We start from the raw sequence: 111,093 nt of genomic DNA, 5'->3' as shown, positions 1-111,093 counted from the left end.
CTTCGCAAAGCGTCTGCATGCTTCATGCTGAGATAATGATCTGCATATATTTTCTTTCCTTCCTTTCTGATTTGCTTTTCCTCACATCAGGTGTAGCAGTCGGAGCAGGTCTGCAAGCAACGGTAGCGATTGTCAACTTCGTTTGCTTCTATTTGATAGGATTACCAATTGGACTTGTGCTAGCATACGTCACTCATCTTCAAGTGAAGGTAACACCCGAGTTCCATGGCTTTCATTTCAGGAGGGGTTAGGCATTTTTCTTGGGAGGAAACTTGATAATATTCCAAGAAACTGATGCTGATTTCACAGGGACTATGGATTGGAATGCTCTGTGGCGTCATCACCGAGACGCTTGCCCTCAGCTTCCTGATGTGGAGAACGAACTGGGATGAAGAGGTACTTTTCCTTCGCCCTCAAAATTACATTCCAAAACTGAAATTTAACAAACAACATCGATAAAAAAATGAACAAAATACATCATCCTGTTAACAAAATGTCACAATTACACTAAATAGGTGCTAAAAGCATCAGCACGCCTAAAACGGTGGTACCTGAAATCCCCGGAGGAAGCTGGCCAGAAGTCTGATCAAGCTTGAGTTGCAGAACTACTGCCAAAAAGCAGCAAAATATGATCGCCCTCTGACATATTGTTTGACACGAAAGCGTTATTAAGGATTCGAGGGATCAGATTTCAGTCTATGTTCCTCTTTTGAGGTTTCTTGATCAAGGTTTCTGAGACGGATGGTTTCGTACTTAAGATATTAGTTAAAACCTCGTATCGATTTTTGTTTTGCAAGCCTAAAAGGGGGACCAGTTCTCCTTCAGACAGCAAAGGTTGCTGTAGGTTGTGAGCTGCCACTATTTGACTGTAATAGGAGCTCCAAGAACAGTGTTGCTTGTTACTCTTGATTCATTAGTTATTAATGTTTTGATCAGCTTAGGACAGATGTTGAGAAGATGGTTTTTGATATGAACTATGTATGCACCCTTTAAGAGCTCTTGTTACAAGCGGATTGAATTTTTTACTGCAAATTCGTAATGCATCTTATGTTACAGATAATATATATAGTATGAAGTGCTCTGTTATGGATAGAAGGAAATCATGATTCAATTAATCTTGGTACAATCATGTATTTTTTATATTTGTTGGTAAATGTTTTTTATCCCTTTTGTGGATTTTGATATGTATAACTTACAAACTCAAAAGGTAGTTAAGTACTATAGTATGTTTGAAACAAAGAATTGCTTGGAGAGAGAGACAAAGAGTTGTATAAGAATATTTTTTTTTTACAAAAAATAAAATAAAAAACTGTTGTTTGTTGTAGTTTATACAGTCAGAGGTTGTATAGTTGTTCTGCAAGTGATTGTTTTGAATAAAATAAGCTGAAAATTTGCACAAAACACAGTTGTGCAGAGCTGAATGTCTGTATAAGTATTTCGACGATCAAGTTAGAGTGATATGGATCGAATGTTAGGCCATATTTAAGGATATTTTGTAATCAGCCCGCATCATATTGAGATTATTAAAATCCTACTATATTTAACGAAAAAAATATAAGGACCTCCCGAGAAAAATAAAGTATCAATTACACCTCTTATGATATAAAAAAATTAAAAAAAAAATCCCGAGATGAGAGTTGGTGATACATGCACGCCGACTGCGGCTATGAGTCTAGAAAATGCTAATTATATTTGGATTAAAGGTATTTTTAGTCCTCTAATTATATTTTTTATTTTAGTCTTTTAATTTTTTAGAATTTAAAAACGGTGTAAAATTCAGAATACCTCTTGACAATTTTTTTAAAATTGCTGAAAATAGCACATGTTGCTCACGTGCGGATTTTAAATTGAGAGAAGAAATATAATTGGCTGAAAGTTTTATGACATAGCTTTAAAAAAAATGATGTGGCATCCAATGCCATGTCACTCACTCTTCCCCAATTTCATGCATCACCGCCGCCGGCATTACTCTCAGACCTCCACCAGCAACCATCACTCTCTTTCTCCCTCTCATTTGCGCGAGGAGCACATCTAACCACCACCACTAGTTGCCTGAGGACGCCTGGCCCCCAACTCACACACTCTCTTACTCTCTAACATTTGGTTAGTAAATTGGGGGGTTTTTTAGTTTGTCTGCAAATTGAGAGTTTTGTGGTTTTTCTGGTTAATTTTTGGAACGTGTTTCTGTAATTTCGTTGAATTTCTATAAACTTTGGATCATTTCTATTGTTTTTATGAATTTTATAAATTCTTTATAGTATATGAATTTTCTTGAATTTTCTGTAATTTGTGAAAATTTTATGAGATTATCTGGATTTTATGATAGAGTGATGGTAAGCAGATTAGGGATTCAGGAAGGAGAATTGGGAAGGGAATTAGGAACCGGGGAAGAGGGGGGCGACGTGGCATCGGATGCCACCTCACCATTTTCTAAAGCCATGTCATGACAGTGATGGTGGCTGATGGAGGTATGGGAGCCGGGGGCGGCGGAGGGGCAAAGGGGTAAGCAGATTAGGGCTTTACTGGGGAGGAAATTAGGAACCGGGGAAGAGGGGTGACATGGCATTGGATGCCACATCACCATTTTCTAAAGCCATGTCATGAAAGCAATAGCCAGTTATATTTCTTCCCCAATTTAATAACAGCACGTGACAAATATGTGCCTTTTTCCAGCCACTTTAAAAAAATCCGGGAAAAAGTGTCCTAAAATGGAGCAAATTAAAAACTTACAAGACCTTTTTGCGACACTAGAAAGTTAAAGGACTAGGAAATGGGTATAATTAGAGGACAAAAAATGCTTTTTAATCCATTATATTCTTGATAGTGCTCTCTAAATGCATTGTTCATCTCCTACAACCACTTATAGAAAATTGTACCAGATGAAGATGCCCGTCTTAGTCCAATCACCTGATTAAGTTGAGAATAAAAGTTAGCAAATTAGCTCTTGCTGTTAAGCATATGTGCATAAACTGATGTATATTAGATCTAATAGGTAGCTTGTATTAGAATGTTTATATTCTTTCGCATTTTCCTTTCTAGGTATCTAGCTTGTGTGCTTTCTCCCAATCTTTTTACTGCATGAGGTTTGAAACATGATCCTGTATGGTTGTAGCATATGAGTCAACAAGGAAAGCATAGAATACTAATGGTGTCCGACTTTTTCTACCCCAACTTTGGTGGAGTAGAGAATCACATTTATTTTCTGTCACAGTGCTTGATAAAGCTCGGCCACAAGGTTGGTAAATTCACATTATTTTTCAATTGGCGTTTTCCATTTTTTTTTCTCTCCAATCCTCAAATTTGTTGCTTCTGACAGAAGTCAAATTTGGAGTTCTGCCAAAGCAACCCAAGCCTTTAGTTTCATGTTCTAAAAGGAAGTATTACAAACAGAATAAATGTGACTTCTACTGTCGCCAGGTGGTTGTTATGACCCATGCTTATAATAATCGTTCAGGAGTGCGATACATGACTGGTGGATTGAAAGTTTATTATGTTCCATGGAAACCATTTCTGATGCAGAACACATTGCCTACATTCTATGCAACACTCCCAATTGTAAGAACCATTTTGATCCGAGAAAGGATATCTATAGTGCATGGGCATCAAGCCTTTTCAACTCTATGTCACGAAGCTCTAATGCATGCTCGTACAATGGGATACAAAGTTGTATTTACTGATCATTCCCTTTATGGTTTTGCTGACGTGGGGAGCATTCATATGAACAAGGTTTTGCAATTTACTCTAGCAGATGTGAGCCAAGCTATATGTGTTTCTCATACGAGTAAGGAAAATACAGTTTTGAGGTCTGGACTGCCACCTGAAAAGGTTTTTGTTATTCCAAATGCTGTTGACACGGCTATGTTCAAGCCTGCTCCAAAGCGACTCAGCAGTGATGAAATCGTAATTGTTGTGATAAGTCGGTTGGTTTACCGGAAAGGAGCAGATCTCCTTGTTGAAGTCATCCCTGAAGTATGCAGTCTACATCCAAATGTGAGTGTCTTTTTCCCCCCTTCCTGTTTAGGATGTTTCCTGACTTCGAAATGAGAATACTTGGCCTCGTTCCTCATGATTTGTTATATTAATACATCTGAGAAGTAGATTTGGCTTTCAAAATCGTGGTGACTCGTCGGTACTGAACATCTTGTATCATTCCTATTTGTCGTAAATATCCCTAATAAGCTTCATCATTGAAGGTGTAAATTCTCCAGAACATTGTCTGTATAGGCAAATGTGTGTGCCCTGTCTATGCATGCGACTCTTTTATTGTTTATCTCATGCTGATGCATTATTAAGGTACGTTTCATTATTGGTGGAGATGGACCTAAACGAGTGAGGTTGGAAGAGATGAGGGAGAAGCACTCTCTTCAAGATCGAGTTGATATGTTGGGTGCTGTTCCACATGCTAAAGTACAGTCAGTTTTGGTGACTGGACATATTTTCTTAAACAGGTCTGTTACTTTTTCCTATTTTTAGTTTGATTAAGATAATGCAAATATCTGTCTTCCTCCTGTCTGTTTTCTACTTTATGGAAACAATATAATTATTTGCAAGTGTTAATACAAAAATTCTTATATCACCTTATGCTTGGTTCGAAAATGTCTCTAGAGGGAATGAAGAAGTGAATTTATACCGACCATTTGTCTATAACTTTAGCAGCCATTAGAAATATGGGAATATAAAATCAACAGAACTAGTCCTTTAGACACTTTAACAATCCGTTTGACTAGCTGCTTCTGGTGGAGGGTTGTCTATGTTAGTTGCAATATTGTGAAACTATCTCATCTTGTAATGAAAAGATTCCAAAAAACTGAAGAAAAAGCATCCTGGAAGATTTTAGTCTGGAGGTTATATATAAATTTGCAACTGAATCTGATTACCCAAATCTTAGAAAATAAAGTCCTTTAAAGCTAAAAGATAAAATTAGGAAAACACAAGAATTTATTTTATGCTTCAGCTGTAGATATAGCTAATCTGATCAAAATTCCTCATCTTAAAAGTGACATATACAGAAATGTTTGAACAATGATTCTTTTGTTGAGTTTAGAAATTCTGAGGCTTAATAAAGGGGTTTACTAGGAGTTTACATGATAATAATTGGTGTTTATTCAGACCAGTAAGCAAAAAATGAATGTATCATGACATCACTTTTGGACTGTGTGATATCCTAAGAAGGTCTTCCGGGAATTTTTAGGACTTTTGGATGGTTGACTTTAAGGTTGACAGAGTAGGCTATTGGTGGTGGTTTTGCCAATCTGAAGAACTATTTGGAGGTCTACGAAGTGGGCAAGCATCTAGATTAGAGGAAAACGAAAGAAAAAGAAGACGTTATGCTCTCAACTAGAGTTCACATTTCTGCTCCTAGAAAATGCTACTTGTTGATTAGGGAACAATCATATGGCCCTAAAAGTACCCTCTCTCTCCAACTGAGACTTGCCTTCGTCAGCCACACTACAGCATTAGTTAGGATTATAAATAAATAAATTTTTCGCTTCTGTACAAATAATGTCTGCTTGTTGTGCATATCCATTTAACTTTGCATCTGACTCGAGGACTAAAAATTGTAATGACCTGTTTATGCCTCTCTGTAATCGGCCACCAGTTTCCTTTACCTGATTCGTGTCCGTTCTTGACAGTTCCTTAACAGAAGCATTTTGTATAGCCATATTGGAAGCTGCTAGTTGTGGATTATTGACTGTCAGTACACGCGTGGGTGGTGTCCCAGAGGCATGCTCATACGACATTTTCACTTTGCTTGCTAATTTGATATCATCTGCCTATAGTGCTATTATTGAGTAGGGATGAGATTTCCAGTATTGCTGGCTTCAACATTGTAGAAATGTGGATTTCAGGTTTCTGACAATTTCACCTTTGTTGGATAGGTTCTTCCAGATGATATGATTGTTCTTGCAGAGCCAGATCCTACTGACATGGTAACGGCAATCACAAAGGCAATAGACTTGCTTCCCCAGATTGATCCACAAGCAATGCACAATCGTGTGAGTTCTCCGACACAATTTTTTTACAATTGATGATAAAATTTGTTTGCAATCATCAGAAAATCGTTTTACATGTCATATTCTGTGGCCTGGGTGCCCCTTGATGGAGGAATTCACTGGAGTTACTAGTGATACTTTCAAACTCCAGCTCCATTTCAGTCCTTTTCTCTCTATAAATAAAAATCAACATCCTTCATATTAATTTACCATCAACCATCAGAAATCCTTAAAGTAGACGCCAAGAGGTTTTGATCGTAAGACTGGCTTGTGAAGTTCGTCATACTTTAACATATGTACCCTGTGTTAGACATAATGAGGATTGAAGAATTTGCTACAAGCTTGGGAAAATTGAACGTAGTGAGATGTTGCAAACCCTTTATCTGGGGTGATAACAACTGTATCATATTGAACCTTCTACTTTCTGGGGTTATAATTATGTCTAGTGCATGCCCTTAAAGGATTGAAATTACCTGTCGCATTGATTACCATGTATTTAACTTGAGACTGACACCTGATCAAGAGCATGTTAGTGCGATGATGTGTACTACCCATAGTCTCCTATTAACCGGCCTAAGCTGCAAAGGCTTGAGCCATGCTTTTATATGGGGCATAGTTCCTCATAAAGATATGCTTATCAAATAAATATAACCTTATTGACTTTGCTGAACCATTCTCGGCAGATGAAGAAACTCTATAGTTGGCATGATGTTGCAAAAAGGACAGAGATCGTATATGACCGGGCTTTCAAATGTTCCAATCAGAATCTCTTAGAACATTTACCGAGGTATGCCTATGAAAACTTATATACTACCACTCATACTTAAAAGAGACTCTTAACTTTGCAGATAAAAAATCAAGCATGTCATGCATCTTCATGAAATGTTCCCTGGAGATATATATCTCTATGTATGTATGTATAATATGAAGGACGACACAAAATCTTGAGCAATCATTGCAGAAAGGAATATATGCTTTATTCAACTCCTTTTTGTTGTTACCGATGCTTGATATTTGATTTTATAATGTAGACTAGTTCATGAACAGCTTCTTGGTCCTTTAAGCAAATCATCCCAGCTGTTCATTCCACTGACAAAATTGAATTGGTTTTGTACACTGATTAATTTTTTCTTACTTTGAGGATTCGAATTCCTCCTCCGTAAATCATAATTCAGAGAATCAAGATGCTATCCACTTTGATACTACCCATGTGGAATTGTGAACCAGTGGATTATAAATTTTTACATTGAATTGACATCATCAAATCCAACAGCTCACAACCCCACTTAAGCATTATAACCCGAGTAGGTAGTATGAAATGTCCCAATAATTTATCCTTTCAGAATATAAGAGTTAGTTTACAAAATGATATAAAATGCTCATTTCCAATTCAAATTTCTCATGTTTGGGTTGGTTGATTCTTGGCTTATAGTTTATGGAGGTTGACTATTTGCTTATTACTTTAAGCAGCTTCATTGTTTCATTATTAAACTTTAGAATATTACGTATGCGCAATGCATGATGGCTTAAATTTATAGTAGTAGCTGGATTAGTTGTGATGGTTATAGCTAATGCTAACGTCGGACCATTTCTAGGTACCTCTCTTGTGGTGCTTGGGCAGGCAAACTCTTTTGCATGGTCATGATCATTAATTTTTTGTTCTGGGGTTTCTTGCAACTGTGGCAGGTATTCATTTCTTGCAACCAAATTCGTACAACTTCAATACTTTAGCTATTTATGACTTACTCATCTAACTTAAAACAATTATTCTCAACTCTTAAAAGCCTGACAAGGACATCGAGGTCGTGCCTGATATTGATCTCACGAGCTCTCAAAGTGGAGAGCATGTAGAGGGCCCCTGTGCGAATGATAGTTAGAAATCGATGCTCGCCTAAACACTCAGGTTCATTATTTTGGAAAAGAACGATATCCTTTTCGAGCCATACATCGTCTTCTTTTTACATTTTTAGAATCTCAACTATGCAGTCAATTTGTATTTATATGGCGTTGATATACTCTTTATATAATTCAATATTGATTTTCAAATGATTCATATCGTTGTTTTATGCCTGCGCACTCATCCTTACGCAATATAGTTGCAAGTTTATTATTACTTGGATCACTTTAAATGTGCTAAATTAGTACACAGCAATGCCAATGGTGGGTGGTCGCGCCTATCAGTGAGCTGTTTGATTTGGTTCTGTTTGTCATAAGAAAGTAGCTACGACAAGTATTGATTGTAGTATGAATTTTTTCAGAAAGTACATGAACAAATTTTTAGTTTACATGAGAAAAGATACGTGAACTGATACTAAATTTTTATATAAATTGTATCGGGGAAATTGAAAAATGATTTTAAAAGTCAGTATTGGTAGATAAAACCTACCCATAATTTAATATTCTGTCAAAATTTCAACATTAGTAAGTGTATTCCTTCTCCAATCATGTCGACAATATTACCTCTAGTTTCTCTCTCAAAAATATCATATGAAAGTGATATCGAACACATGAAACATTTTATATAGGGATAACAACACTTATTTTTTTTTTTGAGTTTTTGTATAATTATACATAGATCTCTTATGATTTGACAAATTATATCTAGTACTCATGAAGTTTGCTTTCGTTTAGCAAATAAGTTTTTTTATTAGTCAAAATTCACTAAATTTACTGATATAAACAAAAAAAAGTCGAATGAAAAATTGATATTTACCCTTAATTGATTTATTACTAATTTATTGTAAGTCAAATAATTTTTTTCGGACTAAACTATCCTTATAACGGTGAAGATACTCTTCACATGCATTAATGCGTAAAAACGTATGAGGGTAATTTGATTACAAAAAATTTATTCGACCTATAATAAATCAGTAATAAGCCATTTGAGAGTAAATATAATTTTTTTTTTATTTTTATTTTTTTGTTAATATTAGTAAATTTTGTTAATTTTAACTAACATACGGACTTATTTGTTAGACGAAAGCAAACTTCATAGATGCTAAATATAATTTTTCAAACCATAGTGAATATATGTTCAAAAACCAAATCTCACGAAAAGGGAGTGTAGTTATCCCTTTCGTTTATAGAAAATTTGAATCATTTGTTTATGTTTTTATTTTTAGTTTCAGTTTTCAAGTACAAAATTGTGTTGTCAATTTTGTTTTTATTTTTAGTTTCAGTTTTCAAGTACAAAATTGATTTGTCAATTTTGTTTAGATTTTCGTGTAAAATGGAAATGTGATTGAATTAATCAGTGAGATTACGTTTTATAGTGAAATGTGGTGATGCTAGATCAATATATATCACAGTTCAATAATCTTAAATAAGAATATATATAATAAATATATTTTTATTTTAATTACTATTTTAAAAATCGTATTATATCTATACTAATATATATATATATATAAGGTTTTTTCTCTCACAAATGGCGATTATGACACTGCAACATTAATTATTGTTATGCCGATAATATTCTTAAGTTGATTTTCTTATATTTTTCTTTTGTTGTTTTTTTTTCTTTCTTTTTTTTTTCCTTGAAAATGTTATGTGTTCATTTATATATATTAATTTATTATTCATAATATATTTTAAAATGTGAAATATTATTTATTATACATATGCCGGGACAGCGTGCCATAATGACTAGTTATTTAAAATGAAAACCAACCAATGGTTCTCTCTCTCCTACATACCATATAAGGTAGACAGGTTAGTTTTTAATCTAATTTGCCACATATATTTATTCTATAAATATTAAATAATTAATTACATTAACTTTTCATTAATTATTCTTTCTCATCATTATTTTTTTACATTTTGTAGTCCATCCATTTATATTAAATTCTTAATTATTTTTAATTATAAGTTACTTTCTATTTTAAATTACTTTTTATAATATAAATGATTTAAAATAAAAATCTTTCACAATTTTTAAGACCAGATTTTGTCCTGATATCAATTAATAGATACCCTGTAATATTTTCATTTATCTTCTAGAGAAGTTATTTTTTAATAAAAAAAAATATAATTATTTTCTTTCTATCATTTGAGTTATTTTTTTTAATCCTTCTTTCATTTTATTATAGTTATGACTATTTTATCATATTTTATTTTTTTTATATGCGTATTTACTTATTATTAGTTTTATTTAAGAGGTTCTATAGGAAAAAAAAATTATAATGTTTGATATCAATGATGAGTAAAATAGTATTTTTAAATTAATGATTTACAAATTCTTTATATTACAAAATTTATATTTATCTATTCAAATGTTATTGACTCAATTAGATTTAGGATTTATTTAAATTAATAACTTTTGTGAGTGAAGTGATAATCACATATATATGTCTTTTTTCAATTTACTTATTTTTAAAGATTTTTTTGCTTATTTATTTATTGGGTAAATTTTATTCTATATTTTAAATTACATATTTAGAATTAATATATTCAAAATTATTTTTATAAGTCTGCTTTTTAGTGAATAACTTGTAAAATTTATAAAAAAATTTATGTCTCACTTGAATTTCATATTCACATAATTTATAGTACCATTTTAATTTATTTTTCTAATGTAAACTGTATAAAGAGATTTTTCTATTTTAATATATTTCTTAGAAAATATAGAAGATCACTTTTTTGATAATATAAATTTAAATTAATAAATATGACTCATCAAAATAATGATATCAATTGATACCAAATTAAGTTCAAATGATTTTAATGGGTTTAGATTTTTATAGGAATATCAGAAGAGAAAAATATATCTCATTTGAAATTCAAGTTGGTATTTATAATATTTCTAATTTATTTCTCTAGAGTAATTTGAATAAGAGAATATTTATTTAGTTAGGTTTTCTCAAAAAAAAAAATAGAAATACTTTTTTTATAATATAAAATAAAATTAATAATACGACTTAAATTAATTTTATGCAAAAAATTTATCACCGTACAACAACGCATAGGGCAAATGCTTTGGGGTGCTTATGATGCAATTTCGATTTTTTTAAACTTATTTTCAATCGAATTGCCATTGGCAGTTTTATAAAATAATTTTTTAAATTACTATTTTTAAAAGCAAAACTAAAGGTGCGATTTTGTGCCGTTTCAAGCGGTTGGGCGGTTTTAATATTTATAAGAAAAATAAGACGTTGAAACTAACAAAAATCAAGAAATGAAACAAGTGTTTGTATGTAGCAAGCAATAAAAATCAAAATTATGCACCATAGACACTAACACTTTCCACAACTTAAGTAGATTAAAATATAAAATCATATATATCAATCCAACAATGGAACACTTAATCCAACAAAGACCAATAGTCGACAGAGATAAAAGGCAGAAAGACAGAATTTAACAAAATTGAGTTTTTTTAATGTGGATCTTTGATAACATATGAGTTTTGGGATATGTAATTCGAATATGAAATTCTTCTAAAAAATTAATTATCGAATTTTATATATACATAATTCAAAAAGTTTATTATATATTAAGCGACACCGTTCGATTTTTTACGGTTTTTTTAAGTCTTAAATTAAAACTAAATCAATAATGCGGTTCGATTTTCCTCTAAATTTAAAATTACGATTTAAACAATAAATTATGAAAAACAATTGGATTCAATTTGAACCAGATGATTTTGGGCGAATTTCTTTATCACCCCTATAAATGCTAGTTGAAAAGCGAAAATGAACACACAACCAAAACATGAAGAAAGTTCTGACCATTCTTTCTGCCCCGTAATTACTTCCGCAATGAATGTGTTTCGGGCACGAAACCTGCCTATCACTGTCCCCTTGCTACGTTGGATCGCTCAACACCTCTTTGATATTATCATAAATGCCATGTTCCATCGTTTCTCACACAAAAGATGGACAGTGATTTGTTACCTTTAGGAATGGCAAAAGGATATATCACTCAACCCTGCAAACATAATATATTTAAATTGGACTAAAATTTGTACTTTGATTGATTTGATTCAGTGCTACGAAATTGGGATAGTTGATTATTTTGCATTTGAGAGTTCGAGAACATGTTATGTGGATTTATATTCCTACGGACGTTTGGTTTTATAAACACCACACGACTTTTTCGGTTAGGGTACGTCATTTATTACTTTCGTATTGAATTTATAATTTTTTTTTGATTTCATAAACTAACGTAAGTATCGGAGAATTTTTTTCGGGAACTATACAGCGAGCGCGGCGATCTTTTTTTTTTTTAGGTTCACAAACACCGGTCTGGACTACCCTGGAAATATCTCAAGACCCTACTCGGATTAGGACGGATCATCGTGTTATAAGAATTTAGTGTAAATTAGATTGATACTTTTTAAAATTAAAACTATTTACACAAAGCTTTTTATTAATGAATTGTATTATTAGAATGCTGTCAGTTCTATAAAATATGTAAACTTAAGTTGTTGGGTTCCAATTTTCTTTACCATGTGACTTCTAGAGTAACTAATTTATTTATTCATAAAATATTCATACATATTTAACTATTTTATTTTGCCAATTCTGATCAATTATTTTTTTTATCTTTAATTTAATTTGACAAAGATTATAAATTTTTAAATCATGCATAAATACCGAGTCTTAAAAAAAATATCGTACTTAATACTTGATGTGGAAAATTCTAATTTGTCTGAAAAAGATCAATTTGCCCCTGGAAGAGCTCAAAATTGCAATTTTACCTGAAGGATCCGCGCATTTTTGATCTGGTCGGGTCTGGAAACTCGGGACACGTGGAAGATGCCAACTGAGCCAACCGGACCCCCAATCTTTCACTATAAATACTCTATAATGAGTGCATTAATGGTATGTTCATTTTACCACTCTTTACTTTCTGATCGCTTTGGCTCTCCAGCTCGTAAGTGACCTGTTTTCACGACCTCAAAACCGAATACTGACTTAAGTATCGGAGGGTCTTAGTTGGGGGCAACCCCAACAAGCCTATCAATCTGCTTATTTTATCATGGCTCAATCACTAACGTGGGAGAGGTAACAATCTCAAACCGCTTGAAGGATCAGTTCACCCGACCAATTGCGTGGATTTCAACCCGAATCGCTACTTTATAAATTCTCCACACTCATCGACCGTGCCCCACTGACAATACACAATAAAGCATGTGGTAGTACATAATCCACGATATGCCTAATAGAAAAAAGCAGAATGATCCCACATATATAGAAAGTTGGCCGTGGACTTTCAATAAAATAAATTAATAATTAATTAATAATCCCTGCAGGCTCATCACTTGTTTGTGTTTTTAAGTGTAAATAACAACTACCAAAGCTCTTTAATTAATTAATGTCATTAAAGAAAACGATAATTTCTCTCCTTCCTGAAATTTGATATAATTATCGTCGCGCTTGCTGTATAATTCCCAATAAATACTTTCCGACGCTTAAAAATTACATCTAACACTCTTGAGATGTAATTAAACCAAATTTTAAGAAAATGTGGTGTAATTATCCCTTACAGTAATTACATTGCGAGGTTCGGTCTGATTATATATAAACTCCATGAAGTTTAGAAAATTAAACTTAATATCCCTATTATTTGCTATTGTCTAACAAATATATCCAACTCTTGTCGATATTAATGGAGTTTGCCGAATTCAGCATAAAATCGATAATTGCATAAACCCCCCTTAAAGCCTGAGTTAAATGCAGATACAACGACCCCACTAAAGTTAAATTTCAAGATTACATGTAACTTCAATGATATTTATTATCAGGGAACAAATAATTATAATATTTTAAAACACTGTCAACATCATCATCTCAGTAAAGTGATAAATTTAAGATTTTCTTCACTATAGATTAATACTAAATATATAACAGCAATGTGAAACACCTTTACTAAAATTATTCATTTCACATTTCCTCATGTGTAATAAAGAGTGAGCTGATCTTGTGTACACAAACTCTAAGGATCAGTGGGTGTTGTTCATCCCACCTAGCTGTTGATCTTCTTTATCTTCCACCTTCTGTCCTGTCATAAAGAGTGAGCTTTCTCTTTTGCTCATTCACAATAATCAATTAGATTCTTGCTTGCCATAACTTGTTTCAGAAGTGCAGCAAATTTGTAGGTAATGGTTGAATGCCAAGAATGAATGAACTGTCAGTCAAATAGTAGTAAAAAAGACTTAAAATCCAATCTTGAAGGAGAAAATTAAACTTGAAAAGATCAGCTTCTTACCTTTTTGAGTTAAAGAAAACTGTGTTTGTAGTGTTAGATATTGACAAAAGGATGGCTAGTTTTGTACGATGTAATTTAGTGTAGATTGCTAATTTTGGATCCTCATTGATTGTTCCAGGGCATGGATAGCAGCACACAGGAGAGTCTGCTCAGCACTGCAGCAGAGGAAAAAAGTGACTTGAAGGGAAGGATTTGGGAAGAATCCAAGAAAATATGGAGGGTTGCATTGCCAAGTATTATTTCAAGGGTGACTTCATTCGGAACAATTGTTGTGACTCAGTTGTTCATTGGACATATAAGTTCGGTGGATCTTGCAGGATACGCACTCGTTCAGACCATAAGTGAGCGTTTCGTGGATGGAATAGTGGTGAGTTTGCGTTCAATATGTAACCCTTTATCTCAACTTGTGTGATCTGAATTTAAGTTATAGGTAACAGAACAGAGAGCCAACAAGAAACATTTTACATGTGTATTCAAATAATAAGCAAGACTTAATATACAAATGCCTACAAATAGTCTGCTTGGAGCTATTATGTTAGCCGCTAGAGTTTGCGTTTAACATTTCATGTTAAGATACATTTTTGTTCAGAGGTGAAAAGATTTGGATAAGTGATGTTGAAGTAACCTATCATCTGCATTCTGAGTAACTCCAAGATTTATCCTTTCCATGCTGCATTTACTTGTCGTCCCGCAGATTGGAATGTCGAGTGCAACCGAAACTCTCTGTGGCCAAGCCTTTGGAGCAAAACAGTACCACATGATGGGTATTTTCCTGCAACGATCGTGGTTGGTTAATCTAGCCACGGTGACCGTCTTACTTCCCATTTTCATCTTTGGAACACCAATCTTTAATCTGCTCGGGGAGAAACACAACATCGCTGAATCCGCAGGATGTATTTCTCTGTGGTTCATTCTATTTGTCTATAGTATTGCTTTCTCCATGACAATCCAAATGTATCTGCAAGCACAACAGAAAAACATGGTCATCGCGTGGCTATCAGTTATGCAGTTTGTGGTCCACATTCCCTTGTCTTGGATTTTCGTCTATGTTCTGGATTGGGGGACTAATGGAGCAATGGCTGCACTATCCTTATCTTCATGGCTTTTAGTTTGTGGAGAATTTGTCTACATTTTTGGGGGTTGGTGTGTCGACTCATGGAAAGGCTTCTCATTCGCCGCTTTCAAGGACATATTTCCAGTAGTGAAACTCTCAATATCATCTGGTCTTATGGTCTGGTAAATCTCTATGATTGCATCATCCAAATTTTTTCATTACAAGAAAGAAGAAAAGAATCGACTGTGCTTTTCTGTTTGCCTTTTTGATAGCTTGGAGTTATGGTACTATGCCATTCTGGTCTTACTGGCTGGATACATGAAAAATGCAGAGGCTTCCATATCCGCCTTCTCTATATGGTAACTAATGACTTCACCACACTGTCTTAATTGGTGTTTTCTTCTACTTGGAAGATCTCTTCTGATTGACGGTAAAATTTTTCAGCCTCAACGTCCTTGCTTGGATAATAATGATCAGTGTTGGCATCATGGGGTCTGCAACGTACGTGTTTGCTCGTTTAAATCAGAGTACACGAATCATTTTGGGATATTCTTTCTTGCAAATTCAATAAATCTGTTGCCATTTTCTTTTCTGAACAGGGTACGAGTAGCAAATGAGCTAGGCAGAGGAGATGCTGAAGCTACAAAGTTCTCAGTCAAAGTACTAATAGGCACATCAGTTATTATAGGGCTGCTGTTCTGGATTCTATGCTTGGTATTCGGGAACAAACTTGGATACTTGTTCACGAACGAAGAGGAAGTGGCGCAGACCGTGTCGGACCTCTCTCTTCTCCTTGCTTTCTCAGTGTTGCTCACTGGCATATACCCAGTGCTCTCAGGTTCATCAATCTTATGTCTCTGTTACATGATTTGTTTTAGCATCATATACAATGATTCAAGTAGAAAAACCTCTTGAACTCTTCCGAGGTCTAATCTTTTCTCTGATCACTCATCGTATATTTCAGTGTACGTTAATCCATAACGCATCGTTCTTACATTTTACCGGTACACGTCTACATTTGTTTACTATCAGGCGTGGCGGTGGGAGCAGGGTTGCAGACGAAAGCCGCTATTATTAACCTTGTTTGCTTCTATGTGATTGGACTACCAAGTGGAGCTGTTCTTGGATACATATTTCAACTTCAAGCGAAGGTGACACTTCTATCCCTATACAACTCAAGTCGTTAAATAGCAGCAGTCCAAACATAACGTTTCGACTGTGGACTCGTCATGAGAGCAACTGTTAATACGGCTTCGTTACGTATATCTGAAGTTGGTGTTGGACTTCACAGGGAATATGGCTAGGAATGATGAGTGGAGTCGTTGCTGAAACACTTGCACTTAGCTTCATGGTATGGAAAACAAACTGGGATGAAGAGGTACAAACATGCATGATTTCTAGTCCCAAATCAAGTCATTTTATTCAACTGTTGCTCACAACATTGTGTAATTCACTCATGCAGGTATCCATAACTTCAGCACGACTCAAACGATGGTATCTGGAATCCTTAAACGATAGTAAGACTAGTTCCGTTCATTCTTGACCGTAAACACATCGCCTTCTGAAAGATCCCGATGAGCGTATCAATCTTTTATCGATGTCAGTATGTGTCGACTCGATTTTTTGTCCCAAGGAGACGTTTGTCTCTCCGGTGATAATTTTTACAAAATAATTTCGAGAATAAAGTTTCACCAATATGAACTTAAAATTAGTTGTGTTGTCAATTGAGGAGGATCCTAAGCAGCTTTTTCGGGCCTTGCGGGTAAGATTAATTAACTTTTAAAATTTTCTTTCGAATTTATTATTACAAATTAATATTAGTTCTTGTACATTTTATTTTATATATAAAAATTTTGTTTATAAAATAATATATACATGATAAATCAAGAGAAAAGTCTCAAATTGTAAAAATCTCAATATTGGAAAAATAGTAAAATATCATTAACATATCATGAATATTAGAAACTCCTACACTAAGATAGACGTATGAAAATCAAACAAAACACTGAGAAAACAACATAATAATGTTAAGTATGTGTACACATATCAAAGGAAAAATAAAATACAAATAAACCATCATACTGTAATGAAACAAATGAAATATCTATATTATATAAAAAGAAAATGCATTTTTATCTCACAAACGGTGGTTATAACATAGCAACACCAATTTTATCATTATGCCAATAATACTATTAAATTGCTTTTTCTTTTTTTTTTTTTTTTTGTCTTTGTTGCTTTCTTTCTTTCCCTTTTTTTTTTAATTAGAAATATGATGTGTTGGTTTATATAATTTTTCTTATCATAATATATTTTAAAATATAAAATATTATTTATTATATGCAAAGCTAGGAGTGTGCATTCCGGTTAATCAAACCGAATTTTCAATTCGGGAATTTTTGAAAACCGAAAACCGAACCGAAATGGTTCGGTTCGATTAAAAACCGACCAAGTTCGATTTTTAAGTCGAAAAAATCATTTTTTTAAAAATAATATATATAAATAATTGTGATATTTTTTCAATTTTATCCAAAAAGTTGTTAATCTTCATCAAACAGACAAACACCTTCATCTTAGGCAAGAATCCACATATTTTTTAAGTTAGGCATTTCATCAAACACTTTCAAAGTAACATTGTAAGTTAAATTTTTTTGAATTTTTTTTCTGAGCAAAACCTACCTACTGGTGGAGAGAGGAGGTTGCCCTTCGTCGTGGATTCTTCTTTCTTTTCTTTTCTTTCTCTGTTCCAAACTTCCACAGTCAACTCAAGTCAATTCTATATATATTCTATAATTAATATATATTAATAACATAATATTAATATATAAATATAAATAATAATATTATTAATATATAAATATAAATAATAATATAATATAATATATATAAAAATATATTTTATTTATTATATTATTTAAAATTTTAGTTAATTGGTTAGGTTCGGTCACACGAAATGGTGATAAAAAATCGAACCGAAAAATCGAAAGTTAAAAAAAAAAAAAAAAAACCAATGATCGAACCGAAATTTTTGGTTCGGTTTTCTGTCCGAAGAGAAAATTCGATTCGGCCGATTTAACCGTTTTCTCCACACCCTTAATGCACATAGAGACGACGTGTCACGGCGACTAGTTACAAAAAATGGATAAAAATAAATTAGGATATTTATTAATTGATATCTACATATAATATTTGAATACATTTTTCAAGTAAATGCACATTCTATCAAGTTGATTGTGAATGCCAATCTAACCACAAGAAAATAGAATTTCAGAGACGGATTTTCTGTAAACCATTTTTCCGTCGCTTTAAATGAATTAAAATCAGTTGCCGCACTTGTAGCGAAGGACCCTGTGGCTAAACAATGGAGACGGAAAATGTCCTTTCTGACTCTTCCTGTAATGAGTCTACCCCTGCGCTTGTTTCTAGTTGGACTGAGATAGAAATATTCCATCTCTAATTCTGTCGGAATAAAAAGTAACATTTAAAATATTTTGTTTCTGATTTTGTCGTAATGGCAAAGTACTTTTGTCTCTGTAAATGCGTCTCTGAAGACCAAAGTTTTTAATTGTTCTTTCCAATCGTCTCTAAATAGTCAGGTTCATTAGTTTGAAAACAATCAACATCTTTTTTGAGCCATACATTGACAGGAAAAATTTATAATTGATTTCAAAAGTCATTATTTGTAGATCAAACCTACCCATATTCTGCCAAAATTTCAACAGTAATAAGTGTATTCCTCCTCAACCCTGTCGCCCAAATTACCTCTAGTTTCTTAAATATCATGTGAAAGTGTTGTCGTCGAACACATGGACCGTTTATTTATAGAAAAATCGAAGTCTTATGACCATTCTTCTCCACAAGTACTGTAGCAATGAATGTGTTTTGGGCACGAAAGCGGCCTAAAGCATTGCCCCTTGCTACATTGGATCACACGACAACCCTTAATATTATCATAAGTACCATGTTGGATTCTTGCCCGTACAAACGAATTTTTGATTTTATAAATATCCCACAATTATTCTGAGTCACAGTACGTCATTTATTACTTTCACATCAATTTTATAAACTTTCATTCTGATCTTACAAACTGACTTAAGCATCAAATGTCTTTGCTAACGGCTACTCAACAAAGTTAACTATCCCTTTCTTTCTTAAGTTTTCAAGTGACTCGATATTGATTACCTTTAAAACATCTCAACATTCGACCTGAAATGTGTTATATGTATTAAGTATAAATTGCATCGATAGTTTTTAAAGTTAAGTGTAATAAAATAAAATTTATTATTAATGAATTGTATTATTATTGTGCTGTCAACTCAACGAACTAAAGATTTATGGATGAAAGTACCATTAAAATTATTTTTTATCATAAGATATCCATTTTTTTAATCAATTAACTTTTTAAATAATTCTTATTCATGCATATTTAATACTATTTTATTTTGTCAATTTTGATCAATTTATTATATCTTCAATTTAATATGACAAAAACATAATAAAATTCTAAGTCATACAAAAATATAGAGTGTGATGTCTCGTCTATTAGTACAAATTTATTTTCTTTATTATATCATTGATAAAAAGTTATTGTACTTAATAGTTTGTTTAATTCCACACATTCATTGAATGTGCCCACTAATAACACACAATGAATAGTTAAATTTATGTTGGAATTGACCTAAAACATGTGGTAAGTCCACAATCAAAGATGTTGATGTGATTGAGGTTTTTTTGCTAATGGATAAAATCGAAAATTGTACCACGGTATAATTGCACACCAGGTGAAGTGCGATTTTCGAAAGAGGTGCTGTTTTCAAGAAAAAGAGAAATAGTGTCTTGCCTTAAAAAATTAATATTTTTTGTACTTATAGTAGTGTTGAAAATTTTATGATGCAGTGGGTTACATTTATTTAATGTGTGCCTTATATATGTTAAATTATTTTTTTACCATTATAAATTAATATTTTTTACCAATCTACATCAGATATACCTAATTAAAAAAAAGGAGCAGAATGGTCCTATATGCTATATATATATATATATATATATATATGATAGACTAAGTCAAAAATCAAAGCCGCCCATGGACTTAATTCGAATTAAATAAATAGATAAAAACAATCCTTGCAGACTCTTCACATGTATGTGTTTTTAAGGATTAAATGTAATTTTGGTCCTCTAACTATAGCCAAATCTCATTTTAGTCCTTTAACTTATTAGGGTTTGGATTTGGTCCTCTATATATTTTAATTGCTCAATTTTGGGATTTTTTTTGCTGGAAAAGTATTCAGTTTGTCGGAAAATCAATCCATTTTCGCCCTAGTTTCACCGCCACCTTCTTTCTAAAATTCTACCACCGTCACTCAAAATTGCTGAGAGACACGTATACTATTCGACTCCCAAGCTCAAGATGAACAAAAACCCTCAATCAATTTCAGGTTTCGATCACCACAAAGACTGGACTTTCACCTTCACCGCCGCAGCCTTTTCGCGTCAATTCGCCGCGGTCCGTACAAACGGCAATCGTGGACCACCACAGTTCGACTCGCCTCTTCCTTGTGAGTCTAACGAGACAAGTCCCAGCTATTTTCATCAATGTGGTGCGGAGATCCAAAGATTTGAAGTTCATGGCCACCTTTTCCGGCGGACTGGATATTTTCCGGCGAAAAAAGTCCCAAAATTAAGCAATTAAAATACATGGAGAACCAAATCCAAACCCTAACAAGTTAAAGGACTAAAACGGGATTTGGCTATAATTAGAGGACCAAAATTGCATTTAATTAATTACTGTTAACGATGCAAGTGTAATTAACAACTAAGAAGCTGATTAATTAATTAATCAGTGTATTAAAGAAATTAATTAATCTCCTTCTTGCATTTATATATAACAAATCCCACAATTATAAAAAGTTGTAAGTTTCATCTAATTTTATATTAGGATGAGTTTATTTTAGAACAGTTTTTGGTTTGCTTGTTGTTTTTTAATATACATTTTTAATTCAAATTTTTCGTTAAAATTCAAATTCATTTGTCCAAATAAAACTGGAGAGTATTTAATTCTTGATTTTACAGTTTAAATCTTGATATGATCATAACAATAAGTACATCGCCATTTTGTGAGGTTTGGTTTGATTACATATGGACACCATCAAAATTTAGAAAATTGTATCTATACCCCTATCATTTGTTATTATCTAACAAATAGATCCAACTCTGAACGATATTAACATACACTAAAGATTTGTGTAGCTCAGGGAAAATCTAAGTTGATCATGGATTTGGGTATAAGTTTTCTTGCTCATCTCTTGTAGCTGCTGATCTCCTGTTTCATCAACCTTCTCTCCAGTCATCATCAATTCTCTGGTAAAACACTTGGCTTTCTCTTTTCTCTCATTCACATTAATTATAATCTTGCTTGCAGAATGATATGAAATGTCAGTCAAATAGTACTAAACTTGAAGGAGAAAACTAAACTTGAAAAGATCAGCTTCTTATTGATCAGGTTAGCTTTTTGAGTTAAAGAAAGCTGTGTTTGTAGTGTTAGATTTTTGACCATAGATGGATAGTTTTCTAATTAGTGCAGATGGCTAATTTGGCATCCTCATTGATTGTTCCAGGGCATGGATAATGGCATGCAAGAGAGTCTGCTTTGCACTGCAGCAGAAGAAAAGAGTGACTTGAAGGGAAGGATTTGGGAAGAATCCAAGAAAATATGGAGGGTTGCATTTCCAGGTATTGTTTCAAGGGTGACTTCATTCGGAAAGATAGTCGTGACTCAGTCATTCGTTGGACATATAAGTGCAGTGGATCTTGCGGGATACGCCCTCGTACAGACCATAAGCGAGCGTTTTGTGGAAGGAATAGTGGTGAGTTTGTGTTCAATATGAATCCCTCTATATTGCACTTGTGTGATCTGATTTTAAGTTAAAGTTAACAGTGAAAATTCTGTGCATTCAAGTTCGATCTCATTGGTCTAACTGCGTGTCTATGCAGTTTTGCTGCTTCTGTGCGTTGACATAAATCTGGAGAGCAAACAAGAAACACTTACAGAACTTGTGTTTAACATTTGATGTTAACATACATTTTTTTTCAGAAGTGAAAAGATTTGGATAACTGATGCTAAGTAACCAATCATCTGTATTCTGTAGTCAATTTTTCAATTGTTTTTCTTGAATGTCTGAGTAGCTCTCTGAGATTTATCCTTTCCGTGGGGCCTTTACTTCTTGTCTCACAGATTGGAATGTCGAGTGCAACCGAAACTCTCTGTGGCCAAGCCTTTGGAGCAAAACAATACCACATGATGGGTATTTTCCTACAACGGTCGTGGTTGGTTGATCTAGCCACGGTAACCGTCTTACTTCCCACTTTCATATTTGGAACACCAATCTTTAATCTACTGGGGGAGAAACAAGACATCGCTGAATCCGCAGGAAACATTTCTCTGTGGTTCATTCTATTTGTCTATAGTATTGTTTTCTCCTTGACAATCCAAATGTATCTGCAAGCACAGCAGAAAAACATGGTCATTGCGTGGCTATCAGTTATGCACCTTGTCGTCCACATTCCCTTGTCTTGGATTTTCGTCTATGTTCTGGATTGGGGGACTAATGGAGCAATGGCTGCACTATCCATATCTTCGTGGCTTTTGGTTTGTGGAGAATTTATCTACATCTTCGGGGGTTGGTGCCCTGACTCATGGAAAGGCTTCTCTTTCTCCGCCTTCAAGGACATTTTTCCAGTAGTGAAACTCTCTATATCATCTGGTCTTATGGTCTGGTAACTCTCTATCTTTACAGCATCCATATTTTTTGGTTACATGGAAGAAGAATACGATCGATTATGCTTTTCCGTTTGCTGTTTTATTTGTAGCTTGGAGTTATGGTACTATGCAATTCTGGTCTTACTGGCTGGATACATGAAAAATGCAGAGGCTTCGATATCCGCCTTCTCTATATGGTAACTCATCCTTCAACACATTGTCTTAATTGGTGTTTTCCTCTATTTGGAAGATCTCTTCTGATTGACAGTAAAACTTTTCAGCCTCAATGTCCTTGCTTGGATATTCATGATCAGTTTTGGCATCTTCGGGTCTGCAGTGTACGTCTTGGTCGTTTAAATCAGAGAACACGCATCATTTTGGGATATTCTTTCTTTCAAATTCGATGAATCTGTTGTTGTTTTCTTTTCTGAACAGGGTACGAGTAGCAAATGAGCTAGGCAGAGGAGATGCTAAAGCAACAAAGTTCTCAATCAAAGTACTAATAGGCACATCCGTTACCATAGCCGTGTTCTTCTGGATTCTTTGCTTGGTATTCAGGGACAAACTTGGATACTTGTTCACAAACGAAGAGGAAGTGGCGCAGACCGTGTCGGACCTCTCTCTTCTTCTCGCTTTCTCAGTGTTGCTCAGCGGCATATACCCGGTGCTCTCAGGTTCATCAATCTTATGTTCTATGGTTACATGATATTTTTTAACATTATATACAATGATTCAAGTAGAAAAACCTCTTGAACTCTTCCGAGGTTTAATCTGTTTACTCTTTGTATAGTTCAGTGTACGTTATGCCATAACGCATTGTTTTTACATTTACCTGTATACGTTTGCATTTGTTTACTGTCAGGCGTGGCGGTGGGAGCAGGGTTGCAAACGAAAGCTGCGATTATTAACCTTGTTTGCTTCTATGTAATTGGACTACCAATCGGAGCAGTTCTTGGATACATATTTCAACTTCAAGTCAAGGTGACACATCTATCCCTATACAACGCAAATCGTGTAATAGTAGCAGTCGAGACATAATATTTTGACCGTAGTCTCTTCATGGGAGCAACTGTTGTCATACAGACCAATACTATGCATATAAGATGGTTACGTTACGTATATCTCAAGTTGGTATTGGACTTCACAGGGAATATGGCTAGGAATGATGAGTGGAGTTGTTGCTGAAACATTTGCACTTAGCTTCATGGTATGGAGAACAAACTGGGATGAAGAGGTACAACAAACATGCATGACTTCTAGTCCCATATAAGGGAATTAAGCCATTATATTCAACTATTACACACAACATTCTTTGATTCATTCATCATTTACAGGTATCGATAACTTCAGCGCGACTCAAACGATGGTACCTGGAATCCTCAGAGGACAACAAGACTAGTTCCGTTCATTTTTGACTTGAAAAAACATCGCCTTCTGAAAATTCCCGACCAGCGTATCAATCTTTATCAATATGTTTAGATCAACTTTTGACCCGAGGAGACGTTTGTCTCTCTGGTGATAATCTTTACATAATAATTTCAAGGACAAAATTTCAGCAATATGAATTGGACTTAAGATTAATTGTGTCGTCAATTCAGGAGGATCCTAAGCAGCTCTTTCTGGCCGTGCGGGCCACATTAATTAACTTTAAATTTTCTTTTCGAATCTTTCATTAAAAATTAATAGTTTTTGTCTTGTGTTTCATTTTATGTATAAATATTTTGTGTATAAAATAATATACTAGGGATAAATCAAGAGAAAAAAGTAAATGTGTTTCACAAATTGTAAAAATCCCAATATTGATAAAATAATAAATGATTATACTGAAGAAGAGATTTTAAAAAGAATAGCTTTCTTGCACTAAATAAACGTTTAAGTATAGAGATGAAAAATAAAACACACACAAAACAACATAATAATGTTAAGTATGTAAACATATTAAAGGACAAGTAAAAAACAAATAAAGCATCATATTATAATGACAACAAAAGAAAGATTACCAAAAAAAGGAAAAAAAAACAATCCCTCAAGAAAATGTATAAAAAAAAATGGGCAATCTATTCATTGATATCTAAATATAATATTTTGATACATTTTTCAAATAAATGCACATTCTTCTATCAAGGTGGTTGTGAATGTCAATTTTACTACTAGAAAACAGAATTTCACAGACGGATTTTTCTGTCTTTGAAACCAAATCTTCTGTCACATTAAATGAGGAAAACCGGTTGCAGCACTTGTAGTGAAGGACCATATGGCTGAACGACGGAAAATGTCCGTTCTGATTCTTTCTCCAATGAGTCTACCCCTGACCTCCAGCTTGGGAATGAGACGAAAAGATTGTCTCTAACTCTGCAGAAAGCCGTCTCTGATTCTGACGTTAATGGCATTGAAACAGTACTTCGTCTCTGTACAACCGTCGCTAACGCGTCTCTAAAGCCGCTAATCGTCTCTAAAAACTGCAACTTTTCCGGCCGAATTCCGTCTCCAAATCGCTGCAGTTTTGCGTCTCTGATAAGCTTTTCTATTTTTGCGGGTTTTTTGAATTTTTATTCAATTTAATGTCCTGCTTATTATAGCATCCAAATACGACCTAATAATATCATCATACAAACTCCACAACCAACAACTTTTTCAAGGTAAGTCACAATATCAACTAACAATTATTTCCACAATTTATAACAATACCAACCAAGTCTAAATGTTATCCAACAACTCAAAATAAACTAAAGTTGCAAACAGGTCGAACATTCAAACCAAGTTGTTAGGTACAAGTGACTAATTAAATCATTGATATAATTAGTAATAACAAAATAATTAATGATTTCCACTAAAATGTTGTTGTTTTTGTTGCCCAAACCCACCGATAAATCAATAGTCTGTGCATCCCACATTTTGGAGCCATTTGCAAAACAGTTCATGTAGACTTGCCTCCCTCTTTTGAGCCTCTTCCCCCTTCTTCTATGTGATCGGACTACCAAGTCAAGCAGTTCTTGGATATATGTGTTTCAGCTTCAACTGAAGCTGACACATCTATCCATAACTAATAATTTACCAATGATCAACTCGGATCGTTAAATAGTAGCAGTTTATTATGTCATACAGACTAATAATACACATATAAGATGGTTACCGTACGTATATCTAAAATTGGTATCGGACTTGCACTTAGCTTCATGTTATAGAATGTTTTGGATAGGTACAAACATGCATGATATCTAGTCCAAAATTCATTAATTCATTTTATTCAACTGATGTGCAACACATCGTTTAATTCACTCATCATTTGCAGGTATCGAAACTTCAGCACGACTCAAACGATGGTACCTGAAATCTTTAGTGGAAAAGAAGACTAGTTCTTCATTCTTGACTTGGAAAACTTGGAACTAGCTCTCGTTGGAAAGAACATCTCTTGAAAAATTCCGAGCACAATTTGCTGACGTTTAGTACATACAGATCGGTTTTTGCCACGAGTTCTATCACATTCGTCTCTGGTGATGTTTGGTTATAATATATATACTATATACAAGACAAATCAAGAGAAAACAATCATTGTGTTTGGTTTTGTTTTTTGAGTGTTTTATTTTGTGTTTTGGAGATAAAGAGAGCAAAATAGAGATAAATAAGTATGTGTTGGAGATAGTTATATGTATGTTTCGATTTCCTTTTAGAGGTAATTTAAAATATTTTAAAATAAGTGGTGTAAATTTGATGTTGGGATTTGGGAGACAAAAATCACTGTTTATTGTCAAATCATATCTCTTTTATATATAAATATTGTATTTTTGGGAGATAAAAATTATTATTTATTGTTATATCTATTTCTTTTCTATTATATTTTATATATAAGTGTGTGTATATATTATGCATAGAAACTTCAAAAATAAAAAAACACACAAATAAGGTGTAAATTAGTAGGCAAATAGTGGGTATCTTTAGTCTTGTATTGCCCAGAATGTATTTCACAAAATTGTAAAAATGTCGACATTTATAAAATAATAAAATATTATATTAAGGCACGTGTTGAATAAGTCTTCGGAGCTTTATTTATATAAAATTTATTTCCTAAAAAGGAGATACAAAAAAAAAATAGTTTGGAATACAATAATTTTGACTATATAATTACATAGTATGAATATTAAAAACTCGAATTTGCTATAGGACCTCTTACACTAAATAACGTTATTAAGTATATTGACATATGACAAGAAAAGAGATATGTATTAATTGATTTCTAAATATAATATTTTGACACTTTTTTCAAATAAATGCACATTCTTTGAAGTTGATTTTGAATCCCAAATCTAAAGAACAACTTTGGTCGAATTAAAGCTGTAGCTACTTTTGGATATAAAATTTGTTGAAAATAATTTGTCAACACATTTCAATTTAAAAATAAGATAAATGTTATATTTGGTCCTTTAAATTTTCATTTAAAATTATTTTAATTTCTCATATTCATTTCTTGATTTTAACATCCCTAAACTTTAATTGTTATTCCAATTTGGGCCTTCTGAGTATTTTTTAGAGAAAATATGGTCGGAGTTTGACTTTTTGGAGGGTAAAAAGATCAATTTAAGTTTTATTTTGTCACTTTAGTTCATTAAATCTGTAAAATTATCAAACTAGTCATTTTTTAGAAAGAAAATTATTTTTTTTATATTTTTATATGGTATGATGTAATTATTTTGTATGAAAAATGAAAACTTTGAATTCTTGTGAACATAATATCGACATATTGGTTAACTTAAAATAAAATAGTCTCTTTCTTTTTTATTTTCAAAAGTGAAAAATAATATAAAAATTATAAATAAATTTATAAAACTTATCAAATTTAAAAATATAATAATAAAATCTAAGTTGGTTTTTTAATCTTAGGAGTTAAAGATATGTCTAATAAAATTAAATGTTAATAATATTATTAAATATTAACTACGATTTTCGGAAACAAATTGGTGGAATGTACTTTTAATTAAATTATTTGGTGGATTTTAAATCTATATAAAATTCATCTTAAGAGATTTTTATAGATCTTTTTCTACAAAATAGAAAATATATATTTATAAAATCTTAAAATGAATTTTATATAGTGAAATCCACCAATGAATCTAGTTAAAAAGCATAATCTACCAACTTTTGTTCGAAAGCCCAAACATTTAATAAATATCGTTAATGTTTAACTTTTTCAAACTTATCTTTAACTCTTAAAATAAAAAAATATTGCCTTAGGTTTTTTTATTATATTTTTATATTAGATAAATTCTATAAAATTTATTCCAAATTTTGAATTTTTTTAACTACTAAAAAGAAAGGACTTTTTATTTTAAGTTAAGCAGTAAATTATTATTATGTTCACAAGATTTCAAAATTTTTATTATTCACATAAGATAATTACAACATATAAAATAAAAAATATAAAAAGGTTATTTTTTTGTGTAAAAAATGATTAAGTTGATAATTTTATGAGTTTAAGGAATTAAAGTGATAAAATCAAATTTATTAACTATTTTACCCTCTAAAGAGTCAAAATCCGGCCACAGCTTGAGTGGAGCTTCTTAACGAGCTCGAGTTCGAGCTCAAAATATTACGTTCATAAGATCGCAAGCTAGCTAGCCAGCTTTCCAATTTTTTATTTTTTAAATTTTAATTTTTTTTATATTCAAATTAATCATATATTATAAAATATTACATATTTTAAATTAGCTAATGACAGAAAAATATGAAATAGTGGTGAGCGTGGATCTTATGGACATATAAGTTCAGTGGATCTTGCTGGTTATGCACTCGTTCAGACCATAAGTGAGCGTTTTGTGGATGGAATAGTGGTGAGTTTGCATTCAATATGTATCCCTTTGTGTTCAAGTATGAACTCATTGGTCTAAGTGCGTATCTATGCAGTTTTGCTGCTACTAAGCATCACATATAACGAAATTCTGGAGCGCAAACTAGAAACTCTTACATATGTATTAACATAATAAGCAATCTAAAATATACAAACTCATGCAAATAGTCTCCTTGGAGCTATTATGTTAGCCGCTAAAAGTTGAGTTTAACATACATTTTTGTCCAGAGGGTGAAATGATTTGAAGTGATGTTGCGGTAACCTATCATCTGTATTATGTAGTCTCCTTTTCAATTGCTTTTCTTCAGTATCTCTGTGAATCTCCAAGATTTATCCTTTCCATGGTGATTTTACTTGTCATCTTGCAGATTGGGATGTCGAGTGCAACCGAAACTCTTTGCGGGCAAGCCTTTGGAGCAAAACAGTACCACATGATGGGTATTTTTCTGCAACGATCATGGTTGGTCAATCTTGCCACGCTAACCATCTTACTTCCAGTTTTCATCTTTGGAACAGCAATCTTTAGTGTACTAGGTGAGGAAAACGACATTGCTGAATCCGCAGGACGTGTTTCTCTGTGGTTCATTCTATTTGTCTACAGTATTGCTTTCTCCATAACAATCCAAATGTATCTGCAAGCACAGCAGAAAAACATGGTCATCGCCTGGCTATCCGTTATGCAGTTTGCCGTCCACATTCCCTTGTCTTGGCTTTTCGTCTATGTTCTGGATTGGGGGACTAATGGAGCAATGGCTGCACTATCCATATCTTCTTGGCTCTTGGCCTGCGGAGAATTTGTCTACATTTTCGGGGGTTGGTGCGCCGACTCATGGAAAGGCTTCTCCTTCGCCGCCTTCAAGGACATATTTCCAGTAGTGAAACTCTCAATATCCTCTGGTCTGATGGTCTGGTAAATCTCTATCTTTACATCATACAATTTTTTTCGTTATACGAAAGAAGACCAGACTCGACTAGGCCTTTTTGTTTGCTGTCGTTTTAAGTGTATGATAGCTTGGAGTTATGGTACTATGCAATTCTGGTCTTACTGGCTGGATACATGAAAAATGCAGAGGCTTCCATATCCGCCTTCTCTATATGGTAACTCATCCTTCAACACATTGTCTTAATTGGTGTTTTCCTCTATTTGGAAGATCACTTCTGATTCAAGTTAAAAATTTTCCGCCTCAATGTCCTCGGTTGGATATTCATGATCAGTGTTGGCATCATGGGGTCTGCAACATATGCGTTTGCTTGTTCAAATCAGTGTACGTGCAACATTTGGGGATATTCTTTCTTTCAAATTCGATAAATCTGTTGTTGTATATTTTCCGAACAGGGTACGAGTAGCAAATGAGCTAGGCAGAGGAGATGCTAAGGCTACAAAGTTCTCAATCAAAGTATTGATGGGCACATCAATTGTGATAGGGCTGTTGTTCTGGATTCTTTGCTTGGTATTTGGTAACAAACTTGGTTACTTGTTCACGAACGAAGAGGAAGTGGCACGGACCGTGTCGGACCTCTCTCATCTCCTTGCTTTCTCAATGTTGCTCAACACCATTTACCCTGTTCTCTCAGGTTCATCAATGTTATATCCTTCGGTTACATGAATATTTTAGTGTTATATACAATGATTCAAGAAGAAAAACCTCTAGAACTCGTCCGAGGTATACTCATCGTACAGTTCATATCATTCTTACTTTTTCCCGTCTGCATCTGCCTTTGTTTACTGTCCAGGTGTGGCGGTTGGAGCAGGGTTGCAGACGAAAGCCGCAATTATTAACCTTGTTTGCTTCTATATCATTGGACTACCAATTGGCGCCATTCTTGGATATGTATTTCAGCTTCAAAGTGAAGGTGACACATCTATTTAGGAAAATTCTTACCCGAACCAGATTTGGCCAAATCAAACCAATCATATAGCAAGTGTATGATATGTGATTGGTCACTTTTCCTAAACTGTACACTAATCACACGGCAAGTGTATTACACTTATCATATAATTGGTTCAGGTTCGGCCAAACCCAATTTGGCTAGAAGTTCACCATCTATCCACAACCAAACATAATCTTTCGACTGTACATAGACTCATCATGAGAGCAACCGTTGTCATGCTAACCAATAATATACATATAAGACGGCTTCGTTACATATATCTCAAGTTGGTATTGGACTTCACAGGGAATATGGATTGGAATGGTCAGTGGAGTTGTTACTGAAACACTTGCACTTAGCTTCATGATATGGAGAGCAAACTGGGATGAAGAGGTACAAACATGCACGATTTCTAGTCGAAAACATGGGAATTGATTAAGTCCTTATATTAATCTGTTTCTTACAACATTGTTTAACTCACGCATCATTTGCAGGTATTGATAACTTCAGTACGACTCAAACGATGGTACCTAAAATCCTTAGAGGGGAATATGACATAGTTCCTGTCATTCTTGACTTGAAAAAAATATCGCCTTTTGAAACATCCCGATGAGGGTATTAGTCTTTGTTGATGCTCGGTACATGTATATCGGTCGTAAGGTTTCAGCAATATGAATTGGACGTAAGATTAATCGTGTAAATTAAAGAGGATCCGAAGCAGCTTTTATGGCAGCTAGATTGATTAACTTTAAATTTCCTTTCAAAACTTTTATTACAAATTAATATTATTTTCCATGCTGCACTTTTTACATAAATACATGCGTATAAAATCTTAAAAGATTTTCTTTTTTGCAACCTTTATCAATGTACCTTTGTGTTGCTTTGGAACCGATCACTGCAGCCGACATACCGTATCTAGAGAAAAATTGAAAGTTATATTGTGGATTCTGCTACTGAAATTTTTGTTTTTCGAAATGGTTGGTGGAATCCGTCTCTAAATCCATTACTTCGGCAAAGGTCCGTCTCCATTTCCATTTCCGAATCTGTGATTTTTCCGATATAATCTATCTCTGGTTCCATTTCAAATTGATAGAAGTCCGTATCAAAATCGTCAGGTCTTTTGTATTCGACACATAGTTTGGTTTCTGATTCTGATTCAGTGATTGATTCCGTCTCCGTATCCATTAATAATAGGGATAATTACACTTTCCTCCCGTGAGGTTTGGTGTAATTACACATAAACTCCTTGTAGTATGAAAATTACTCTAGAACCCATGAAATTTGCTTCCGTTTAACAAATAAGTTCATTCGATAGTCAAAATTTAACAAATTTATAGATATTAATAAAAAAAGAAATATAATATATATATACATATAGTACCCCAATTGACTTAGTACTAATCTATTGTAAGTCAAATAAAATTTTTTATGGCCAAATTTGTCTCATATGTCTTCACGTATTAATGCATGTGATGAGGTATATTTTGACCATTATAAGAGTAATTTAGTTAAGTACAAATTGTTTGACCTGCAATAAGTTATTAATAAGTCAATCGATGGTAAATATTAATTTTTATTCTTTTCTTTTTTTTTAATATCAGCAAATTCAGTGAATGTTGACTAACGAAATGACTTATTTGTTAGATGAAAACAAACTTTAAGGATGGTAGATATATTTTTTAAAACCACAGAAAATTTACGTATAATTTCACCAAATTTCAGAGGAGAAAAATATAATTATCCCTTAATAATATGTTATGCCATTTCTGCATGATATACCAATGCTTTTCCTGCATTAAATTTCTTTATTTGACTTGTTTGTGAATCCTTACATTTCTACTTGTTTTTCTAACAAAAAGTAAAAGAAATCGATTCTGTCCTGAATATGGATGGGACCTGTCCTGAATGCTGAATGGGGTAAGTTTGAGTCTAAATAATCGATTCTTGATCTAAGAATGAGTTTATTTTATGGACCCCTCCCCCATAACATTTATAAATTTAATTTATTTCAAATATAATACACATATTTATAAAATAAATTATATTTTTTACATAATAATAATTTATTAGATATTAAAAAGCAATAATCTTAATTTTTTTTAAAGAAAAAAATTCGAGTTTTGTGGGTTAGACCCACCAAATTTAGGTTTGGTTGGGTTAGAAATAAGTTGAGACAGGTATCAATTCCACCGGGGCATTGTGGGTCCCATTGTTTTTTGCTAAAAATTTAGGAGTTTATATAGCTTTTTTATTTCAAGAATTTTTTACCGATTTTAATATCTTTGGAGGTAGATCTATTACATTTCATACGTCATATGATGTTGATCCTCTACTTTTTTGTAAAATTTAATGTTATATTGATAATCAAAATGAATCACATCATTGTTCGTTTCTACATACTAACAAGGTAAATTATAGCATGCTCTCTTAAAATTATCATAATTGTTATTAAATACTTAGTTATTGTTTGAAAAATTACAAATATTTGTTAGTATTAACAGCCATCTAACAAATACCCCTATAATGGGTTGTCACAAGCGGGTATTTATTAAATACTCGTTAATTCTATGAGGGTATTTGTAATTTTTAAACAACAAGTAGGTATTTGTAATTAGAATTAATTATACTTAAACCCTTTTGAAAATGCTAAACTACATTTCCCCCCAAAAAAGTTATAAAATTACATTTACACCCCCTCCGAAAACTTTCGCTTTACACCTGACCTCTTTCCATTAAGGTGTGAACTAGAAAATGCTGAGTTAAACAAAAAAAGTTACATAAATTTTTAATTTTATCCATAATCTAACATTCTCATGTATATTTTTGTACTTAAAAGTTACATATATGTATATGTAGTGAGGTAAACATTATTAACGTTTCGTCTTTTACAAATTATTACATGAAAATCATTAAATAAATAGTAAAATTGAAAATATATACAATTTTTTTAATTCTTTTTTTTTTTTGTGCTAATGTTAATATTTCCGGTTTAAGAGAAGGAGAGTTCAGGTATAAATAGAGAATTTCGAAGCGGTGTAAGTATAATTTCACATATTTTTTGAAAAAAAAATGTAATTTTTTATTTTAAAAAAAAAATGAAGTATAATTAATTTTTTGTAATTATGACAATTTCAAAAAATTGTGTTGTAACTTACCCAGCTAAAAATTAGAAAGCATGCATGCATCCTGACGCAGTCGGGCTTATCTCTTTCTATATAGTTCCAAATTTATTAATTACTATGATATGGTGTGCTGATTCAGTAAACGTCGTACGCTGTCGGCTTCTTGCGTTCTACTCATATCCATCCTTACTTTATTACCAAATTGTTCGAAATGTTTGATTTGCTTACGCATATCTTGAAGTGTGTGACTGTTTGCGTTCGTCGACGTATCATTCTGATGTGATTGATTTTTTTTTTTTAAACATATATAGCTTCTCATGTAACATAAAAAAACATAAAACTGATTGCAGTTATGGTGTTTGGACAACACCACCATCATGGGTGATGATGTGCGTTCGGTGGGGGGGAGGGTGTGGGCAAGTTCGCCGCGCATGCACACCGTGTTGCTAATAGGCAACATTTGCAGCAGAGTGAGCTGAATGTATATAGACAGTGAGCTATGGATGCGCGCGTACGGGTGGGTAGGTGTGCCTGCGCAAGCAATAAGGTAAGCCGGGCCGACCGAAAATGATTTATGCATATTTGCAGTTCAAGTAATTGCGACTAGTCCATGACCGTAGGTGTGGTTGGTGGACGATCCTATCAAGTCGGGTTGTTGGCCGACATTCAGTTGCAACATGTTGTAAAATTACTAATTTACCCATAGGAGCCAAAAATATTAGTATCGTCAAGATTATCGAATTAAGGGTGAAAATGTAATAATATTATTCAACCCGTCAAAAGTACGTCATTCCGATCCAATTCTATAAATACACCAAGACATGATTGGTGCTGCGGTCTAATTCCATAGCTCAAAATCGTGATTTTTTTTTTATATATAGAAAAATTACTTTAAATTTTAAAAAAATTATTCTGAATAAACATACAATTAGGAACATACATGTCCTTTTTCATCTCTTCAACATTATGTCATTATCTTTATCAATATTTTTTTGTAAATCAAATATTTATATTAACTTATTATTTTATATTTATTTTAATTTTATATTTGATCAATTATGTCATGGGCACCCACAAGGCAGACCACAGTCACGCACATCAAATCATGTTTAAAATACGTTATCTTCTTGAGTTGCATACGAGTTGAGAGCACGGATTTGTATTTGAATGGATGTCGTTATACCAAATATTTTTTTTGTTTGTTTGTTTGTTTTTAACCAAAATACGATTTCAATTTGAGAAAAAATCGCAAAAAGATCTCCTAAATGCCTCTTGCATCAAATTCAGTATTTTCAAGATAACTATATCACATGCGAGGAGCTCGAGTAACTTATAAGTTTTAAGGCTTTATTTCATAGCGTTGTGTCTTTTCAAAAAAAAATTATAAGGTTCATATGAAGTCAAATGGACAATACCTCACACAACATGGCACCAATCAAGTCGCACGCCACATCATTTGACGTTGTCTGCAGGAACGTGACCATGTGCTTGTTTTAAACCGACTGATGATGTAGACAAACATCTTTCATTGATTACAGACGAGTAGCTTTAGTAGCTTATAAACTCTAAGGTCTGTTCTTTTTAACAAGGCCCATTTTCAAGACAAAATTGTGATATTTTTATAAAGTAAGAGTGGACAATATTATGTGCAATGAGACTCTAATTGAGTCACATATTGGATAAAAACTATTAACGTTTTAATAATAAACTATGTTATAAAATAATATTAAATTCTTTAAATACCCTTTAATTTTGAAACTCTACCAAAATGGATGAAAATGCCCTTATACCTTTTTTTTGTATTCTAATAGCTTTATTTCTGAATATCTAAAAGAATAATTTTGTTTTACTTGTTATTATAGTCTATATAGCATTTTGGCGAGTATAAAATTAAAATTTAATAGTTCAACATAAGAAATTATTTAAATAGTATGTTATTTTTTGTTTTATGCAAATTCAAATAAATATATAAAATATCAATATGATATTATTCCCAAAAAATATATATTCATATTAAAAATAAATGTGAAAGCATATTTCAAATAAGAAAGTTTAAATAAAAATATTTAAAAAAGGAAATCGAAGGAAAAATTCCCCTATGCAATTAAAAAAAAATTCGATTTCGACCCCCATTTTTTCCAACCAAGGAGATAAATATTGCATTTGTTAATTTAGGGGGTGAATATTACATCAATAATAATTCGGGGGCAAAGTGAATTTTACCCTATTACTCATAATATAAAAATTAAAAAAAAATACTTTTAACAAAAAGGACCTCCGGCATGGAAATAATTTTAAAATAAATTTTGATGAAAAAATGACCTCTTTACCCAAAAAATCTCAACTAATTTAAGTATTGAATTTTTTTTTCTTCGAATTTCAATTTTAAATACTTTTTATTTAACTTTATACTCGAAATAATCCATACATTTCTATGAGCACGTTCAACATTTTTTCTAAATAAAAATAATAAATTATAATAACTTTTGATTCTATATATCATATAATAATAAATAAATTATAATAATTCATATAAAATAAAATAAATATCCAAAGGAAACTCAAACAACTTATAACATTCAAACTTATTTATAAGACTGGACATTAAACATCTTTAAAGTAGTCAAATCACACAGAATTTAACATACATGAACGTAATTATCAAGTCAAGCACACAAGTAGTCAAATAATTAAATGCTAACACTGTTTCCTATTTAAATATTTCAATAAATTCAGTGAATCAACCAACGTTAGATTCAAAATCTCCACTTGACTCCGACATCAATTCGGAGTATAACTATGATTTTTAAAAATTAGTCCAACACTTTTATTTATTATTATTTGTGGGTGTAGTGATTTTTTTTTTTTTTATATTAGTATGAAAGTATATAGATAGATATCAATCCGATATATAAAATTTTTATATTTATTCGGAGAAATCAAATTTATCACAGAGTAACTTATTATGTAATTGATGTTTTTTTGAAAACTCTACGTCAGCTTTTACAAGACGGGTCAGAATTTTTCGGACAAACACACAACAAAACGAAAAAAGAAAGCTGAGAACGAATAAGATAAGAGAGAAACAGTCATCAGTGTGTGAAGGTTCATCTCTTCCCGACAGCCACCCCCCACCCATCCACTCCCGGGGTGGGCGTAGTGAGCTGTAAGCAGAACACTTGATAGGAAAACTACGTACATAGGAGCAGGTAATCTAGCTATGGTCTTGTGTGTTTGCTGTGTTAATCTTGTTCTTATGCAGCGCCAACCACGACTTCTTTATTGTTCGAGCAAACTTTCTGCTTCGATGCTTGTATGTGGCTGACAAAATTCCTTGCGATGTATCATTCTCAGGAGATCAGCGTACGAAAATTTCTGAGTTGATAACTGATTCTTGGAGGAAAAGTTGCTTTCTTGCCTGTCCCTTTAATGATTTCTCCCCTCATTAATCCTCTTACCAAACATGGGCACAGTGCTTTTCTTAATCAACTTTCCCTTTGTCTTTGCTCATTAATTGTGTCTGTCGGAAACTGCACCAAAGTTATAGGTATAGTTTAATGCAAAGCATGAATGGAATGTCCGGGAAATGCTAAGACTTAAAAGCCACACTTGAAAGGAGAAAAGTAACTAGGAAACAGCTTCTGATTCAGGTTCTGTTTTTGAGTTAAAGAAAGATGTGTTTGTAGTGTTGGATGTTCATAGAAGATTTAGGATCAGCAACTTAGTACTTTTCCTTTCAGTGGAGATGGCTGATCTTGCGTCGTTTTTGTTGATTGTTCCAGGGCATGGATAGTAGCATACAAGAGACGCTGCTGAGTACTGAAGTAGACCAAAAGGGTGATTTGAAGCGAAGGATTCGTGAAGAATCCAAGAAAATATGGAGGGTTGCGTTGCCAAGTATTGTTTCGAGGGTCACTTCGTTTGGAACGATTGTCGTGACACAATCATTTGTTGGACATATAAGTTCGGTGGATCTTGCTGGATACGCACTTGTTCAGACCCTAAGTGTGCGATTTGTGAACGGTATAGTGGTATGTTTTCGTGTTCGATATCCCTTTATCCCAAATAACGTGATCTGACTTGAAGGATGATTTCATTCATCTGTTTCTTAACTTAGTTATCTGCATATTGAGTAGCTCAAAGTATTTAATAAGATCAGCTAGAATGAAGTTATAGAGGTTGAAGCAAAATGTTGAACTGTTAATTACAACTGTGATGGAGAAACCAAAATTCTAAGTGTATCAATGCATTTTTGCTGCTTCCATAAGCTGCATATAACATAATTCAAGAAAGCAAACAAGGAAGACTTACATGTCTATTAACATAACAAGCAGTCTTATGCATACGAATCCACACATATAGTTTGCTTGGTGCCTTACGCATACCCTGTCAACATACAATTTCTGTTCAGAGCTGATTTAGTTTTAGAGGGTAAAAGATTGGAACGAGTTGTGCTGAACTGACCTATCATCTATACCATTTTCTTTTTTCTGAATTGATTTTCTGCAATTCTGGAGAGTAACTCTCCTTCTAGATTTACCCTCTCCATGGTAAATTTACTTGTCGTCTCACAGATTGGAATGTCGAGTGCAACTGAAACTCTTTGTGGCCAAGCTTTTGGAGCAAAACAGTATCACATGATGGGCATTTTTCTGCAACGATCATGGCTGGTCGACCTCACTGCACTAACCGTCTTACTCCCCATTTTCATCTTTGCAACACCAATCTTTAACCTACTTGGCGAGGAAAAAGCCATTGCTAAATCTGCAGGGCACATTTCTCTGTGGTTCATTTTATTTCTCTATAGCATTGTTTTCTCCACGACAATTCAAATGTATCTGCAAGCACAGCAGAAGAACATGGTCATCGCATGGTTATCCGTTATGCAATTTGCGATCCATATTCCCTTGTCTTGGCTTTTCGTCTATGTTCTGAATTGGGGGCTTGATGGAGCAATGGCTGCACTATGTATATCTTCATGGTTCTTGGTTTTTGGAGAATTTGTTTACATATTCGGGGGTTGGTGTCCCGACTCATGGAAAGGCTTCTCTTTGGCTGCCGTCAAGGACATATTTCCTGTAGTGAAGCTCTCAATATCCTCTGGTGTGATGGTCTGGTAAGTCTCTGTCTTACTATTATATGTTCGCATCATGAAAATTATTTCATTACATGAAGAACTGATTGGCGGAGAACGGCATTCTTTTTTGTTTGCTGTCATTTTTTGATTGGTATATGATAGCTTAGAGTTGTGGTACTATGCCATTCTGGTCTTACTGGCTGGATACATGAAAAATGCAGAGGTTGCGATATCTGCCTTCTCTATAAGGTGATCCTTCAACACATTGTCTTAATTTGTATTTTTCCATACTCTGAAGATCTGCTAACTGAAGTTGAATTTTTCAGCCTGAACGTCGTTGCATGGGAATTCATGATCTCCCTTGGCATTATGGGCTCTGCAGTGTATGTGTTTCCTCATGTAACCCAGAGTATACGTGTGATTTTGCGCTATTCTTGTTCCAGAATCGATAACTCTGTTCTCGTTTTCTTTTCTTGAACAGCGTGCGAGTTGCAAATGAGCTTGGCAGAGGAGATGCTAAAGCCACAAAGTTCTCAATCAAAGTTCTGATGGGGACATCAGTTGCAATAGGGCTATTCTTCTGGATTCTATGCTTGGTATTTGGCAACAAACTAGGATACTTGTTCACGAATGAAGAGGAAGTGGTGCAGACTGTGTCGGACCTCTCTCTTCTCCTCGCTTTCTCAGTGTTGCTCAACGGCATTTACCCTGTGCTCTCAGGTTCATCAATCTTTTTGTTCTCTAGTTACATGATCTGTTACCATTATCAATTCAAGTTCGGAAACCTCTTGAACTCCCTGAGGTTCAACCTTTTCTCCGTGCACTCACTGTACATCTCATTATACATTATGCCATAAAGCATCGTCCTCACATTTTTCCGTATACTTTTGCCGTTTGTTTACTATCAGGTGTGGCAGTGGGAGCAGGGCTGCAGACGAAAGTCGCAATCATTAATCTTGTTTGCTTCTATATCATCGGGCTACCAATTGGAGCAGTTCTTGGATATGTATTTCAACTTCAAGTGAAGGTGACACATCTATCCATAACCATTATTTTAGCAATTCTGAGCGACAGCAATACAAACATAATGTTTCGACTGTGGACTTGTCTGAGAGCAACTGCTGCCATACAGACAAAAAATACACATTAAGATGCATGATTACATTATGTATATCTCAAGCTGGTATCGGATCTTGTAGGGAATATGGATCGGAATGATTAGTGGAGTTGTTACTGAAACACTTGCACTTAGTTTCATGACATGGAGAACAAACTGGGATCAAGAGGTAAAAACCATGCATGCATGATTTCTACACCCAAAAACAAGTGAATTAACCGGTTGCTCACAACATTTCTCACTCGTCGTTTTACAGGTATCGATAACTTCAGCACGACTAAAACGATGGTACTTGAAATCTGCAGAAGAGAGTAGGCAAAGTTCTGATCATTCTTGACTTGAAAATATTTGAAGTAGATCATTCCACGTCCCTGGAGAGATTTTCGCCTTTAGTCCCGGGCTCTTGTAACCTTTTTATCTCTCAGGTGATAACTTGAAGAGACAATTCAGAGCTCGATAGTTCTAGCCATATTGATTGAACTAGAGTCATCGCTTTGCCAGCAAAAAGAGGATCCTAAGCAGATTTTCTGGGCAGTTCCGGGAAAATTTTATGTATGCTGTAATGGGTTTTACATATATTCTGTGTAAGAGTTTGGTCAAATTACTTGTAGGATTTAATATTTGCGGTGAGAGAAGCTCTATAACTTTGTATTTACTTCATTTCTCCGTTCAAATCTTTTATTACAATTTACTATTTCATCTCATGTTACACTGCGGGAGTGTTTGCGCGAGTTTCAAAAAAGTATTTTTTAACTTCTAATTCTTAAAACATATTTTTGATGTATTTTGGAATGTCAATTTTTATTTTTGAAACTGCTAAAAAAAGCACTTTTAGGCCAAAAGTTAAAAAAAAATACTTTGGGAGTGTTTTTAGCTACTTTGATTTTTTTTTTAAATAAAATCAACTTCATCTTTTACTTATTTACAGTCATTATAATAATCTTAATTTAAATTTATTATTTTTAATTATTTATAAATTTTAATATTTAAAGTTGATATTGAAATTTTTAGATAATTCGTATAATTTAACATTAATTCAATTTACATTTTCACATATTGAATATTTTATAATTTTTATACTTTTTATTTGTTATGTTATCTAATTAATTATTCCTTATCATTAAAAAATATAAATTAGATATTTATTATTAATTAATAAAATATTTTTTTTGCATTCATCCAAGTTTAATTTTTATGTATGAATCAATAATTATATTACTTAGTGGGAGCATTATCAAATTAAATATCCACTTTTCTATTAATATTTCAGACAAATCAAATATGAAATATACTAAACAAAATAAAATTTATTATTTTTTATGAAAAATAGTTATTATTTTATAAAGTTGAGATGGTAATAAGTGCAAAATAGTTTTTTAACTTTTTGCTAACATTAAATACTAATAAATGTCATAATTGTGAAAGGTTCTTTGTCCTATATACAATGAAAAAAGTCGGTCTCGACAACTATTGCCTACAGATTCTAAATTGCATAGCTAGATTATTACCTAATACTAATTATTAAATATTTATTAAGGGTGCGAAATTTTGATATGCTTTCTTAATAGTATATTTATTATGTGAATAATCGACCCTCGGCCTTTGTCGAATTAAGTGAACTTTGTTGGTCTACTATATATGTTCTTATATTATAATCTACTTAAAGTTGTGAAAAGTGTTGGCGGTCTATAGTGCATAATGTTGGTCTTTCTTGATTGCTACATACAAACACTTATTTCTTTCTTTTTATTTTGATTAGTTTCGACGTCTTATTTTGGTATAAGCAGTAAAACCGTCAAACCATCTGAAATCGGACAAAATTGTACCTTTGATTTTGATTTTAAAATTGACAATTTAAAATTTTATCTTATAAAGCTATCAATAGTAGTTTAATTTTAAACTATTTATAAAAAAATCGAAATCATATCGAGAGCACCCCTATCAAAAATAAAAAAGAAGAAAGAGAAAGCTAAAAAAAAGAATCATTGTCTTAGAAGATTCTTCTTTAATTTGGAGACAAGATTTGATGGCCTTGTCAAGAGCATAGAACTGATAACATTTCCATGGCTCAATATGCTTAACTTTAATTTTAGTTCGATAACTATATTTATTTTTGTTTAGATTCAGTAACTTATAAAATTGCTTATTTTTAGTCCTCTCGTAGATTTTCGGACAATTTTACCCTTATGAGTGCATATGGACTAAAACTGCCTTTCAAAAGTTGCATAGGGTAAAATTGTCCGAAAATCTGCCAGAGAACTAAAAGTAAGTAATTTCGTAAGTTACTGGATCTAAACAAAAATGGGCATAGTTATCGAACTAAAATTAAAATTAGGCATATTAACGGACTAAAATAATACTTTTCCCGTAGGAATATCATGTGATTATTTTAAAGTTTTCGCTAAAATATATATTACAAGAAGTATAAATAAAATTATATTTTATAAATAATTAATGAAATATCTACAGTAACAATTTCCTGATAATATGACAACAAATAATTATCTTCATACATGCGTACCTAATTGTCTTTAATTATTCACAATTTTTATCCAAATTTTTTGGTAATTTAATCACTGTAGAAATCATGAAATTTATTATTGTGATGAGTAAAAAGTCTTTGTCATTAAGTATATATAATTAGTCAAGATAATAAAAGTCATTTTAGTTTACTTTCTAGCTAATTTTTTTATTTCGTTTTTTTTTTCTGTGATACTTTGTGGTATTTATGTGTTAAATGGAATAGAAAATCCAATTTGACAATTTTGTGAAACGAAAGATGGTGAAAGTATTTATTTTTTTTTTCCAGTTTTGGTTTCTTTATAATAATATTTAGAGAGAAAATTTATTTAGTAAAAATAGTTTATTAATTAAAACTTTAAATTTACCATTTTACAATTAATTGTTCATGACGTATAATTACTAAAAGAATGGCAATGTTGGCATGCATTGTAATTTTATTCTCTTTAAGGTTATATTTTGATGAATAATATAAATTTCAAAAAAGATTTAAATTTAAGAAAATGGGTACCACTGATCCAATCCGTTTGTGACCCGACCCTTTTTAAATTTATTAATTTAAATTAATTTTAAATCCAACCAATTTTTGCTTTGGATTCGACCGTCTGGACCCAATCCAACCATCGTATTTGATGCCCCCTATTGTAGAGGATGTACATAGTCTAAACGTTACTAGCGAAGAAATGCTAATTTATCAATTAGAAATTCAAAATCAGAGATGACTAAAAGCGCTACCCACTATAATTATAAGATTAAAATTATATTTTTTTTATCTACATTGTAAACGTAGCGATCCCCCTGAAAGTTTCTTTTTTATATTTGCCTGAATTAACCTCATTATATTATTTTTCCTACTACGGGTAATTACGTTAAATCACGTGCTTATTAATTTACATTAAATACTTTTCACATTACAATATTTACTCTTATTAATTATTATTTTATATTACAATATTTATTCTTATTAATTTTAGTTTACATGATAATTATATTACCACTTTTTTTCTTTAATCATCAATCGGTGATTTTATCATTCCAATTTTAGGAATGAAAATAAACATAATAGAATAAATTATTAACATTTAGAAATTCTATTTTATTCAAACTTTCTATATTATTAGAAGTTCATTTTATATTTCACTTAGCTTGTACTTAATTTCTTGATTTTCACAATAATAAAATAATAATTTCACGATATTTGGTAGAAATATATAAGTTGAATATTTATCATCTGTATATCCAAAACATTAATTATTATTCATATTAACAATACTCAAAAACGAGACTTAATAATTATAAGTTACTTGTATTTATAAATTATATTGTTAGGATTCAAAGATTGTTAATTCTAATCACCATGTTATTAGAATTTAAATTTGTTAAAATTCTGGTAATTAGAAGCAATCAAAGTGATAAAAACGTAATAAAGAATTATTTGGTATCAGTAATAATTCGTAATTTGGGTTTTATTCGGGCATGATACGAAAGAAAACGAAGAAATATCATCAAGTGAACCAAATTTGAAGTATTATTTGAGAATAAATCGGGTAAAATTTGTTTATATATTATTTTATTGAAATTTTCTATTTTTTATTTTCTAAAAGGTTCAATATATAAAAAAAATTGATTTATGTGTTATTCTGAATTCTAACTAATAGAAATGGGCATGGGCAATTTAGTGTTGATCAATTATACAGTAGTTTCATTGTTCTAAACCAAACCACAACTACATGCAATAAGCAAAATTATTATAGCGTATATATTATACAGTACAACAGTGCTCAATGAATAGCATCTCCCTCGACAGGTCAAGAAATACGCCAAAGTCTATATAACGCACAAGAACTAACAGAGCGAGCTAAAGAGGTACTAAGAATCCTCTGTCTAACCTCTTCCACAATGAGTCCAGCAAGTGCGGTCGGTTCTCGCTCGAATTTACTTGCATTTTCAGAACATGCTATTAATTTTTTTTTAATTATATACCAAATTTTATGCGACTTGTGTTGTAATTGGTTAGCAAAAAATAATATTCTTTCATATTTATTTTTTCTTTTTATGTACAAAAATGTATATAATTCATCAATTTCTTAACTTTTAAAAATAAAAAAAAATAATTTAATAAAGTTGCCATTTTTATTTTTTGTATTTTGATTCTCAACGACTAATTTGTTAGTTTATAATAACGTAACTTCAATTATTATAGAGACGCGAGTATGTAAAGCATCTACCAAAGCCAAAAGTTTACGACCAAAGTCCCAAAAGAAAACCAGCTGCGTCGGTGTGTGCTGTTCTTACACCCGTTCATAGTCACATTGGAGTTCAGAAACTTATAGACTTGACACTTAGCTAATTAAGGCATCACCACCACTGTGTGTTGTGTGTGCTTTGTTGGAAAATTTTCAATTTCAACTAATTAAAACCACGTTTTGAAATATTATAATTGGATTTAGAAATCAAAAGCAATTAAAATCACGTTGGAACAAATAATATAAAACAATTAGAAATGCTATTTATTACAAGAAATTTAAATCGAAAACTTACAACGAGAATTGTATCATTATAATTCTCAATCCAATTGTAGTCGTTAATTTAACCGAATTGCAGAATTACTGCTTACCTTGAAGAAAATATATGTTCTGTATCAGTAGTGCACCGGGTACAACGTAATTTCTCACAGGATAAGACGATTGCAGTTCTCTCGATTTTAGCACTATACAGGAGAACACTTTGGACAAACACTCAAAAAACTTATTACCGAAAATAAGTTCAAATCAATAAAATATTTTATAGAAATCTGAGGGAGATCTTCAAAAAATAGAGAGGATTGTTCTAATTTTTTGTGTGTTGACAAGCATGAGAAATGGCCTTTATATAGGCATGGCCACACCTCAGACTAATGCAGCCAATAATGGCCTACTAATGCAGCCATAAAGTGCCTTCAAATCCAATTAAACAACCATAAAACTGCCAAATTATTTCTTGTAACAGCAGGAGATTAAGGGCATGATGAGGTGGTTCAATTTCTTCAAATTTCAATTCTGTGAGTTTTTGTTTCCAAATTAAATTTCAACAATTCCCCACAAACTCATATATTTGAACTCAAGTTCCTGTGATTTGCTTTCAATAATGATACCTTCTGATTTGAACCACTGTCTAAGTTATCTGACATCAGTTGTCACCAGGTCAAATGGAACTAAGCCTTGAATTTGAGCCTTTGAGTGTGACATCGTTTGTTAGTAACAACAAGCCACCAGTTTTGTGTTGATCTTTAGAGTTGGCACTTAGGCCATGTGTCCTGATCCTGTTCGTGAATGCTTTCAGGAATAGTCCAATTCCTTAGTTGCGGCCAAACAACGACATTCACTTATTTTGGTGTCTCCAGGGATGCACTGCTAGCATCTCGTCTTATAAGAATTGACCCCATTTAGAGATAAACTCTTACTATACTTGCAGTAGCAGCACCTTCCAGAATTTTAGGGGACAGACTCCACATACAAAGTATCAGTCTATTTTGGTGCTCTGACATACCCTTACGACTTGTTGATACCACATTGAATCTTCTTTGTGGGATCTCCACTTAGAAGGTTGGGTTGCAGTCATAAATACATCACTGAAGGGTTATCAGTTCCATCCCAATTTGGACTTATGTACTTTGACAGATCTGATCCTTTCATCAAAAAATCAGCTACATTGTCCTTTGTCCCACAAAGTTAATGCCTATTCCTCTGTCTGAAACTAATGCCCTTATAGACTTTAGCTTAACTTAGATGTGTCGTTTGGTCTTTTGATTGTATTTACGACTCCTCACCTTTGCTATTGTGGTTTGGCTATCACAATGTGTAGCAATCGGGCTGACTTGCAATCGGAAGTTGTGATAACAACTCAAATAGTCATTCTGCCTCGGTACCAGTCGTATCTAACGCACATAACTCGACTTTAAATATAGACCGGATTATCACAGGCTGTTTTGTAGACTTCCAAGAGATTGCGTCCCCACCTAAGGTAAAAATATATCCTGAACACCTATTACTCCCGGAGTTTTTGGCTATCCAGCTAGCATCACTATATCCCTCAAGAACAACAGGGAATCTGGCATAATATATGGCTAGTGACACCGTTCCCTTTAGGTACCTCAGTACTCTATCCAAAGCACCCCAATGGGTTTTGTCAGGACAACTGGTGTATCTAACCAGCTTAAAGACAGAAAAGGATATATCTGGTCTCGTACCATTTGCCAGATACTGTAAGCTCCCAATAACTTGGGAATACCTTAGCTGTGCAACCGGAACACCACTTTTATTTTTGAATAAAGCTACAGAAGGATCATATGGTGTCTTAGCAATTCTATTGTTTTGATAACCAAATTTCTTAATTATCTTTTCAATATAATGAGATTGAAAAATGGTTATTCCATCAGTTGACCGAGTCAACTTGATGCCAAGAATCACATTAGCCTCACCTATATTTTTCATTCCAAACTTATTTTTAAAAAATGACTTGGTTCCGATAATAATATCTAGACATGATCGTATTAATAAAATATCATCTACATACAGGCATAGAATTATTATTTTATCTCCTTTAACCTTAAAGTATATACACTTATTGTTCTCATTTACAGCGAAGCAAAACACAAGAATAGTTTTATCAAACTTTTCATACCGCTGTTTGGGTGTTTGTTTAAATCCATATAGAGACTTAATAAGTTTACAGACTTTATGCTCATTACCATAAGCTACAAACCCCTCCAACTGATCCATGTAAATCTCTTCCTCGAGTTCACCATACAAGAAGGATGTTTTCACATCCATCTAATGAATCGGGAGATTATACACCGAAAACAAGTGCTATAAGCACTCGAATTGTAGTCAATCGAGCTATCGGAGAATAGGTATCGAAATAGTCTGTTCCCTCTTTTTGTTTAAACCCTTTAGCCACCAATTTAGCTTTAAACTTATTTATGGTCCCATTAGGTTTCAGTTGCTTTTAAAAATCCACTTACATCCAATAGTAGTACATACGAGAGGGAGATCGACTAGCACCCACGTTCCATTGAAAACAATGGAGTCCATCTCACTTTTGACAACTTCTTTCCACTGCTTGGCTTCTGAAGAAGTAATAGCATTTTTGAAAGTGATCGGATCATCCTTCATGTTGTAAGTGACAAAGTCACTTCCAAAATTCTTGACAATCCTAACTCTCTTACTTCGTCTAGGTTCATCTGACTCCTCATGAGTCTGATTAGAACTACTAGGACTAACCCCCATATTTGACATCTTTTCCACATGTTCAGGAATAGATGTGGAGGCAAGTGAATCATCAAGCTAAACATATGAAGGTATTCCTGTTTTTAAAGGAAATACATCTTCTAAAAATACAGCTCACGAAATTCGACTATTGTGTTGACCTCAATGCCTGAAATTTTTTATTTAATAACCAGAAATCTTAGGGCATAACTTATCACCACATAGCCCAAGAACACCACATTGACAGTTTTAGGATCCAATTTCTTTCGTTTGTGCTCTGGGACTAGTACTATTGTTAGGCACCCCCACACTCGAAAGTATTTGAGGCTTGGTTTCCTACATTTTCGCAACTCGAAAGGAGTACTTGTATTATGTTTCAGAGGGCTCTATTTAGAATATGACAAGCCGTATTCAAAGCCTCTCCCTACAAATACTTTGGTAATCCAGAGGTTAGTAGGAGACTGTTAATCATATCTTTGAATGTTCTGTTCTTCGTTCAGTCATTCCATTAGACGAAGGGAATATAGAGGAGTCTCATCATGAACAATGCCAAAAATTTGACAATATTCATTGAACTTACTCGACTCATACTCTCCTCCTCTATTAGACCTTAGTCTTTTAAGTTTCTCACCAGTTTGGATTTCTGCTTCATTTTTAAACAAAATAAATTTGTCTAAGGTTTCATCCTTATTTTTCATGAGAAACACATAACAGTATCTACTGCAATCATCTATAAAGGTGATAAAATATCGTTTGTGGTCCCTGGTCAAAACTCCATTGAACTCACAAATATCTGTGTAAACTAAATCAAGTATTTCTGAATCCCTTTCAATTGACTAATAGGGTTTCCTAACTTGTTTAGCTTCTACACAAACTTGGTATTTGTGATTTCGTTCAATATTTTGACTAGGAATTAAATTTAAATTCATAATTCGTTTGATTGAATTGAGATTTTAATGACCTAACCTACTATGCCACAGAGTAGAAGATTTCACATTTAATATAACAGAATCAGAAACATCAATTTTGTTATTTTTAGCTCGAACTTTGAACAAGTCATCATCTAAATATCATTTACCAACAAAATACCAAATTGTTGAATTACAACTTTATTAAATTTAAAGACTAATTCATATCCCTCCCTAACTATTACAGAACCACTAATGATGTTTCTTCTAACATTTGGTACATGATGAACTCTTTTTAGCGACAGAATGCGTCATGAAGGAAACTTCAAGTCCAAGCTTCCTAACCCAAGTACCTCGGTTGTACTGGAGTTTTCCATACTTACTGTCCTTCCACTAATGGCCTGATAAGGCATAAAGAGAGATTTATCAATACAAATGTGCACATTTGCTCCAGTGTCAATCAACCAATAATACGATTTGTAAATAGTCAGGAGTTTGGGTTGTGTAGATACATACCCCTCAGTTGCTCCTAAGGTGCTAGCACAACTAGAACCTCCCACAACCATGTTGACTACTGTCTGCCCAATATTGGCCTTTTTATTAGGACAAAACTTGGTCTAGTTTCCAAGCCTGCCCACAGTTCCCGCAAGGTTTATTTGCTTTTGGTTTCTTTATTTTTGGAAACCTTGCCTTTATTGACGGCTTTCGAGTTCGAGTTAATCTTATTCACTTTCTGTTTCCCCACTATATGATTGGCCCTAGGTTGATGTCCAAAAGACATCTTGCGGGTTTGATTTCTTTGTTCTTCCTCAATGCTGATAGCAATCATAAGATCATCCAAAAACATTCTCCCTTTTTTATGCTTGAGTGTCATTCCAAAACTTTCCCAAGATTTGGGAAATCTATCCACTATGCACATGACCAGAAACTTATCGGGAAGCTTCATCTCAGCATGAGCTAGAGCATGCTCAAGATTGATAATCTCATGAGTCTGTTCAGCTACAGACCGGTCTTCACCTATTTGATACCGCATGAACTTAGAAACATAATACTTTTCAAGCTCTTGCTCTTCAATATTATATCTCTGGTCCAACTCATCCCAAATAGACTTAGCAGTGTAAGAATTGGAACAATAGACATCGAAGAGCGTATTTGACAAGACTGACAAAATCGTTCCTCTGCCTATTTGATCCCTTTCTATCCACTGCACTTTCTCAGTAGTTTTGGGATCGGTATCTGCAAGTTCAGGTCTGATCACCTGAATCACTAACAAGAGTCCTTTCATCGTCAACTAAATTTTCATTCGTTGTTGCCAGCGTTTGAAAAACTGGCCCCGAAAACTTGTCCGGCAAACCGATCAAGTCGACCTTGGGTGTGATCGCAATTGCAGCAGAAATCGGCTCGACCATCTTTAGTATTTTAGAAAATTAAAAGCAGCGTTTCAAATAATGAGTATGGAAATAGCGTTTTTTTCAAAACAGATCCAACAACAAAATCTGATTTTTCAAAACCTGTATATTTTCTTGAAGATTGTTGGAAAATTTTCAATTTCAAGTAATTGAGCCAACGTTTTGAAATATTACAATCGGATTTAGAAATAAAAAGCAATTAAAGCCACGTTGGAACAAATAACATAAAGCAATTAGAAATGCTATTTATGACAAGAAATTTAAATCGAAAACTTACAACGAGAATTGTATCGTAACAATTCTCAATCCAATTGTAGTCGTTAATTTAACCGAATCGCAGAATTACTGCTTGCCTTGAAGAAAATATACGTCTCGTATCAGTATTGCACCAGGTACAACGTAATTTCTCCCAAAATAAGACGGTTGTAGTTCTTTTGGTTTTAGCACTATACCGAAAAACACCTCGAACAAACACTCAAAAAGCTTATTACCGAAACTAAGATCAAATCAATAAAATATTTTATAGAAAACTGAGGGAGATCTTCAAGAAATAGAGAGGATTGTTCTAATTTTTTATGTGTTGACAAGCATGAGGAATGGCCTTTATATAGTTACGGCTATACCAAACACTAATGCAGCCATAAAGTGCCTTCAAATCCAATTAAACAGCCATAAAACTGCCAAATTATTTCTTGTAACAGCAGGAGATTAAGGGCATAATGAGGTGATTCAATTTCTTCTTCAAATTTCAATTCTGTGAGGTGTTCTTGTTTCCTAACCACATGTGCACGTGAAGGAAAACAGCATCGGTTATGATTAGATAATTTTAGCTCTAACATGGAGAATGTCAAGGTAGTAACATGATGTCCTGATAGCGAAAAACCAAATCAAACCAGTTTATCTGAAAGGAAAAACATTGGAAATAAAAGCCCACAATTTTCTTTTTCAACAAAAACCATCAGTGCCTTGGTGGGGGGAGTTTTTTTTTCGGGGTCCCCAGCCGTTCTACATTAATATCAAAGAGAGAAAATGTACAACGAAGAGTACTAACTCCCAATTAATTCTACAAAATTATAAATAAAGCGTAGTACTCCTTTACAAGTAGGTAATACTATTTCATTTATGATTGTAGAGCCATGGATGATAATAGCATGCAAGAGAGTCTGCTGAGCTCTGAAGCAGAACATGAGGGTGATTTGAAGGCAAGAGTGCTTGAAGAATCCAAGAAGATATGGAGAGTTGCGACGCCGGGTGTTATTTCGAGAGTAGCTTCATTTGGAACCATCGTTGTGACGCAGTCGTTTATCGGGCACATAAATTCACTGGACCTTGCTGGTTATGCACTTGTCCAGACCTTAAGCGTGCGGTTTGTGAACGGGATACTGGTAAGTGCATGCTCGATATCCTGCTAAGAGTTTCTTCTAGTCGTTATTTTTAGTATCACGATTCACGATTACATACCCTTTAATGCTCCGAATATGTATACTTTGTTGATAGTACTCGTTACTTTGTAAAGGATATGCTGCATATATAGTTCCAGAATCAGTCCATAATTCTCTCTGTTATTTTCATGTATAGGCCAGAAATTTTCATCTCGGTTTGTCTGAAACCAATGAGAAACGGTCAGCCTGTGCAGTAGTACATGATTTGCTGGCACAAAATAGTGATTGTATGACAAAGTTTGTGATCAAATGCTGGTTTATTTTCATTGAAAAAAGGACTTCTAGACGTCAGATTTTACTGGAAATCAACAGCCAATGTTTCAAATTTGGCTCACGTTGTTTCATTTTGTCCAACGCCTACAGAAATGATCACAAAGAGGGATCCTTTTCTGTCTCTTCTGGCTGTTGTTTAGCAATCTTGAGGTGCCGTTAATGGAGTAGAACAACGTGATGCTCTTTTTCTCTTCAACTTACTTCTGTTAGCATGTCTGTTGTTTCACAGATTGGAATGTCGAGTGCAACGGAAACACTTTGTGGCCAAGCATTTGGGGCAAGACAGTACCACATGATGGGCATTCACCTACAAAGATCATGGTTCATTGATCTCATCACACTAACTCTTCTACTTCCTGTTTTCCTCTTTGCCACACCAATCTTTAACCTACTCGGTGAGGAAGAAGCCATCGCAAAGTCCGCTGGATACATTTCTTTGTGGTTCATTCCCTTTGTCTATGGCTTGATTTTCAGCTTGACGATACAAATGTATTTACAAGCACAGCAGAAGAACATGATCATTGCATGGCTGTCGGCTCTCCAATTCGTAATCCACATTCTATTATCATATCTTTTCGTAGACGTTCTTGATTTTGGAGTTGCTGGTGCCATGGGTGCACTATGCACATCTTCGTGGTTCGTTGTGCTTGGAGAATTCATGTACATCTTCGGCGGGTGGTGCTCCGATACATGGAAAGGGTTCAGTGTAGCTGCCGTGCAGGACATGTTGCCCGCCGTGAAACTATCGATGTCATCTGGTGTGATGATCTGGTAAATTATGGACATGCCTCTAAGGTTCATTTTATTGCCACCAGTTACATCAATTTCCAAAATCATCACTGGAACAAATTCCCTTATGCTTACAGCTTGGAATTATGGTACTATGCAATTCTGGTCTTACTGGCTGGATACATGAAAAATGCAGAGGTAGCCATATCTGCATTCTCTATTTGGTAAGCACCTGAAGAAAAGCTTGTTCTTGTTTTCATGCACAGTCAACATCTCTACTGATTCAAGCTGAAATTGATTTTGCAGCCTTAACATCAGTGGTTGGATGATTAATAGCATCTTTGGCATTATGGGCGCTGCATGGTACGTGTTTTTTCATGCAAAAATATCGAAATATCCCTCTTATTTCAACTTCATCGTTTCCTTGATAAATCAAAAAATTATTCCCCGTACATTGTCTCCATAAACAGCGTGAGAATCGCGAACGAGCTAGGCAGAGGAGACGCCAAGGCTGCAAAGTTTTCGATCAGAGTCTTGATGAGCACTTCAGTTGCTATAGCGCTGTTTTTTTGGATTCTTTGCATGGCTTTTAGCAACAAACTTGGATATCTGTTCACAAACGAGGAGGAAGTCGCGCAGACCGTGTCTGATCTCTCTCTTCTACTTGCGTTTACTGTGTTACTCGGTTGCATTTTTCCTGTGCTGTCAGGTCTAGTTTACAGACATCATAACCCCTTCGTGAAATCTTTGAACTTTTCTTCCTTGAATGTTTAAAAATCTTAGCTTCTTTCACATTCTTGGTGTTCTTGGCTTGTTTGTTGTCAGGTATTGCCGTAGGAGCAGGTCTGCAGACGAAAGTCGCGCTTATCAACTTAATTTGTTTTTATGTGATTGGACTGCCTATGGGAACTGTGCTTGGATATGCGATCCATCTTCAAGTGGAGGTAACACACTCGACGCTTATGCAAAAATGACTAACATACATACTTTTTTAAGCCAGTTATGCATCACAACTGAGGTCGAAATCGACTTTGACAGGGTATATGGCTTGGAATGAACACTGGAGTTGTGGCTCAGACACTTTCACTTAGCTTCATGGTGTGGAGAACAAATTGGGATGAAGAGGTAAAGACCGGAAAACGATCTTCACATCGAAGACAGAGGATGTTTAACCTGTCAATTTACGTTTGTTAATGATGTCTTTTCATAGGTATCCAAAACATCAGCACGGCTGAAAAAGTGGTACTTGAGATCCTCAGAGGAGAACAATCATGCCTGAGCTGAGAAAAACAAAGTCCAAGAAGTGATTTGATTTTTTCCTCAGATTCATAACTTGTAAGTTTACAACTTCGGAGTAATGTGTATCTCAAAGACGAGAAAAGGAAATTACATTTATACCTATAGAAGTTTGGCGCAATTACAAATATTCCCTCTTTTGCTTAAAAATTACGTTTACACCACCTGCGTACGACATGTTATCTTTTCAGTAGATTATAAGCTGGTAAATCTCTCACACTCAATACATCTTCCAGTGCAAGCTCACGCTCCAGTTGTGATCTTGTAGACTTGAGAACCTCCTGTGGGAGACGAAAATGTAGATTTGGTCACTGATAATGGTAACACAGAAGGCAAGTATACTGATTTTCAGATATGGCAGTCAGAAATTCTTAACGTTAAACTCCATATATGAAGCACGTTTTGCAAGCCACTGCACGTCCAGCATTTTGAAGGCAACACAGAAGAGGTTGTCAAAAGCCATCTCATCATAGTTAAGCAATTTCAGAAAATGGTGCCCGGCCATAGTGCTAGGCATCCCTGCACAAGAATTTTCATACCGTTTTCAGCTACTATACAAATTGAATAAGCATGTCAACAAGTCGCTGCTCTTCTCGTCTTTCTTCAATTACCATAAGCACTTACGTTAGCCTTTTCTTTTTCCTCTTTCAAATGCAACAACAAATTTCAAAAGTCATAATCACTAAGGAATCTTGTTCCTTTTTCTTCAATTGGCAAGTCTTTGGATCAGATATGGAATAAACTACTCTCCATTTTTATTCATGGTCCGAAAACAAAAAGTAATTTTGAAGAGATTGCCTGAACGCGACGACAAAAGTATTCCTCAGAAGTTTCTTACCTGAATGAAGATCTAACATTTGCACAAGCATAAATGAAATATTGATGCCAGCAACAGCAAATGGATACTCCCACTCAGACCTGTCTCCATCTCTTTTGTGCAATAAGTTCTGAAATGCGTCCTACCAAAGTGACAAAAGGATAGAAAATGAGATAATTGAATAAATTTCAAATTTTCTCTATCGAATTGAAAGGGAAATAGTGTCTACAAAGATAACTTGGAAATTGTTACACGTGCAAGTCTTTTCGTTCCTCCAGAGTTCAGCAAAATTCATGCATTAGATAAAGGACAATAAAATATTGTAATGTGGCAAAGATGGAAATGATTTACATGATGGTGGAGTAAACACGGTGTTCATGATAATATATATTCTTAAAATCTTTGCAGCAGTTTCAGTTCAGAGGAGCAATAAAATGAATTTTTTTCCTAGCAAAAGGCAATGTAAGTGCAGGGGAAGAAAAAAAAAAAAGAACACAAACCGGATACGTCTTGGCAAAGAAGATTAGGTTCTCCAACGATATGAATCCTCCACCCCTAAACATTTGTTCATAAATTTCAAAAATAAATGTCCATTGATATGCACGTCTCCGAATTAACTAATCATATGTCAGTACACACCTGAAATCTGTTGAAGGATCAGATCCTTGCCAACCCATCTCCTTCCAAAGCTCTGATTTAAGAGACGGGAGCGGCCTATCAGGGTAAGCTAACCTCCACAATTGTCTAAGTGCATCCTGCCAACAGAATATCAACGTTCATGTATGTTTAAACCATTATAGTGTGACTTTAATAAACAAATGACAGAAGCATAAAACAAGAAAAAGTAATAAGTAAATTTAAAAAGCAGCGCAAATAGATTGAGAAACTTTTGTGTGCCATGTGAGTTTGTGAGTTGTACTCACATACTAGCTGAATTAATTATCTGAAATTAAAATACCATTTAGATATAAAAACCATAATTATAGTAATAATACCATTCCTTATGATCACATTACTGAAAACCAATATGACCAGTTTTTCACCATGGAATTGCATTTTTAACATGGATTCCATCCACAAAACATCCAACTACTGTTAATTCATCACTACTTACAGAAAAGCCAATAAATGCACATAAAAGTAAACATAGTACCAAACCTTTATATTATTGCAACAATGTTGGGAAACTTTCTCTTATATATCCATCTATACATATTTTTTAAGTCAAGTCATTTCAGTTATAAGTTAAACAAGTTTACAAGAATGATTATCTAGTTGAAATGATAAAAATCCTTTTTTGTTTTCTTTTTCCAATTTTTCCTCTAAATCGTGGATAGTCTGTTCAAGAATGACTCAAGGCATATAAAAGACATCGGAGAAAGAAAAATTAGATATAGATATTTAATTTTCACGTTGAAGCCAATAGAGTTTTAAAAGCATAATCCATATGACAACAAGCTCTCAAAACAGGAGTTTTAACGGCATAATTGATTTCACACGTTAAAAAATTCTGAAGGAAGCATGCATACAAAATTCTTTATGGACAACTTAAATCTGGAATCAGAATCCCAACATGAAATAACTCTATTCACCCTCCAACCATAGTCGAAGGTTATGCTTGAATTGCCATATGTTTTGGATGAGAATAACAAATGTGATGCATCTTTACAATCCCATTTAACTAAAAAAAACCATAAGTTCTTATGTCACTTACTATGGCGGTTTCAAAAGGAAATCGGTCAGGCAGTAAGATGAAATAAGACACTATCTCAGACAACTCAAAAAGAAACAGTGACTCAACATAACAGGGGAGAATTATTTTTCAGGCGAGAATATGCCCATAGTCTAAAAATGTTGCTAATTTCCACACCATCCATCATATGGAATCACCTTTCTACTGCTCATCCCATAAACAGAAACCTAGGTCTACTGATAGGAACAAAGAAAAATATAAATAAGAGTTTCTGAGTGCCCAAAAGAATAGTTACTTGATGCTCCAAAAAAGTGCCATCAAATGGAATTGCCAACCTCTGCTTTAGATGTCGCAGCCTTGCTTCCTGTTGACAAACCAACTCAAGAATCAAAGGTAAACAATGATATATATAACCAAAAGCTAGAGAGGATTTCATGAAAAGTAAATCTCGGCCTTGTGGAAGAGTAGCAGTTAAAAGCCAGCAACATGGCTTCCAATACCACACTAGTTCAAACATTCAAGTAAATATCAATAATGACTAACAAAAGCATTGAGCTACAGATACAAGTAATATGGCCATTCTGTCAGAGCAATTTACTAGCTTTAAAAATTCTTTCCTCTGTTGATAACAGTGAGGCAAGTTCCAAAATCTAACTGCACGGTCTGCACAACAGAAGTCTCTTATAACTTTCATAAGTATCCAACAAGTATTCAGGTTTATAAGCTATTCATGCACTAACGAGAGTACCCATTTCACTTTCACAAGCATAATAATTTAACAATCAGTCAATTTACCGAGTGAACTTGGTGAAATAAAACTGAATTCAATCAAATCATCCTGATGTGTTATGCATACTAGGTTATGAGCAAGATCTTTTTTGCCATTCATGATTAGGACTATAGTAAGTTACCAAAACGACTGTGTAAAATAAAATATTCCTCTGGTTAAACCACTTGGAGAGTCAAAATTCAGGACCCAAAATGGTACAACATGGAACTGTTACCTACTGAAGTATTTTTCCCCCAAAAAAATAAAAATTGAAAGCCAATAAACCTGAAAACTAGCAAGAGTGCAAGACGCAAGCAGCACTAGCACCCAGTTCACTCACTCAAGGAGCAAAGATCTCAAGCACTTTTATTCTCTCATCCATACACACAAAACACATGAACCACATAAGCAACATCCAAAAGGTTCATGCAGACGTGAAGGTACATTATCAGTAAATCCTGGGGATAATGGATAGATTACTCATCCCATTAGCTCAAAGGAGTGGAAAAGAATACAAGAAAACATGCAACAATCTATCTTGTTGGAAAAAGCGTTGCTCGAAGTTACCTGTAGGGAACTTAGTAAAACAGGTGGGACACTCCCCTTTATGCCATTTTGCGTGCCCGAGGTAAATGGTAAAATTCTTCCAATCACGGACCCACATCCGAGGACAATATTAGCTGGAGAATGAAAAGATGAAATGATTGATTAACTTGTAATTTATACGGAATATGAGGGATCTATCATGAACCAAACTTAACGTGACAGAAAAAAATTTCAATTAAAACAACTATACATTTGCACATAGGATATTTCCGTTAAAATAATAAAGCTCCTGAAATGTTTTGGCACCCTACTACAACAACCCCATATACACAAATAATTACAGCTACTTCTCTAATTTAGATACATGGACACAGGATCATGATGCATGCAGAGTTGACAACCTCTGAATCAAAAGCTAATGCATTATGATCTTCTGAATTTGGATATACAAATATGCAAGAGTGCCTGCTAACATGAACTAATAGTCAAAACTCGCCCATGTGTAGTTGTATCCCAATTTGAACATGAATAGGCAGCAGAGAAGCAAATTCTCTTCACAAGGAGAATCAACTATATTGTTACAGTTTAGTATTATTTTACTTGATTATTCTACTCGCCCACCTCTCAAGATGATAGTCCATTCCCCTAACCCCGAGAACAAATGTTATTAAAAACACAAAAACCTGAGACTTTTCTCTAATGAAAAATCAAAAGAAACAAAACTACAGTAACAGCGCACCTAGCCATTGCGCCCACTGCAAAATTATATGCGAAAAAAGCAGAGTCCAGTGCAGGCGTTCCTCCCTTCGTTCATCTTCCAATATACCCGTCAGAGATTGCTCCTAAACATAATTCATACCAACATACACTTCAAAATTCAAAACAAAACTCAATTAAAAGTTTAAAGTTTTCATTTTTCAAAATACCCTTTACCTCAGACTGATTATTGTCATCATAATCTCGATTTCCGAGCAATGGCTCGTTCAAAGAATCGAACTCCGCAGTCTCGAAACCCCCGTACCTACCTCCATCAACATCTCCATGGTGGAGCCTCTTACGCAGCGTTCTTGAAGTCATCGACGACGGAATTCCGACCTCAACCGAAGGGCGTCGTCCTGGCCCAAAACATTTTGATCAAAAATAGGAACTCCCACGAATACCAAAATTCATAATTGGATAACAGAAAAACTGGTAAGAATGCATACGACGAGACTTGAGAAGAGGAGGAAGCGGGCTCCAAAACCTGTTGCTTGCTCTACTGAGTAGTGGCCTCTTTCATCAGAATTCAAGAAGCTACCTAGCTACAGCTTACAAGCATTCTTTGATTCGATCATCAGTTTACTCCAGTGGAAGAAAGGCTACAAGTACTGGAGCTCTGATGATTTGAGGCACACCGTCACTGTTACACCCGCAATAACGTATATGGGCTGTTGCCTGTTGGGCTTAAAACGTTTCGAATCTTGATCACTGAATTGAGCCCATTGGCGCATCTATCATGGACTCATGGGCAAAGGGAATTTAATTTAATTTTTAAAGTGTTGATGGGACTGCAAAATATTAAACGAATTTTAATGAAAGAATCATTATTATTATAAAATCATTTCCTAAACCGAAGTGTATCCATCCATCTTGGTCTGTGCGCAATAGTATCTTTGTCTCTCTGTCTGTTGGCTTCAAAAGATATAGCGAGTGAATAAGATACCACCCAGATAGCATGATGGCGGTCGCAAGCAGCGGCGGTAGCATTTGGCCTCTTAATCTTTTCTTCTCTTCGTCAAAGATAAAACCTTTTCTTACTAAAGCCTCAGTACATAATTACAGTAAACGATTTTCTTCTCATGTCCGCTGCAAGAATTCCTACAAAAACTCCGTCGCTGTATATCCCGGTACTGTTGCTGACAGAGTCCTGATGGACATTCAAAATTCCGGCATAATTGCTTGCCTTCGCGCCCAGAGGTCACAGCTCCACCCCACAATTAAAGAATGTGTGTGTGTCATATATATGTATATATCAGAGTAAGCATGTATTATATTAGTTGTTGTAGTTGTCGAGATTCGTTCATACTGCAAGGTAGAAGGAATTTATTTGGGCAGCTGCAAACGAATGCACGTAAAATAATTGTGGTTTTTTCGAAAATGTTGTCTTTGATTAAAAGAAATTCTGTGTGTTTTTTTTCCTGGCCTGTTATTGTTGTTTAGTCATTTTCTTGATTCTTCTGTTTAGTGCAGAGATGGCAATTGAAGCTGCACAAGCAGCACTTAGCGGTGGAATCTCAGTTGTAAGTTTAAATCCATCTAGTATAACCATAACAGTTCGCTGCAAATCCTCAAATTTATATAATTTGGAGTCGCACTAAGTTTATTGCATATAATATACGGTAAACTATACCGACCTCCCCAGAGGTATACTTAATTATGTCAAACCTCAGGGAAGGTCGTTGTAATTTACCTGATAATACAAGATGTGCGTAGGTAGCATTATGTTGTGGTGAGAAGTGAGAAATCTTGTGTTACCCTATGATTGATTAATTAAGGGTATGGCATCCGGTCTCAAGTGTCACTTACTCACTGCATGATCATATTCAATATAACCATGGCTTACTGAGTCTTGAAGTGGCGGTGTTGATTTAATGTAATTTTGGCAAATGCTTAAATTTCCAATTTTCTGCAGTGCTTGTCTAGATTATGGAAGATGATAAAGATGAGTTCTTTCCTTCTGGTTTCTTTCTTTCTAATAGGAAAGACTAAATGACGATGAAATTATTGAACTTGTTCTTCTAGACCTTGTGAGGTTTGATACGACACTCAGATGGCATGGAGAGTTCTGACAGATGTCGTTCTTTTCAATTTGCAGTTGGAAATCACAATGTCCACGCCAGGTGTTTTTGAGGTAAATGTAGGCTCTCATCCTCCAGCTTTGTTTACCGATTAGTCCAGGAAATATATCAGCCAGGTGAAAGAATTGGTATGTTTTCTTGTTTCTATGCCCAGGCTTTGCAGTTTTTGGTCCATGAATATCCTTCAGCATCATTAGGAGTAAGTACTATTCAAACCTTTTATTCATTGAATATCTGCCACTCTTGGATTAAGCTTCCAAAATTGGTTAGTTTCTAGGTTGCCGTTTTATGAGAATCAGTAAAGGTGTTGCAGATAACATCTAAAGCCTACATGAGGAGTTTGCAGCATGTTTGGTTTTGTATTCTTTTCTATTTCTGAGGGAGGATCGTCGTTTTTCATTACCATAGAAAAGATTAATAAGAATCTTTCAATCAGTCCATGATGAATTCTACTGCCACTTGAAGATACTTAAGACTTCCCTCCAGCCCTCGAAAACTGTGAATCATGTGTTTGCCTATGTTAACTCATGCTGAATGTTATTACTAACTGACAAATATAATTGTCCTAAACTTTTTCACATCAGATATTATGGACAGTCTTTTATCCGAAGTTTAGTTTTCTAGAGCAGTTTTACTTTAGAAAAAAATGCAATTAGGTTTACATTTTGCTTAAATTGGATTTTTCAGGTTGGAACTGTTTTAGATAGAGAAGATGCCAAAGATGCATTAAAATGTGGAGCTAAGTTCCTGATGAGTCCTGCAATGGTGAAGGTATCCATAAAGTTTTACTGTAATTATTTCTAATTGAAGTAAATACTGCTATAATGTCAAACTTATGTGCAGTGGTCATTCAGTTTGTTAGTCAGTTCCTTCCATCAATGTAACTTTGCGGGATCTCTGCTTATGAAGAATAAACAATGTAATAATCTTAGAGCCAAAGAATATCTTCATTGATTTAGTACTTGACACATTTGATGGTTTCAGGAGATTCTAGATGATGTTGCAGAGGGTCAGGCTCTTTATATACCTGGAGCAATGACCCCAACAGAGGTATGTTTAATTTCCATTTCATCGTTCCCTTGAGATTAGCATTTATGCAGTACTTAGTACAAAATAATGTAAATCGCTTTTACTCGTAATGACTGAAATAATTGGTTCAAAAGTTTTTTTGGTGGCCGCTTGTTTGAAACTCTTACATCCCATTGCCTAGGTGAATTATAAGAAATGAAAAGGATACTGAATTAATTCTACGATCATGCAGATATTACTTGCATCCACGGCTGGTGCCAAAATCGTCAAGGTGAGTTGTTTTTTTCTCCTAATACAGAGCCTGGTAAGTGCAGTGATGATATTGTAGCACATCGTGACCAAAGAGAAGACGACCCGGCCTATTGGTTCTATTTATTTGAGTTAGAACTTGAAATGCAATAAATGTTCATTGCATTAGTTTCTAGTTTGTCATGTTTATTCCTCCTTCTGTTGCTGTAATAGGTGTATCCTGTCTCTGCATTAGGTGGCGTTCAGTATATAGCAGCAGTAAAGAAGCCATTTCCCAATATCAAGATGATTGCATCACAAGGCATAACCATAGGTCAGATGGTTCAAAGATTTCCTGCTTATGCGACAATATTTACTTCAACCTCTGCTATGATTTCCCCTTCTTTTTTGCAAGTTGAAGGCAACTTCATCATTAGAATTCCAAATGTTATCTTACCGTTTGCTAAACTGTGTCCACATTTAAATGCCCACGTAAAAGAGTACTTGGAAAGAAACAGGCAGATAGAAGACATGATGCTAACGATATAAAATAAGAAAAAACAATGACTAATTGAAGGTAACTTTAGAATGTGTAAGCTGATACTTAGATTGGGGCGCAGATTCAGTGGGTCAGTATATTGGTCAGGGCGCATCATCAGTTGTTCTATCAGATGCCATATTTGAGAAAAATGCTATGGATGAAAAGTATTTTGATCGTATAAACCAACTTGCCCGCTCTGCTGCTTTCACGGGCAGCCAAGCTGTGAGGTTAGAACTTGTGTTTATGATGCATTTGCTAAATACTTTGTAGTACCTCCTTTGCATGTTCAAAATCCTGAATACATTTTTAACATGCACCAATGCGTTGCGATGATAAACTGTACATTTATTTCACAAAATTTACAAGTGATGATAGCAAATCATCACTGCACTCACTGAAAATCTTCCAACATTCACTTATTTCAGTAGAAGGCCTATAGAGTTATTCTATCCATTGCCTCCCCTCCCATTGAAAACAGGCCTGAGATGCATATAAAGCTTTATTGTGAGCTGAAGCTTAATCTGTCTTGAATTTGGCAGGAAAATTAGGGATAATATGTCCTAGACTTTCTATGGTTGATATGCCTCTGTTGGTTCCCTGTGACAGTAGACTGAAAGCTTCCCATTGGCACAGATGACGCAGATGCAAGAAAACAAAATAGGAGCTGCAATTTGTTTTGACTTGAGTTCCCTCGTACATCCGGAGGTGTATATATATACCTACCTAAAAGTGGTTAGTTGAAATGGCACCATGGGTTACACATTCTCTCCCTTCTATTTTTTTGCGCAGCAGAGGTTTGAAGAAGATGATATCAAAATTATCTCTTGGAGATTTTCACTTTCCTTGCTGGAGACACTAACCCTAGGTTGGAGTCTCACAAGAAGAGAGCAGAGCACAGAAAGAGCTGAACAATAACCAATCGATGAAATGAGGAGATTGGAGACACCAAAGGATACCCCGAGATCTTGCAAACTTTATCATTCGAAGCATACATTTGAAACTGTTAAGCCCAGAAATGGATATCTGGACATATGCATGTAATGAATGTACCTACGAGCCTCGGACTATATCAGTCTCAGTTTGAATATATTACTTCGACATAAATAACTAATCCAACATTTGCTATGACGTACGTTTTCCATTTCTGATAGTGTGTGTGTGTGTGTATAAGAGAAAAAGAGACCGAGAGAGAGCATCCTAGCACAACAAAACTTGAACTCTCACGAAAGACATGGTAACGCATATATATGCAAGGCCAAAAACCAACATAACTTCCTGCTATGTCTTGGCCAACCAATCTATTGGAAGATGCTAAAAAACTCTGCATGTAGTTCTATATGTAAGTATTCAAAAACTCTGCATGTAGTTCTACATTTACTACATGTAACGTTGACAGAGTGCTAACAACATTTAGAACTGATTAGAGTATACTACATATTAACTGTTAAAAGTTCCAACCAGTGCCTATTAATATACAAATACAAAAACAAGTTTCCAACTCATTGCCTGTGTATGGGCGGGGTAGGGGGCTGATGGCTTTGCCCATAAAATCCGACACCTACTGACCTGTAGTATCCACCATTTGCTGGAAGCTGCTGTGATTGCGGAGGCTGTAGTTGCTGTGACTGCTGTTGCTGGTTCTGCGCCTGCGGCTGTGCTTGATGGGGTGGAGGGCCCGGGCGAGCAAATCCCATGCCAACATTCGAAGACAGAGGAGGAGGTAAGTTGCTCGGACCATAGCCAAATGGAAGCCCCATCATTGTAGATTGGACCAACTGATTTGCTGGGGAATTACACGGAGGTGCAAGCGGTGGTGGAGGTGGAGGTGGGAGGAATGGGGCCTGCAATGGGTTCACCTGGGGTACAGATTGTGTGCTGGCAGGAAAATAGCCTGAATTAGCTCCACCAGAATTGTTGGCATCAGGAAAAACCATGGGTTTCTCCAACTTGGGCCGCTTCAAGCCACTTGTCATTGAGGCAGCCTCTTCAGCCACAAGGGATGACAGAACAGATGTAAGCATCTGGGCGGAGGAGGTTGAGGCAGTAAGTTTAGCGGCCATGGCAGCTGCTGCAGCCCTCTTGCCCTCCTCTTCGCTGATTGTGGAGTTCACAAATGATGTCAAGGGATGAGCAGGTGGTGTCATGGTGGGATTGTTTGTGGGCAGGGGCGGAGGAAAGGTGGGGTCAACTGTTACTTGGTTCGTGCTTGGTGGTGCTGCAGAGATTGATGTTGCCTTGAGTCTAGTATTAGCTGCTTGCTCAATCTGACCCCGTGCGACCTACATGCAATATTAGCTGAATACTAGAACAGAAACAAGAGAATAGGCAACATATGCACCAAACAGCCTAGCAAAAGCTAGCACCATAACTGTTTTATAAGGACATCAGGAGTATCATGCATGTCCGCGCCAAAGAAAGAGCAGTCAATTCAAGAGAGAAGCACTTACAAGTAACTCACTGCGAATCAGCTCCACCTTTGATTCCTGCAAAGTAATAGTTTCACAGAGATTGTATTCAGCAGTAAATTTAGACTATTTATTCTCACAAATTTCAGAAATATCTCCATTAGTCGTAATACTTACTTAAAGAAACACCTCAGTGGTGCAGTTCAACCAATTCGGCTTAAATTAGATATCATTGTTTATGAAACCAATAAAACAGTTTCTAAATAAAATTAATACTTGCCATGTCCGCATATCAAAATCTAGAGGCTGAATAAACTCTACATAAGCATACCCAAGTGAAGCAAACTAGATAGCAGAGAAAAGATTCATGAAAAATAAACTCATACTTGATCCTGAAGTGCTTCTCTAAGCTGGGAAATCAAAGCAACTCTGATAGCCTCAAATTTTTCAAGTTGGCTAATCCATTGCTGAAGCATGTTCTCTTGTTGCTGCATATTATCTACAACATCAGAACCCAGCAGGTTTCCTGATGATAAGTTAAAGATCAATGTCAGAGGTTACTAGTGCGATTTCACTGAGAGCGTGCAAGTCACCATCTTTAAAGAAAAAATATCCAATCAGGACATATCATTGCCAGCATGAGACAAGCTCTATGCAAAACTAGCTCAAATCAGACCTTGAGATGAAACATTCAGAACATCTTTCTCTATTTCTCGTACACGCGAAACAGTGTCTTGGCATTTGTTTAAGGCAGCTTCTTCATTGACAATTTCTTCATGTACCAACTGGAAAGCAGTTAAGATTTTTTCGGGCAAACCTCCAACAGCCAATTTCTGGATCAGTGAAAAAAGTAGATCATCCTAATAAAAATATTGTCATAACAACAAATGATAAATAAAATGAAAATGTCTATTGAATCTAACAAGTGGACTCACAATCCTCAAAGAGTTGGCATCTCTCTTCAGAACCTTGATGGGATTCGAATTTTTTGCATTATTGGCTGGAGAAGCATTCTGGTCTGGAGAAGGATTCTTCCCAAGCAGTTCAATTTTAAGATTTTGACCCCTAGATCCAAAAACTTTTCTTTCTTCCCATATGTCAACCTGATATTAAGAGCATGTCCCCCCACATTGGAAAGAATAGAGAACATGAGCTGTCAATAATCAAGAAGACAAGAACAAGGATGTGGACAATTAACAAAAGGAACAGAAGCAATAACCACAAAGATCGGAGAAAAATTTTACCACTGCCAGACCAATCAACAAACGAGTGCAATACTAGAAACTCTTAAATGGAAAGAAACACGAACCACAACAAGGAAAGTACCCAAAAACTCCCTGAAAACTAATGCAATCTATTTTTTTTCAAAACGATAGTAAAGACAGATTGAGTTACAATAATCCCAGAGGAATACAGGGGGACTAGTGATTGCCAATAAAAAATATCCCAAACACAAAATAAAATGTCCTAAGATGATTAACTAGATCAACAGGAGGGCAAATCACATAAATACATCCATTCACTAGTATATGACTTGCACAAATCAGATTAAGGCCCATGCTTTAGCATATATAGATCTTGAGAATTTTCACAATCCTCTTATATTCAAATTCCTTCATTTTTAAACTGCCTAGACTTCTATTATTATTCTACCTCCAAAAGGACAAATTTAAGCATGTAAAAGATACACTAGTACCATCAGAATCACACAGCTTATAGTCTAAAATTCTGCAGACTGAGACAAATTAATTGAAATTCACACAAGCTCAAGTCAGAAAGAAAAATGAAATTCAAAGATATTACTCACAATTTCAGCAAACAACAAACAAACAGCATCACAATCATTAGAATCTAGTGAAAAAGAAATCCAAATATGCAATCATAAGACAATAAGGTTCACTGTCTATTTTGAATGTGGACAATTCAAAGACAGGAATAACTTCTGAATATGGCCAAGGGAGCCGACTTTGTAAATTCAGAATACTGGAAAGAGAACATTCTACATTCATCCTCCCAAAGCGAGCCAGAGATACGCAATCATAGCAACAGAGAAGAAATGATGTTGAAGCAGAAAGAATATAGGAGTATCGTAGTTGCTATAACATGTTATGGAAGAGAAGGTTGAGGAAGGAAGACTGAAGGCAGTGGATTAAATTACCAGCCTGGAGGCAACTTTTCTGCAATTTTCATCACCACCATCGTAAACACCCTTAAGAGCTGTCGGAAGAACTTTCCAGAATTCATTCACAAATTCGCTACCTTTACGCCTGCTATTTTGCAGGATATCATTGGCCAAGTATAAAAAGGAAACTCGTTGCTCGCGTGGTGCAGATTTAAATAGTGTCTCCCATGTTTCAACAATTTGCTTGGCCCTTTTGCGATGAGAAACGCACAACCGGGACAAAGCTGATCAGATGTTAAAAGAGAACTGCAGTCCGATATCACAGTTAAATAATCATATGAACACCTACAGTTCAGATGCTTTCTCCAATTCAACAATAGAAAAACTGACAAAATCTGTAGGGGAACAGTTAAAATTTACTGTTTGTTTTGTTACTGCCTATATTTTGTGATTATGTGTCTTTGGATCAAGTCAAAAGAAAAGACCAACTCCAACAGAATTGTATCATTAAAATTTTATTGACTAAGCATGCATTACATCACTAGACCTCCTCACCCTCTCTTTTCAGGGAGGTAACTCAAAGAAGATCATGTATAAAAAATGCTGTATATACCTCACCATTATTATTCTTCAAAATCCATAAGCGACATTAGAGATTGACAATACTTGACAAGAGATTAAATCATCATGAACTGAAGCATAGAACACCTTGAATATGCCAGCTGCATTAACAATGAATGGAAACTATACCCTCCAATGCCAAACAGGAAATAGGTGAAATTTTCCAATCCAGAATAATAAATAAAAAATGTCCACCCTATCAGAATCCGTTTTTATTTCGACATCAGCCAGACCTTTTGCACCTAAGCAATGCCAAAGATGAAAATGACATTAACCCCACAGAAGATGGTTTCATCTTATGAGGTTCACTGCCTTGGGATTTAAAATTGCATTATAATTGATTAGTAACACCACTAAATGCCAGTATCCAGAAATGGGAATGAAGAGAATGAGCTAAACCATAGAACACAAAATGCTTCACAAGAAATTCAACTGACTCAAACAAAACTTTGTACTAGGCAATTTTCCCAGTTTTTCTCCGACTGCTTGCATGGGCAATCTGCAATGGTATCCATCTCAGGATGACCTACCACCAACTCTAAGCACAATTACCAAAACATCCCGAAGAACAACTGCAACAGTGATGACTTTATGGATACATATAAGGGGCAAGTACATTTAAGCTGTATGCATAAGGTATACAGCTAGGTTTGTTGTAGATCTGTTGGCTTTTCTTTTCATAGACACTCTAAAGTACGTCACAAGACCAATCAACCTGACCTCAAGCAGATTGGAAAGGAATAAGACATCAATTACTTGGTTAGGCAAATTCGAAAAAGCAAAAAGTTCAATCTTGAGACAAGATCAAGAAGTTATCTTAAGAGATTACATCTGTCCATCAATTTAGGCAAGGCCATCGCCCTAGAAAAAGCAAATCTTCACCCTACCAAGGGGAAAAAGGGAGAAAAAAAGGCAGGCACTTGTCAGGGGGGAAAGGAAAGCTTTGAATAATGTTCTTCTTCTTTATCCTATTAAATGCCTATAAGTAAACAGTTTCATTATCAAGCTTCTAGTGATTGACGCCTTCAACATGCAGGCATCTATCTCTCCTGTCAAGTTAATAGAATAGATATCTTTTGATATGTTTGTTCAACATTTATTTCAGAGATTGAATAGATAAATTAGATGCCTGTACAGTTGGCTACTTATTCCTATATCAGATAGCTAATCTTAGCAAGAACTTGTGGCCCACTACATGTTTCATCTAGAAAGACATGATGCAAATAGTATTCAATCAAGAAAAGAAACACTGGAAACACAGATCCACCTTTTTTGTTTCTTATCCCCCTGGCATAGAGAAAGGATTTTACTATCAAGCAACTTACAAGCGCAGCATGAAATATTTAGCATATTACACAGACCAGGCAATGATCACATGCAGACAAAGAAAAATGCATGTGGTTGCTTATGATCATACTGCATAATGTTACATGGGTAAAGAAACCAAAGAGTCCAGCATCAGAATGTCCATCCAGCGGCATGACCGAACAGCATTGGTATGTGCATGCTGTGTGATGATACAACTTCAAAACCAAAAACACATGAATTGCTAGTGTCTAACACAAGGAAGGATACATTCTATGCTCTGCTGAGAACTGTTGAGTTTAGACAGCTTTTCAGTCAATAAATCTTCGTTGAAAGCATCCTCATCCATTTTGATGATGGAGGAATTCTTTTAATCCTAGGACTCCGGGGACTACCTGCAAGAGCATATTAGACATTATACCCCAAAGAAGGGAAAGAAACATAGAGGGATTTTGTTTGGGTTCATATTCAGGGTGGATACCATATCTCTTTCTTTTAGAATGAAGCAACTAATACTATCAATAAAAGGATAAAAAGGTGATGCGTCTGGAGCCAAAGATGAGAAAACAGGTTGTCAGTGAGAGCAATTCATATAAACAAGAAGTAATGAGGAAAAACAACAGGGAACCAAAATAATCTCTGGATTTTAACTAATATCAACATGAGAAACTTTTGATTCATAAGATGCTAATCTAACCCCTATTTCCGACTCACATTCTACAAAGCTTTATATTTGATATGTGACGGATGTTTGTTACTTCCATGAAAAATAAGCATGCCCGCATTCATACATAAATGTGCACCAACATATAAGATATTATTGCTCTTCTCTTAAAGACATTATTTGCAAAGCTAGCCATCTTGTTTCAGTGGAAAAACTATTGGAGCCATACAGCTGATTTCTACAAGACACACGAAGAAAAAAATTAAAACTTGATATGCATTGTGCATCTTGTGCATAAAGTTAGTAAGACAAGCATTGGGTGGCAGCATATACACCTAAGAACACCAAACATTCAGGAGGTTTGATTTTTTGGCTGGATTATCTTTCTTAAGAGGAGTAGAGCTTGCCAATCTTCAATTCATTTTTTCAAATAGATCTAGTGGGCTCGTAGTAGCCTAAATTTCATAGGAATAACATAAAGATGATAAACAAATGAAGATGTAGAAAATAGATGTAAGAGCTCCTTGCATAATTGAAATACAATTTTCTCCTCCTCCAACCACATTGAAAAACTCACAATTATGAGATGCAAAAAACCAAATCCCCAAATGAACCCTGTGCCCCAAAATGGGTGTCAACCTTTTGCTCATCCCCATACAAGACCTTGGACCATAGACTGATTGTGTCATTCACTGTTTTTGGCAACACTGTACATGGAATTACAGTGGAAACGTTGATCTGTTGCTAGGAAAATCATAGACTACACTTGTCAGCAGCTCACTTGGCTAAAATATCTTTGTCACAATTTCCACCATTACATGCTCAGGATCAATAGCCCAAGAAGGCCTCATGATTAGCAACACTGACAGGCCAAGTCCTTAAATTGCATAGATTAAAAATACAGGATAGGCTAATACACACTTGTTAAAGTCACCACCAAATGATAGCCACCAAGGTGACCCACATACAGGAGAACCGTAACATTGAATCAAAATCATTTTATCACCCACAATATCAATAGGTGTTACTTCACATAAATCGTGGCTTATTGGAAATTATCAGGTTAATAGGGAGAACTTAAATAACATATATTACTATGTTTAGTATACAGAATATGTCATGCACCAATAGATAAACTTAAACGTAACATCACATGAAGAAAAAATTGGTAATAAGAAAGAATTCACAAAAACATGTTAATGGGAGATAAATAATAACCGCTGAGTTAGATTATAAATTAACTCCTTGAAAGAGTTAATTGAGTTCCATTGTAGAATGCAAGATCTAATACAACATGAGATATTGGATTCCATCCCAACATATTATGGTATCAGCTGATCCAATCAGTTAGCACTCAGGTACTACTAAGATACTAGTACTTATAAAAGCAAAGTATTTCTAATTTTCTATTTTGAACCAGAAAATCTGTAAAGATGCTTATAATAATGATTTATCCTAACACAATCATGAGTCATTGAGTTCCATTGTAGAATACAAGATCTAATACAGCATGATAAATTGGATACTTACCCAACACATTATGGTATCAGCTGATACAATCAGTTAGCAGCACCCAAGTACTTCTAAGATACTAGCACTTACAAAAGCAAAGTAATTCTAATTTTTTTAGTTTGACCATATAATCTAGAAAGATGCTTATAGTGTTGTTTTGCCCCAATACTTTCAGGGTCATCCTAAAAAAAAAGAATAATATTGTATAAGATCTAACTGTAACATATAGGAGGAATAAGCTTTCATTGTGAACAAAAGGTGATACATTTCATTTTTTTATGCAAACAATATGGTTCAATCACATTATAACACTCCTTCACTATATCTCCTTCCACATTCAAAAATCAAATCAAAGTACGAAATAAATGAAAAATAAAGCTTGAAGACCTGAGAATACAAAAACTCAATCCATAGCGAAATTGTGCAGTTCAATTTCTCCTTACCTTTCTTTGTTTATTCACTTACCTCTTTTTCTCTTCTACCCTCTCCATTCTTCCAATTTCTCTTTCCTTCAACCCACTTTCTCTCCCCTCGAATCTTTTCCTGCATCCGTCATGCTTCAACGACAAGTTCCCAGCCATCACCTCCCTCAATAACTTCTTTTACACCTATTACCTCCAACCCAAACCCACCTTCCATTGAGCTTTAACATCTCATAATGCCATTGGCAACTAGTAAACTAGTTGACTCATCAATTTTCTAGCAATGAAAATGGTCTCCGGACAATGATTGAAGCAATCTTGTTGAATGACTTTTACCACAAATCCATGATCTTTTTAATTAATTGATTCTATCCCTCGTACATAACGATAAATGTTTTCGTAGATACAAACTTGTACAACTATATGCACTTGGTTCTAAGAAGGAATTCTTTACCTCGAATTAACTACTTGACGCCCACCTCATCAGAAGTCTGTCAAGAAACAGCATTGAAAATTTGAACACTAAAACCCATGTAAAACAAGAAACGAAACTAAATTCTTGTCCGCAAAACCAAACACAAACCAATAATAACAGTAAGAAGCGGGCAATTGATGTTCTTTTCCTCTGTTTCTTGAATTTAGGACAAAAAACGAAATCTTACCCTCCACTTGAAACACTTCCATTCAGAGGCTTCTTTGAAGAAAACCCTGAAACGACATACAAGAAAAGGTAAACAAAAAGAAGAAAAATTTAATGCAAGACACCAAGTGGGTTCGTAATATACGTATAAAATACGCGCGTCCAAAGAGCTTTAACGCAATGTATTCTACTCCAAATAAAGAAAAGAGAAAACCCTCAAGAATGAGGGCCCGTGTGTTCGTCAGGTAGAAAGAAACAGAGATACGAATGGGGTTAAGTGACAATAAAAATTTGGGAATTGGGGAAAATTTGAAAATATGGGAAGAAGATCATTGGAATCAAATTACATATCAACCCCTTAAGATCCCAAAATGTCAGGTGAGACCCATTTTGTTGTCTTTTTCACCCTTCTTCCAATCCCTAAATTACTTTATGACAGTATTTTGGGGGATTTGTGATGTTTTGACATGTAAAACGTATGTGTAGAAGTTGGAATTGGGTTATTGAATCACAATTTAACTCTATTAGAATTTAGATGTATATTCATAATAATATTTTATTCTAGTTGCTAAAATTAATATTTTATAAATAATTTTAAAATTATGAATTAATGGAATCTTATTATTTTTTATTATATTAAACTAAATGTGCAAACAAATTAAAATAATTAAATATCATTTACTAATTTGTTTTTTTAGGGAAAATAATCATAATAAAAATAAATAAATAATTTTGAAAAGAGAATATTTAGAGTTGAAAAAAGAGAAAAAAATATATTAAATAGAAATAAATAATTATTTAAAAAAATAGATGTTACTACTTATAAACAATGGGAGAAATGTGGAATTTAGTCGATGGAGAAAAAGGAAAAAAAATAACATACAAAAAACGAAGCAGATACTAAAGAGGTGCTCTTCCTTAATATATACGAGTATATGTGGCACATTACATGTGTGTGCACAATCAATTTAAAATTTTTAAAAATATATTAATTAGATTAATAAAATATTAAAAAGTATAAAAAAAAATGAGAGAAGAAAAAGAGATTGAAAGTTGAGGAAAGAGAAAATGGAAAGTTAAAAAGACTGAGAAAAATGGAAAGTTGAGAAAAGAAGAAAAAATTAATTAAATATTTAAAAAAATTGGCATACCAAAATTATTTAAGATACCAAATTAAGTGAAATACCTCTCACCTTATATATAGTATATATATATATATATATAATATTGATTGAACTGATATATTGATTCATTTATTAAGATATTGCCATAATCATTTAATTATCGCCTAAAAAGAGTTGAAGTGTATATTGTTTGATAATAATAATTAAAAAAAAGTTAATTACACCTAAATCCCTTTTGAAAACATTAAATTGAAATATTTTAAAATTATACTTGTACGCCCTAAAAAAATCTCGATTTACACCTAACTTCCTCTGTTAGGGTTTAGATAGAAATGCTAATATATGCAAAAAAAAACTTATATAAATTTTAATTTTTTTCTCATTTAATATTCCCACATATATTTTATATTATAAGAAATAAATATAATATATATAGTGTTAAATGTAATTTACTACCCTATTAACCAAAAAGAGAAGAAAACGATTTCCACCTGTGTTTCTCAAAGTGAAGCAAAAAGTCCCGTAAGAGATTGAGAGGGGTTGGGGGATTACAACTATATATATATAAATATTATTGAAGATATTTAATATTATATATATTAATATAATTATGTAAATATTTGAATATAAAATAATCTTTATTCTTAAAAAGGATAAAAATCTCGTATTACTCTCCCTCTCATAGGAGTTCTTTTGTTTTATTCTAAAAATTATAAGGGGCTAATTTATTATTTATTTTTCATAAAAAAATGTTTGCACATTATTAATATCATAAGAAGGGGGAGGGAATTTTACTACTAGCATCAGCATTTTTTATTTAAATCTTTAATAGAAAAGATCAAGTTTACACAGTGATATCGATCCACGAATGACGATCAACGCAACTTTGTATCCGCGCACGGCACAACGTATGCAGAACGATAACAATCAACCGAAATTTCGTTTATCATGTGAACTGCGCCAACTCATAAACTATTGATTGTTTCTCAGACATAAATAACAAGCATCGCAGAAACGACCGGCTATTGTCTTTGCTTCTTCTGCAATGGCCCAGAAGACGATCCAACCTGAACAAAAAGTGCATCGTTACTTACATAGAAACAAAAATGGCTCAAAAATATTAGAAAAAACGAGGTTTAGCTCGTGGTTACCATGAAATTAAGGAATAAAATGCTTACGAGTCTTGATAGTTGTTCATTGATGTAGGCCATTGATCTCAACACCGCCTCAAGTGTATCTTTGGTGAGTTGAAACTTCATTTCCATCTCGTTCGTTGGAGACTTGGTATAGTCTTGCAGCTATTAAGCAATAAGAAGTAAGAAAATTGAATAACGGTGCCAAATTATGAGGGCGTGGATGGAGATATCAGAATAGGATGGTATTTCCAGAGTTTTGTCATCAGAAAAGAGCAACAAGACAGAATGTATAGTTACCGTAAAAACTGAAACACAATGTTCAACATGGTTGATTTGCATACCTTAAGAGTAATAATTGCCACTCGATTGGCTGGTGTGACACTCTTATTCTCCACAGTCCAAGTCATTGATTTCACGCGCGGAAGGACTCCCTACATCAACTATATACATCAGCACAAGCGAGTAAACGGCTTTCTTTTCGATGAAAGCTAAATTCTGTGAATTAAATTCCGCCTGCTGCTTCAACGGGCTATGAGTTCAAGAGTTAAAGCACTAAGATGGTGCTACACGGGTCGAAAGGACTCAGATTTATCATGACTCTGCGATGACTTGATGAGAATCAACCAGTCGTCACCTCTAATAGGCCTACTACTGCTGTATTTCAAATTAGTTTACACTCATATAACTAAATTTTGTTCACATCCACAAATAGGAAAGGAACTAAATCTGAAATATCATTGAACCATCCTGAATTACAAATCACACGATATTGAGACTGCAAAGTAAACGTAAATCACTAGGTCTCATTCTGAGAGTCCACAAAAAGGGTGAAAAAGAGCAGAGGATAAATCCTAGTAGCAGAATTATCTACTTTTTATACCAGCATTTCAGGAGGGACGACATCATTTTGAAGAGTTAACTCTGGAAAACACATCACATTTCTTTCGGCAGTGGTTGGTGTTGGACCTCTGAGATTAGGACCGTTAAGTTGGGGAAGTGGATGAACTTGCAGTGACAACAACGAGCGAGAAACCTCTAAAGAGGGAAACAATGATGATGGCGCTGAGAGGGCAGCATTAGCCTGATGCGAGAATCTAGTCTGTCCCAATACGGGCTGCCAAAAGTACACATAAAAATCCTTACAAAATGCAGATACGGAAAACAAATCAATAACTTAAAGCAGCTAAAGATTTTCATAGTGACCCATCAGGAGCAGATATCATGAGAGCCCCAGCGGTATTTAATACAAAGTGGAAAATTTTCTATTGGCATAGAGAAGATCTTAAGTAATCCATTTGCTTACTTCTCGTAGACCCTAAGAAATATCAGACCGTGATTTTCATTTGAATGTAATTTTTCAGAAACTAACACATCCATTTATGAGTAAAGTGTTGCAATCTTCTTTGCATCCCGAGAAAGATCACCTGTTCTTGCGAAAGCTCCCCCTTCCACTGTCTCTGATGTTTCTGCAATGTTATTAGAAGCATACTATGCAGTTCCAGAGGAAGATCAGGTGGAAGAAGCTTCATAATATTGTCACCTTCTAAGTTCTTCTGTACACAACTTCGAATAACCCAACGAAGGGATGCCAAAACCTACGCCAAATCCTAATTAGAAGTTGAAATTTCATCACTTTTCTACAAGAAACTTAGTGGACGTGTAATCACAGATGTTGCTGAAAGATATAACTTGGAAAGCATTGAACAGGAGCAAGAGAATGCATGACGTGTTAGAGTCTCTTATTTTTACTTTTTCTTTTACTCGGAGATTATTTGTCAAGCAGTAACACAAGGAGATACAGCAAGCACACAATCGAAGCATAGAGCAACAACCGTGTTTTCTGTTTAAAATAAGTTTATACACTAAACATGACCAATACCTCAGGTTTTTCTGTCGAATACGGTACTTGATAGATATTCAACAACTAAATTCCATATATTGATAGATACTGATACAAGCTCAAATTTCATCTGCACTTTACATACATGATGGTATATAAAGCATTTCCTCACAAGTCTGAAAAGGGATATAAATAAAAGAGGTCCCCACTCTCCACAAAATAGAAGAAATCATGCAATCAACAACAATTCCCATGTAACCAAGTAATCATGGCTCCACTTCAAAATTTGAATTTCCTCTTAAGATTGAGGCCCGTATAATGTTTTCATATTCAACACATGAAGACGGTGTTCGACTAAACTTATTTAAAATATCTTATAAACTCATATGTTTTACAGGATATTCTTAAAACTCATAAGATATTAGATCTTATTTCAAAACTAAGTTCTTGAAGTGCTTAGATAAGAAAGTTCCTGGAGTCTATAAAATGCTATCATCGAGAACTTTGTAATTAATATATAAAATCTTGAAGGAGATTGCTACAATTTTAAAAATAAATTAAGAATTCTAATTTTCTAAAAATAAAGGAACAATTAACCTTCTAACATATTATTTTTAGATACTTTTTTCAAAAAAATTAGCTAACATCTTATCTTTAGATACTTCTTTCAAAAAAATTAACACAAGTTTTTCACATTCTTTTGACATCTTATTTTTAAATCTTTTTCTCAAAGAATTTCAAAGAAAAAGTTCAACATCTAATAAGCTCATTGCAGATGTTTGAAGTGCTTATAAGCTCACTCAAACAACCTCAAACTTGTATCTAAGGACTATTCTACTTAATTCTGAATTTGATATTTCAAGAATTTCATCCCCCATGAACACTTCCACATTAACCATTCAGAACCCACCGGTCTTCCTTACACAATGAACATAGCAACAAAATACAACCTACTATAGGTGAAAAAAGCAACAAGAAATAACGTTTGCAGCACATGGTACAACAACAACTCACCAGTTCGAGATCCCCGAGCGAATGGAGCTTCAGAAGGGACTGGAGGAAAGACTTTTGTGGGTCGGATAGACCCGTTTTGCGGGTCCGCCATAGCAGCTGGAGCAAGTTTTCAAGCTCTTGCTCTGATTTTACGCCAACCAGCTTGTGTAGATGCTCGGACAGTGTTGTGTCCCCAATCATCAAGTTTTGCAATTCAACTAGAACACATTCTGGTCATGGATGGGACAAAAGACTGGTTGTTGGGTCGACCCGAATGGTAAAGAGTCTAAAGACAGTACCCAAAGCAACTATGGAGATGCTTGAAATTACTGCCCCAAATAATACAATTATAGAATCTTTTCGCTTTGTTTTTCTGGGTTTTCGGGTTAATTTCCTGTCCATCGTCATAATCAAGGGAGTGAGAGGGGAGAGAAAGTGAGAGGAGAGCGAAACAATGGCACTGTTTGGATTCATGTTTTCCCATTTTTCGAAATAAAATAAAAAACACTTAATATTTTTTTTTTGTGTTTTTACACTTTACTTGTATATTTTTTAATTTTTCAACTTTCTATATATATACTATATATATACACACATTTATATATATACATAATAAACAGACATGATTTGACAAGAAATAGTAATTTTTGTCTCTCAAAAATACAATATTAAATATAAAATATTTATATATATACATATTTATGTATAAATAAAATATGATTTGACAATGAATAGTGATTTTTGTCTCTCAAATCCCAACATCATACCTACACAACTTATTTTAAAATATTTTAAATTACCCCAAAACACAATCCAAACATATCATTTATCTTCACCACACACTTACTTATCTCTATTTTTCTCTCTATCTCCAAAACACAAAATAGAGAAAAATACAGATAAATAAGTGTGTGTTGAAAATAGATGATATGTTTGGATTTGTGTTTTGAGATAATTTAAAATATTTTAAAATAAGTGGTGTAGGTTTGATGTTGGGATTTGGAAGACAAAATTCACTGTTCATTGTCAAATCATATCTTTTTTATATATCTTTTATATATAAATATCATATATTTAAAATTGTATTTTTTGAAAATAAAAATAACTGTTTATTGTCAAATTATGTCTCTTTTATATTATATATAAGTGTATATATATAAAAAATTAAAAAATAAAAAACACACAGATAAGTTGTAAAAATATAAACCAAATATTGAGTGTGTTTTATCTTGTTTTGGAAAAAGCGAAAACATAAAACCAAGCAAAGCCTTAAACACAAATCCAAACACAAGGAATAACATTTTTCCCTTCAAGTTTATTAGTATGATTGAATGGAAAGTAAATATCAAATATTTCTACTTGTTATGAGAAAAATACATTAAAAAAAAAAGACTACTTCTATAATTTTAGTGAATAATCTTTCTCTTTATTTTGTATTAAAAAATAAATAAATTAATAGTATACTATGGATTAAAGGAAATTTAGTCCCCTAATTTCAGGCAATTCTCATTTTAGTCCCGTAACTTACTAGGGTTCCATTTTAGTCCTTTATAACTTAAAAAAACTCAATTTTAGTACACATTTGGTCGAAAATTTGCCTCAGTCATCGAAAAAAGTCACATGGCCTTCACGTGACTTTTTAAATTAGGGATTTCTTTTTTACTGGCTGAAAACTGCTCACGTGGCAACGACGTGGCGACGATGTTGAAATAACAAAATAAAAAAAAAGAGGCGATGACGTAGATTTCTTATCCACGTCATCAAAATTAAAAAAAAAAAAACAAAAAAGATGGACGGGCTCTCTTATAACTTCAACCCCTTCTTCCATTTCCCCCAAATTAAATATATATTATGCAGATTCCTGCTCCTAATAGTCATACCCCATTTTCACAGTTTGAGTCATTGTTTCCTTTAGATGTGGTACTTTTCCACAATCTTCAATATGAATTTTGACAATTGGGAATTGATTTAAACTGACATCTATCTTGTGCAGCTTTCATAGTCACAAATTGAGCAATTATTTTCCCTTCATGAGGTATGTATTCATGTAAATAATACTTTCATTATGCACCTAAATCTGATGGAAATTCATTTCCTACAGATCCAACAAGCATCTCAGTTCACAGCATCAACTCAAGCTTCACAATCAAGGACAAATGAGATAGATTTGTTACAATTATCATATCTTGAAAAACATATGAAAAGCCATCATTTACTCAACCTACAACATCAATTATCATATCATATAGATGCAAGGAGTTTTTCAAAGTTTAAGAAGGACATCCTTTACTCAACCTACAATATCAATGCAAAGGCCAACTTCTATGCCACCAAGGTCTACAAAATTCAATTCACCATTTCACGTAAGTAGATGTATAGTACTTTTCCTTTGGTTTCATTCATAATATTCCACCTGTAACTTAATCAAATAGTACTGATTTAGATGCGTCCACAACCTGAACAAAGAGCTGCAACTAGCCAACCACCATCCAACAACAATGTGCAAGTATTTAATCTTAGCTTATTCAATTCTTTTTTTTTTTTCCTGCTAAGTTGTTCGCAATGCATTTCCAATCACTCAATAACCCTCACATTCACAGATGCAAAAGGCGATGTTATTTCAAGTCAAGAATGAATGGGACTAGTCTTATTGTCCTTTGAGGATTCCAGGTACCATCGTTTGAGTCGTGCTAAAGTTATCGATACCTACAAATGATGAGTGAATCAAACAATATTGTGAGAAATAGTTGAATATAATGACTTAATCCCCATGTTTCGGACTAGAAATGATGCATATTACAGACCTCTTCATCCCAGTTTGTTCTCCATATCATGAAGCTAAGTGCAAGTGTTTCAGCAACAACTCCACTGATCATTCCTAGCCATATTCCCTGTGAAGTCCAATACCAACTTGAGATAACGTAACGCAACCATCTTATATACGTATTATTAGTTTGTACGACAACAATTGCTCTCATGACGAGTCTATAGTCAAAACATTATGTTTGGACTGCTGCTATTTAAAGATTTGAGTTGTATAGGGATATAGATGTGTCACCTTCACTTGAAGTTGAAATACATATCCAAGAACTGCTCCAATTGGTAGTCCAATTACATAGAAGCATACAAGGTTAATAATCGCGGCTTTCGTCTGCAGCCCTGCTCCCACCGCCACGCCTGATAGTAAACAAATGCAGACGTATACAGGTAAATGTAAGAACCGATGCGTTATGGCATAACGTACACTGAACTATACAATGAGTAAGCAGAGAAAAGATTAAACCTCAGAAGAGTTCAAAGAGGTTTTTCTACTTGAATCATTGTATATAATGCTAAAAAAATCATGTAATGGAAGAACATAAGATTGATGAACCTGAGAGCACAGGGTATATGCTGCTGAGCAAAACTGAGAAAGCGAGGAGAAGAGAGAGGTCCGACACGGTCTGCGCCACTTCCTCTTCGTTCGTGAACAAGTATCCAAGTTTGTTCCCAAATACCAAGCAAAGAATCCAGAACAACAGCCCTATCATAACTGATGTGCTTATTAGTACTTTGATTGAGAACTTTGTAGCCTTAGCATCTCCTTTGCCTAGCTCATTTGCTACTCGTACCCTGTTCAAAAATGAAAACAGCAACAGATTTATCCAATTTGAAAGAAAGAATATCTCAAATTGATGCGTGTACTCTGATTTAAACGAGCAAACACTTACGTTGCAGACCCCATGATGCCAATAATGATCATGAATATCCAAGCAAGGACATTGAGGCTGAAAAGTTTTACGGTTAATCAGAAGACATCCTCCAAATAGAGGAAAACACCAATTAAGACAATGTGTTGAAGGATGAGTTACCATATAGAGAAGGCGGATATGGAAGCCTCTGCATTTTTCATGTATCCAGCCAGTAAGACCAGAATGGCATAGTACCATAACTCCAAGCTATCAAAGACGACAGCAAACAAAAAAGCATAGTCGAATCTGTTCTTCTTTCGTGTGATGAAAAAGTTTGGATAATGTAAAGATAGAGAATTACCAGACCATAAGACCAGACGATATTGAGAGTTTCACTACAGGAAATATGTCCTTGAAGGCGGCAAAAGAGAAGCCTTTCCATGAGTCAGTGCACCAACCCCCGAAAATGTACACAAACTCTCCACAAACCAAAAGCCATGAAGATATGGATAGTGCAGCCATTGCTCCATTAGTCCCCCAACCCAGAATATAGACAAAAAGCCAAGACAAGGGAATGTGGACGATAAACTGCATAGCTGATAGCCACGCGATGACCATGTTTTTCTGCTGTGCTTGCAGATACATTTGGATTGTCATGGAGAAAGCAATACTGTAGACATATAGAATGAACCACAGAGAAACGCGTCCTGCGGATTCAGCGATGTCGTGTTTCTCCCCGAGTAGATCAAAGATCGGTGTTCCAAAGATGAAAATGGGAAGTAAGACTGTTACTGTGGCTAGATCAACCAACCATGATCGTTGCAGGAAAATACCCATCATGTGGTACTGTTTTGCTCCATAGGCTTGGCCACAGAGAGTTTCCGTTGCACTCGACATTCCAATCTGCATGACAACAAGTAAATGCACCATGGAAAGGATAAATCTTGGAGAGTTAATCAGACATTCAACAAAAAAGCAATTGAAAAAGAGACTACAGAATACAGATGATAGGTTACTTCAACATCACTTATCCAAATCTTTCCACCTCTGAACAAAAATGTATGTTAACACGAAATGTTTAACGCAACTTCTAGCAGCTAACATAATAGCTCAAGCAGAATATTTACGATTGCTTATTATGTTAATACACATGTAAGTGTTTCTTGTGTGCACTCTGGATTTATGTTATATGCAATGCGTAGAAGCAGCAAAACTGCGTAGACACACGCTTAAATGAGTTTGAACTTGAATACCTATAACTTAAATTCAGATCACACAAGTATGAGATAAAGGGATACATATACAACACACACTCACCACTATTCCATCCACGAAACGCTCACTTATGGTCTGAACGAGGGCGTATGCAGCAAGATCCAGTGAGCTTATATGTCCAACAAACGACTGAGTCACGACTATCGTTCCAAATGAAGCCACCCTTGCAATAACACCTGGCAATGCAACCCTCCATATTTTCTTAGATTCTTCCCAAATCCTTCCCTTCAAGTCACTTTTTTCCTCCGCTGCAGTGCTTAGCAGTCTCTCTTGCATGCTGTTATCCATGCCCTACAAAACCATCCATCGAGGGTCAACAAGCTAACACTACAAACACAGCTTTCTTTAACTCAAAAAGCTAACCTGATCAATAAGAAGCTGATCTTTTCAAGTTTAGTTTTCTCCTTCAAGTTTAGTACTATTTGACTGACATTTCATATCATTCTGCAAGCAAGATTATAATTAATGTGAATGAGAGAAAAGAGAAAGCCAAGTGTTTTACCAGAGAATTGATGATGACTGGAGAGAAGGTTGATGAAACAGGAGATCAGCAGCTACAAGGGATGAACAAGAAAACTTATACCTAAGAATCCATGATCAACTTTGATTTTCCCTGAGCTGTTGCATACACAAATCCTTAAATTTATCATTTTACTGAGATTATGATGTTGACAGTGTTGTAAAATATTAAAATGATTTGTTCCCTGATAACAAATATTATTAAAGTTACATGTAATCTTGAAAATTAACTTTAATGGGGTCGTGTATCTGCATTTAACTCAGGCTTTAAGGGGGGTTTATGCAATTATCAAACAGTTGAATTCGACAACTCAAGGGTAAGATTGGATTTTATTCGATTTTATGCTTAATTCAACAAACTCTATTAATATCGTCAACAGCTGGATATATTTGTTAGCAAATAATAGGGTACGAGTTTTAATTTTTTTAGTTCTTATGGAGTTTATATGTAATCAGATCGGGCCTCGTAACGTAATTATTATAAGGGATAATTACACCACCTTTCTTTAAAATTTAGTGTAATTTTACATGAGCCCCATGTGATTTGGAAAATTATATTTAATACGCGTGATGTTTGTTTTCATATAACAAATAGATTCCTCCATTGGTCAAGATTCATCGTATTTGTTAATTTTAGCAAAAAAAATGAATTAGAATTTATATTTATTCCCGATTGACTTAGTACTCACTTATTGCAGATCAAACAAGTCTTTTTTTTCGAACCAAACTACCCTTATAAGAGTGAAGATATACCTCACATGCATTAGTGCATGAAAATGTATAAGAGTAGTTTGACCTGCAACAAGTTAGGAATAAGTCAATCAAGGTTAAAATACAAATTTTTGTTTTTTTTTTCTGCTAATATCAGTAAATTCAAAAAATTTTAAATAATAGAGGGATCTATTTATTAGACGAATATAATATTTTTAGGGATATTAGATGTAATTTCTTAATCTATTATGTATGTAGGATCATGCTGCTTTTTTCTATTAGGTATATCGGGGATTGTGCTCCCACCACATGTTTTAGCTAAATTCAACAAAAAATTACTTTTTTATTGTGTATTATTAATCGAGGCATATTCAAATCATGCATAAATATCGAGGCATATCAAGAAATAAATTTATATTAAGAATCGAGACATGCATACTCGATATTTATGCATGATTTGAAGATTTATTATATTTTTTGTCAAATTAAATGAAGATAACATAAATAATTTATCAAAACTGATAAAATAAGATAGTACTATAGATATTTTATGAATAAATAAATATAGTTAAGGGTATTTTCATCGATTAGAATCTTTCGCCACCCAAATTATTTAATCTAGAAATCACGTGGTAAAGAAAATTGGAACCCAACAACTTAAAATTACGTAACGAAAAATTATAATTTTTAGAACTGATAGCATTATAATAATACAATTCATTAATAATAAATTTTTGTGTAAGTAGGCTTAATTTTAAAATATATCAATCCAATTTAATCTAATTTTTTATAACACGATGATCCACTCTAATCTGAGTCGCGTGTTGAGATGTCTCGAGGATAGTCCAAATTGGGTGTTTGGAAACCTGAAAAAGAAAGAGATCGTTATGCTTGTTAGATAGTCCCCGATAGAGATCTTTCGATACTTAAATCAGTTCGTAAAATCAGAAGGAGAGATTATAAATTCGATGTGAAAGTAATAAACAACATACCATTACCCAAAATAATCGCAGGGTATTTATATAACCAGATATCCATATGGGTAGAAATCCACGTAGATTGAATTTAAGCTCTCAAATACTGAATGATCAATGATCCTGGTTCAAAGTCACCAGATTAGGCCAATCTAGCCGGATCAAACCCAATAAAAAAATGCGCGAATCTTGATCCTATTTAAATATTTTATGTTTGCGGGGTTGAGTAATATAGTGTCTTTTCTATCAACTTGTGCGTAGAACTTATAACTGAAAAATGATTGAACATGATATTTATGATAATATGTAGAAAAGAAAAAAAATACAGATCAACGTATAATCACTAAATTTTATAAGAGGAAAGTGTAATTATTCTTTTTTTTTTTTAAATGACAGTAATTAATTAAAGAGCTTTGGTAGTTGTTACTTACACTTAAAAACACAAACATGTGATGAGCCTGCAGGGATTATTAATTTATTTTATTCAAAGTCCATGGCCAACTTTAATTTTGACTTAGGCTATATCATATATGTGGGATCATGCTGCTTTTTTCCTATAATATTATCAATTGGACATGTTGGATGAGTGTGTGGAATTAAAAAAAAAATTATTAAGCACTATAATTATTTTTTATTATAATTGAATTAAGAAAAATAAATTTATATTAATGGTTGAGACAGGCACACTCGATATTTGTGCATGATTTGAAAATTTATTACATCTTTTGTCAAATTAAATTGAAGATAATAAATAATTGATCAGAATTGGCAAATTAACATAGTATCGTATTTTATAAAACTGATAGCATTATAATAATACAATTCATTTATAATAAATTTTGTGTAGTTAGATTTAATTTTAGAAAATATCGATCTATTTTACACTAAATTTTTATAACACGTCGATCCACCCTGATCCGAGGGTAGTTCAGATCGGTATTCGGGATAATTTCCAATAAAGACCCTCCAACATTTAAGTTAGTTCATAAGATCGAAAGAAAAATTTATAAAATTTGGTATGAAAGTAATAAATAATATACCATAACCGAAAATAATTATAGGACATTTATAGAACCAAATGTTCATACATATATAAAATCCACATAGCGTGATCTTGAATTACCAAGTATAGGATAATCAACAGTTCAGATTACGAGTCATCAAATCAAATTAATCAAAGCGCGAATCTTAGTCCAATTTAAATATATTATGTTTGCAGGGATGAGTAATATATCCCGGTCGCACCCTTTTGCCATTTCTAGAGATGACAAATCACTGCCCATCTTTTCAGTGAAAAATGATTGAATATGGTATTTATGATTATTAAGGCTGTCGTGCGATCCAATGTAGCAAGGGGACACAGTCCACTTTCGTGCCACAAACGCATTCATTGGGGAAGTAATTATGGGTCAGAAAACTTCGATTTTTCTATAGATCAAATAAGGGGTGGCAACTGGACTCGGGTTCGGCTCCAAATACAACCGGGAGGGCCACGGGGTTCTGGGTTTTTAAAGACCCACCACAATTTAATTATTTAATATATATTATTTTATTTTTAATAGAATAAATACTAACAAAATTTTATATTATTTTATTTATTTATTATTAGATATTTATTCAACAATTGATAAATTAAAAAATTATCCCACAATACTTAAGAACAAAAATAAAGAAGTTAAGTAATGTATAATTGTTATAAATTATATGGATTGTCTTAAAAAATAATTCATTTCTACTTGAGAATTTATTTTTTGAACTTGAATATTTGAATTAGGCTACGAACAATTTTATTTATAATTGATATTTTAAATTTTCTTTTATATACATAAAAATAAATGAAAAAAATTAAAATAACTGAATCTATCAAATTAGACCTGCTGAATTTTGTTTGGAGCGGGTCCCAAGTCCTTCCCGGAATTGACGGGACGAGTCTAGGGTGCACCCAAATCCATCCTGTTGCCACCCCTAGATAATATGATTCATGTGTTCGATATCACTTTCACATGACAATTATGAGAGAAAGTAGAGCTAACTTGGGCAACATGATTGGGGCAGGAATACACCTACTAATGTTGAAATTTTGACAGAATTTTAAATTATGGGTAGGTTTAATTTACCCTTAGTGATCATTTTTAAATTTTTCCTGTCGTCCTAAGGATACTGACAATTTGTATATATATATATATATATATATATATAAATTAGGATAAATTTAGTTATATTCTTTGAGTAAATTAAAAATCAATCTAGATAAAAAAAAATACTTTTTTGATGAAATTCATACAACAATCAGTACTTGTCGTAACTACTTTCTTACGACAGACAGACGGAACCAAATCAAACAGCAAGCGATAGAATAGAAGGGGACCAGCCACCCCTCCGCACTATATAAATACAAATTATCCGGGATTAAAAATGTAAAAAGTGACGATGTATGGCTAAAAAAGGATGTCGATCTTCTCCAGACTAATAAACCTGACTGTTTAGGCGAGCAACGATTTCTAACAATCATTCGCACAGGGACCGTATATGTGTTCTCCACTTTGAGAGCTAGTGAGATCAATATCAGGCACGACCTCAATGTCCTTATCAGGCTTTTAAGAGTTGAGAATAATTGTTTTAAGTTAGATGAGTAAGTCGTAAGAAGCGAGTATTGAAGTTGTAGGAATGAGGTTGCAAGAAATGAATACCTGCCACAGTTGCAAGAAACCCCAGAACAAAAAATTAATGATCATGACCATGCAAAAGAGTTTGCCAGCCCAAGCCCCACAAGAGAGGTACCTAGAAATGGTTCGACGTTAGCATTAGCTATAACCATCACAGCTAATAAGCCATCATGCATTGCGCATACGTAATATTCTAAAGTTTAATAATGAAACAATGAAGCTGCTTAAAGTAATAAGCAAATAGTCAACCTCTATAACTATAAGCTAAGAATCAACCAAACCACCCAACCATGAGAAATTTGAATTGGAAATGAGCATTTTATATCATTTCGTAAACTAACTCTTACTTTATATAATGTAATAATTTATAACACCACAATTCGACATGAGTAGTAGTATCAAAGTGGATAGCATTTCGATTCTCTGAATTGTGATTTATCGTGGAAGAAATTAAATTTTCAAAGTAAGAAAAAAATTAACCAGTGTATAGAAACAATTCATTTTTTATTGTGGAATCTACGGGAATGTTAAGTAGAAGCTGGGAGGATTTGCTCAAGGGCCTCCAAAAAGCTGTTCATGAACTACATTGATAAAATCAAGTATCAAGCATGGGTATCAACAAAAAGGATTTGAACAATGCATACATTCCTTTCTGCAATGACTGCTTAAGACTTTGTCTCATCTTTCATCATATACGTACATACATTTCAAGAAAGGGAAAAATGCAATTCACCCCCTATGATATGAGAAATGAGCCAAAAAAAAACTTCTATGAAAAATAAAATAGCAAATTACCCCCTGTGTTTTGGAAAATGAAGCAAATTACTCCCCTATCTAAAATTCATTTTTTTAACACGGGGGGGTAATTTGCTAATTCTTTTTTCACAAGGGGGTATTTGCTCATTCATTTCACATATCATAGGGAGGTAAATTGCATTTAACCCTTCAAGAAAATGCATGAACATGCTTGATTTATCTGCAAAGTTGAGTCTTTTTTAAATATGACTGGTAGTTTGTAAGTCTTTATAGGCATACCTCGGTAGACGTTCTAAGAGATTCTGATTGGAACATCTGAAAGCCCGGTCATATACGATCTCTGTCCTTTTGGCAACATCATGCCAACTATAGAGTTTCTTCATCTGCCAAGAATGATTCAGCAAAGTCAATAAGGTTATATTTATTTGATAAGCATATATTCAGGAACTATGCCCATATAAAAACATGGCTCAAGCTTTTGCAGCTTAGGTTGGTTAATAGCAGAGTATGTACATAATAATGTTCTTGCAAACTGGACATCATGGAGCTAACATGTTCTTGATCAGATGTCAGTCTCAAGTTAAATACATGGCAATCAATAAGAAAGGTAATTTTAATCCTTTAAGAGCATACCCTAAACATAATTATAACCCTGAAAAGTAGAAGGTCCAATATGATACAGTTGTTATCCCCCAAAATAATGGGTTTGCAACATCTCGCTATGTTCAATTTTCCCAAGCTTTTAGACTTTTAGTAAATTCTTGAATCCTCATTATGTCTAACACAGGATACAAATGTCAGTATATGAAGACAGCCTTAAGATCAAACATCTTGCATCTAGCTTAAGGATTTCTGATGGTTGGAGCTTGTAAATTTAATATGAAGGATGTTGATTTTATTTATAGAGACAAACAAGGAATTAAAATGGAGCTGGAGTTGGAATGCATCACTAGTAACTCCAGTGATGCAGCACTGATTCCTCCATCAAGGGGCATCCCAGGCCACAGAAGCATATAAAACGATTCTATCATCAATCATAAAAATGTAATTTCCTTTTCATGTGTCAGAGAACTCACACGATTGTGCATTGCTTGTGGATCAATCTGGGGAAGCAAGTCTATTGCCTTGGTGATTGCCATTACCATGTCAGTAGGATCTGGCTCTGCAAGAACAACCATATCATCTGGAAGAACCTATCCGACGAAGGTGAAAAAATTGTCAGAAACTTGAATATAATCCACATTTCTAGAAATGTTGAAGCCAGCAATACTAGGAATCTCATCCCTACTCAATAATAGCACGATAGGCAGATGCTATCAAATTAGCCAAGCAAAGTGAAAATGTCGTACATGCCTCTGGGACACCACCCACGCGTGTACTGACAGTCAATAGTCCACAACTAGCAGCTTCCAATATGGCTATACAAAATGCTTCTGTTAAGGAACTGTCAAGAATGGACGCAAATCAGGTAAAGAAAACCAGTGGCCCATTATATAGAGGCAAAAACAGGTCATTATAATCTTTACCCCTCGAGTCAGATGCAACGTTTAATGGATATGCAAACCAAGCAGACATTTATTTACACAGAAACGAGAATTTTGATCACAATTAATATTTACTTGTAGTCCTAAATAATGCTGTAGTGTGGCTGACAAAGGCAAGTCTCAGTTGGTGAGAAATGGTACTTTTAGGGGGCGACAGCTTTATTCCCTAAATCAGCAAGTAGCAATTCTAGGCGCAGAGATGTGAACTCTAGTTGAGAGCATAATGTCTTCTTTTTCTATTGATTTTCCTCTAATCTAGATGCTTGCTCACTTCCTAGACCTCCAAATAGCTCTTCAAATTGCCAAAACCACCAGCAGTTACCCTACTCTGTCATCTTTAACGTCAACCATCCAAAAGTCCTGAAAATTCCCGGAAGACCTTCTTAGGATATCACACACAGTCCCGGAAAAGATACCACGATATCATATTTCGCTACCAAGATATTTAGAATGTCTAAAGGACTACTTCTGTTGATTTTATATCCACGTATTTCTAATGGCTGCTAAATTATAAACAAATAGTTCGGGCCAAATGGTTGATATACTCAAATCTCAATTCACTTCTTCATTCCCTCTAGAGACAGTCAAACCAAGTATAAGGTGATAAAAGAATTTCTGTATTAACACTTGCAAATAATTATATATGGTTTCTCCACAAGTAGAAAACAGACAGGAAAAGGATAGATATTTGCATTATCTTAATCAAACTAACAATAGGAAAAAGTAATAGACCTGTTTAGGAAGATATGTCCATTCACCAAAACTGACTGTACTTGAGCATGTGGAACAGCACCCAACATATCTACCCGATCTTGAAGAGAGTGCTTCTCCCTCATCTCTTCCAACCTCACTCGTTTAGGTCCATCTCCACCAACAATGAAACGTACCTTAAAAATGCATTGGCATGAGAAAAACAATAAAAGAGTGACATGCCTAGACAGGGCGCACACATTTGCCTATATAGACAATGATCTGGGGCTGGGGAAAAGAGGGGATGAAGAAGTTTACACCTTTCAGTGAGGAAGCTTATTACCGATATTTATAGAAACAGGAATGGTAGAAGGTGTTCAATATCGAAGAGTTACACCACTTTTTAAAGCCAGGTCTACTTCTCACAGGTATTATATAACAAACATGAAGAACGACGCCAAGTATTCTCATTAAAAAATCAAGAAATAGGCTAAACAGCAAAAAACCACTCACATTTGGATGCAATCTGCATACTTCAGGGATGACTTCAACAAGCAGATCTGCCCCTTTCCGGTAAACCAACCGACTTATCACAACAATAACAATTTCGTCACTGCTGAGTCGGTTTGGAGGAGGCTTGAACATAGCCGTGTCAACAGCATTTGGAATAACAAAAACCCTTTCAGGTGGCAGTCCAGACCTCAAAACTGTATTTTCCTTACTCGTGTGAGAAACACATATAGCCTGGCTCACATCTGCTAGAGTAAATTGCAAAACCTTGTTCATATGAATGCTCCCCACGTCAGCAAAACCATAAAGGGAATGATCGGTAAATACAACTTTGTATCCCATTGTGCGAGCGTGCATTAGAGCTTCGTGACATAGAGTTGAAAAGGCTTGGTGTCCATGCACTATTGATATCCTTTCTCGGATCAAAATTGTTCTTACGATTGGGAGTGTTGCGTAAAATGTAGGCAATGTGTTCTGCATAAGAAACGGTTTCCATGGAACATAATATACTTTCAATCCACCAGTCATGTACCGCACTCCTGAACGATTTTTATAAGCATGGGTCATAACAACCACCTGGCAGACAGCAGTAGTCACATTTATTCTGTTTGTAATACTTCCTTTTAGAACATGAAACTAATGGGTAAGGGGGCTTTGACAGAACTCCTAATTTGACTTCTGTCACAAGCAACAAATTTGAGGAGTTGATAGACAAAAAGGGAAAATGACAATCGAAAATAATGTGAATTAACAAACCTTGTGGCCAAGCTTTATCAAGCACTGCGACAGATAATAAATGTGATTCTCTACTCCACCAAAATTGGGGTAGAAAAAGTCGGACACCATTAGTATTCTATGCTTTCCTTGTTGACTCATTTTTTATATCAGGTCACATATGCCTACAACCATACAGGATCATGTTTCAAACCTCATGTAGTAAAAAGATTGATAAAAAGCACAAAAGCTCAGATGCCTAAAAAGGAAAACAAAAGAATATAAACATTATAATAGGCTACTTATCAGATCTAATGTACATCAGCCTATGCGCATATGCTTAACAGCCTAAGTTGCTTACTTTTATTCTCAGTTAATCAGGTTACTGGGCTAAGAGGGGCATCTTCATCTGATACAATTTCCTATAGGTGGTCTTAGGAGATGAACAATGCATTTGGAGAGAACTATTAGAATATAATTAGCCCCAGCCGGTTGAGAGGAATACCATTGCACACAACCTCAAGAACTCTATCCATGCTCATTCTAAAATTATGGTGATTCGAGCAGATTTCGAGTGTTGAGATAAGAAAATTCAGCAGCAAAATGCAGCAGATTGAGTTACAAAGACAAAGGGACTTCCAAGAAAGAAGAGTGTAAAGGACAGAAGCTGACCTGCAGAGAGGAAATTACACAGAAGACACAAACAACCAAATAACAGCAACATGGAGTGATCGCATTGACTCAATTTCACACTAAAGGAAATTACAATTACTGCTACCTTTGCAGGGTTTTTGCACAAAAAGTAGAACAATAAAAATTTCTACTTGGTACTATTGTCCTTCACTATATGTCCTTCCATATTCAAAAATCATATCAAAGTACGAAATAAATGAAGAATAAAGCTTGATGAATTGAGAAATACAAAAACTCAATTCATAGTTCAATTTCTCCTTACTTTCACTTACCTCTTTTTCTCTTCTACCTTCTCCATTCTTTCAATTTTCTCTTTCCTTCAACACAGTTCCTCTCCCCTCCATTCTTTTCCTTCATTCATCGTTCTTCCATCATGCTTTGACAACAAGTTCCCAGCCACCACCTCCCTCAATTACTTTTTTTGCGCCTATTACCTCCAACCCAAACCCACCTTCCATTGAGCTTTAAGATCTCATAATGCACCTAGCAACTTGTGAACTAATTGACTCACCATTTTCCTATCAATGAAAATGGTCTCAAAACAATGACTGAAGCAATCTTGTTGAATCACTTGGTTATATCCCTCGTACATACAGATACATGTTTTCTTAAATACACACTTATACAGCTATAAGAAGGAATTCTTTACCTCGAATTAACTACTTGACGCCCACCTCAAGAGAAGTCTGTCAAGAAACAGCATTGAAAATTTGAACACTAAAACCCATTTAAAACAAGAAACAAAACTAAATTCTTGATCGCAAAAGCCAACGAAAACCATTAATAATAGCAAGAAGAGGGCAATTGCTGGTCTTTTCTCTCTTTCTTGAATTTAGGACGAAAAAAAAAAAAAATGAAATCTTACCCTCCACTTGAAACACTTCCCATTCAGAGGCTTCTTTGAAGAAAACCCTGAAACGAAATACAAGAAAAGGTATTCAAAAAGAACGAAAACTAATGCAAGATACGAAGTGGGTTCCTAATATACGTACAATATACAATGCAATGTGTACGCCTCAGGGAGAAAGAAACAGAGATATGTGTGGGGTTAAGTTACAATAAAAATTTGGGAATTGGGGGAAATTTTAGAATATGGGAAGAAAATCAAATATAATAAGATAGAATAAATTACAAATCAACCCCTGAAGATCCCAAAATGTCAAGTGAGACCCATGTTGTTGTCTTATTGACCCTTCCAATCCCTAACCTAAATTGCTTTATGACAGTATTTTGGGCGATTATGTGTAGTTTTAACGTCTAAAAAGTATGGGTGGACAATTTAATTTAATTAGAGTTCATTTATATGAATTGTGGCAAAATAAAAAATATATAGTATTTATATAAAAAAATAAATAAAAGTTAAATTAAATAGTGTTTTGAAAAAAAATATATTTTTAAAATAAGATTAATTAACTAAATACCACTTTGTCCCACCTGTATTTAATATTTATGCTTAACTTTGATAATAATAATTATTTTCTCTAAAGAAGATAATAAATTTTATTTCAGTTAGTATAACTCATATTTATTTTTTTAGAAACATTTTTTATTCATATTATTAAAATATTGAATGCTAATAGATAATTAGATGCTTAATTCACTTATGCTCCCATTACATAATAACACTGTTTATTTATACACAGTCAATAAAATAGCATAGTTATCAAAAATATATTTTTTAATTAATAATAATGATTTAATTTATATTTCTTTAGGATATAGGAATAATATCAGATAATATAAAAACTCTTAAATATTAAATATGTAAAATTATAAATTTTACTAGCTATAGATTATTTAAATTATTTAAAAATTCTAACATCAACTTCAGAAGAGCAATTTTTAATAAATTAAAAAGGGTAAAATCGAATTAAAATTACTATAATAAAGGTAAAATAATCTAAACAGAAGCTGAATTTTCACTAAAAAGTGCTTTTTATAACATATCTAAAAGTAGAAGTCGGCATCCAAAACACCTTAAAAGTTTAAAACTAAAAGCTGAAAAGCGATTTCCAGTTTATTGACTATTGACCGCTCACATATACTGGACATGAATAATGTCTTAATAAAGACTATTTGCACCCTATCAAAATGTTTTCTACATGGTTCTCTTCACCTAGTGATTTTAGTGTTTATACACAATTTAGTAGTATCATTGAGGAATAATGATGAATGAAAATTTTTATCAGCACGCAATACAATATGTACAGAATGATAATAATCAATCAGAATTCTGTTATTACATGAACGGCTAACTCATAAACTGTTGATTGTTTCTCATCAAACATAAATAACAAACACCGAAAAAACAACTAGGTATTGTCTTTGCTTCTCCTGCAATGGCCCAAAAGACGATCCGACCAAGAAAAAAAGTCCATAGTATGTATATGTTACTTACATAAAAACAAAAAATAAATTAAGAATTTCTTTCTTTTTAAAAATAAAAGAACAGTTTAACATTATAACGTCTTATTTTTAGAGACTTTGACAAAAAAAAAAATTAGCACAAATTTTTTATATTCTTTTCACATCTTATTTTTTAATCTTTTTCCTCAAAGAATTTCAAAAAAAATTCAACATCTAATAAACTCATTACAGATCTTTTGAAGTGTTTATAAACTCACGCAAACAACCTCCAAGTTGTAGAATATCATCCCATATGCCTCTCAAACCAAACTCACCCTTCTTCCTTACAGAGTGAACATAGAAAAAACCAAATACAACCTATTATAGGTGAAAAAAACAAGAAGGAATAACATTTGCAGCACAGGGTACAACAACAACTCATTGGTTTGAGATCTCCTGGCTGATGGGGCTGCAGAAGAGACTAGAGGGAAGACTTTTGCGGGTCGGATATGTTGGAAAAAATGTGTGTTTAATCAACACCAATTTGTAGTATCATTTTGAAAATAACAATCAAATATTAACTGTTTTTTAAACGAAAACACAAACACCCATGTTGAAATAAAATAATAGAGATAATAGTTAGATATGTTGTTTTACGATAAATTTAAAAAGAGAACTTACAATAAGAGTTATATCGTAATAACTCTTAGGCCAAAAGAAACTGCGAAGTAACTGAATTGCTGAAAAAATCCTGCTTGTCTTGAAGAAACTATACGTCCCGTTCAAAGTACACCAGGTACTACGCAACTTCTTTCAAGATAAGATGGTTCATCTCTATCTGTATTGTACTATACCGAAGAATACCTCAAAAAACACTCGTAAACCTTAAAAAACAAGAGCTCAAAGTGGACGAGAAGGAAAGCTCGAGGATAAAAGAGAGAATGATTCTGTTCCAGTGTTGTGTATTCAAGATGAAGGTGCAGCAGCTTTTATATAAGCATCACCATTCAATAGCCATAAACACAATATTAAATCTAGACATTTAGGCAAAATGGTAAAAAATGGTCTGTCCAGATTTAATTCTATTCTATTGTAAAAAGAAAGATACCTCATGAGACTGAGACATCCACACCCGCTCCCACGCCCATCAGGTGGCAGCGTGCATGTGGGACAACCCCATGCTCGTTCTACTCTCCATAACACTTCAAAAACAATGTGAACATTGAACTTAATATAAAGAGTTTGTTTTTATAATAAACTTTCAATGCAGGACAAACTTGAGTGTAAAAACACTAACCCCAACATACACCTTATATACAGATCAATACCCAACCTTTTTCTATCATATTCCTATGTGTGACAAAGACAACCTTTCATTTATTTGTTGTTACAAATTAGCATCAAGTTATGCCAGTTACAACAGGATAAACCCATTTTGCGGGTCTGCCGTGGCAATCGAAGCAAGTTTTCAAGCTCTTCCTCTAATTTTACACCGACCAGCTTGTATAAATGCTCGGACAATGTTGTGCCCCTAATCATCAACTTTTGCAATTCAACTAGAGCGCACTCTGGTCATAAAGGGACAAAGGACTGGCTATCGGATCGATCCAAATGGTAAAAACAGTATCCGAAGCAACTACAAAGATGCTTGAAATTATTGCTCCAAATAATCTAAAAGTTAAATCCTTTTCCTTTGTTTGTTCTTTGCCTTTCAAGTCAATTCTTGTTGTACCGAAAAACCAAAAGAACAAGTATGCCTTAACGGATCGAGTTAGCCCAAAATCTCGATGGATCGACTTGTTTGATTTATGAACATTATGCTCCTCAACAACCCATACCCGTAGAATGCAGTGGGCCTTATTGGACGAGTTACCTAAAAGTTTGCCCCGAGATCGACCAATCGGGCTCCATGTTGTTACCATAGACTACCTAAGGCTAGAGGTGGTAAAGGGGCGGATTTGGGTAGACCTAGGATCCGGCAAGCAACTTCAAAAAGGATTTAGGATCTGTCCCATCCCGGTACAAAATCCATTGAGGTGGGTCTGACCCAATACTCTTAATTATTTTATTTTTATTTGTTCTACAAAAAAGAGAGAAAAAATCAACTGATCAATTATAAAATAAAATTGTTCATAAAATATTCAAATTCAAAAGATAAATTCTCAAGTACAAATGAACTTATTCTTAACGAAACAATCCAAATAATTCATAAGAATTACACGTTAACAGCTCCTTCATCTTCCTTATTGTCAAGTATTATGATATAATTTTAATCTATCAACTGATGAACAACTAACTAACAATAAATAAATAAAATAATATAATATTTTGTTAATGTCTAAACCTTAAGGTATTCTAATTTGGGGTTAAGAAGACAATCTTATAAGTAAAGAAAAATAAAAAAAAAACATTAATATATATATATATATATATATATATATATATTATACCTTTTGCGGGTTTGAGGGGGATCTTTAAGGAACTTGGACTCACCCCACTTTCAATTTTTTGGACCCAAATGAGGGAGTCTAGGGTAGATTCCGCCGAATCCAATTTCAATTGCCGCCCCTATCTAAGCTTTGTCTCTCGACATAATGACGAGTATAATTACATGTTGTATAAAATTAATTATTATATTTAAATTATACATTAATCACTAGATAAATATAATATATTGATATGCGAGTGTTTCGACCCTAATTATATCCAACTCGAACTAAATTTTTCCACTTTCTCCCTTACCATTTTAAAGTAGTCTATGCCATCTTATCGTCCAAATCCATGACGACACAATGAAACCCCATATGAATTGATGTATTTCACATAATCAAAATACTCGCACAATTAATCTCCGAATATATAAGGATAAGGTTGGGATAGCATCTCCAGCAAAAAATTCTCGATAAATGCTCCTACTAATTAATCTATTTACAAAAATAACATGAGTAGTTTGGGATATAATATATTTTAAATAAAGAGGTTTTCTAAATAATTGAAATAATAAATTCTCTTCTAATCTAAACATTTGATGACAAATCGATATTCTATTTTTCTTATTTACATTTTTCTATATATAAATATTATGTATATAAAATTCAAACTTATTAGTAAACTATTGGCCTTGAGGATGGATAAGGGGAGAAATTAATCCCTCTTAAAATTTTTATTTTGATGTACTAAAATATCAACTTAAATACAATTAATGATTTAAAATTGAAGTATACATTAAAATTAAAATAAACTAATATCGAAAATATCGTAACAGGAATTTCTGACCAGATCAGGTTTGGTCAGACCTAAACCAATTATATGACAAGTGTAATACACTTATCGTGATTGATGTACAATTCAAGAAAAATAACCAATCACATTACAAATATATCACATTTACTATATAATTGATTTGACTCGATTAGATCTGATTTGAATTAGGTATTGGGAAGATTCAGCCAGTGGATGTGAAGCCTCCATCAACATAGATAACTTGGCCAGTGATATGGGAAGCAGCAGGAAGGCAGAGGAAAGCTGTCAATGGTGAAATTTCATCAGCTTCTGCTATTGCTCGGATTGGTGTTCTTGCTAGTAAGGGCGCATACATGATTTGAATGGACTTGTCAACATTCTCCTGCACAAACACCACAACAAATTCAGATGGAAAGAATTCGATGTATCGATTATAATTATATTATAAATTTTAATGATTAATATTTATAATATTTAATATATCAAAGTACGAAAGCTTAAAGCGGAGAAAAATATATATTACGGGATTTATAATTGTGGTTTTGACGGCAAAAGGCGCCACAGTATTAACTCTAATGTTATCTTTCGCCCATTCGCACGCCAAATTCTTTGTCAATTGATTGATGGCACCTGCACATATGCCGGTCATGTCAATAAGAATGTAATAGCGCTGTGTTTGCACTGATGAATTTGAAAATAGAAATTTCAGATTTTTAATAATAAATTTTTTTTATTTGTTTCGGATGATTTCATATTAAAAAGAATTTTCAAATTTTTAACTTTTATTCTGAACTCGAATTTCAAATTCTTCTAGTATGAAGCCATTTGAAATTATTTCCTTAAAACTTTCAATCTATATGTGGCCTAAAAAATTAGGATAAATTACAACGGGCTCTAATGAGATTTGTCATAATTACAGTTACTCCCTTATTGTTCGAAAAATTACAAATACTCTCTTAGAATTATCGGTCGTCTAACAAATATCTTCTTGTGATAACCCATTATAGAAGGGTATTTATTAGACGTCCATTAATTTCAAAGGATATTTGTAATTTTTTAAGTAACGAGAACGTATAATTTCGTAATTTACCCAAAAAAAAATATACTGAAGGGTTTCTTGTCTTTTCACACTCGTGATAAATTGAAAAAAATAAATTTAAAAGAGAAAAAAGAAAAAAAAAAAAAAAAACGGTTTACTTACCTTTAGAAGCCGAGTAAATAGCGAGGCCGGGAAGAGCCATTTTGCCGGCAACGGAGGAGATAAAGACGATATTGCCCTTGCCAGAAGCTTTCAGCAGAGGATATGCAATTTGGCAGAGATGATAAGGGGACTCCAAATTGGTGCTCATTATGTGCCAAAAGTCTTGCTCCGTGTGTTCAATTGCTCTCTTCATTATGCTTATGGCAGCATTGTTCACCTATTTGGAAAATTACCATGAAAATTGTTATAAAAAAATGCTTGAATTTTCAAGAATAATAATACTAAATACGTAAGCAGAATATGGATCGATATATTATTTTTTTTAACGTTACCTTTTGATAGTATCGATCTTATGAATTAGGTCGGCCAGAAGTATCTTGCCTGATTTTTTGATGCTTTTCTCCAAATTGTCGTTTTTGTTGATCGAACGATGAAGTCCTATTCTTGTTGTAGTTTTTCTTTTTTTGGTTTCATTAAGGGCAGTTGAATCTTTTAAAAAAATGATTACTTCTCTTTTTTTATAATAGTATTTGACAATATATACATCATGACATAATTCAGATTAGTCGATAATTTAATTTATACATATCAAGATAAAATTGTAACGAAGGACGAACCATTCCTCCACCCATTTATCTTTAGTGTCAGGAATAATTACGCTGGCTTCTTCTGAGGTATGGTATAACTATATGTAGATTTTTCGTAGTTTGAAAAATTACATCTACAAGTTTGTTTTTGTGTGACAGATAAACCCTTTCCATTGGTCAAAGTTTGTCAAATTTGCTAATATTAGCAAAAGAAAAAAATTGAAGAAAAATCCATATGTAGCCCCGATTGACTCATTTACTCACTTATTGCAAATCAAATAAATCTTTTTTTAACTAAAATACCAATATAAGGGTGAAGATATATCACCTCGTGCATTACCGCACAAAGATATATAAAAGTAGTTTGGTTTGAAAAGATTTATTAGACATGCAATAGGTCAATAAGCTAACCGGGGGTAAATCCAGATTTTCATTCAATTTTTTTGTTAAAATGAACAAATTCAGTGAATTTTAACTAACAAAGGGGTCCATTTGTTAGATAGAATCAAACGTCAGGAATATTAGATGTAATTTTCTGAACTATAAAAGTATACGTGTACTTGCATCAAATTTCAAGGGAAGGCAGTGTAATTATAGGAGTATGATCACTTACAAGAATATTAAGCTTGGCATCAAAAAGTGAAGCCACAGTGTGCATGAGCTCCTCCCTCTGTGTTCTTGAAGACAAATCACACACTGACCCACTCACTTCAAACCCCTTCCCTTTCCACTCTTGTATTCTTTCATTCAGCTCTGTCTGGTTTCTTGAACAAGTATGGATTCTGGCTCCAAATCCTCCCAGTTCCTCCACTATGGCATGCCTAAACACAACATTTTTCCGACAAACATTTATAATTATGATGATCAGTAACCAATTCCCCCTCAAACATTTCATGAAATATTATGAGATCGATATTTGGGACGAGCGTAAATGTATATGTTATATCCACGTTCGTCAACTAAAGACATAAAGAACAAAATAAGTGTATCTTTGTAATATTCTGACGTAAACAGATGAGAGGCAACGGAAAAATAATTCCCAATTTTTATTACAAGTAATTATGAGGAGACATTATAATTGAAAGTGGATATATGAATGGAAATGCGTAGAGAGACTGACCCGATGCCTCTAGTGCCACCAGTTACAAGAGCAGTCATACCCTTAAGTGACCATTTCTCATCTCTGCTCACCTCTTTCTGCCTTTCCATTGCCTCTTCGTTAAGCCAAAAATGCAACTCTCAGAGACAGGTAAATAGGTATGTCTGGGGCATTTATTTATAGGGGCCAATTTATGGGTTTATGAATAGGGTCAGCACAGCGGTAGTCAAATCACTAGTTCTGTGTATTATATGTTAATATTTGATGCATTACAAAATGTGTTTGGTTTTAGTGTATTGATAGGTTGTTGTGTTAAATGTTGGACGATGATGTCTCAATAAACATATTCCGTTGCAGTTAAATTTTCTTAATTGGAAGTCCAGAACGGACGTAATTTCTAGTTTGTTTTGTGGGTTTTTTTATAAATGATCACGTAAAGTGATATATCAATGAGTCTTGATAAAACGGACATTCAGAATGATTAAATTCCTTTGGTTGGGAGCGGAAATTGAACTTAACTTCTAGTGTGTTAGTGGGTTTGCAGTGATCAAGTTGGATAATTTCTGAATGGCTTTTCGCAGAACAATTTCTATCGCAATTTGATTCTTGAAAATCAGGCTTAAAGTATAACGTATTGATAGCCATAATGTCGTTAGCTTGACCTACATTTTAACTCACCAAAGTGAAATAAGAGGTAAAGTTATGAATTATTAAATGATAATAATTTTGATAATATTTTAAAATAATATACTGATATTATTATAAATTTTAAAATACAAAAATTATGTATAGTCAAAGTTTTCAATTCCAAAAAAATATAGGAGACATTTTAGTCAAATTCTAATAATTTAAAATTTTGACTTGGTTTCAACAGAAACGGATCAAGTTTGACCAAATCAAATCAATCACATAATAAATATATTATACTTACCATATAATTGGTTCAAGTTCAAACAAATGGGGTTGGAATTAAAATTTTCCAATTTTGACACATTATTACAACCTTGAGAAAAAAGTGAAGGACCATTTTGCCCTCTTACATCACTTCGTGCTGCATGGCATGATGTGATAAGGGAAACTCAACTCAGTGCTGCATCGGCTGTCCAACAAGAATGAATGGTCTTAATTGCACAAGACATACTCACATAAATGCTTATGTCTTACATGTTTGAGAATTGTCTACTTATTTGTCGGGAGTTTGGTCGGACGAAGGTTTTTATTTTTGTTTTTTCTCATTCATCAAAGATCATTGGATTCGAAATTTTAATTTATAGAATAATGTGTATTTATAATTCAAAGGCAGTGAATGAACGAATTACGACCAACATATTGGTCCATTGCAAGACCAAACAAACTAGTTGCAACATATATATATGTATGTATAGGTCCAACCCTAGACACAAACATTGTTTGTCGACTCTAATGTCATGGAGTGCTCATCAAAACTCAATCAATTAATATATAAAAGTGACAGAAATACCTTTTGGTTTGGGGAAATGTCATTTTCATTTAGTAAGATATTTAACAATATTTTAAAATAAAATATTAACTTTATTATATATAACCCGACATCCCATGACTTAATTGTTGTAGTTCTTAATCTGGGCCGACCAACATCCCTCTATTTACAATTTTCACAATGTTCTGAAATATCTAAACATGATAAGAATTTACGTATTTTTTACTCCAATCAGATCGTTTGAATCCTCAATTAACTCGTCCCATTTTTTGCTTCTAAATAAATAAATAAAACCCCTTCCAGCAAAATATCAATATAAATAGTTCAATAAATAGGTACGAGAATTCTTTTATGAATTTTTTACAAAGGTTAAATGCATTTTATCCCCCATGATATGTGAAATGAGCAAATTCCCCCTGTGAAAAAAGAATTAACAAATTATCCCCCTTTATTTTAAAAACTGAAGCAAAGTGTCCCTCTGTATTTCAAAAATTGAAGCAAATTTTCCCACTATCAATGATTTGGATAGGTAGTAATTTGCTTCATTTTTCAAAACACAGAGAGTAATTTACTATTTTATTTTTTCACAAAAATTTTTTTGTTCATTTTTCATATCACGTAGGGGTAAATTGCATTTTTCCTTTTTTTACAATAACCAACTTTTTAACTTGAATATCATAAGACTAACTATGTAACATAAATACATGCTAGTGTGTGTGCCACACCAAAATTTGTGCGCAATTAATTTAAAATATTAATAATATAATTATTATATTTTTGAATTACATATTCTTTAAATAAATAAAAAATATTAAAAATATAGATGTTGTGAGTAGTTATTTGGAGAAAAGTGGGAGAATAAAAAATATGAAAGTTGACAGAGAGAAAAAATGGAGGTTGACAAAAAAGAAAAAAAAAAGTGCTGAAATGATTTTAAAAAATAAAAAATAGCAGGCCAAAAAAAATTTACACATTAAAAAGGTGCTCTCCAATTATAACCATAATTTATTACCTTTTCATTTTTTGTCCAATTGGCTATAGGATTATCATTTTTTTTTCTCGTAACTTCTAAAAAGTAGTACTTTGGTCCTATAATGTATTTTCGCTAGATATTTTTCAAAAAATGTCATGTATTTAGCACGCGGGCATTAGGGCCTTCACACTTTTGGTCCCGTTGGATACAAAATTCTCACTTTTTGTCCCATGCACTTAACAACCACGTATAGCTTTTTCATTAAATTTTAATGGAATGTATTGTGAGGCCAGAAGTGCTACTTTTTAGAAATTATGAGACCTATAGCTCAATAACCAGTGAAATTAAAAAAAAATAAAATATGGGTCATAAAATACTATTTTTCCTATCATCTGATAACAAAACAACCTCAAACAACCCGTAATCAAGATCAATCTAACAGCACGTCTGAATAGTGATTAAACATATATAAAAGTAGCTAATCCCACTTGCCCGGGCCCTTTTTAGATTCATTTGAAAATAATTAAGCCAAAAAAATGTATGGAAGATTATCAAGAAGATTATTGGTAAGTTGTCATAACATATCCTTGGCATTGGGGGGACAAATTGTGTGACAATTTTAATGTGATAGATACCATGGGGTGGTGAGTTATTGGACACAAACACCAAAGGTTGGACCTTTTTGCACTGGTCATGCTTTGATGTGAACAATGTCTGTTTTCAAACTCCGACATCAAGATTTCCAGAGATCTTAATTTTGCCTGATTTTTGTTCTCATATCACTAATTTTCCTTTGCAAAAGAATACATTCAAGGGAAAATCAGAAATTTGTTTTTATAATTAATAATTAATCAATTTCTTCAAAATATATTTTCAGTTAAAAATTCAGTAGCTTTAAATTAAAATAATATTGAAGAAAATCCTCAGACTTTTAAATCAGTTCGATTGGGATTAGAGGTTGTTTGGCTAAAATCTTTCATAACATCTTATAAGCTTCGATGTTAAATCTTATTTTGAAAATAAGTTCCGAAATTGTTTGGATAAAATAAGATATTAAAATTTATAATATGTTTCCACATCTTATAGAATGTTACAGTATTTGGCATAATAAGGTCTTTTATTTGTAAAATGACCAAAAATATCATAATAACATTCGAGTCAAATAAGTTATTATTTCTTGACATACTTTATATTTAAATATTTTTAAAAATATAGATAGTGCACATTAGTTTAACTCAAAATAAAAATTTAATAGATTTTTTTTTACAAAAAATAAAAAAAAATGAATTATTACTTAAATTTTTGCTAGTCAAATAGTGACATAAATATATAATTGATATTTTCTTTATCAATGACTATTTCTAGTCGTATAATTTATAATGTCGTGAACTCATATTTTTTCAGTAAATATAATATTAATAGCAATTTTTTTTATTTATTTATAATAATTTATTACTAAATAATGAAGTATTTTTCTTTTTTGAATGCAAGAACAATTAAAAAACGATAAAAATTTTCAAAATCCTAGAGAGAGAGTATATGTGTGGGAGAGAGGTTTGTGTGTGTGCGTGCACGCACGAGAGAGAAAGAGAGAGAGATACATTTGTGTGTGTAAATAATAATATTTTTGTTTGATGACATATTAAATCGCTATGATAATTAATAAAAAAAATATTTTTTTTGGCAATCATGTAAATTTATTTATTGCGTATTACCGAGTTGGAACATTATTGAATGAAACGTTCAAGTTTTCTAGTAGTATTCAATATTTTAATATAAATGACAACTAATTATAAAATAAAAATAAAATATACTAATTGAATAAAAATGCACTATTTTTGAGAAAAAAAAATTAGTATTAACAAAAGACAGGTGCAAATATTAAACAAAAACAGTATCTTTTTAACATATGAATGATCTTTAACCAAGTAATCTTATTTTAAAAGAGTTTTTTTCCCCCAAACACTACCTAAACTTATATTTTATATCGTTTTCACTTTTCTTAAACACTACCCACTTTTGATTCAGTCATAATTTCAATTTTTCTTTTGGGGTGGGGGGGGTACATTTTTAGAGAGAGAACTGAACTGAAATTTACAAGAAATGAAAACAGAAGAAGACAACTTGGTACTGTGTTTTTTGTTTGTGTAGTGAAATAGAAAAGCAGTGAAAATAACATATGATGAGTGTTTTTTGTAGGTTAATGTTGCAGCAACCAACGTCCATGCCTACTGTCAAATACATCGCCCTACCAAACTGTCTGATGAGGTAACCATAAGGCACCCCACCCCTGCTTTCTAGTACTTCAAATTCTTGGAATGCTGTCCAACCATTCAACACTCTAGTTCCTACCAACTATAATTACATGCAACTAAATTGTTATTGTAGTATGATTGACGTACAATTTAAAAATATATAATAATGTCAATTATGTAATTAGTTGAGCGTCGTTTAATATTTTTTAGCATTAAGAATTTTTATCCGACCACAATGTTCCCTTTAAGTGTTGATTTTCGATGGATGACGAAAATGGTATGATTAGGATCTTAATCTAATGATCGGAAACGGGATCAAATGATTTATTTGAATTTTTTTTTAAATATGAAATTTTCCTAGTCTGATTTTACGAGTCGTGTGGATATTTATTTTAGTTATATGAATTTGATTACACACATCATTACAATTTATTAATAATTGAATTAATTTTTTCAAACCATTTCTCCCAAACATTCTCTTTTTTAAAAATATATCGATAATTTTAAATCAATCAACGTATTATTAATTATTATAACTTGAATAAAGAGAAGATATAAAAATGGGAAAAGTTAGAATAATTAATTATTCAAAGAAAAGAATAATCATAAATATAGAAAAAGCAATCGCAGGGAGGAATAATTTTATCATGTTCCGCAAATATTAAACTCAGGTTCAGCCCATGGACCGATCTGGTTGAGGCGGAAACCAAGTGCTTGTTTGTTTTTTTGTTTTTTTTTTTTCTTTATGGAATTGGGATTTTCTTTTGAATAATTACTTAGATTTATATCTATCTTATGAAATTAATAAATAATAAATTAAATCACATACAAATTTATACCTAGAAAACTAATAGTTAAAATTATATAATCATCTTTAATAATAATTTGACCAACAAGCTTACAATAATAAATTTAGATGATAATAAATTCAAAAATGACTTAAAATATACTTTGAAAAAAATAAACAAAAAAATATTATTGGATTAAAGTACTAAAAATTTAGAAGTAGAACAATAAAAATAAAAGTTTTTAGAATTTCAGAAGTATAAAAAGATACTAGAATGGTGAACGTAGAACAATAAAATAAAAATTATATGTCATACATTATTAAAGAAATCCCAATAGGCCCAGCCCAAGACTAGATGGTGTCGGATCACTGGGCTAGGTTGGGCCAATCCCACATAAAACCAAGACGCCCATTTTTTTATTAGTTCAATCTGATCCTGCCCAAGCCCAACCCAACCAACCAGGCATCTCGAAGCACAACGTACTTTAAATTACACTGTATAATTTTAATACTTTTTTATGTATGTATATTTATTACGTAGTTTTAATCTTGAATAACATCACGTATTTTATACAAACCATATATTGTTATACTATTATGCATAGACTGAAAAAGAAAATATTTACCTTAAGTGACGTATTCAAGTTGTATCGTATTTTCTACTTTCATATCACCGTATTTGTAAGTAGAGGAAAAGAATGAGAAACTGCGATAGTATTTTTCTGAGAAGTGAACATTAACTGAAAACTTACAAGCATTGTCTCAGAGGAAACAATAAGTTTAGAGGTGCTCCATGGTAAGAGAGGTGGACAACCTTAATCAACTTATTTTAAGCTCCAGTACAGTAGTAGAAACTTCAGAGAGTGTAGTTAAGGGACGAAGCGTAGCTTACATGTCAATCTGAGCTTCGGCTTAGCCAGGCGGCCAGTTCATTTGACGGCCCCCAAGCAGATGAACGTGAAGGTGATAAACAGATTGGCCTGCCACAAGAATTTTGACGTTAAGATCAACTAGAGAAGAATAACAACAGTAGAGGACGATACTTACATCCCTTTGGACCGTCGTTAATCACAAGCCTGAAGCCATCGTCAAGGCCTTCTTGTTTGGCAACGAGTTTTGCTGCGTAAAGAAGACGGCCAAGAATCTCACAGTGCCTCTCCTCAGCCTACAGAATAAGTCGTAAAATGACAAGAAACGTAGGATAAGTTTAGCACTTTAGCTTGCTATTACTCGAAGTTATAGTTTTACCCAACTTTTATTCAGATGAAAACCTTCGTCAACTTTTAGAAAATGAATCAATTGAACTATTTCTGAGTTCAGCTTTACGTAAAAGCTAGTCTTCACAAATAAAAGTCCAAATGATAAATAGGAAGTGCCCTTGTTTCACCTATCTCAAGCACACAACTTGAAAAGAAAAGTGGTCACAAAGCATGAATTGATCCTGCAATCTGTTTAGACACTTCATATTATTACTTAAAGAAGTATGAAGGATTGAAAAATAATTAAATCCAAGTTATAAGGCTTCAACTGCTCGATATCCAAGACTATGTATGAATTATGAAATATTGCAACAAGGTAGTTGTGATATGTGACTGCCTCCTAGTTACCATGATGGTGCCCACAAAACGAAAGGTAATGGTCTCCTGACCTGTATAATCTATGGTACCGTTCACAAGTGTATGCATCGATACATTGACCTTGAAGGGGGAAACTACGCTCCCATCCCATCTATTTGCTAAAAGTGATCTATGAGAAATGATAACAAGAGAAAAGAACACACGAAGCAATAGTCATAGCCTCAAAAGGACAAGTTTCAGGTTTTAGAGTTGAAAAATTCTAATTTTCATAACGTCTGATGGCCAAATCACTTGAGATATGAAGTCAGCTTCAAAGATAGGCAAAAAAATATAGAAACTACCTTAGAAATTCCAGTTAACCCATCCTTCACTTTAGGAATAATCAGGATGTGAGTAGGTGCTTGTGGAGCTATGTCCCTGAAAGCCAGAACCTGCCAAGGAGAAAGACGAGCTTTGAGAATTCATCGCATACATTAGAGCTTTGAACTTCCAGTACGCACATACTTTACTCCAACACTTAAAGCTAAGAAAAGAGAATGTCATAACTAAGATACAATACAAAGTTGTTGCATATAAAACCCATAAGACGAACGATAACTATTTGGGATCTAAAACTCTTCAAGAAACCAATAATTCATAAAAGAACCAGATTGAAGGGAAACGATCATCCATTTACCACATATCATAAAGTCAGTAATACTAAGTTAGAATTTAGAAATAGTCATCCATCCATCGCTTATCATACGGGGCATCAATAGAATTGTGGCCTGAAGTAAACAAAATGGAGGCACAAAATTCCTAGATCATGAAGATAACAGCCAGCATTGCCTTTCAGAGATCCAAACACAGAATGAGGTAAAGGAGAATAGAACAGCAAAACATACACTTGAGACAAGTGAGCATTTTTCAACTTGGGTCACCATGGAGTGCAAGAAAAGAGAGAGAGTACGAAACAAATGATTTAAAAAAGTAAACTTTCATATATGTAAGTATTTTCCCTTAAAATCAAGCCAAGAATTTAGGGCAGACTTCCGCTATATCACCGCTGTAATTCATTCTTTCTTGTTTTCCTTCAGAAAAACGAATCCATACATCCAGATAACAAATAAACTCCAACTTTCATCTCGATAAAATCAAGAAGTTTTACGAAATCGCAAGAAGATATCACATTCCCCATGAAAAAATGGGCAAAAATTAAAAAAAAAAAGAAAGAAAGAAAGAAATCAAGAAAAGTGTCAAAAGAAGAGCAAACAACCTTGTCATCCTCGTACACGACGTTGGACGGTATTTCCTTGTTGATAATCTTGTCAAATCTGCATGTTATCAAAAATCAAGAAAATCAGTTGAACACGAAAACAGAGAGAGAGAGAGAGAGAGAGAGAGAGAGAGAGAAGGGAAGATGCAGACATGGTGGGAGAATCAGAGGGGACAGCAGCGAGAGCAGCCTCTTTCTCAGACGCCATAGCCGTCTGAGGTGTAAGCAAATGAGAAGTCAGCACTTGCAGTCTGCTGCTGCTGGGGTTTTCATTTCGTCTCATGCCTCTGCGGACAATTGGCACTCTGCACCCTCCAAATCTTCCGACTTTGCACAATACATCTTTCAATTATAAAAATAGCATTTCATACCCTTCAATTCTGTATTTATTGGCATTATGCACCTTCCACTCTTTTCTCATCACTTTTCTTACTCAAAAATTATGTTTCTACACCATCTCATACATTGCATATTTTTTGGTTAAATTACATTAAATTCTCATAAAATTTAGCATAATTAATTATGATCCTTATTATTTGAAAAAAATATCGATACTCATAATATATAACATAATTTTGTAATCTTTAGACAGTAAGGTAGCAATGTCAATTTAAAAAAAAAAAAAATCGATGTTGGTTGAACGTCATTATAAAAAAATATATCAAAATTATAAAAATACGTAAAATCATATTTATGGTTTAAAAGGTATTTCAAAAAATTGAATACAAAATATGGATGAAACTCTAACAGAAATTAACAAAATTGGCCGATTATTCAACTAACGTTATTATTAGGGGTATCAATAATTTCTCAAATAATAAAAAATATTTATAATTGTAACAAATTTCAAGACAATCGACATAATTTACCTATTTTAGTACTATTAAACAATGACTCTTTGGTGAAGGAATTAAAGGGACATTCCTTGGGTTGCATTTTGGGTTTCGCATGTCCACCCGACACTACTTCAAATAACAAAACAGAGTTGTCTAATAAATAGTATCCACTTCAGGCACTCAAATGGATGCACAATCTGTTTCGGGACTGTCCGAGGAGCTTGTCTAATCTTCGACAAGTTCAGTTCCAATTTTGCTACAGGGAGTTGGATCAAACGGCAGACAGACTAGCCAACCATGCTGTTTCTTTTCAACTCTATGAAACTTCTTCCTACTGTCCCTTTTTTTTGCTTAGTTTTATGGAAAATAACGAATTCTGCTATGTAAATCGTCTATGTAATTTTGTCTGATATATTATGTTGTGTTTAAAAAAAAAAAAGTTGAAAATTTGATTTTGATATAATTATAAATATATTCTTTTTATTTAAAAAATAATAAATACCCTCTGATTTTAACGTTCGTCTAACAATAAGTCCATGTTTTTTATTTTCATTAGGCTTCCATCCAAAATTTGCAGCAAAATAACCAAAATATTCTTTTAAATTATAAATTATAATTTTATATCTTTTTATAAACTAATTTTCCTTGTGGATTATTTATTTACCCACTCTTCATTTTTTTTTATATTTTTTTCATTTCTTTTAAAAAAAATCAGCAAGAGTAAAATAATAAAATCTACCTTACTATTGAATTACATAATTATTTTTTATTTAAAGGAGTATTTTTCATTTTTCAAATAAAAATTTTTTATTTAAAGGAGTATTTTTCATTTTTCAAATAAAAAAAAAAGTATTCGTAATTATGTTAAACTTCAGAAAAAATAGCTGTAATTTACCATTTTAAAATATGATTGGCTGCAATCTTAAATAAAAAAGGCATAGCAAAATACAGAAGCTATAGTCGCATTCTGTCTCAAAAACAAAGAAAAAATACGATCAAATTACGGCAATTAGTCCCACAGAGTTCAAAGTTTGATTAATATACAATAAAAATGTACATACAAGAAGAAGGTTCACTCGTTACTGGGGTATCTAACAGCCAAGGGATGTTCAAGAGAGTGAAGCCAACTACAAGACTACAATACTCTGAGCTTGTCATCTTCGCAGCGGCGGCGGCAGCACCCCAAGTAGTTGTAACTGGTAATAAACTAACACAGCTAATTGAAACTTAAACGATAACGAATCTACAAGATCCTCATATGGGTGCTGAGCTTGTTCGTCGCAGTTGATACTTTGGTTCTGGTGGTGGTATGCTTGGTAGCACCTTCTCCAATTCCTGCAAGTGCAACTATAGTGACGAGCAGAACCCCATGAATGCAAGATGACAGCTCCAAGAAACCGGGAGAATCGGGAAAAGAACATATATTCCTGGTAAGTAAAAGGCTCCTCTTAATATCCTATCTGGAATGAGCTAATGGTGACAGATTCTTGTGAGTTTGTCGGTGGTGACTGTACAAGAAGCGTGGCCATTAATATGTACTCTGTTCTGTTAAAATCATTAGTCTATGTTGTACTGTGGAGTAACTTTCTGTGAAAAAGGTTAGTTTTGTCTTCGTGTAGAGCAAACTAGGAAACCGTCGGCTCA

General features: G+C 33.7%; 16 protein-coding genes across 46 annotated transcripts in view; 8 read left to right on the top strand and 8 right to left on the bottom strand.

The window, feature by feature from the left end:
- Nucleotides 1-1,060, top strand: part of LOC105155763 (protein DETOXIFICATION 24) — a 3,495-nt gene extending 2,435 nt beyond the window's left edge. Inside the window, exons 6-8 of one of the 2 annotated variants that reach the window (XM_020698540.1) lie at nt 1-209; nt 310-396; nt 516-1,060. The exon at nt 1-209 is cut by the window's left edge and continues 266 nt beyond it. In XM_020698540.1, coding sequence (XP_020554199.1) covers nt 1-209; nt 310-396; nt 516-596 — 377 coding nt within the window. In that variant the 3' untranslated portion in view covers nt 597-1,060. The remainder of the gene's footprint in view (nt 210-309; nt 397-515) is intronic. The other variant, XM_011071708.2, reaches the window with a different exon arrangement.
- Nucleotides 1,894-8,055, top strand: LOC105155762 (phosphatidylinositol N-acetylglucosaminyltransferase subunit A). The gene is made up of 9 exons (XM_011071707.2): nt 1,894-2,103; nt 3,113-3,235; nt 3,418-3,990; nt 4,294-4,448; nt 5,634-5,724; nt 5,880-5,996; nt 6,677-6,780; nt 7,589-7,679; nt 7,778-8,055. Exons 2-9 carry the CDS (start codon nt 3,116-3,118, stop codon nt 7,868-7,870), a joined length of 1,344 nt encoding a protein of 447 aa, XP_011070009.1. The 5' UTR covers nt 1,894-2,103; nt 3,113-3,115; the 3' UTR covers nt 7,871-8,055.
- On the top strand, nt 13,884-16,960 carry LOC105155761 (protein DETOXIFICATION 24). Of its 2 annotated transcripts, none has more exons than XM_011071706.2 (9): nt 13,884-14,003; nt 14,317-14,565; nt 14,893-15,434; nt 15,525-15,611; nt 15,697-15,753; nt 15,852-16,090; nt 16,285-16,403; nt 16,544-16,630; nt 16,715-16,960. In XM_011071706.2, the coding sequence occupies exons 2-9, from the start codon at nt 14,320-14,322 to the stop codon at nt 16,793-16,795; spliced, it is 1,458 nt and encodes a 485-aa protein (XP_011070008.1). In that variant the 5' UTR covers nt 13,884-14,003; nt 14,317-14,319; the 3' UTR covers nt 16,796-16,960. The 2 variants fall into 2 exon arrangements, with proteins under 2 accessions (XP_011070008.1, XP_011070007.1); XM_011071705.2 differs by having other exon boundaries at nt 13,884-14,088.
- LOC105155760 (protein DETOXIFICATION 24-like) lies at nt 21,256-24,592 on the top strand. 9 transcript variants are annotated; one of them, XM_020692107.1, is made up of 11 exons: nt 21,256-21,615; nt 21,740-21,754; nt 21,870-21,984; nt 22,057-22,118; nt 22,487-23,028; nt 23,122-23,208; nt 23,293-23,349; nt 23,447-23,685; nt 23,874-23,992; nt 24,159-24,245; nt 24,346-24,592. In XM_020692107.1, exons 3-11 carry the CDS (start codon nt 21,873-21,875, stop codon nt 24,424-24,426), a joined length of 1,386 nt encoding a protein of 461 aa, XP_020547766.1. In that variant the 5' UTR covers nt 21,256-21,615; nt 21,740-21,754; nt 21,870-21,872; the 3' UTR covers nt 24,427-24,592. The 9 variants fall into 9 exon arrangements, with proteins under 9 accessions (XP_020547766.1, XP_020547765.1, XP_020547764.1 ...); XM_020692106.1 differs by lacking the exon at nt 21,740-21,754; XM_020692105.1 differs by having other exon boundaries at nt 21,257-21,754.
- Nucleotides 26,826-31,329, top strand: LOC105155914 (protein DETOXIFICATION 24-like; the record flags this gene model as incomplete). The annotated part of the gene is made up of 9 exons (XM_020698169.1): nt 26,826-26,842; nt 28,758-28,836; nt 29,222-29,763; nt 29,865-29,950; nt 30,035-30,098; nt 30,190-30,446; nt 30,573-30,701; nt 31,027-31,118; nt 31,220-31,329. Coding segments are annotated over 9 exons (1,332 nt in total), but the record flags the coding sequence as incomplete, so codon positions are not given.
- LOC105155759 (protein DETOXIFICATION 24) lies at nt 36,863-40,745 on the top strand. 3 transcript variants are annotated; one of them, XM_011071701.2, is made up of 9 exons: nt 36,863-37,056; nt 37,630-37,878; nt 38,422-38,963; nt 39,087-39,173; nt 39,251-39,307; nt 39,406-39,644; nt 39,833-39,951; nt 40,124-40,210; nt 40,298-40,745. In XM_011071701.2, the coding sequence occupies exons 2-9, from the start codon at nt 37,633-37,635 to the stop codon at nt 40,376-40,378; spliced, it is 1,458 nt and encodes a 485-aa protein (XP_011070003.1). In that variant the 5' UTR covers nt 36,863-37,056; nt 37,630-37,632; the 3' UTR covers nt 40,379-40,745. The 3 variants fall into 3 exon arrangements, with proteins under 3 accessions (XP_011070003.1, XP_011070002.1, XP_011070004.1); XM_011071700.2 differs by lacking the exon at nt 36,863-37,056 and adding an exon at nt 37,063-37,210; XM_011071702.2 differs by lacking the exon at nt 36,863-37,056 and adding an exon at nt 37,236-37,497.
- On the top strand, nt 51,261-54,001 carry LOC105155910 (protein DETOXIFICATION 24-like). The gene is made up of 8 exons (XM_011071894.2): nt 51,261-51,509; nt 52,069-52,610; nt 52,706-52,792; nt 52,875-52,931; nt 53,039-53,277; nt 53,394-53,512; nt 53,607-53,693; nt 53,779-54,001. The coding sequence occupies exons 1-8, from the start codon at nt 51,261-51,263 to the stop codon at nt 53,845-53,847; spliced, it is 1,449 nt and encodes a 482-aa protein (XP_011070196.1). The 3' UTR covers nt 53,848-54,001.
- Nucleotides 53,892-59,088, bottom strand: LOC105155758 (ELMO domain-containing protein C). 2 transcript variants are annotated; one of them, XM_011071699.2, is made up of 10 exons: nt 58,895-59,081; nt 58,623-58,804; nt 58,429-58,531; nt 57,711-57,823; nt 56,670-56,738; nt 55,321-55,436; nt 55,182-55,236; nt 54,703-54,823; nt 54,241-54,383; nt 53,892-54,145 (listed from the first exon to the last, which is right to left on the bottom strand). In XM_011071699.2, exons 2-10 carry the CDS (start codon nt 58,764-58,766, stop codon nt 54,044-54,046), a joined length of 966 nt encoding a protein of 321 aa, XP_011070001.1. In that variant the 5' UTR covers nt 58,767-58,804; nt 58,895-59,081; the 3' UTR covers nt 53,892-54,043. The 2 variants fall into 2 exon arrangements, with proteins under 2 accessions (XP_011070001.1, XP_020554789.1); XM_020699130.1 differs by having other exon boundaries at nt 53,898-54,145; nt 58,933-59,088.
- LOC105155757 (KHG/KDPG aldolase-like) lies at nt 59,246-63,518 on the top strand. 8 transcript variants are annotated; one of them, XR_002288355.1, is made up of 11 exons: nt 59,251-59,645; nt 59,914-59,968; nt 60,544-60,579; nt 60,681-60,725; nt 61,214-61,297; nt 61,511-61,576; nt 61,788-61,826; nt 62,018-62,117; nt 62,404-62,551; nt 62,958-63,029; nt 63,117-63,518. XR_002288355.1 is itself a non-coding variant. In XM_020699145.1 (10 exons), the coding sequence occupies exons 1-9, from the start codon at nt 59,404-59,406 to the stop codon at nt 63,002-63,004; spliced, it is 714 nt and encodes a 237-aa protein (XP_020554804.1). In that variant the 5' UTR covers nt 59,250-59,403; the 3' UTR covers nt 63,005-63,029; nt 63,117-63,518. The 8 variants fall into 8 exon arrangements, 6 of the variants coding, with proteins under 6 accessions (XP_011069999.1, XP_020554804.1, XP_020554795.1 ...); XR_002288356.1 differs by lacking the exon at nt 62,404-62,551 and having other exon boundaries at nt 59,250-59,645; nt 62,864-63,029; XM_020699145.1 differs by lacking the exon at nt 62,404-62,551 and having other exon boundaries at nt 59,250-59,645.
- On the bottom strand, nt 63,659-72,295 carry LOC105155756 (regulation of nuclear pre-mRNA domain-containing protein 2-like). 2 transcript variants are annotated; one of them, XM_011071693.2, is made up of 10 exons: nt 72,161-72,295; nt 72,038-72,083; nt 71,830-71,866; nt 69,048-69,172; nt 66,888-67,135; nt 65,665-65,832; nt 65,406-65,562; nt 65,116-65,255; nt 64,772-64,807; nt 63,659-64,603 (listed from the first exon to the last, which is right to left on the bottom strand). In XM_011071693.2, exons 4-10 carry the CDS (start codon nt 69,124-69,126, stop codon nt 63,824-63,826), a joined length of 1,608 nt encoding a protein of 535 aa, XP_011069995.1. In that variant the 5' UTR covers nt 69,127-69,172; nt 71,830-71,866; nt 72,038-72,083; nt 72,161-72,295; the 3' UTR covers nt 63,659-63,823. The 2 variants fall into 2 exon arrangements, with proteins under 2 accessions (XP_011069995.1, XP_011069996.1); XM_011071694.2 differs by lacking the exon at nt 71,830-71,866.
- On the bottom strand, nt 73,880-77,559 carry LOC105155755. 3 transcript variants are annotated; one of them, XM_011071691.2, is made up of 6 exons: nt 77,130-77,546; nt 75,700-75,870; nt 75,156-75,389; nt 74,617-74,706; nt 74,291-74,437; nt 73,903-74,206 (listed from the first exon to the last, which is right to left on the bottom strand). In XM_011071691.2, the coding sequence occupies exons 1-6, from the start codon at nt 77,307-77,309 to the stop codon at nt 74,162-74,164; spliced, it is 867 nt and encodes a 288-aa protein (XP_011069993.1). In that variant the 5' UTR covers nt 77,310-77,546; the 3' UTR covers nt 73,903-74,161. The 3 variants fall into 3 exon arrangements, with proteins under 3 accessions (XP_020554951.1, XP_011069993.1, XP_011069994.1); XM_011071692.2 differs by having other exon boundaries at nt 73,907-74,206; nt 74,318-74,437; nt 77,130-77,542; XM_020699292.1 differs by lacking the exon at nt 75,700-75,870 and having other exon boundaries at nt 73,880-74,206; nt 77,130-77,559.
- LOC105155753 (protein DETOXIFICATION 24-like) lies at nt 79,269-82,764 on the bottom strand. Of its 4 annotated transcripts, none has more exons than XM_020691423.1 (10): nt 82,638-82,764; nt 82,418-82,498; nt 82,097-82,345; nt 81,141-81,682; nt 80,960-81,046; nt 80,819-80,875; nt 80,482-80,720; nt 80,167-80,285; nt 79,913-79,999; nt 79,269-79,814 (listed from the first exon to the last, which is right to left on the bottom strand). In XM_020691423.1, the coding sequence occupies exons 3-10, from the start codon at nt 82,340-82,342 to the stop codon at nt 79,734-79,736; spliced, it is 1,458 nt and encodes a 485-aa protein (XP_020547082.1). In that variant the 5' UTR covers nt 82,343-82,345; nt 82,418-82,498; nt 82,638-82,764; the 3' UTR covers nt 79,269-79,733. The 4 variants fall into 4 exon arrangements, with proteins under 4 accessions (XP_020547082.1, XP_020547074.1, XP_020547078.1 ...); XM_020691415.1 differs by lacking the exon at nt 82,638-82,764 and adding an exon at nt 82,557-82,626; XM_020691419.1 differs by lacking the exon at nt 82,418-82,498 and having other exon boundaries at nt 82,557-82,667.
- LOC105155752 (phosphatidylinositol N-acetylglucosaminyltransferase subunit A) lies at nt 86,539-92,907 on the bottom strand. 5 transcript variants are annotated; one of them, XM_011071688.2, is made up of 12 exons: nt 92,824-92,907; nt 92,697-92,743; nt 92,481-92,517; nt 92,104-92,349; nt 91,181-91,323; nt 90,428-91,000; nt 89,957-90,111; nt 89,034-89,124; nt 88,757-88,873; nt 87,960-88,063; nt 86,949-87,039; nt 86,539-86,852 (listed from the first exon to the last, which is right to left on the bottom strand). In XM_011071688.2, exons 5-12 carry the CDS (start codon nt 91,298-91,300, stop codon nt 86,760-86,762), a joined length of 1,344 nt encoding a protein of 447 aa, XP_011069990.1. In that variant the 5' UTR covers nt 91,301-91,323; nt 92,104-92,349; nt 92,481-92,517; nt 92,697-92,743; nt 92,824-92,907; the 3' UTR covers nt 86,539-86,759. The 5 variants fall into 5 exon arrangements, with proteins under 5 accessions (XP_011069990.1, XP_020554033.1, XP_020554028.1 ...); XM_020698374.1 differs by lacking the exon at nt 92,104-92,349 and having other exon boundaries at nt 88,757-88,863; nt 89,030-89,124; XM_020698369.1 differs by lacking the exon at nt 92,104-92,349.
- LOC105155909 (tropinone reductase 1) lies at nt 97,442-100,436 on the bottom strand. The gene is made up of 5 exons (XM_011071893.2): nt 100,329-100,436; nt 99,822-100,029; nt 98,622-98,838; nt 97,944-98,050; nt 97,442-97,802 (listed from the first exon to the last, which is right to left on the bottom strand). The coding sequence occupies exons 1-5, from the start codon at nt 100,415-100,417 to the stop codon at nt 97,623-97,625; spliced, it is 801 nt and encodes a 266-aa protein (XP_011070195.1). The 5' UTR covers nt 100,418-100,436; the 3' UTR covers nt 97,442-97,622.
- Nucleotides 106,478-108,927, bottom strand: LOC105155751 (14 kDa zinc-binding protein-like). The gene is made up of 5 exons (XM_011071684.2): nt 108,766-108,927; nt 108,614-108,671; nt 107,700-107,789; nt 106,829-106,946; nt 106,478-106,761 (listed from the first exon to the last, which is right to left on the bottom strand). Exons 1-5 carry the CDS (start codon nt 108,894-108,896, stop codon nt 106,694-106,696), a joined length of 465 nt encoding a protein of 154 aa, XP_011069986.1. The 5' UTR covers nt 108,897-108,927; the 3' UTR covers nt 106,478-106,693.
- The window catches only part of LOC105155750 (ABSCISIC ACID-INSENSITIVE 5-like protein 2), a gene marked incomplete in the record, with an annotated part of 3,785 nt that continues 3,150 nt past the window's right edge, over nt 110,459-111,093 (bottom strand). Inside the window, 1 exon segment of the mRNA XM_011071683.2 lies at nt 110,459-110,784. Within this exon segment, the coding sequence (XP_011069985.1) occupies nt 110,704-110,784 (81 nt within the window).

The sequence above is a fragment of the Sesamum indicum genome, linkage group LG2, assembly GCF_000512975.1.
Source record: "Sesamum indicum cultivar Zhongzhi No. 13 linkage group LG2, S_indicum_v1.0, whole genome shotgun sequence".
NCBI lineage: Eukaryota > Viridiplantae > Streptophyta > Magnoliopsida > Lamiales > Pedaliaceae > Sesamum > Sesamum indicum.
This window is presented reverse-complemented; position numbering and strand designations above follow the sequence as displayed.

What these genes read in the sequence shown, in the direction of transcription:
- LOC105155762 (XM_011071707.2), top strand. Translation starts at nt 3,116, where the DNA reads ATGAGTCAACAAGGAAAGCATAGAATACTAATGGTGTCCGACTTTTTC. An exon ending in GCGTGGGTGGTGTCCCAGAG is followed by an intron (nt 5,725 to 5,879) that starts GCATGCTCATAC and finishes TTTGTTGGATAG; the next exon opens with GTTCTTCCAGATGATATGAT. An exon ending in GTTTCTTGCAACTGTGGCAG is followed by an intron (nt 7,680 to 7,777) that starts GTATTCATTTCT and finishes AACTCTTAAAAG; the next exon opens with CCTGACAAGGACATCGAGGT.
- LOC105155761 (XM_011071706.2), top strand. Translation starts at nt 14,320, where the DNA reads ATGGATAGCAGCACACAGGAGAGTCTGCTCAGCACTGCAGCAGAGGAA. An exon ending in ATATCCGCCTTCTCTATATG is followed by an intron (nt 15,612 to 15,696) that starts GTAACTAATGAC and finishes AAAATTTTTCAG; the next exon opens with CCTCAACGTCCTTGCTTGGA. An exon ending in AAACAAACTGGGATGAAGAG is followed by an intron (nt 16,631 to 16,714) that starts GTACAAACATGC and finishes TCACTCATGCAG; the next exon opens with GTATCCATAACTTCAGCACG.
- LOC105155760 (XM_020692104.1), top strand. Translation starts at nt 21,873, where the DNA reads ATGGATAATGGCATGCAAGAGAGTCTGCTTTGCACTGCAGCAGAAGAA. An exon ending in ATATCCGCCTTCTCTATATG is followed by an intron (nt 23,209 to 23,292) that starts GTAACTCATCCT and finishes AAAACTTTTCAG; the next exon opens with CCTCAATGTCCTTGCTTGGA. An exon ending in CATATACCCGGTGCTCTCAG is followed by an intron (nt 23,686 to 23,873) that starts GTTCATCAATCT and finishes GTTTACTGTCAG; the next exon opens with GCGTGGCGGTGGGAGCAGGG.
- LOC105155759 (XM_011071700.2), top strand. Translation starts at nt 37,163, where the DNA reads ATGTGGCTGACAAAATTCCTTGCGATGTATCATTCTCAGGAGATCAGC. An exon ending in TCCTCTGGTGTGATGGTCTG is followed by an intron (nt 38,964 to 39,086) that starts GTAAGTCTCTGT and finishes GGTATATGATAG; the next exon opens with CTTAGAGTTGTGGTACTATG. An exon ending in CATTTACCCTGTGCTCTCAG is followed by an intron (nt 39,645 to 39,832) that starts GTTCATCAATCT and finishes GTTTACTATCAG; the next exon opens with GTGTGGCAGTGGGAGCAGGG.
- LOC105155910 (XM_011071894.2), top strand. Translation starts at nt 51,261, where the DNA reads ATGGATGATAATAGCATGCAAGAGAGTCTGCTGAGCTCTGAAGCAGAA. An exon ending in ATATCTGCATTCTCTATTTG is followed by an intron (nt 52,793 to 52,874) that starts GTAAGCACCTGA and finishes TTGATTTTGCAG; the next exon opens with CCTTAACATCAGTGGTTGGA. An exon ending in CATTTTTCCTGTGCTGTCAG is followed by an intron (nt 53,278 to 53,393) that starts GTCTAGTTTACA and finishes GTTTGTTGTCAG; the next exon opens with GTATTGCCGTAGGAGCAGGT.
- LOC105155758 (XM_020699130.1), bottom strand. Translation starts at nt 58,766, where the DNA reads ATGACTTCAAGAACGCTGCGTAAGAGGCTCCACCATGGAGATGTTGAT. An exon ending in GCAGTGGGCGCAATGGCTAG is followed by an intron (nt 57,824 to 58,428) that starts GTGCGCTGTTAC and finishes TTCATTCTCCAG; the next exon opens with CTAATATTGTCCTCGGATGT. An exon ending in TCTTTGCCAAGACGTATCCG is followed by an intron (nt 54,824 to 55,181) that starts GTTTGTGTTCTT and finishes TCACTTTGGTAG; the next exon opens with GACGCATTTCAGAACTTATT.
- LOC105155757 (XM_011071697.2), top strand. Translation starts at nt 59,404, where the DNA reads ATGATGGCGGTCGCAAGCAGCGGCGGTAGCATTTGGCCTCTTAATCTT. An exon ending in GCTTGCCTTCGCGCCCAGAG is followed by an intron (nt 59,646 to 59,913) that starts GTCACAGCTCCA and finishes TCTTCTGTTTAG; the next exon opens with TGCAGAGATGGCAATTGAAG. An exon ending in CCACGCCAGGTGTTTTTGAG is followed by an intron (nt 60,580 to 60,680) that starts GTAAATGTAGGC and finishes TTCTATGCCCAG; the next exon opens with GCTTTGCAGTTTTTGGTCCA.
- LOC105155756 (XM_011071693.2), bottom strand. Translation starts at nt 69,126, where the DNA reads ATGGATGAGGATGCTTTCAACGAAGATTTATTGACTGAAAAGCTGTCT. An exon ending in ATGCCAACTCTTTGAGGATT is followed by an intron (nt 65,563 to 65,664) that starts GTGAGTCCACTT and finishes TCACTGATCCAG; the next exon opens with AAATTGGCTGTTGGAGGTTT. An exon ending in TGATTCGCAGTGAGTTACTT is followed by an intron (nt 64,604 to 64,771) that starts GTAAGTGCTTCT and finishes TATTGCATGTAG; the next exon opens with GTCGCACGGGGTCAGATTGA.
- LOC105155755 (XM_011071691.2), bottom strand. Translation starts at nt 77,309, where the DNA reads ATGATTGGGGACACAACACTGTCCGAGCATCTACACAAGCTGGTTGGC. An exon ending in CGCTCGGGGATCTCGAACTG is followed by an intron (nt 75,871 to 77,129) that starts GTGAGTTGTTGT and finishes GATTTGGCGTAG; the next exon opens with GTTTTGGCATCCCTTCGTTG. An exon ending in TCGTCCCTCCTGAAATGCTG is followed by an intron (nt 74,707 to 75,155) that starts GTATAAAAAGTA and finishes TAGTTGATGTAG; the next exon opens with GGAGTCCTTCCGCGCGTGAA.
- LOC105155753 (XM_020691423.1), bottom strand. Translation starts at nt 82,342, where the DNA reads ATGGATAACAGCATGCAAGAGAGACTGCTAAGCACTGCAGCGGAGGAA. An exon ending in TCGTCTGGTCTTATGGTCTG is followed by an intron (nt 81,047 to 81,140) that starts GTAATTCTCTAT and finishes CGTCTTTGATAG; the next exon opens with CTTGGAGTTATGGTACTATG. An exon ending in CATATACCCTGTGCTCTCAG is followed by an intron (nt 80,286 to 80,481) that starts GTTCATCAATCT and finishes GTTTACTATCAG; the next exon opens with GCGTGGCGGTGGGAGCAGGG.
- LOC105155752 (XM_011071688.2), bottom strand. Translation starts at nt 91,300, where the DNA reads ATGAGTCAACAAGGAAAGCATAGAATACTAATGGTGTCCGACTTTTTC. An exon ending in CACAAGCAATGCACAATCGT is followed by an intron (nt 88,064 to 88,756) that starts GTGAGTTCTCTG and finishes CATTCTTGGCAG; the next exon opens with ATGAAGAAACTCTATAGTTG. An exon ending in CTCTTAGAACGTCTACCGAG is followed by an intron (nt 87,040 to 87,959) that starts GTATGCCTATAA and finishes AACCATTTCTAG; the next exon opens with GTACCTCTCTTGTGGGGCTT.
- LOC105155909 (XM_011071893.2), bottom strand. Translation starts at nt 100,417, where the DNA reads ATGGAAAGGCAGAAAGAGGTGAGCAGAGATGAGAAATGGTCACTTAAG. An exon ending in ATGCCAAGCTTAATATTCTT is followed by an intron (nt 98,839 to 99,821) that starts GTAAGTGATCAT and finishes TTTTCCAAATAG; the next exon opens with GTGAACAATGCTGCCATAAG. An exon ending in TATTTACTCGGCTTCTAAAG is followed by an intron (nt 98,051 to 98,621) that starts GTAAGTAAACCG and finishes GCATATGTGCAG; the next exon opens with GTGCCATCAATCAATTGACA.
- LOC105155751 (XM_011071684.2), bottom strand. Translation starts at nt 108,896, where the DNA reads ATGAGACGAAATGAAAACCCCAGCAGCAGCAGACTGCAAGTGCTGACT. An exon ending in TCGTGTACGAGGATGACAAG is followed by an intron (nt 107,790 to 108,613) that starts GTTGTTTGCTCT and finishes TCTCCTTGGCAG; the next exon opens with GTTCTGGCTTTCAGGGACAT. An exon ending in TAACGACGGTCCAAAGGGAT is followed by an intron (nt 106,762 to 106,828) that starts GTAAGTATCGTC and finishes TTCTTGTGGCAG; the next exon opens with GCCAATCTGTTTATCACCTT.